The sequence below is a fragment of the Lacerta agilis genome, chromosome 4, assembly GCF_009819535.1.
Source record: "Lacerta agilis isolate rLacAgi1 chromosome 4, rLacAgi1.pri, whole genome shotgun sequence".
Classification (NCBI taxonomy): domain Eukaryota; kingdom Metazoa; phylum Chordata; class Lepidosauria; order Squamata; family Lacertidae; genus Lacerta; species Lacerta agilis.
The window spans coordinates 56,021,178-56,137,369 of NC_046315.1; the positions used below are offsets into that span (position 1 = coordinate 56,021,178).

Sequence of the window (116,192 nt, forward strand, 5' to 3'; positions counted from 1 at the left end):
CAGCAGACACCAGATTAATGTCACATAAGAAGGAAGGCGGGGGGGGGGCGGACATTCCACTGGGAAAACTCACAAGACTCCTGCTTCCAACATACAGGTATTAGTTCTTCTTTTTCATCTCCCAATAAATGTGTTGTTATAGGAAGTAATCTTTATGAAAGGAGAGAAGCCATTCACGTTCCTTGGTCTTTAAACTGCCAGTGCATTGCAGCCCTCCCTCCCTTAAACCTCCAGGGAAGGTGCTATGAAACCAATGCTGTCATTAAAGTGTTTGGGAGGTCCAGAAGGAAATAAAGAAGGGAAAAACAAGGCAACTTACTTAAAAACAAACCCTTAGGATGAATTGGGTAAACGCTATATTTGGAACATTTCCTGAGATTTCCATAAGGTTGCCATGGAATACGCATGCATTAAAAATGCATCTTAAAAGGACAGAACTACAGTCTTTGGCAAATGCATGCACTGCTCTTATAGCTTCTCTTGCAGTTTTAGTTTATAAATTTTAACATACGCCACCCCAATGAGATCATTTTTTTAGCCACTTTGTCTTCTCCAGTACCTACTTCAAAAATGGCTTTTTGGCAACCACCCAATGGTTTCTCTGCTTTCCTTTCACCCAGCTGAATCTTCTTACATTTTTTTAAAAAGGGGAAATGTATACATCTGAATATTTTGCATACTTTCCCATGCATTTAGAAAATGGTGGTATAGCACTATTTTAACCAAAATGAAAAAAAAAAATACTAACACTTCCTTTCCCTCCCACAAATAATTTTAGTTTGCATTTGCTTGATGTAGAATTATGATCCTAAATTAGAATAGTCCATGCAACCATGTAACATTGTAAAAACCGTCAGGGTTGTAGCCAATGCAAGTCCTACTCAGAGTAGACCCATTGAAATTTATAGGCATAAGTTAGTCATGCTCATTGATTTCAATAGGTTTACTCTGAGTACGACCCTGTTGCATTACAGGATTCCTTGTGCAGGCTTCCAGTAGTGGGATCTGTTAATTGAATCTGTCTCATACTTTATGCATTTCGACATTGATTGACATGATAATTGACCTGGTATGCTTCTGTTAGAGAAAAAATAAAACAAACAGAAATTATTGTATAACTTCTGCATACAAAGAACCTGGGTAGCTGCCCTATCCTGAGTCAAAGCATTGATCCACCAAGCTCAGCATAGTTTCAAATTACTTGCAGAAGCTCTTCTGACATCAAGCCCAAATATTCTTACTCTCTCAGGCATTTGGAGAGAACCAGTGGGACCAATTTAAAAAAAGGGTTTTAGACTGTTCTGTGCTTCTTTAAAATATACCGTACTTTTAATTGTTGGTTTAACTGACGTGTCTTTTTGCAACTGCTGTTAACTTTATGATATTCTGGAAACTACCCAGGGAATACTGTGATTATTTATTTAGATATATATACACCACACTTTTATTAAGCCTGCGAACAACATACATTATTGCAGGATCAATGAAACATCAGTAAGAAAATATCAATAAAAAGTGCTGGACGATTTACACATCTAGATAATAGAATGCATGGTACCAAGGATCTTTATGCAAAGACCTCTCTTTTCCCACTGGAAGCTGAAATGGAGGGGTTACTGGGGCCTTTTTTTAAAGTTCCTCCTTGTTCAAGGAAGCCACTGACAGGACAGGCAGAGGGCAAGAAGTGAAATCTGTTGAAATGTTATGTGGTAGAGCTGGCCCAACCTTAGGGCAGGATGAGACCACTGCTCCAGGCAGCAGAAGACCCCGTGGGTGCCCCACCATTGTCACTGATTTTGGTCCAGTAGCAGATGCAGCAGTGACTGGAGTAGGTAGATGGTGGCAGCAGCAGCAGCAGGGCAAAGCAGCCCCTTCCGTTTTGCCAACAAGCTGCTCTGGTATGTGATATTGTTCCTTTCTTGGCAAACCTTCATAAAGGGACTCCTGACAGCCGCTGCCAGGTGGCTCTTATAGATCTGGATACATCATTCCTGAAAGGGACACAAGGCATACAATTGGCCTCTGTATTGTTGCTGGATGTTGTTCTCCTCTGAATTGCCTTCAATCAATTGCAGAGATGTGAAGAACTGCAAGCTCTCAGGAGAGATCAAATGCCCATTTGATAAGTTGCAAGGGATTTGGCGACATCTTGACGCCAGGTGAAAAATTCGTATGTTACGAGAACTGCAAGCTCCTTGGCCCTAGCTTTGCAAGTTCTCCCTTCCTCCTGTTCTCATGATGGCAATTCAGCCATGGCATATGTAATATTAACAGGGCTCCTGCCATGGCAGACCTATCAGAATCACAAATCTGTTCTGAACATGGTCAGAGCCACACCTACACAGCAGCAGACCCAGGCCATCGTGTTTCTTTCCCTGAGCTGCCTTGCTGTTCTCTTATCTCATTTCATTTCACTGGCCTGTGTGTTTGTGTGAGTGAACACCACTGACATACTGTGAGTCTCTTGTTTGTAAAATAAATATATATATATAGATGATGATGTTGTTGCTGTTGTTGTTACTACCATTATACCATTTTTGTTTGATGACTGGGAGATTGAGAATTCAAGTTATTTTTTAAACTGTTAATCTGTCAATTCTACAACAGCTAACCCTCATTAACAGCTGATGTAAGTCACAGGGCAATTATGCTGAGAGGAAAGGAGAGATGTGCCGGGACGTATATTTCTTTTTGACCAGCAATGGATGGTGTGAGCCTGGAAACTTGGTAATACAGGTGCATAGTAGGAAGTTGGTTTAAAGGTTGATGCTGTGAAACAAGAATGTCATATAAAAATACTGTATTGGCCTGAATATAAGCCTCACTTCCCCCCCCCCAAATTCCAACCATAAATAGTTAAAGTGTGGCTTATATTCGCAACCTTACAAAAATTGGCTTGGAAGGAGAAGAAGAAGGAGAGGAAGAGGAGGAGGAGGAGGAGGAGGAGTTTGGATTTGATATCCCGCTTTATCACTACCCAAAGAAGTCTCAAAGCGGCTAACATTCTCCTTTCCCTTCCTCCCCCACAACAAACACTCTGTGAGGTGAGTGGGGCTGAGAGACTTCAGAGAAGTGTGACTAGCCCAAAGTCATCCAGCAGCTGCATGTGGAGGAGTGGGGACGCGAACCCAGTTCCCCAGATTGCGAGTCTACCGCTTTTAACCACTACACCATACTGACCACACCTCCACTCCTGCAAATGGAGGTCTAAGAACAAGGCACCCCCCCACACATGGGTAAGCATGGAAGGGGAGACCATGCCTCAAAGAATGGCACCTGCACTTACTCCAACTCCCCCAAGGAAAGAAAGACATGGAAAGCACTCAAGGCCACAGAGTATCTCCCACCAGAATAGGGACAAAATGTGGATTGGCTTAACATCACTACCTTATCTGCAAGGCCACAGGAATATTCCACGTACAAGGGAATATAGGGTAAATCTGTGCTGTGTAAAAACAGAGGCCCTGGTGGCCACTATAACCCCACTGCAAACAAACTTCCACTACATCCCAGGGGAAGCAACGAGGAGCACAATAGCAGACCCACTGCTGGCCAAACAGTCACGACTCTCATGCGTGCAGGATATGAACCAGGGCATATGGAACAGAACAAACCAAAACTACAGAGCAACTCCCTACTGTAGACAGATGAGTAACGTTGCAAATGGCTACCTTGTGTTCCACAAGTGGTGCAGCTGGAATGGAGACCCTGGGAGCTTTTCATTGGGAGATAAAGGACGAAGATGAGATATGAGGAATGTAAGAATCCCTAGGGGATATGACACTCTTCCCCATATTCACTCACGTAACAGCGCCACCTGCCCGCAATCTAGTCATCTAGTCATAACTGTTCTCTTGTTTCTCTTGTCGTTCCACAAGTATCCAGGCAGCTGTTCTCTACCTTTTTCCCTGCCAAGGGCTCAAGGCAGCTTACAGATACAAATTGTGGCCCTGCAAAAACAAATTAAACATGAGCTTGCAGTATCTCCAAATCTGGGAGAGTTGTGTACATCTATTAGCCAAATGAAAAACAAAAAAGTCAGCGGACCTCATGGGATACCCGCCGAAGTCTTCAAAGTGGGCGGAATTGAACTTAATACACACAAGCTCATCGGAAAAATCTGGGAGAGAGAAGAGATCCCAGCAGACTTTAGGGATGCCAAAATTATCAATCTTTTTTTTTTTAAGGTGATAGAATGTATTGTGGAAATTATTGAGGCATCTCTTTATTAGCTGCGGCCGGCAAAATTCGTGGATCTAAGCAAACCTTCTCCTAACTATATCTGAGGACACCCTTCCTGAATCTCAAAATGGTTTTCGGCCTTCTTGGGGGGACAGTGGGTATGATTTTCACTGCTTGACAGCTTCAAGAAAAATGCAGAGCAAACCCAACCCCTGTATATGGTGTTTATTGACCTGGCAAAGGGCCTTCAACACTGTAAATCATAATGGAATGTCCTCTCCTTGAAAAAAACACACAGAAGACTTCAGAGGGGTGGCGGAACCCACAGGGCCCTCTCTTAACAACCCAAGAGGTTCTGTAGAGCTAGAAGCATCTTTCAGATATTTGGGGCCTATGTTGTTTAGGGTTTATAATAAAATTACATGTTAAAGTTGCATGCCTTGGTAGACTTGCCAAAACAAAAACGTCTGTTGCAGGTGCTGAAAACAATGTGGTGGTGGCACTTGCCTAATATTAATTGGCAGGGCGTTTCAGAGTGTAGGTGCAGAATGGTCATTATGTGGCACTTGTAGAAGTGCCAGCTCCACAGATCGAAGCCGTCAAGTGGGCGTAGATGGGGTAAGGCAATCCTTCAAGCAAACTTGGTCCCAAGCTGTTGAAGGCTTTATATACTAATAACCTTGAATTTGACCTAGGAACAAACCAGCAGCCAGTACAGATCTCAGAGCAGAGGTGTAATATGCTGACAGGGTCTCACTCCTGTTGCCAATCATGCAACATTCTGCACTAACTGCAGTTTCCAGACCAAGCATAAGGGAAGCCTTACATAGAGTTCATTGATTAAATCCAATCTTTACCAGTGCCTGGACTACTACTGCGGTCAAGTCCAGGAATGGCTGTAGCTCTTGTACCAGCCAAACTAATAAAAAACGTTTCTAGTTCTTACATTCAGACATTACTGAAATATTTATTGTCACTGCAGATTTGCTTGAAGTATCTGTCATATCAGGAGAAACCATCAACCTGCCTGTATAAGGCCTACTGTTAGTATCACGTCCATAACTTGAAGTTGCACCACTTTCTCGCTTTTTCCAAAGCCTCTGGTTAATGGATTAGTTACCTTTTTACCCATGCCCTTAGAATAATTGGTTTTCCTGGCGGGTGGTATTTTTATTCTTTTCTCCCTTCAGTCCCACAGCTCCAATGCATACACCAATGTGGCTTAATCTGTAGCCGCAGGGTGATGGACTCTGTGCAAGCTCTCTATGTGATATTATTGTCAGCTGTGCCTCCAGTGACAAAAGCTGGTTCCCAAAGCGTCTCCAGACTGTATGCTTTCTCCTTCAAGGGGAGTGCAACTGTCTCCAGGGCAGGCAACTGGCTAATTTCTCAGACACAGGTGTTACATATGTAAAAGGCAATCAGAAACTGGAGGTGTGCAGTGGCTGGGTACACACTCCCATTTACTCTGCATCCCATGTGCTCCTGTCGCTGGTTTGGGAAGTGGTGTACACACACACCACTTCAATCCAAATAAAGAAACAGAACAACCTAGTGCATTTTAAGCCAATAACGTGCCTTGCATCCAAACAAAGCATTGAATTGGATATTAGTTTAGGTGCTGCTTTTAAAAAGGCAACAATATCTGAAATGGTTCATATACGGTAGTTTCCATTGGATCTAAAGAAGAATTCAGTGCATATCAGAAATCTGTTACCTGCCAATGCAGTTCATCCAATAAAAGGTATTATTAGAATGAAGCACAAAGACTCCTTTGTAAATGAATGGCAGTTTTATTATGCACACAGCTAAAAATGAAAGTAGAGAGGTCCCCTCACACTTTAAAACTTTTTGGTTAACCTAAACTGTTCATCACCATCTGTAGAAAGAGTAGATTGGGATAAGAACTTGTGTTATTGGCTGTTATTATGTATGTATTGCCTAAACACCAGCTTCTGGGCTAGGGTGGGATATTTCATTATTTATCTGCAAACTGTTGTTGTATGCTGAAATAATTTAATAAAAATAAGGAACACTATAAAAAGGTATTATTTGAAGCATTTTGGATATTGCCTGTCCTAGGGATCAACAGAGTTTTTCTCCAAAATTGGGAACTAACAACGGATGTTGTAGACCTTGGGTCTGAGTTGAAAGGTGTCAGCAGAGCAGCTTTTTAGTTTAAAAATGGGGTTCTTTACCTATGTTTCAGGGGATCTGTACCCAAAAAATACTTTCTCCCCCCCAATGCTGCCAATAAAATATGTATGCAAATTTTGTGTTTAGTGTTTATGTATATATGTGTTTGTGTACATTTTTCAGGGGAGGAGGGTCCATAGCTTTCATCAAGTTCTCAGAAGAGCCCATGACCCAAACATGGTAAAGAGCCACTGGTTTAAAAGCACAAGACAGACAGCATTACCTAATCTCAGCAAGCAAGGATATTTTAGTTTGCCTGAATGAAAGCCTCCCAATTCTCTAATGGCCTAACCCCGACTCGTTTTTCAGGATGGCTCCGATGCCTTCCAACAGCCTCCTGCCGAGCAGGAAGTCAGCAAACGTGCAGCTTTTCTCGCCCATTGTATCTGCGCTGACAGCTTCACCTGCCGAATTGCTGCTTGTCGTGACGCAGCTTTTAAATGCCAACACAGCCCCGGCGGGCAGGGAGGGGAGCGAGCGAGAGTGAGAGAGAGAGAGAGACAGAGAAAAGCTCTGACAAGAGCACAAGCTCCATTGCCGCTGAAAGGAAGGCGGCGCGTTACATAACCTGGTGCGGCCGCGCAAAGGGAGCAGCAGTGCAGTTGCAATCAAGCAAGCGCTTTATCCGCCGCAGGGACAGCGCAGATTCTAAAGGGAGGGCGACCGATTTCAGCTGCAATCTTACTAAGCCAACTTGCTAAGGAAGGAGCCCAGTGAATTGTTATTATTTTTTTTAAGACAATTTTCAAGTCAATTACAAATCAGGAAAAAAGAGCAAGAACCGCCTATGAATAATAACATACCAGAAAGTGGGGGTGGGGGCATTAAGTCCAATTTAACTTATTGCGATTTTCTTCTGGGTAAATATACATGGGGGATGTTTCGCCGACAGCCCGCGATTTCCAGGGCATGGGCGGCAGTAGCAGCAGCAGAGGATCTCCAACGCCTTTCCCATGAACTCTCGTCATGGGGGGTGGAAAGGAGAAGCGGGGCGGCGGAAGCGCCGGGCGCTTCGCTGCCATTTTGCGCATCCTTGCGATTTTTTACGGCAGGCGAGACGGAGAAACCGCGTCCTGCATTGAACCGAGCGGGGAGGCTCGGAGCACGTCACGCGTCCCAAAGCCCTTTCCGCGGAGTTCAAGTACCCGGATGCCGGAACTACATTACCCGTCAGGCCACTGACGCCATTACGCCTGCCGCTCGCCGTCCAGGCCGGAAGGACTTGGTGACGCCGTGACCTCCGGAGCTTCCTTCTTTCCGAGCCAAGCCCCGGCTGAGGTAAGACACGAAACAGGCCTCGGGAGTGTATCCGTGTCCATCGGGGCCGCGGCAGCACCCCGCCGGCCATCTATGGCCGGCATCGGCCTCCGCTTCCCCAGGCCGGTTTCGCGGGCGGGGACATTTCGCGTGTCTTTTCGTGCGGCTCCCATGAAAGATTCGCTTCCTGCGGCCGGGCGAGCCAGGATTTTCCTTTGGCTGGCGAGGCCACGAGCAGCGGAGGATGGGCTCCGACAGGAGACCGAGCTCGAGGGGAACAGGCGGAGGGAGATATTTCTGTGCTCGTGATTTTGTGTTTTAGAAAATGTCTCTGACGGCAGCCATTCTCCAGGGCGATCCCTCAGTACAGAATAACACTTGAGAGGATTATTAAGTATATGAAACTCTGTCACAAATATTTTTCTTATACTCCCTTTTAGTCAAAGGCCCTGTTGCATTTTTTAAATAAGCTAACTTTCGGATTGCAAGTCTTTAAGCTTTAGGTCCATAACTTGTTGGTGTAGAAAGCAGTATAAGTTGCAAACATTTTCATTGAAAAACTTTCAAAATAATATAAAAACGTTTGTGTGTGTGTGTGTGTTTAACCTATACTGTGTTGTGTGAGGCCATGACTATAGAGGAGAAAGTAATTTCCCATACAAAAAAGCTGCACTTTCTTAGCTTATGAAAGGGCTTTGAAAAATCATACATAGTGCATCAGATTGACAGAAACACTGTGTGTTATCCAGAAATACAGTTAAAATACATGTGATATAAAAGAAAAGCACACTAGCTACTGGAGTGTTTTAAATGAAAGATGAGTGAGATGGAGACCCATGCTAAAGAATCTTTCTACGCTAGAGACAGCTGCATTTTCTGAATGAGCATGCTAATAACTACTTTTTTCAGGTTCACAATGGGCCGTGTAATCAGAGGTCAAAGAAAAGGTGCAGGGTCAGTGTTCAGAGCCCATGTGAAGCACAGGAAAGGCGCAGCAAAGCTGAGAGCTGTAGACTTTGCTGAAAGGCATGGCTATATCAAAGGCATTGTAAAGGCAAGTACCAAGTTGTGGGGATGTTCTATTTCAGTAAGTTTTGGAATATTGTGACAAGTTTTAAGCAAGCTGAATTGTTTTTTGTCCTAATAAGAGTAGTTGTTAGCAGTTTATAGTCAAGAGAATTAGTACAGGCAGTATTATTTTGTTATGCATACTTTTGTGAAATTCTAAAGTACAAAATTTCTGAAATGATTTGATGTTTTTAAGATTGATACAGTATGCATTAATGGTATTTAATAGGATGCATGTTTATATTTGTATTTTATCATTTTGGTGAATTTGGTAGGATGTTGAATGTGGGTTATGTAAATATTAGCATCTACATGAAACCACTGTCAGCAGTATGCAGATGATACTGTATTGTTTCCATTTAATAATACCATGGAGGCTATTGAAGTCAGTGTCTGGAGGCAGTCTAGGGGGGAGTGAAGGCAAACAAGTTGAGGTTGAGACCCAGACAAGACTTCAGGTACTGACTGTGGGTAAGGAAATAAACTGCATCATAACATGGTTTATAACTTACCTTGGATGGGGAATTCTGCAGTGGCCCCCCATATCTCCAAAACTGAGTCAGTAACCTGTGCTCCGACAGGCTCCAACATTGCAGGTTTTAAGGAAAGTCCTAAAATCACACTTATTTTCAGTTGCTGTTCTCTTAATGGTTTTGTTCTGCTGATGGTTGATAACAATAGAAAAACAAGAGATGGTAGGGAAGAAGGTAAGTGCATACCAATAAGGTAGTTCTGAAAAATATTTAAGCTTGCTTAAGAGCAAGACAACTATAGGCTTCCATTTAAAAGGCAATGGCAGAGTTGAAAAGCACTGAGGCTAAAAGACAAAGCTTTTGATTGATTTAGGGGAGGATTGCCCTTATTTCAACTTTGTTTAACCTCAACCATTCCCAAATGGAAAATATGTGGAAATGAGGCAGCTCATAAGTTATGTAGATATGTAATATTACCTAGTATAGCTAAACAGTTATCTCAAATGCCTGGCCTTTTGATCTGGAAAGTGTGCATGTAAATTCACTGAGTATATTGGCAGTATTGCTAACTATATGAAATAAGATTCTTAAACTGCATTTATATTTCAATAGGATATAATTCACGATCCTGGTCGAGGAGCTCCTCTTGCCAAGGTTGTTTTCCGTGATCCGTACAGGTTTAAGAAACGAACAGAATTGTTCATTGCAGCCGAGGGCATTCATACTGGACAGTTTGTTTACTGTGGCAAGAAAGGTGAGTAAAGACAAACAGTTGTGCATATTTTTGGAAATAGGTAATTTGAAAATGTAGATGACAAGAGAGATTGCACATTAGAGTGATACTGCAACTCTAAAAAATGTTTTTCATGTGTTCAAATCTCTTAGCTCAGCTCAACATTGGCAATGTCCTGCCCGTTGGTACTATGCCAGAAGGCACTATTGTCTGCTGTCTTGAAGAGAAGCCAGGTGATCGTGGTAAACTGGCCCGTGCTTCTGGGAACTATGCCACAGTTATCTCCCACAATCCTGAAACCAAAAAAACCAGAGTGAAGCTGCCTTCTGGGTCCAAGAAGGTGATCTCCTCTGCAAACAGAGCAGTTGTTGGTAAGTGCTGCCTCATATATATGCTAGGTTTTATGCCTCATAAGCTGAAGTGTTTGTAGTTTTAGGACACTGGGGTACTTGCAGAATCTGGATTGTAGAGGTGTTCTGGCGTTTCCAACTAATAACACTTTGAAAAAGGTGAGGTTTTCTGTAAAACTCAACCAAATTGGCTATTCACTACAGCAGCAATCCATTATATCACCATTTTACTAACTTTCTTATACTAATTTAAGGCCTGTAGTGAAAGAGAAGAACATGACCGTGACTGATTGTTTGGTGCTTAAGATTTTCCAACTGTCTAGTCAAGCAAATTCATTTAGGAGTCTTTGATGTTCTTTATTAATACAGTAATTGTGACTTTGAGTTGGCAGCTGGGTGTCTTAAAAGAGAAATTATTTAGCATATATTATTTTGCATTGAATCTGACCTCTTTAGTCTCTGTTGACAGCAGAAGGGCATTGTTGATAGATGTTGGCATATTGCATTGCAAGAATGAGAAGGTGATTAAACCCCTGACATTGTTGCATTCTTTTTGGTGTCTTGGTATTTGTCACTATAGCTGCCTGTAAGCACTTAAGAAATAAGAATCCAGTCTTTAAAAATGACATCGCACAAAATGTGTTCTGTGTCATTATTTAATACTGTGTTGCTACAGCAGTGGTCACCAACCCTTTTTTGCCCTGGGCACATTTGGAATTTAAAAAAAGTTTTACTGCAAATTATCCAAATATACAATAATGAAGAAATATACAGAAAAAGGAAAGTATATAACTAATGACAATCATAGCAGCATAAATATAATACAGCTACAGGTAATCACATAATATTCCACTTTTAGCTTTTGTTTGTTTGTGAATTACACAAATTTGGAATTTTGAGAGTGCCATGGACATTACTCCCCCTGGTTGCTTTTTTCCTGCCCACCCAAAAAGCGAACATAGACACACACTTAACTTTTCTGGGTGGTCTGGATAAAATAATTCAGCAGAATTAAAACAGATCCTCTTGAATCTGCATAATTTTACATGCCCTCCAAAGCATTGTCAAAATTTAGCTTAAATGGGTAGACTTCACAGAACCGTTGCTTGCCATCACCAGGAAATCATTGATCCATGGCATGAATCATGATTTTTACATAGTATGACAACAGAATCACAGAATACATCTGTGATCTGGTTATGTGTGGATAGATAATGGTTTTGATGGAATCCCTATAAAAAATGGGGTTCTGTCTTTTTGATCCATGTTTCTGCACCATGGTGACACTAGAAAGTACCAGATGTGACGTTCATTCAATGGTGTGTGATCGCATGGTGGTAAGAGAACCTGTGGGAAAAACTTTTAATTTCAAGACATTTACATTCACTCAAGTTTCTCAATTCATTGTCTTCTGACTTCACTTGTCAGTCTTATTTTCCTTCCCCTAGGGGTAGATTGCTTCACTTTCCCTACTTACCCTCACAAGTCACTCTGCTTTCTGATCAGGGGCCACCCTGAGCCTTAGAATGCACATAGTGCTGAAAGAGTGAGTGGGAAAGGTCCTCCCACTTCCTCCTTTAGCCTTGATGTGGGAGGTGGTGGCTGTGAACTATTCTGAGATCTATGGGTATAGGACAGTATACAAATAATAATTGCCACCCCTGCCATCTTACGACTGAGTCTAAGAGACTTGTGGGCAGCCTCAAGGGCACACATTAGCATCCTCGGTGCTGCAGTCTCATTTAGAAGTCTGATCACAGTACTGAATATGGAAGGTTCAAATATTTTTACCAAAGTGAACTGTGAGACAATATGAAAGCATTTCCCAGAAGCAAAGCAAATTGAAAGTTTCAAATAAAATAATTTGGTAAACATTTTCTACTGCTACTATTAGTGCTGAGCACTTGGAAGGCCTACAAAGAGCATAACTAACCATGTTTAATGGGAACAGTTAAAGCACTAATACTGTTTTTGGAAAATAACGGGGAAAACCTCTTGCAAAAAATCTTCCAGGTATTGTTGCTGGTGGTGGTCGTATTGACAAACCTATCTTGAAAGCTGGACGGGCTTACCACAAATACAAGGCAAAGAGAAACTGCTGGCCACGTGTCCGTGGTGTAGCTATGAATGTAAGTCTTTCTTGCACCTGCTTCCTCTGGTTACTTAACCTACTACCTTGATACACTGATGGTGGTTTGCAGTTTTAAGATGTAATCTATTTTAGTGACATTAGACAAGAGGAAAATGGAATGGAGGGAGAAGGAATGTAATCAGACCTGGCTAGTGACTCCATAGTATGGAGAATACAGTTCCACAAGGATAGGAACCAACAGGTAGCTGGTTCCAACCAAGAGATGGGATTGGTCTGGTCCCTCCTGCAGATGAAGCCAGATAATGGAGATAGTGCTAATATGACCTAAGTGTCCATCCAAGTTTTCTTTACAACCAATACGTTAATGAAGCAAGCTAAGTTTTAAGGCTTGGAATTCAATATATATCTGCAGTGGCGCTATCCCCATAACCAATGTAAAAAAAAAATCAGCATTCAGTTCAAAGCTAAAACATGCTAAGTTGTTAAATCAGCAGCAGAATGTAACACCTTCACTTTGTAGCATTTCCTGAAGGTTATCAAATCAAGCCTTTGATCTAAGCAAACATAGCAGATGGAGCTTAGTGATAAACTTTGTTGCTGGTTCCCCACCCCACCCCCGCTTTTTGTATTGTAATTTCCTGCCTTATTTTTTACTCTGGTTGCTGCTTTTCTTTCATAGCCTGTTGAACATCCCTTTGGTGGTGGTAACCATCAACACATTGGTAAGCCTTCAACCATCCGGAGAGATGCTCCAGCTGGTCGCAAGGTTGGTCTCATTGCAGCCCGTCGTACTGGCAGACTGCGTGGAACAAAGACCGTGCAGGAGAAGGAGAACTAAATTTTCAGTTCAATATATTCATAAAGAAATAAATGCCACCTTTTGTTCAAAACTGGTACAATGTGTGTGAGGCATTTTCTTTTTAGTTTTAAGTTTGTCTAAACATTTTATACATGTGTAAATGGTCCTGAAATTTTCATCACCTTACAAAGGAACTGTTTTAGATTGTGTATGAAGTTGTCCAGATAGCTCAAGTATCTGGTAGACCACTTTGAGAACAGGAAGCAGGACTTTGGGCCTTTGGTCTGATCCAGCAGGTCTCTTGTGCTCTTTCATCAAGCTTCAGGAAGGCAAGATCTCAAACTTTGTTCTTAGTACACAATGCAACATTCTTACGCTTTGCTATATAGCAAAGACATGTCAAATGGGAGTAGAAAGAGAGAGATAAGCTTAGATTAATGGCAAAATAGAATCCTTTAACAGTTCCATAATGCTGAACAAAATGTTAGGTATGTTTAAGGCACTTATAATTTTCTGCTTGTGTAATAGGACTATCCTCTCCCCCTTTCTCCAGAGAGTTGGGGTACACACGAGTGGAAGAAGCCCTGTTGCACAAGCAGAACAGTTTGGAGCATTGAATACAAAAGCCCAGTTTTGTCTTAAAGAAGCCTGTTTGATAGGGACCAAAACTATGCACCCAAGGGTCCTTTGGCCTTGTTTTTGCTGAGTCTCCATCATTTGGCAAACTTGGGAGGAGGGTGTATTTCCAAAAGCAGTTTGACATGATCAGCTGTTCAAGGAAAAAGGGATAGTCCAAGCAGCCCATATCCTAATAATGGAGTGATGTTTTGATGGTATATCAGTATCCCTAGAATGTCATTATGGGCTGCTTGGAACATGGCTCAAGGGGCTGCATCCAGAGTTAAGGCTACTGCTTACGCAGTATATTTTCCAGCTTCCTCTCCTTTTTTCTTGTGACAGCTCTCACAGGAGCAGCACTACATGAGAAAGATTGCTACAGCAGGTAGAAGTAGAATTTCCTGCTTTCCATTTAATGAAAAGACTGAAGTGAACTCCTGTTCTGTAGTCTGCTTTGCCCCATACCATGTAAATGGCATAAGGATTTATCAGTGCCCTAAGTACATTGTGCCGATATAGAGAAAACAAATTTCAACGTGATACAATATTTTTCAGAGGCCCATTCCAAGACCACAGATAGAAAAAGCAATGCTGTGAGAGCATACATTTTCTAGACACTTAACAGACTTCTTGCTTTGCACGATGTAAGGTTATCACGAGCATGCTGTATTTTGCTGATAAATGAGGTGGAGGGAAGAAGGCTTTCACAAAAGGAAGTTGAAGCATGTAAGAAATATACACAAGTGCTGCTAACTGGAAAACAAATTGGAATATTTTTGAAGCTGGGCTAATGACATATGCTCAATGATGCCACAGGCAGCAGTTTTTTTCTCATTTCAAGAACTATATAGCTTAACAAACCTTTAGAATATACATAGTGTACTCTACCATCTGAAAATAACAGCTGCCTTAAATATGGAGCAAAGCTGCGTGAGCACAAATCTTTAAAGAGCAACCCATTAAGCCTCAGAAGCAGTTGTGCCTTTTCCTAGATGTACAGCAATTGGAAAACTACTTTCATTTGTAAGTGCATGTCTACTCGAGAGCAAGGATGGGGAACCTGTACTCTGCTGGCCTATAAATTGCATATCCTTTACCACTGGATATGTTGGCTGGGGTTCAATAGAGTTGGAAGTCCCAAACAGTTGAAGATCCACAGCAACCCTCTAGAAAACAGTGATGTAATTGTTAGTGAAGAACAATCTCTTGAAAGAAAAGGAGCCAAGAATGAGGATTGCTTAATTAGAAGTAAACTAGCAAAGCAGAAAAAGTCAACATGTTGACTATATAGTTTGAAAACTGCTACTAGGTGCAGCTAGAGACTAATCCTATCAGTTACTTGTGATTTTAGTATTGCCAAATATTTAATATACACATAATACATGCATGTAAATAAAAATGAATTAAAATATTTGGGGGGATGTCCTGCTGACAGCCTGAAAGCTGTAAAGCTCTCAAAAATATTAGTCTTGGCCAGACTTATAACCCATGAAACAAGTATAAACTATTATCTATATGAAAAGGTAGGTAGCATGCAGCAATATATTACAGATTTACAACACCGGTACAACCTGGAAGAATATGATTTTCACCATATGTAGGACACTTGAGACAGCCTACAGGTGTATGCTTGTTTGCTGCAACAAGTAGGCTATAGTCAAACTGTTGTGTTAGAATAGCAGCCCAGAGTGGTATACTGTTCATGCATTTTGCTACAAGGGTCCAGTGACGTGTTGCTCTGTCCAGCATATGAACATTGGAGAGAAAACTAAAATTACAGGGACCAAAATTACTTCACATAATTAACCAACCAGATATCCTGAAACTCCTGAAAAAATATTAACAAAGTAACTTACTCCTAAAACATTGCTTTCCAATAAAAAGGGCTACTTTCAATCATGATGAAGCAAGCACAAAGCATTCTAGAGCAGAAAGTTAAGAAACTGCAAATAGTTTCTACAGCTAGTAGTAGTTTCTACAACTCTCCTTAGTATGATAGTACATGCAATCTTTCATTTACAATGAGGTATACAGTTGAAAGCACACTTGGGAGTAAACCACAATAAACTGAAACCAAATTTCCAGCATTCCTGTAGATTGGTGAAAAGCAGAAAGCTCAACTGCATTAAAGTAGCTAGACTTCAATGTACATAATGAACTTTCCCCTTAAACATAAGACTAATCTTGCAAGTTAGTACTAGTTTCAGAAAGTGCTGAACTAGAAACCATTTACAGTATGTCTTGCAAACCAGTAATTCTGTATAAACATGGCAGTTACTGAGTGTTTCTAAATTTTCATATTCCCTGTAGATCTATGTTGAATTTAAAGTTATGAATTTCTTAAAACTTTAAATTTAGTTCAAATGCAAGATAGTAGTTTGCATTCGAACTAAGATTCAGAAATAGAAAACTCTAGCTCTTTAGGGAAGTGGTGACGTAAAATGTAATTTGAATATAGGGGGCAGGTGATGGCGAGGCAGAGAAATACTAAAACCTAGTAAGTATTTCAGAACAGGTTTACACATTGAAATAGCTGCTCCACCACCACAATCTACAGTTTTTTATAAGTTTGCAACATGCAAGAAAGTCAGTATTAGTCTAGCACAAGGCCTGTCACACTTAACTAAATTTCCCCTCTATTGTCTCCCCCCCCCGGGCTTGCTTGTGGTAATGGTGACTCTCAATTGTAATTAATGCTTAGAAATACTCAAAATGCAATTGAAAGTGGGCCGCAGCGGAATCAAAGTAACATGGCCAAAACAAATGCAATCTTAGAAATGAAAAATGTGTCAGTAGCATTTACAATAATATATTGAAAAATACAATTCTTACAGAGGTGGCTACAGAATTGTGGGTTAAGCTCAGCTCATTTATCTCTAGACAGAGAAGAATACTTCCCATAGCGGGAACAAATTTCTCAGTCCTAATAGGGCTAACAGGAAACTCATGGTGAATTGGCCACTCAGAATAGACTCATGAAAATCAACACACAGATTTCAACAGGTCTACCCCAAGCATGATTTACAGAGAAATCCAAGCCCCTGATCTGATGGTGGGAGTTTGTGTGGTGAAAGGTATCCCTCTGCCCAGCCCCAGAGGCAAGGACTCCCATGCACCACCCAGCAGCTTCTACCCTGTTGGTAGTCAGCAGGAAGCCCTGAAATGGGGTGTTGTGGGGAAAAGCCGGCACTGGATCTACTGGGTGGCATTGGCTCATTTTAGGCCTTAGTTGCACTAGAAGCTAGTGCAGTGAAGGGTCTTTCCCCCTCCACTCTGGCTGGCACAAGTTCTGGGGCTGTGCTGCTCCATCAAGCCCTGCCATTGCTGGCCAGAGCATATGGTTGTGCACTAAGCTGGATATTAGCCTATGAAGGGCCAGTGTGGCAGCAATCTTGACAGATGAAACAAGGATTACCAAAATTGTTAAATATGGGGAAGTATATGCTAACTTTTCCTCCTCCCAACTAGACTCTTTCTGCCTTGATCACTAATGTCAACATAATACAGGAATCAGCATTTGGTTCTGAAAGGCGCTGCCAGCCTAGTTCCCACCCTAGGAGGTAAAGTATCTCTGGAAGAAATGTCATTTGTGGAAAGAGAACTGGCTAGCAGCCACTTAATGGGGTAGGAATTGAACCTACCCTCTTACTCCTGTGTGAAACTGATCTTGCAGGGTAATTAATTGCTGAGCAAAGACCTAAAATGTAAGATAGCAAGAGCCCTGCTGCATGAGACCAAAGGCCTATCTAGTGCAGGTTCCCCTTTTTCTGTGGTCAACAAGATGCCTTTGGGATGCTGACAATTAAGTCATGAGGGCAACAGCACTCTCCTGCTCTTACCAGCATCCAGTATTCAGAGGAATACCAGCTGTGTGCTCACACCACCATTAAAGCACATTCTAAGCACATGGCTTCTCAAACGGTTTGGAGCACCCCACAGTTACAATTTCTAGCAACTCTTAACAAACTACAATGCCCAGAATTCGTTAAGATACTTTTAAAAATATAGTGCTGACAGAACCCCCAGGTCCTTGAAGTAACATATACAGTGGTGCCCCGCTAGACGAATGCCTCGCTAGACAAAAAACTCGCTAGACGAACGGCATTCGTCTAGCGGAAGCTGCCCTGCAAGACGAAAAAGTCTATGGGGCTGCTTTGCAAGACGATTTTTTTTTTAGCGCGAAAACCTCCGCACTCCATTTCCGCTTCGCTAGACGAATAATTCGCTCTACGAAAAAACTCGTAGAACGAATTATTTTCGTCTAGCGGGGCACCACTGTATTAGTCATTAGGAGCTATGGGTGGACACTACCCATCTTGAATCAGCTTCCAAAATTATGAGGGGGGAAAACTTTGCTGTGTACTTCCTTCATACTAAGCATAATTTTATACAACTCTTATCATCCCTGCTTATGTGCCTTTCTTTGAAAATGTTTAGTTTTAAAAATTCTTAGTTTTAGTCACCCAAACAAGCTTCAGTGCTGAAAACTAGAAGCTGATTTGTGAGATTCACACACCGAATAAAGAAAAAAATAATAGATTATGTACCGAGCAAAAAAGCATGTCCAAGAACAAAATAAAACTACACAATGAGGTGGCAAGTATAGGTAGAGGAATCAAATGTGGAGTAACACACACAGAACCTTTAGCACTGAAGGGAACTTGTTTTGAGGAATTGAGGTGCAGCAGAAATTAAGCTGAAAAACTAGGAAGCTTACACCAAGGAACAACCAATTGGGACACTTCAACAGAAAAACAGATTTTTTAAAACAGCTGTTCAAAGTAGTAAGTAGCAAAATGTAGGTATAAATGCCAGCCAATTTGATCCAATAATTTGTACAATACAACTCTGCAAATATATCAATTTCTTAGAGGAGGTTTGAAAATTAGGCAGGTACCAGTTAGGTATGAGAAAGTTTCTAATATGATCATGGTAGATAAGAGGAGATAAACTTTTGGCTGGCCTATCACATATGCTGCTTAATAAACTCCATAATCACCTCCAAAAAATTCTTCATACAACTAACAAACAATAAAAATCCCAGACATTAAAACATTATGCTCTACGTGTGAACTAGTCATTCTTGTGCTTGAGCAAATACTGTATACTTGTTTCAGTCATGGGGATCACTGTTGGCTGTATAGCTGCTTGCCCAATGCACAGTCAGGAGTAATCCCATGCATTTCTGCTGCCTATCTGTAACTGATGGATGTGCCAATAATTTTGCTCACACCAATGTATTGGCAAGGCAGGGAATGTGTGGAGCAAATGTGTGAGGTGATAGAAAAACTGCTAATTGGAAGGTTAAAACTTTGAATTGAGACAGAATAGTGCATTGTTGATGGTCAGTATCATATATTGACAAGACGCATATGAACACCACATTCCCAAAAAGAATTATTTCTCTGAAGGATAATAGCTAACTTTTCAAGCATTCAAAGTGCTTCAAACATAATCTAGCTGTAATCCTTACAACACTGAGCCAAATCAGTTTTATTATCCAACCCATTACAAAATTGGGGGGACCTGAAGTTGAGAATAGTTTGCCTAAGGGAACTTAGGGCAAAGGCAGATTTATGAGAGCACAACTGGTTTGGCTGCACTGGGTGTGGGACACCACAGGGGATGCCACAACTATGATTTAGAATGGAGTGCAAAAGGCAGTTGTGTGCATTGAATTTTGGCATCGCATATGGCACTTCTGAAATCCTGAGACCCTAAAGTCTGCCTAGTGAGTATATAGCAGAGGTGAATTTGCAACCAGGAACGTCCGGATTTGTAGTTAAAATCTCTTAAGCCACTGCACTAGCCTAGCACTATTTAAGCACCATCTTTTTAACTTACCCTGTGATTTACCTGAGTGCTCCTGCTTCTGCACTATTTGCTGTCAAGCATGCAGGAAATCACTATGGTTTAAAGCCACAGCAGTACATATTTTTTGTCACAACTAGATTTTGATAATCTGAGCAAAATCATGCAATTCATTGAGTCAAACCGTCTTCATAGGCCAGCACAGACGATATGCCGCAAAAAGCTTGAGGTAATCTACTACTTCTGCTGTAATTAACACAGATATAGTAAAGCCCAGTTGAAGTTCTACAATATAGCAAGTAAATCATTTGGAATTTAATATTTCATTGGACATCTGATAGCAAGCTATTCACAATGAGAAGATAGGAGAGGGAACCATGTTTGCACAAGCATCTAGTCACAAAGAATTATTTTCCTTCCTGCTCATGCTGCATGCAGTTCTCAAAATTGGAGAGAAAATTCTAGACACTAGTCAAGCTCCTCTTCCATGGTTAGTGTAAAATAAATTGAAGGTGCATATGGGCTTCATCCCATTTTAACTATCAATAGTTTAACACAATAAAATGCTTCTCTGTCCATTTAGGGCTTTCAACGAATGGGGACTCAAGCAACAACAGTCTCCTACTAGCCACATGGAAAATGGTAGAGACAAAAGATGAGTTTACACACGTTTATAGTGTGATTAACACATGGCAGCTTATTTCCACATGTGTGAATGGGCTTCCCTGAAAAGCACTGGGCTGGATCCTAAGAATTGCTCATGGAAGGAAAACAACAAAAGGGGATTTTCCTGCTCCCTCCTCACCCCCTACACTCTCCAACACCCTTTTCTGAGGGTTGGAGGGTCCTCCTTGATTGGGTGGGCTATGGCATAGTGGGATGGGGAGATTGTCCCAGCAGAACCTTGTGCAAGTGTATCTTTGCTGAAGACGCTTCAAAATGTTGGGCAATTCTCCCCTTCCCCCCTAGCTCCCAAGGTCATAACCCACCCAGGTTTTTCAACCCTTAGGAAAGGTGATTTGGAGATGTAGGAGGGAGAGCAGGGAGGTTATTTTCTACCCATTTCCTTTAATGAGTGGTTCCTAAGATCTACTAATCTACTGTAAATGAGGTGATGCATCTACTGTCACGATGAGCCACTACTATGCCATTCACAATATTCTGTTATCTTCCATAATCTCCATTCAAGAATAGTGCTTGTTTTTTTGCACAATTGTTTTTTCCTATAACTTTCTCTAGCATCCTACATTTCCCTTTTTGGAAAGATCTGTCTTAAAAAAAAAATACATACTACCATAGCTTGCTTTAACAGAAAAAGAAAAACAAGTGTAAATGTTACAGGTAGGTAGCCATGTTGGTCTGCCATAGTCAAAACAATTTTTGAAAAAAAAATCCTTCCAGTAGCACCTTAGAGACCAAGTAAGTTTGTTCTTGGTATGAGCTTTCGTGTGCATGTACACTTCTTCAGATACACTTCTTCAGATACACTTCTTCAGATACTGAAGAAGTGTGCATGGACACGAAAGCTCATACCAAGAACTAACTTACTTGGTCTCTAAGGTGCTACTGGAAGGAATTTTTTTTAATGTAAATGTTTAGCTATGTAACATTTTCTAGTGTTACCAGCGTATTTATGAATAATACAGAACTTTTTTGGGGGGGATTCTCTTGGTTCACTTGAACAACTTATGAAAATTGTCCCAGGAAAGCTGCACTGAAATGCATGGGAGGTATGAAGGAAACTCTTAGGAAACGTCCTTCTAGAAAAAATGGAAACCTCAAATAATCAGTATTTTGCATTCACTTCAAAATGGAATTGCACTTTGCGATAATACCACTGTGGTGATGAACATTCGCTTCTATACAAACGTGTAGCTAAAGGGACAACAGCATACTTATTCTACTCCCATCTCTTTTAAAAATACATCTTTACTTTACTTTGTAATTTAGTAATGACAGGAATTAATGACACCCAGAGTTTAATACACTGCCTGGAAATGGTTTGCTAGTTACAACTTACCGGTAATTCCAATTGGGAAGCAAATTTAATCATTACATTTGTGTTTCTAAAGCTAATTCTTTAAAATTCATGGTCCTTTTTAAAAGACATAACATGGCTTAAGAATCATGAGGTTTAAAATTCCATTTTGGATTCTTTTTATTTCTTTTGCTTTTTGAATCTTCAGTGGACACTGCAGACATACTTTTGTTTCCACAACCACTAAAATCTATAAGTTTTTAAATGAAAACTGAGGCTCCCATTACTTTCAGCATTCAAAAGCTCCCCCAAAGTGACAATATGTAATGAAGACCCAGCAAGTTGGTAGCCATGCATACCTCCTTAACTAGTGTGATTTAGCAGCGCTAACACAAAAACAGAAAGTTAAAGTTTACTCACTGAAGACAGTGGCAAAAATTCATTTGCACAAAGAACTGCTCCTGGTAAGGTAAAGGAAGCTACTTACACAAACACATTCTGATACAAACACACTAAAAACTTTTCCTACGGGTGATCAGTTTCTATATATTTAATGTCAAATGATTAGGAAAAATGTAGGATTACTGTTGGATGGATTGCTTTTATGGAAGACAGGGATTTCCCATTAGCTGTTACAAACAAAAATTAGGATTCAATAATTAGCAGAAGAGTAAAATTAAACCTTTAGGCACTTTGAGGACTTGTTTTAATGTGTGCCATTCATATTGAGGTATTACATTACAGCTTTAAAGTGACTGCTGCCAAAACTCTGACAGAAGCATGCATTAATTATTATTCAGAACATTTTCACTTAAAATGAATAAATGAGACGTTTTGCCAAGAAGGAAGAAAATGATTTTTCAGGTTTCTGCTACACATTAATTTTAAAGAGGCAATAGTCTCAGGAGTCTCTCTTCCAGGGGGAAAAGATAACCCACAATACCTCCTAAGGAGTTGTCTGAAAACTATCTCCAGGAGGGTTTTGTCATAGCCTTGTGAAATTAAGTTTAAAAAAGAAAGAAAAAGAAAAAGTATTTTCACAATCACTTGACACTAATCATTTTTCCAAGGCCAAAGTAACAAGTTCCATGTTCCTGTATAGAAAGATAGTCTTTGAAAAAACATTTTAAACAATAATTACTGGTCTAAGGAAATATGAACTGTTGCAGCTCTAATACAAAACAGACTAATATTTTGATTTAAGTCAACACTAAACATACCCACGTACATGGGGAATGTTTCACTCAAACGTTGTCAGCCAATCCAATTAACTGCTGTTAGAAACATAACAATTAACATGAATACTAGAGAAAATCTGGAAGGGTAAAGTGATTGCTGCTACATAGAATATTTAAAAATGGTTTAAGACTATCTCATTATACTAAATGCAAAAGAACGCACTTGTGAGTTTCTCACTTTGTTCAACTATAAATCCTCAGTTTGATAAGCAGCATTTTTGTATTAACTCAATTGTATAAAATACCTTCAAGCTTGTGCTCATTAAATATATATGTATATATAAAACATACAAAAAGTACAAGATAGTCACATTAAGAAACTATTACAGTTTTCCTTTTTTATTCTTGTCAAGGGTCAAATTTCTGTTCACCAATTCTCAATGCGACTTTAGTTCCAGAATTCGGTATAGTGCACAGAATTCAACTACCTGTGCAGTCGGTTTAAAAAAAAAACCACACACACACCACAGGACAAAAATGGTCTTCTTAAATCAAATTCTATTTGTGAATTCAGCAAAATAATTTCTATAAAATAAAACAGCAAATATTTAAATAGTATAGGGTGGGCTGTATCTGTTTTGCAGGGGTATTTGGTTTTTCGACAGATTCCAAAATAATTACACACATTCAAGTTACCAATTTTAATTTAAATACAGTATTTACTGATGTCTTCCTTGAAGTCCTTAAACAAATGTTTACTCTGGAATAGAGATACCTCAGTTTTGTATTTGACTAACCAGTAGTTGTTTTTTTTTTAATAATCAAACTCTGCTTCTAAGGTTTAGATTTCTCTTATCATGGACAAAGAGCTAAGATTCAATTCTTGTTTTCAAGTAGAATTGTGAATGAGCAGAAAACCAGCAAGTTAACTTGGTGCAGTGGCACTCACAAGTATTGTGTAATTTTGTTGACTTCCACTTCACTGCAATGCAGTAGAAAGGAAAGTGTTAGAAGTTTATCAAATAAGCTCTACCAAAGAAACAAAACAAGCACACCAAATACAGTCTATTATGCTCCAGGCATCCTGGCATAGCAAAAATTTGCATATTTGTTTTAAATCTTTTAATTTCCTATTACTGAAAACTAAGTGTTCTTTTATCCCACCCAGAGACAAAACTGTCAAACATCAGATGTGAGGAACATATGTGCAACTGAAAACCACCTGTTTGTCACATTGCCCAACCCTCCCCTCCCTGTTTTATATTCTAGGTGGCAGAAGAATAGGCTCTGAACAACACAGTTGTCACTCTGGGACAACTGTAATTTTTCTTTCCTCACTGGCTACACTAACCTGGTGTGAAGCCATGCTAAATGTTACAGCTTAACTATAGCTTCAAAGTGATTAACCTAATACCAGAATGAAAAAGGCAATGAAAAAAGACCTAGAAACAATGTTACATCACCAATTTTCCACATCAACCAAATAATTAAAAGGTTACCAGTCATTACGTTGCTCATAGTAAAATTGACTCCAGTGGCAAAGAATTAACATGAAACTATTTTTCTGGTTGACATGGAGAGGCTTACTTTTTTGGGGAAAGAAATTGATCCAACTGCCATTAGGCAGGCAACACTGGTTGTAGAGCGCAGCGGATATATCAAGAAATTAATTGTTGTAGATCTGTGAGTCTCATCAAGACAAAAAAAATGTTTCTTGCTTCAGAATTAACAGTCAAACATTAATATACTATATACACCTTTGCCATTTACACATTAGCATCAGGCCATTTATTACAAAACACTATACACTTTCCACTGCAGGCAGGTTATATATTGACAGCAAATTTCTGCAGATAAGACAGTGAATAGACTCTTCACTCCATGTTGATTAGGAATAGTTTTTCTAAATATTAGCCAGACACAGAGAAAAGTTGGACTGTAAGGCCTGGGTGCACAGTCTTGATGGGGCAAGTTAATTATGTGCATTTCCACTATTCTTTCGTCTGAGGCGGTGAAACCTCTTCACTGCCTTCATAATTTTCTTGTGCTCGCTGGCCAGTTCGCTGAGGGTTGTTCATATGATGTGCTGCTGGGCCTGTATATGGTTGTCCATGCACATGGTTATTCTGGAAGAGACAAAACACATGTTAAGAATAACTTGTATATTTCCCCAAGAAAGTAGCTCAGGGAACTGGGTAAGCAATAATTTATATTTTTTAAATTATAACTAGAGAGCTACTCACACTTACCGCCAACTAAAAATAGAACAGAAAAATTTGCACTGAAATTGAAAGGTCAAGGTTACAGTTAATTAATTCCAACTTCATGCAAAAGCTGAAGCTTTATGTGAAGGTCCTCAAAACAAATCTTCAGAAATGGAATGGTGGGGAAGAAAGTTTTAATTAGTACACAGAAGCAGGAAGTGGTAATTGTGAATGGCCTTTCTTCCAAAGGGACAGTATGTTTCTTGTGTCAAACTTAATAAAATGACTTGAGGTGATCATCATCAAATAAGTTTGTTTTAACTGTTAACACACCTAAACTAGCAGATGTAAAACATTCGTATACTTTTGTGTGATGTGAAGTTAGGTCAACTAAGAACCTAAAATTGGACTTAAAATATAGCCATTGTGCATGTTAGGAGGTGAAAAAAGCCAGCTCTTGTGAAAAAGTGAAGACACCACACACTAACAAATAAGGGAGCTGGTGGTTAAATGTGTTTCAACTTTGAGGAGATTGTGTCTATATCACTTACCAACTGCTCTGCTGAGAACATCGGTAAAGAAAGCAAGATGAAGGAAAATGAGCAGGAAAGGAAATTAACAGATTAAGGATATAGAATTAATTATTTAGGAAAGGAAAGGGAACAAATACTGGTTATGTATGACTTACAAAGGTAATGCAAGATAATTACAATTTTAGCTTTCTGGAGTTAGCACTACATTTACAAAGGCACTTAACTTTTAAGAGATGTACATACATGCAACTTAAGGTCACATGGTGTTATACATGGACTATAGCAGGGCAGAATCAGACTTCAATGCTGGTTCAGAAACTTCTATTAGCAGATCACTGTGTGCAAAACTTAAGTGAAATTTTGGGCATTTTACAATGCATAGGTTGTTTTCTAAAGTGGTCTTCAAAGCATCAATGGACATGTCATATCAGGGGAATTTAGTTTTTCTCTGGATGCACCTGTGAGCACATTCAAGTTGGCTTGCTGGCTGTGTCCATGACATAAATCACAGTAAAAAAAGTTTGATAACTTTCCCATATGATGGTTGTGTGTGAGGGCATTCACAAGATACTATTTAAAAAAAAAGCTGTCTGCACATTACACTTTGCTGGACGAGGCCCTCTGCATGAATCACATTCTATGATCTTGTGAAACACTTTTCCTTGTCCTAGAAGTAATAAAACTGGCAATATATTTTTTAAAAGCTGAAGCAAAAAGTTCACAGGATATCAAAATGAATTGACATGTTTTAAAGATAATTCTCTGCTTACCTGTTGATACTGGGAACCAGGTGAATGGGGATACAATGGAGCATCTTCTGGTGGAGAGGACTCATGCTCATCAGGGGCATCTGGGTCATCTGGTTCCTAAAAATGAAAATTGCCCATTGAAACAAAAAATAAAACCACTTTTCAATTTTATATTCCTTGCCCTTATTTTCTTCTGGCAATTGATTGGACCCAGAGAAATTCCTGCAGAATGTGTGGATGGAAGCTGACTATCCTGCCGCTTTCATCACATCACTGCCCACTATCCCAGCCTCTTTTGAGGGTTGGCTATAACATGGAACCTAAGGGAGGAGTTCCAAAATAAAAACCTGGACAGATTCTCACACCCCAAATTAATCAGGATACCCAGACACTTGGAAGAAGCTTTCTTTTTTGAGAAGGAACAAGAAATTCAGCTTCTGCCAACCCCTTCTGCAGGCAACTCTCTAAATCCTATAGTATGTAATAGCTATCAGAAATAGATGTTGCTATATTAAGAATTACAAGTTTGGAGGCTGTGGCCCGAGTGCTCAATCTCCCTTGTCTCTCACAGTGATAACTGGGGGTATTTGGTACAGTGGAGGACTTAACTCCTGCCTACTTATGAGTTCCGAAGTCTCACGGAGCTAGAAACAACTCATAAATCTTATAGTGCCAGCTAGCATTTCAACTACATAACTAACATATATCAGGAATTTTATGAAACAAGTTCTTTGTCTTCCAAAGAATGCCAAAGCAACGTTAGTTGTAAATTCACTCCTTACCTCTTCTGGGCATAGCTCACAAGCTTTTGCAAGGGTCATTCTTGCACTATGTGATCTCTCCAGGAAGTAGCCATTTGATGTTTCATTACTCTGGACCGGAGGAGACCAATTGTTATATGTATACTGTGGATTGCCAGTGTATGGCCTACGTTCAAGCTCATCTCCAAGCCACTCTACTGCCCAGGTCCACTTTCTCTTCAAATCTCCATTACTCTGAAAAGATGGGAAAAAAGCCATTCAATATTTTAAAATTACTTCTAAATACACCTCAGTCCAATGCAGCTTTTTAACGGGCTGTATACTTTCCCATTCATTGCTCTTGGTTTTTGTAAAACAAAAAACCAAACCAAACAAAATACTTCAGTAAGGTCCCTACAGTTCTATTTTGTCATGGATACTTTACCTGAGATTCCTCCATTGCAGGGAGTTCGACTAGATAATCCCTTCCAATTCTACAATTCTATTCTAATTTTATTTCTATGAGGGAATAGACACTTGCTCTTGGTGACTCCCCCCCCCCCATTTATTTGGATAAAATATACAAGACCATGGCTTTATCTTAGTGACTCTGCAGAAAGAGTTTTGTTATAACTAAACTTGGCTCAGTCCTGTCCCTCTCTCTTCATAACATTGGGAAAATAGAGAAAGTATTTTTTTCTTAATTTAATTAAAGTGAAATAAATGGTTTACATTACTTCGGTATTGAGATAAAAGTAATTACCTGTAAAATCTGGTAGGCTACTGGACAGTTGCTGAAAAGAGCTACCATACACTTTATACACTGGTAAGCTCTTTTTTGATAATGGTTCTTAGAGCGTTGAATGGTATCAAATAGCCCATCCCGGTCATCTGGAATTCCTTTAAGTGCATTGTGAATCCTAAGAAAATCCCAAACACACCAAAAAGTCAGAATTTCACACAGACTATAAACATGCATGTAAATGTCAGCATCATAAAGGGCTAGCATTATAATATTGCGCAAGCTTAGACCCAGCAGATCCAGATAATCAGTGTCTGTACTTGCAAAACTGTGGGTGTAAAACACAATCTTAGGGGAGGCATGCCCCCTCTACTCATAACAAGATGGAATGCCTCTCTTTTAGGATCTTGCCGTATCATTACAGACTACCAGTAGTTGTGAAGCACTGTCAGTGATTTTTTTTTATTTCTTCACACCCTCTTCTAAAATGGTGACATCTAAAGATGCAGAATGTGTTCATTTTCTCACTTGATAATCACCATTATGGCCTGTACCAGATTTTTTTTAGGGCTCATGCAAAGGGACCTCAGGTCCCCATTTCTGCCTAAGCTTTCCTGAATCCAGCTGCTGTTTCTCTACCATAAACTTCCTCCACTCCCCTGCAGAAATAGAATTAAAAATCCTGTGAGCTATAGCCTGAATGATTTTTTATAGCAGATTGACTCATGCAAAATAGAACAGTCAACCAATTTAATAAGGCTCAGTGTTTATATAGTAGTTTTCCCAAGTACTCAAAACAGTTCCCCCACATCTCAGTAGTCCTTTTTGTCTTCTCCCTGGTAAAGTATGCCGCCATGATTAACGTCAACCCTGAAACCTATGTCCCCACTGAGGAAGGATGTGTGAATCCAGACTTGGCTCCCACAGTCACTTACAGACTTACTCTTCATGGAAGACCATCTTACTCAGCTATGAGTGATCACCAAAGAAGAAGTAGTAAGTACACCAGTATTATCACCCCCATGTAACAGATGGAAAGCAGAGAAGAAAGTAATGCTTTATCCAGAACCACCTAGTGCATTCTTAGAGAAGATGGCTGAACCAAGGAATTAACAGCTCAACAGTTTTAACAACTAAACTCATCTGTATAATTTAATTTAACTATTGCACAAAAACCTTGCTAGCTAATTTATCCCATATATATATATATACACACACACACACCATTTGGCAGTCCCCATATGCTCTGGTAACAGTCACTTTGGATATGGCTTAAGGTACTTAATTGTTTCCAGCAGGCAACTAAAATCTGCTATGTCTCCATGAAGCAATCACAAAGACTTTCACACAGAAGCACCACATTATTAATGCAAAAAATGCAGAACCCAAGAGCACAAGAAACCCAAGTGCTAACCTGTGAGTCTGCCAAGAGTCTTCAATTAGCAAGATTTGCAGAAGGAGATCCAAGTACGGTCGAAGTTCATATGTGTATGAATATGCAACCTTTAAAAAGTGGAATTTGAGGAAAATATCAACATGCAATTAATGATCATTTAAGTGTATAGTAGTACAGGAGAATTCATGCTATGAATAACTGGATGGGTACAGTATTATATTATTAATGAGCTTTCATTTCAATGCCGCAAGCCAAGGAAATATTTCTGTTAAATTAGGCTTTATCATTGAAAGAGCATTCATTTCCTCTGGTGGTGACTTTTTTTAAAGTAACCACTACTTGCTGCAACTCTAAAGACTAACAGGATAAAAATCAAGGGACAATAATCTCTGCACATCAACCTCTTGAATAAAACACAACTTTCCTGATATTTTAATATTTTTTTTACCTGCCAAAGTAGTTCACTAAGGACTGTAGATGAAAACTGAGGATTCTCCCAACAGCAGAAGCGAAGTAGTTTGATGGTCTCTTCTGAGTTACTGCAGTCTTCAATTATTTTTTTCACATAACTAGTTCGCACAAACAAGATGTCTGCCACATTCTGCTGAAGTGCCATTATAGGCTGTGATAAATTAGTATCACCATAAGGGTTGCTAAGTGGAGGATTACCTAAAAAGAAATGTTGTTATATTATTTTTTATTTAAACTATAGAAACCAACAAGGTACTATTTAATGTTATCTTTTTAATTGCTTCACGTAACATGTCTATGGTACATTAAATACGTATGTGAAATGTTTCTTGTTCGATTATGAAAATCGCTATTCTATAAGTATTCACCTAGGCCAAGTCTGACAGATACAGATTAAACTTCTGATGATCACAGTTACGATCACTGTAAAGCACTGCAGCTGGTTTTGTAAAACATGGGAGCCTGTACAATTAAGCAAGGCTTTTCAAAGACGTCCTTTGGAATACACTTAGCTTGCACTACCAATATATGGAATAGTTGTGTCACATCTAGACACATTTAAGAGAACCAACACATACAGTTCTGGTAATACAGAAAATCCTCAACTTACACGGAAGTTTACATTCCAGGGATCATGCCTAAACTAAAAATCAAGTATAGTAAAAACACATTGGGTACAATGGCAGGTGGGATTGCCAAAGTCTTTTCTCCTGGATGCCCATCTCCTTTCTAATTTCTTTTCTTTAAACAATGCCAAGCGTGGAAAGCTGAATGAGCACAACTTAAACATGTGTACATTGTGGGCTTACGGTATTTTAATGATCTGAAACGTTTCCAAATCTTTAAGTAAACACAGGCAAGCATAACAGAAAAAAGATTAGTGAGATGCTATGATGAATAATAAACTGCCACACACATTAAATCACAAATATATTCTGTTTAAATGCTACAGAGTTAACAGTACCATTGATAGAAGACTGCATACGTGACGACACATTGCAACAGCGGATTAACTGGGACACCACAGTATACAGTTTGCCTAGTTCAGCATACTGGTATTTGATTGGAGGACCTGGGCCTTCATCCAGTGCCACAAGCATAAATGTGGCAGGTACATTTAGTTTTAAAAGCTGTGTTTTTTCTGCTACACCTAAAGGGAAGTTGGAAAAAGAGGAAGAATAATGAAAACATACTTAGCTACATTTAAGCTACTGAACTGAATCATATAAACAAAAAATATTCAGATAACTGTTCACACTGGGAAATCCATAAATGGGCATTTACTGTGAATACAATACTCCATGCCTTCAACAATCCAGCCAGAATCACTCAAAACCTGTCTGATTCAACAAGATTAAGAACGTATCAATTGTCTGCTGAGGAATAGCTCCGGAAAAACCCAACCAACACTCTTTTCCCTTGCAGCTGTGGGATCACAGAAAAATCGGTAGTGGTGGGTAAACTGTCTTCCAGGGAAGACTGTCCTGCATTAAGGGATCCCCAGAGCACAAGCTGAAAACCACTGATTTAAGCTATTAATAACAATTTGTGCCGCATCATTAAACATTCAATGGGCATGAGTCAAGAAACTATTAGGTAAGTGCACTGACAGAACAACATGTACAAAGCCTTTAGGGTGAAGCAAACAGCACATTACCTAAGTTGGCATACATCACAAACAAGTTGAAATATTGCTGCAAATGGCGCCCGTGCTCAGACACTTCCCTTCGAAGAAGATTCAGTACTGCTCTCAGCAAGTGGTCACTCAAACTTAAATTGTCATAGGCCTATAAAACAACACAAAGGTTGATATTATTATTATTACTATTATTATTATTATTATTCAACATGTAAAGCTGCTTCACTGCAGCCTGCTAAAAGACCAGCTGAACGTAAATTCTCGAACCAGAATGAAATGCAACTTTTATTGTTTAATTATCAGAACTAATGATATCAAATTCAATTCCTGAACTATTCACTGTATCAATTTTCTGTGGTTAAAATGTTTTATCCTATACTGAATAAAAGAGGAATTTATCACACATTACTTAGCTGATTAAGCTGGGAGAGGCAGGGGTGCTAAATATGAGACCAATTCAAACAGTAACCTTCAGGAAGGTACTCAAGAACATACTAGAAAGACCGAATAAATAAATAATTCTGAAACCAGGGATAGGAAATTATTTTGAGCCCAAGGGTTGCAACTCTTTCACCACCAAACTTCCAAAGGTCTGGCTTCTCTCACCCTGTACCTTGCTACAGGGTACACCAGGCTTCTCTTACAGTTCCCAATGGAACAGCTGCTTCTTGAGTGCTTGGGTGTCTACAGATAGCTGAGCACTGGTGATTGTGACCGTTTACTTGGGAATTACAATAAAAGCCACATGTAGTGCCACAAAGCAAGGAGCAATTAAATTTTGCAGAAGTGGTGGAGGAAGCCAGGAGGAGAAGCAGTGAGCAATGGTGTTTCCTTGCCCAAACAGCAACACTTCTGTGGCCATAAAATGTGTTGGGGGTTTGCAGGTCACATAAAAAGCCTTTGTGGGCCAACAGTTTCCCACCCTGTGCTAAATGGAGATTATCACCCTTCTATAAAAATTCTATTATATCAATTTATATTTAGACTATATAGAATTTAACAGCTCTCTACTACTGTATTCTGACTGTAGAAAAAAGCATACCTGACTAGAAGGTCCAGGTGAAGCAAAAGGTGAAGGACATGGTCCATCTTGCAATGAAAAATGTGCAATAAATACTATAAGTTTTGCAAATGCTCCCCTCACTTCAGCACTAGGGCATTCCAAAAGGTATTCAGAGAAGCGATTTGAAACATTGAAAAGGACATTGTGCGCAAACCAAAAACGTACATTCTTGCTATGACGAAGGAGAATGCACAAAGCATCATACCTGGGAAAAAATAAATTAATGGCATCACATACCCAGAAAACAGACTTGTGTATAAAGGTGGATATTTCAACTCCAGCACTGCATGTTAGTAGTAGGAACTTGGTTAACCATGATTAATATGAACCAGGATTCCTTATTAACCCAAGTTTTAACCAAATTAAAAACAACTAGAAACAGTGGTTTTGAGGCTCAGTTTCAATGCACTGTTATTTCACATTTTGAATGATTAAATTGTACCATATAATCAGTACAATAAAACTTATGACAGTCAAATTCTTCTTAAAGGCAAATATACCAGTCACTGGCAGGACCACGGACTATTTTCTTTGTGTGAAATCCTGTGGTAAAGAGAAACCTAGCAGCAAGCTGAACACCAATCATGGTTATTTCTTCTGCTTCAGGCAACAGATGATCCTGTCCTAAAGAAAAACAGAACACAAAATGTTAAGACATTTGTTTGAAATTGATACAACAGATTATTCCGAGTTGTTTGTCAACCTGACTCTCAATATAAATTTTAAATTATTAGAAAATTATTATATTTTATGTAAACCTCAGCGATTTCTTTTTATATTAAGATTTCTTTTATATTATATGAAGTACAAGTATATACAGTGGTGCCCCGCTAGACGAAAATAATTCGTTCTGCGAAAATTTTCGTCTAGCGGGTTTTTCGTCTTGCGGAGCGGCAATGACAGCCGCGCTCCGCAAAACGGGGAAAAAAAAAAGACGAAAATTTTTCGTCTTGCGAGGCAGCCCCATAGACTTTTTCGTCTTGCAGGGCAGCCTTCCGCTAGACGAATGCCTTCGTCTAGCGAGTTTTTCGTCTTGCGAGGCATTCGTCTAGTGGGGTACCACTGTAGATTTTATTTTTTTAAAAAACCAGGAAAGATATTTAAGAGAATTCAGTGCTCAAACTTAAGTTGTCAGCCAGCATTGCTAAACATTTTTTCTTGTGATCTATAAAATGGTTGGACTTAGACCACAGCACTTCAGTTAAGACACCAGTATCCTTTTTTGTTGCATTTATCAGCCAAATGCAATTTTTAGCAAATGTAGAAGTAAATAATGCTTAATACCAAGGAAACAACAACCTTTTCTTTTCTATCGCTCTTACATATTAGAAAATGCCTAAGGAAAAATAGTCTCTTACCCAAATTTTCAATGTTTAAAATGATACACAGAAATGTTAAATGCTATGTACTTTCACTACCTCTTGTCAATATTTATTATAAATATCCAACACTAACCTGGAGGAGGATTTAGATAGACACTGTTGCAAGTCAGTAATTTCTTTATGAACTGGAAATATTCTAGGCTGTACTGCATTCGGTTATGCATGAACTGGACATTTTGCTTCCGTACACTTCGCTCAATGGCAGATGGCATTTTAATTTGATGGGGTTTAGTGGTCATTGTAAGTTCTGAAATATATTTTATTAGTTCATTGTCTCTGTCTACTGTGTCCATACGTTCATAAAAGAGAATGTAAGCATTCCACCACCTCTTCTGACGTCTGTAAGACATGCGCTTCATCATATGGTCAAATACTTCTCCCATGTACTCTCCACCAAAACACTGATTTTTCATTTCTTCATCATCATCCATTTTGCATTCTGTTACGTCACCATCATCAAATTTATACCACCTGTTTTTCTCACCATCTCCACCATTTCTCTGAATTATGTATGAGTAGTAATGTCCACCACTGGCTTGACCACTGTGCACCAATACACCAACAAGTCTGTATTTAGTACTTCCAGAATGCTCATTTTCAGACTGTTCATTCTGTATCAGCTGATTTTCAGGATTTACATCATCCCCTTCTAGTTTAGCTACTCCTGCCACCGTATAAGGTTCCATGTCCAATTCGCGCGGAAATTCAAAATAATCATTGAACTTGATTGCACATTCCCTTTCCCAGTCATAGTCAAATCGTTTTAGTTGGATGGCAAGAACTGGGGGCAACTTTTTAATTAGCAAGCGTTTAACTGTATCAACCTAAGGAATAAAAGATTCACATGTTAATGGATTCTATCTGTGTAAATTATCAATGCCAACTACAAATGCAAGTGAAAACTACTGCCACAATTCTTTGTCAAAGTGCTATAATATACCAAGTAACTATTAATACATTATGCACTGCACATCACAGACAAATTTGATATAATACTGAAAAGACTGGTTTGCAGCTTTAACTATCATCCAGAGAAATCCTTCCTGAATTGTGGTTATGAAGTATGTAACTGTAACTCTCAGATCTCCTACACAATGAAGCCATCTAAAACGTTTCAGGTATGGCCAAACTTAGCCCTCCAGCTGTTTTGGGACTACAACTCCCATCATCCCTGATCACTGGTCCTGTTAGCTAGGGATGATGGGAGTTGTAGTCCCAAAACAGCTGGAGGGCTGAATTTGGCCATGCCTGCATTAGGTCTTCCAAAATTAAATAAACAGTTGCCATGTTCATATGAATTTTCAAAGGTTTTTTTTATAAAAAGAGAAAAAGAAAAATGCTGTATTTCAGTTACCTTCTTGTTGCATTTTTCACAATGATATGCATTTGCACCTTCTAGTAAGTCTCCCTTGACGTACTGTTCCAAGGAGTCAAGCAGGTTTTGGTGATTTCTTATATCTACATTCAGCGTTGTAAAAGATTCTTCACATTCGTACCTATAATTGTTGGCAGATTAGGTTAAGTTATGCTGACATAGTAATAGTATGAATTCAAGAAAATATTTTCATCCTGAAGCAATGTTTTGAAAACAGTACCAAAAATGTGTATTTTAATTGTACAAAATGCTCAAGAAATCTGTTCCATAAAGGTTATAAATATGCTTATGATACTTTTTCTCAACTGTCTCAGCACTACTTTATCAGTCCTGAAAAAGAGCAATAGACATGAGTGCATGATGACCAGCACCAAGACCTTCCTATCAGTACCCAAAGCTGTGATGTGTGAACAAGCCAAGCAACAAGTCAGTCCCTGAATCTGGACTTAAACTTTGGTAGGGAGGAAATCTTAATCTGCAAATGTAAAATATCATAAAGTCTAGTATTTTGAATACACTTAAGGAACGTTTACGGTGCTTCACTATTATTTAACATTTACACAGCATCAGCTTTCAAAAAAGCATTTTGAAATTTCACTCTAGATATATTAACGTATTTATTTTGATTATATTACAAATTCATTCTCCAGTTGCCTTTTGCAACCAAAACAACACAATCCATGTACAACAGAGAGATATTACAGACTCTAAAAATGACTTTAGGACAATACTCTTTAAGGGTCGGGGGGGGGAGAACCCCGAATTAATAATAAGGTCTAAGATCACAAACTATGAGCATCTTGGTGGGATGGGGGTGGAATGAAGTATCCTGGAAAAAGGCATGTCTGGCTGGCAGCAGAAGATGGGTGCTCCATACTGCATCATTTTGTTGCAAGTCCATCTTGTCAAACCAAATGACAAATTACAACCGTTACGTGTGGGCTCACAAAAGCATGTTGCCTTGAGTGTCAGCAGCTATAGCCGGAGTTTGCTAGGCTAGTGTCAGGGAACTTCCCTTGGCAGGGCAGGAGGTCTTGTCGATGTACCAAGAGCCCAGATACCTCCTCAGTAGTGAGACCTCCTCAAGCGGGAAAAGCGGCACCTCCTCCAGCGGGGAGGAGCAGGCTGGTAACAACCAGGCGAGACAAGGGCTTGGAGATGCTGCTGAGAGCCCCAGCATGCCTCATGAGTTTCGCTCTGAGGGGAGGACGCCACTACCTTCGCCCCAGTTGGGGTCAAAAGGAGACCAGGGAGGTGTCGCTTTGGGGGTGCCAAAATTCTTATGTTGGGGTCACAGCCGGAAACCGGCACTCCCGGATTCTGCGAGTGGCTAGGACGGTCATGTTTTCACGTTCTCTGCACTGTAAATAGTCTGCACCAATAAAATGTTAAAAGACAGCTGAGACTCATGCCTGATTACTCATGAGCAACCCTAACGCAGACGTGACGGCTAGGCTAGCCATAGAGTTGCCTGGGGATGTCAGCACGAATCAGGCTATACTCAGATATGTAACTGATATAAGGCACATCTGGTGATTGCCGTCTTAATTACATCTTGTGTCTTGCTATCATAGAGCTGACTCTAAAAACATTGGGAAACCTTGGTTGATAACTTTCCTCATCATGGGTACACCAACATGGCTCAGAACATTGCATCAGCTGTATTTAGAATAACTTGCTAATATGAAACACTTCTAAATGGTCTCTGTACTTTTTCATAAATGGGAGACTTGTAACATATTTTTGTGGATGCCCATTATTACTTTGATTTTATGAAAATGAGAAAGAAGAAACACTTACCTATGTGGGCAGCCTTGACAGATCTTCTGATCAGCAAAGGAGCCTCCCAAAACTTTACTTAACATTGCTGGGTGACCCAAGGCTTTTAAAGCTTCATCTAGGCTATCCACCAAGGAGTTAAAAAATTCTAGAGCATCATGCTGTTCACGTAGATTTACAGGCTCACCCCAGAGTCTAGGATGGAAAAGATTCTCTCATAATAAAAGCACACAGATTTTCTAACAGCAAAATCAAGTAGCATGAAAAAATGAAAGTAGTTTACATCACTATTATATAAATTTATCTTCATATAAGCTGAGCTTACAATTAGCTAGCAATCCTCGTAAGTGCTGCACAGCTCGTAAAATAAGTGACTTAGTACTCTGGCTTACTTGGGGTGGCACTCAGCATACAGAGACAGCAGACTGGGGGTGCCCATTTGGGGAGCCACAAATTGAACTCCAATGGACAAATCACTTTGCACTGCCTTCACCTTATTGAGGTGAGGGAGGGACGATGTGAAATGTATTCTCAAAACTGGATGAACTCTGAAACTGGGGGGAAATGATCTGGCTCTAGTTCACATGTAAAAACGCTAAATGTTCAGCATGGGAGAGATATGAGCCTTAAGGCCCTGGAACCATTACTGTTTACCTGGGCCTGAAACTTGGGCTCTTACTCATATGCTCCAAATATATATAAAAAAATTTAAAATTGCTCAGCAGCACCTTAAAGGTAAAGGTAGAGGGACCCCTGACCATTAGCTCCAGTCGCGAACGACTCTGGGGTTGTGGCACTCATCTCGCTTTACTAGCCGAGGGAACCGGCGTACAGTTTCCGGGTCATGTGCCCAGCATGACTAAGCCGCTTCTGGTGAACCAGAGCAGCGCACAGAAACGTTGTTTACCTTCCCACTGGAGCGGTACCTATTTATCTACTTGCACTTACGTGCTTTCAAACTGCTAGGTTGGCAAGAGCTGGGACCGAACAACGGAAGCTCACCCCATCGTGGGGATTCGAACCCTAGGCTCTGTGGTTTAATCCACAGCGCCACCCGCGTCACAATAGTAGCACCTTAGAGACCAACTAAGTTTGTTCTTGGTATAAGCTTTCGTGTGCATGCACACTTCTTCAGATACCGTGTGCTCCAGTTGCCTCCTCCTCCAGTAGACCATTCTCATGAGTGGGGCTTGCACATATAGAAATGTATAAGCCTAAGCTCCATTTTACACTGAAGACTTTCGCCTATTGTAGGGGAGGGTAAATGAGCCCAATGCTTGCTCCTGCCATATTTACACCCTACACATAGGAACACAGGAAGCTGTCTTATACTGAATCAGTCCACTGGTCCATCTAACATACTTGTCTACACTGACTGGCAGCAGCTCTCTAGACTTTCAGGCTAAGGTCTCTCCCAGTCGTACCTGGAGATGCCAGGGATCGAACCTGGGGCCTGCATACAAAGCATATGCTCTTACCCCTCAGCTACGCCCCTTCCACTCAGCCCATGTCTGAACTAGCCCAATATTTTCATCAATACAGTGATTTTGGGGTTTCCTTATCTTGCTTTTTTGCATGATTAAAAAGGTACATATCATACTCTGTCACTTAAGGAGTATATATTAAATTCCACTGCATTTCATTAAACATATACTGTTTCTATCATAAGACTTCACATAAACACTGTGCAACATAAGTTAATTTTCTATTTACCTGAATTGCTTCCAAAACCCTCTGGGTACATAGTACTGTAACCTAGAAGCTGCTAAGTGACCAAAGATGACCTGGAGATGTCTTAATACGCCTATGTTGTATTCTTTTCTGTCTTCTGTTTTGCTTAAGCTTGGTTTATCTTCATACTGATGTGGATAGCCAAATACTTCATCCCGTGGGTCAACATTGCTCTTTTAACATTAAAAAAGTAATGTAATATAAATGGTACGCATGAAAAAATAAATAGAAATTAATATGCCTTATGAACAGAACCTAGTAATGTCTGCTAGAGAAATAATAGTAGTAGCTCAGTTTAAATGCAAGTACATATGAAACCCTATGAAGCTTCGCACGTAAACTAAAGCAGTCACTTTGAATTCCAAAGTCCAGGTGGGAAACCTAAAGATTCCCATATGTAAGCAACAGAATTGTTCAGCTTGCAATTTTTACAGATATGGAAACAGACCTCAGTCTTTTCCAATTAATTTTCACAGTAAGTCTGAGAAACTGTGCCATGCATAGGAAGCTCCTCCTACCCTTGTGAGAGGCTTTTCAAAGGACTAGAAAACCATCTTGCACCCACTTGCTTCCACCTATGTATGTGGACATCTATACTTATGTACAAAAACAAGACTCATGGGAAGCAGCCCTCATGGGTTTTTTTTTTTTACTCTTTTTTAGAGTAAATACAATCAAGATGATTTATTGTCATTATACTTTTATCCCATTACCCATTATAATTGACCCTTATTACTAAATCTCATCTACCAAAAAGGGGAAAATGTTACTTTAATTAATAACAACCACCAAAGAGTTCTTGTTATTACTTACTGAAAACAATAAGTGGCACTTTAAAGACTAACAAAAAGCTTCTGCCATAATCAATATGCTAGTCTTTAAGGTGTTGTAAGACAGTTTTTGCTTAAGAAAACTAGCACATCAATTCTTCAAAAATTGCTACATTTTATCGAATTTACGCTTTCTACAGCTGTTAATGTAAAAGAAAATTGCAGATTAATTAATAAAGCTAAATAAAATGTACCACAAACATTATTAAAGAATAGTTCCAGAAATCAATCGAACTACTTTGAGTATGACCTCATGGGTCCTCAACCCCAATGGGTTGAGATCTTTGTGTTTAATTAAACAATAAAAAGCAGCATGGGATATCAACTTTTGATTGCTTATTTATAGCAGTATCAATTGTTTTGATAGTGGACATTCTATTGTGTTGCACCAGTTTGGAATTGTTTTCCGGTTTTCACAAATAGTATCACTTTATGGTCTTCCCCCACCCCCAGTGGCCATAAATTCCTTTTTATTTCTCTTTAAGTCATCTATCAATTCTGAGTATGTGTAAAGTTGAATATCTCCCATTATAACCAGATATACAGTATAGAGCTACGGGAGGAGGGAAAGTCTTACACTACATTAAAATTTGTCAAGAACAATATAGTGTTACCTCATTATCTTGCTTCTCATCTCCAGACATATCATCATCTACATCACTTCCCGTGCCTTCAATTGCAAGGATTCCATTCCTGATGGCAGGAATCATGTACAGCTGCTGAATGACAGAATTCATGTAGCAAGTGGCACCTGCATTTTTTAGCCCTACAAATCCCTTTGGTGGTCGTGGTCCAACAGGTGGAAGATACTCCCATTCTGTTAGCGCTTCACAAGCTAGGAGAGATCAATTGTATTAGAAAATTAGCTAAGCTTCCAAATAAAACTATACACTTCTGAACAGCCATTAGCTTAATACCCTAGTACTGAACAAGTTCATTTCAAAGCTTGTTCCAGTGATCAAGAGACTTACTAAGTATATATTCTTATTCCAGTTCTTGGCACACAAAATCTCAGATTTGATATTTGCATTTAATCAAAACGAAGCCTACAACAAAAAGCAGCTTAAAATTGAGTACCCCTTAAATCAGGGATAGTCAACATGGTGCCCACCAAGTGTTCTGGACACTATTGCCTACTCCTGTTTTAAATAATTATACTATTTAGAGATCACTAGCATTGTAAATCAATTTATTAGCTTGCTTATACTAGGCCTGTAAAGAAATGGGATTCAAAGATCTATGGTGGGTCTTTGCACCAATGGGAGCACCTCCTTCCATGTATTTTCTCTGTCCCCCCCCCCCCAAAAAAACACAACAACCTTAGACCACTGGGTGCCTATGAAGCAGCCTCAGATGTCAGTAACATCCTTTATTGAAATGGAAAATCCTACTACAAATGCCTATGTCTAAACAGGAACTGCTTCAATATGCAAAGCATGTATCCCAACCATAGATACTATTCTCTATGCATTTCATCTTAGCAATTATAATTAATATATCTGGCAATTACTTCAAGGGAAAGACAAATGATTATATCCAACGTCAATTAGAATACTCAATGACATTAATGTACTTGTTACTCATCACTGATTTCAAATGGGTCTACATCATTGGATATCAAACAAAATACCATTTTGGAAAAGCAAAAAGTATATGCAATTATTTGATTTCCAATAATGTCTAAATCATGACAAATATTTAAATCAATATAAGCTTCATATTAAATAGAGCACAAAATCTATGAAAAGTACTTACTAGTTATTGCGGTGCCTATATAATACATTTCAGTCAAAGTATCTACTATTTGTTTGAGATTTCGGACACAGCCCACTGCAAGTGCTACTAGCAACTCAAATCCAGCATTAATGGTAGCTGGGGAACTACAGACTGGTATGGCCTGCTCAGCGGGCAATTCTCCATTCCTCATGTACTGTAAGTAAACATTTGAGGCTGGAAAGATGAAATCATCTATTAACTCCTGAAAAACAAAAAAGGGAAAGGGGAAAAAATCAAGTTATCTGTAATTTTATTGCCATTTATATACTGCTTTTAATTCAAAACAGCAAACTGATCAACAAATAAAAAATTAAAATACACAATGAGAAATACATTAAAAAATTACAAACACATCTCATAACTTCAAACAACAGCAAGGTAATACAGTCCAGTAGATTATTCCACAACTCAAAGAGATTCAAAATCCAGTGAGAAAGCCTGAGTGAAGAGTTTATCTTCTGTCAAAGTGTTTACTGATGATGCTAGACACACCTCCAGAGGAAGGGAATCCCACAAGAAGTGCATCACAGATGAGAAGGCCCTTGCCTGGGTCTCATTCAGCAGCAGGACTCGGAAAAGGGCCCCCTCCAAAGATCTCAATGGCCCGTCTAACATATACAGAAAAATATGTTCTATCATACAGGCAATACCCGAACCAGAATTACCTACCACCACAAAACGTCTCATGACTTTAAACCTTTGGGGGTTAACTGCTAGAAGGAACAGAAACCTGAACGAGGATTCAAAAGCAAAAAGGAAACTTAGCACCATTTTCCTGAGTCTAAGAAACAGCCCACTTGCCCTCAATAATTTACATACACACAATCCTAGCCCTTCCAATCCTTTAGCCATGCTCCAGCATGATCAAAATTCATAGGAAATGTTTTTTAAAAAACCCACAATGGGTAGCACACTGAATTGAGCTAGTCTATTACTGTAATGCTAAATTATGCAACTCTGCCTGCCCTGGGCGGTACAAAGGGACAAGTCATCAATGAAGTCCTTCCTCACATTAAACTGAGAAGTTCTGAATTCCAGCTTTATCTCACAGTATAATCCATCATTTATTTTTGCCTTTGATTTGTTAAAAAGTGGGTTTCTCACAAGATTATCAGCAGCAATTTTATGATGGACTGAATTTGTACATTTCTATAAAAAAAGTTTCCTGCTCTCCTAAAAATTCAAGTAAAATAAAATTAATTCAAATTTAATTAAATGTATATGTTTGTTTACAAGTTCCTCCTTACCATGCTACTTCATTATGATTTTAGTTTTTTTCATATAGCAATTACTTACTTTAATGAGATTAGCACCACCTTTTTCACATCCAATATGGTACTTTTTTTCAGGAGTTTGAAATGCCAATAATTCCTTTGTTACTCCAAGGTGACCTTCTAAGATAGTCTCTTCTACACCTGTTTCTCCTGTTCTTTTCACTTCATCCTAACGGGGGGGGGGGGGACACACACACAAAAAAACAAAACGCTGTGTCACATGAGTTCTGGGAACTCACTTAAAAATGAATATATATACTGCTACAACTCATTACAAATATGCTCCCACCTTTCTGTCTTATAAACAGGGCAGCTAAAACATAAATGTTAACAGATAAAGCGATCAGTAAAATGAGTAAGACTAACAACAAAACTTACCCTAATCCTTTTAAGCCAGTCTATTTCATTATTAAGCAGAACTTCAGCATTGGGCACATTAATATTACTATTGTATGCATAATTAAGAAGATGTCTTAATAGAGTAAAGTAGTCCCCTGAATGCTTAGCACGTTCTCGTGCAGTACTCTGTAAGAGAAAGAGGTCATGAGTAAATTCGAAAAGGTAATTTACATTAACAGCAACACAGAATGTTTCTTAAAGCAAGAGTGGCGACCTCTTTATCCCTTCTCCATCACTTGACATGTAAGGGAGAGGTGGGTCTTGCAAGCAAAGGCAACATGGAGACTTCTCCAGCACACTGCCTTTACTTGACATTGGGGAGGAGACTTGCAAAAACCTTTGCAGATCCCCCCCACACCTTTCCCTTTTAAATACCTTATATTGCATGGCTCTAGCTCCCATCTCTACTCTTCGCTCATTAGCTGATGTGGAGATTAAATCCTAATGTCTAGGCTGTGTGAGCCTCTTCTCTGCTGGGACCAGGATTGCACAACTAATGCAATATTGAATGCTGCCCTTTCACCCATGTGCTGACATTGCTAGTGATGATGACTGATTTGATGACGGTGGCCATGATTTGTGGGGGGAAACCTGGTGGGCCAAATGGACCCCCTGGAAGACCAAGATTAGCCTGTGGGACCAAGGTTTCCCACCCCCGATGTAGTTCAGAATCCTGTTCTCACAGTTGGCTTATGCAACCAGATGGCATATGCAAAGTCCCCAAGCATGAACCTGAGTGCATACTGCTCTGATAGCATGAATCTGTCAAATCCCCTTTTAAAGCTATCCAAGTTGGTGGCCATTATAGTTTACCTATGCTCTCCCTAACTAATGACCATGTGGGACCTGATGGGAGTTGCAGTCCAACAATACCTGCAGTATCACAGGTTAGCCATCTGTCAAACAGTCCAAAAACGTAGGAGATTATAAATGTAATGGGAGATTTAAAGAAACTAACAAAACCAATGGGTTGCATCCAAAAGCAAGATTAATGTCAGCTGCCTCAACCTAAGTTTCAGCAATTCCGCCTCTCACTGTGCCCCACCAACGCACTCCAGACCTTTCATGAAGGTCCACCAACCCCCAAGAGGGAATTTTGGGGGCACAGAGGGGGGAAATGCCCTACTGCAAAAGCAACCTTCTTTCTACATCAATTGGCTGCAACTCAAAGGGCTCCAATTCAAACCACCTTGGATGTTTTCATGTGTATATCGATTTGTGGACCTGGTTTCAAAGCTAGGAACAGCTCCTGTTGATTGTAGAATTAGTCCTGACACTGGTATCAGTGATAAAATGCTCGAGGCTCATAACACTGAATATGGGGCTCAGAAGGAAAAGAAAATGCGATACATAATACTATCTTAATTTCTGTATTTCAAATATTATCTGTTAACTGCACTGAGCTATTGGAAAGTATCTATAAAAATCTATTGCAGGAAATTCTTACAGACATTAGTCTAAAGTAACAATGGGAAAGTTTTAAATGCCTTACCCCTAAAACAGTGAACAACAGAGTTATAAAGAAAAGAAGCGGTCTCTGTCCCATACAACATCTGGTAGCCATTAGGAAGAACTGTTCCTGTGCCATCTGACGAACAGTTCTGGGGGGGAAATTAACCAGAAAAAAATCAAATTAATACAGATACTTTGTGAACAAGACAAATCTTAATTGAGATTTAGCTGGATAGCTTCCCTGCATATTCATCAGAAGGAGTGTCATTGCCTTCTCAGTTCCCAGGATTCAGGAAAGAGGAATTTAATTTGAAATGTACATTATGAAGGTGCTGTCAGACTCCATTTAAAGAGACCACTAGAGATGCGGGTCTTCCAAGTAGCAGAGGGCATGCACAACTTGCAGGTGTAGATGGGTGACAAGGGAAGCTATGTTTTGTGAAGGCACTTGAACCAAAAAAGGACCAAATGCAATGGCACTTAAAAGTTATTTAGTTGACAGAAAACAAAAACAAGAGCCTGAACACCAGATCCATAAAGGACAGGAGATCACCTGTCCTTTCTGGTGAATATTAAATGTGGAATCTGTGATAGCCCACCAATCGGTTCTGATAGTTTAGAATCAAGGATGTCCATCACATCAGTAACGTTTTGAGGAATGACAAATATAGATACTTGAGAATAATTCTTTAAGAGATAAGACATAGCCAGTTGTGGGCACACTTCATCTGAAATGTTGAGAGTTTATGACATCGTTGATTGTTGCTGCACTCCTCTGGCTTCTAGCTGAAAATCTGGATCCATTAGGTGGGATTGACCTAACCAGTCCTATCAGTGAAAGCTCTGTGCAATCACATTTGCTTGTACAGAAGGGCTTTTGCCTCTTCTGCCCCAACCCCCCTGTGCATCTCCTGAGATTGGCTCAGAAAATGAAAATAAAAAACATCACCATACCACAGTTATAGTGATAGCCATTATAATCTAGAGATATACAAATGAAATCACAGCCCAGCAAGTATACTTTGAACTGGGCATCTACAGTCACCTGCTGGCACCTGGAGTCAGGAACTGTGAGATAAAAAACCCACTTACTTGCTGTGACAGTGCAACAACAAGTCAATGATAAATGTCTGCCAAGCTTTTTCTTTGCTAAGTGCATCCAGCGCTGTTGGAATCAAGGCAAAACAAAGGGTCATCACTTCGAGTGCTTCACAGCAAACTTGTTCATCTTCTGCATCCGGTTCATTGCCTGCATTTGTCTGTAAAATTAATCAGAAATAAGTAGCATAAAACAGGTATGGAAGAGGAACTAATGATTTTCTTAACTATTCCCTTCAGATACAAACCAAAACTGAGAACAAACATGCTACTTACTACAACCTACAGCTTGAGTAAGGCCTACAACTGATACAGGGATTAACAATTATAGTAATGTGGTTTGATATCTTATTTATAGCCATACATACAAACATGAGTTCTGACACAATGCTGAAATTATGTGAAAGGGGAAAGGCATTAGTGAAAAGGCAGGAGGAATATAGTAACAATAAAAAATATTTTTAAATTTATATCTCGCCCATCTGACTGTGTTTCCCCAGCTACTCTGGGCAGCATACAACATATCTAAAAATGTAACAAAACATCAAACATTAAAAAAACAAAATATCCTATAAAAGCAACAAACAAACCAATAAATTAATAGAAAAGAAGAAGAAGATCCAAATTAAAATAACCGCCAACCCCAACTAAACATTTTACCAACACCAATTCGGGGAAAAACAAAACAGAGGAACCAAAATTAAAACTATTTAAATCATTTTAGCCAGTTGCCCCAACCCAAGAATTCTCCTTCCACATGAAACTGTAAAAAGGCACTGAGACTGCTACAAGTTATGCTTCAATGAGGTAACACTGAAGTGCTTTCTTAAAAGCTATAAAGTCATTTTCTCAACAAAAGTGCCAGAAAAGTAACTATCAACAGTTTAACTCGGAAATCTATTAGATGAAAATTATTTAAAATCATATAAAAATGATTCAGGCCACTTGAAGCCTGAATTTCCTGGGATAACCCTTATCAAAGATCAGTTTGAGAGAAAAGGTTGCTTAGGATTTCTTACCTTCTCATAAATTTTACTAATATCTTCATTTGAACTGAATACCAGCTGTACTGATCCACATCCTGAAGCCCAAACTATTTTCTGCACTGCTCTAATAACACAAATATCAGGGATATATTTTGAAGCCTAAAAATAGAAAGACAGCATCAAATATAACTGTTCCAAATGTTTTTACTTCAGGCAGGGAGAAAGAAGCATAGAGAGCAAGAGTAAAAAAAGCAAACAATTAATACATTTCCCACAAATATGAATCCACGACAGTCTGTATTCTTGCACTGGAGGCTGAAGCTCATACCAAGTCCATCTGGCCCTGTACTGTCAACTCTGGAAGTGGTTCTCCAGGGTCTCTGGCCAAAGTCTCTCTCATCACCTACTACCATATATTTTTAAAACGCCAAAAGTCAGGGACTGAGCTGGGAATTTCTGAATGCAAAGTATGTGCTCCTCTCAAAAGAGACAGTATCCTGGCACAGGGATATGTATCAGCAACTACAGAACCAAGAAGCGTTAAGGTGTGACCATATGCCACCTTCTATTTTGTCAGGTTGCACACTAGAAACAGGCTTCCATTAAGGATATACAAGCAACTGCTGAGGAAAGTACAGATTCTCCTCTCCCACTCCCTAAGTCACTGCCTTAAGACTAAATCAGGAACTGAGGGAATAGTGAAAATTATACAAACCTCATCAGATATTTGCTGTGCAAGGCGTATTGCTACATTTCTTAACATGCACTCAGAGGTCGGGTTGGGAATGTTCTGTAGAGCAGTTTGCAACACCACTGCTTGATCATGAGTTGCTTGGTTGATCTGGAACAATTTATTTTCAATATTTTAAAGAAAGAACATACTATCTTCAACTGTAAAAATTTAACATAGTGGAGAAAAAATATATTTCCACAGCCATTTACAGATTAAGCAATACTAGTCATTATCAGACTTTAAATATTTACTGGTTATCAGATCACAATAAAGCATTTACGATTTTGCTTTAAGAACAAAGTTAACATTACCTGTGACATTGGGCTTGTGCCCTCTACAACTGGCTGACAAGCTTCTGCCACAGCTCTCACATGGCCATAGCCAATTGCAGTTAGCAATAGTTTTGCTATTTTTAGAGCATTTAGGTAGGCACCCCTTCTTGTTTCCATATCTGCGTTTGGCAGGAAGTTATTTCTGGTCAGCATACTCAGCACAAGAGGTAAGCCACCACTTTTTAAGAAGTTGTACTGGAAGTCAGTGGCATCTTCTCCCAGAGGTAAATTGGCAGGCATTAACAAGGCATAAACTACCTGCAGGGGGGGAAGAAGTGGGGGGGGGGAAGAAAACAGGAAAAATAATTCAGCAAACTTTTAATGTAGGTATACTGAAATGCAAGCTGAGAGGATGGGTTTTGCATATTTGTTTCCTTTACATTTTGTGGTCAAGCTCTTTTCTCCATGAACAATCCAGTCCTGTGGGAAGTGCTTGCAGTACTCTGTAATTTGGGTGTGATCCCTGAATTCAGTGTAAAAATAATACTAGAAGAAAATTTTCAAATATCAAAATATTAAAAATGAGATATTACAAACCTCTGTAAGATATAGCACTTGTGATGCAGAAGGGCCGAAGAAAAGAGAATCAAGGGATGGACTAAGGCTGCTGTCTCCGAGTTTTGCATGGTCTAAACAAATAGCTCTTAGTTTTTCTACAGTAGTGTTATCTGGAATAAAAGCACAATTTAAAGATGTTTCTTCCCACAGATAATACAATATAGATTTCTGAAGCACTTTTGGAAAATGTAATACATTGAAACTGCAAAGGAATAGATAGCACTGAAGAACGTGGAGAACTTTTGTCTTTTTTTCTTTGAAAATCACATTTTGCTTCAGTCCCAAGACAAATGCTGCAAACTGGAGATGGCATGCACTAGAAATTTTCCATGACCACCTCTTTCAGCATGTGTCTTCAAAGAACCCCAAAAACAGTTTGAGGGAAAAGCAGCTCGATACTCGCTTTTGAACTTTCTGGAGTGGAAATGGCAACAGTGTGTGTGCACTATTGCTCTGACTACTGCTTTTAAACACTCACACAGATTAATCTCCACACTGATTTTTAACTTGGATGATAGTTTAACATGCAGTTTGATTGTTTTGTACAGGTAGTTTCTAAGATGCTCTACATTTCCATTTCTATAAATAGAAAATACACTGAAAATAAATTTTACCTGGTGGCATCAATTTCATAAGGATCCGTGCACCATCTCTAAGAGGTGGCATATTTAGGCTACTGCCTAGGTCTGCAACTTGCCAAAGAAACGAGATATATCTAGGATGCAGTGACATGATCTAAAATAAAAGTAAAAACCTGTCATGAGATACCAGCTCCTAATATCAAATAATAAATTTCAGTCTATAATTTTGAGAGTGTGTGTTTTCTTTACTTACAACTCCAGGCAAGCAACTTTCAACTTCTGGGTTTGGACCATCACTATAGTGATTGCCATGGTTGCCTGGAGAACCAGTTGAGGAATCAGATGAGCTATCAGGGCTTGAAGGCATATTGGAACTTATCTGTGTAAGCTTGGCTGTAATTAGCTGGGGGGTAGGGCATAATAGAAAGTGATAAAATGAAAAGATTGTAAAAAATTGTTAAAACAGTAATCTTTCTAAAAGCAAACTTGACTGAATATATTAAATTGTAAATACTTTAGCTACTCACAAAACATACCATTATTTCAAATTATTTTTATGCATTCATTTACCTTTCAACAGAGAACTTTCAAAAATAAGTAAGCTGATCAATATATGATATTTACAGTACTTACTGTTTTATCTTTGAGATTTAATTGTCCAATTAATTTTCTATCATCTGCCGGATCTACTAGCTCGCCTCCAATAAATAATTCTACTTTTGTATGTGCACTGTTGGCTTTAATACGATTGAGAATGCAACGTCTAACTGAACCAATCGTGTCATTTGTATGGGACCAAACATCCAAGTCTTCCACTTGCCGGCCTTGATTTGGAAAACGAACTACCAGAGAGATGTGTTTACCACGGAAAGCTCTGAGAACAAAGATAAAGATAATACTAATTATAACAATCAAAAATCTTTAAAAGCGTTTACTACTGCCAGGAACTAAATTTATATTGGGGCAATGCCTTTATTAGGCCTGCCAAATGTCACATTAGAATACCTAATAATTGTTCCAAGAGGGATATTTTGCTGACATAGTTCACTTTACTTGTTAAGTTTTATTTTATTTTCAAAGGATTACAACACTCCAATAAAAATGGAAATCAGAAAATTTTGCTTACTTTTTAATAATTCTTCTACTTGTTTGCTAGACTAAAGGGGAATAAATCTGAAAAGGTTATCTACAGCATATAATCTATATAATGGCCTGCATACAAGAAATGAATAGATTATCTTTTGCCTTTATGTATGTGGCAAAGAAATCAGAAATATAAAGTTTATGATTCTACAAATATACTGCACTAATATATTCTACTAATATATTGTACACAGGCTATGTTATTTAAAAGTTTTTACACAATATGAGATGCACAGCAGAATCCTAACCACAATTACTCGGAAAATTACTGAATCTTGCATCCTAATTCACCAAAGTTTTGAAATTTCCACAAACCTTGACATTGGTAGAATTGTTCGCTCTTCGTGGTAATCACTGTCACATTCATTTATATATTCCCTTAAAACAGTCAACACTCGCACCATTCTTATCGCTTCTTGCCTTGCACAATTAATACTGTCTTTATCGCCATCCAAAACACACAAAGTATCATAAGATGCTTTCAAACGATCAAAGCAGGACTGAATGAAGTCTTCGTGGATTACTACCTACAGAAATGCCAAGAGATAGCTGTATCTCAACAAAACAATACAAAAGGTCACAAAAGAGACAAAAGTAATCCTTCATCTGTAATTTGCACGGATGACACTCATGAGCAGAAGATTCCAGCAACACTAATACTTCTAACAGGCTTCAGTTTGGCAACAAAATTTTTGGAATGATGAAAATACATGGCAATTAACAACTTAAAAGCCATTAGTTAGTATTAATTCCTATTTGAATGAAGAGTCAGCTTAAGAAGAAATGAACAACAACAACAACAAATGTTCTCAGAGATTTACTTTTGTAAAATGGTTCTCAAGCAAAGCATACTAAGGAAGGAGACTTTCATCAATGAAAATGGTAAATGCTACCTATTTTTTTTTAATTAAAAAACCCCAGTTCTTTTCATAATTTTACCTGATTTACTTGCAATCTCGGACCAAGATTGGTATAGATTTCCTTTAGTAGATCTATTGCTCGACTAGCAATGTCATCACTTCCTTGAATTACAACCTAAGGCAGAAATATAAAGCATATACCACTTTAACTTAAGCATTATGGCCTATGAGAATAAAATCTCTAAGTGCAATCGTGACAAAAATATGTATATAAAATCTACTGCAAATTGTGTGTGACCCATTCTTGGCTTTGATACAACACACAGTAATATTATTTCATTTATGAACTATTTTCCATAAGGTATCCCAAAGTGATTTACAATTTTTTTAAAAAGTCATTAGATTCATCTATGACAACATCATACGCACATGAAATAAAATTTTCCACCCTAGCCCATGAGTTGAAGTTAAAGCAATACATCAGAAATAACATCCAAAGAACGTAATAAGCCCTATCCCAGACAACCATTTATATAGAAAGCAATATACAGTTTATGCTAATCAAAAAGTTTTATAGTGTGAAGGGAGTCTGATGTTTTCAGTTTTAGCCATATACATAACAAAGCTGAACCTATCAGCTGCAAAATGATTTTATGCTTCAAACCTTGTGCCAATTTTATTTTATTAGTCTATTTCCCCCCAAATGCTATTTCCCACACATTATTGTACCAGTCTGTCAAAGAAATGCCCCCCAGAGTTCTTCCAGTATCTCATTACAAGCCTGGCCAATAGTAAAAAATAACTTATCAGGGGTTTTAACTGTAAATTAGTGTTGCCTCCCATTAAAAGATTAGGCCGTGCCAGCTCTGAACATTTAGTGGCTTACTTGACCAGCAATTGTGATTTACAACAGAACATATATAAAAACAAAACAACTGTATATATACAAACAAATTTAAATGACAACTATAAATAACAAACTTAAAACTGTAGCACCTACATAAAATCAATTCAAATACAAAATAGATACCAACTGGGATAAAGATTTTAGAAGGTTTATAGAAAAAAAGGAATGTATTTGGAAGGTGTTGAAATGATAATAGAAAACGTGCCCGTATGATATGTAATGTGAAGGTTTTCAAAGTGTAGGTGGCCCAATTTTTATATTGTGTGGAACAGACCTCCTGGCAGGATGCTCTCTCCTGCAGAATGGGTATGTAGCAGATGAGGTGATCTTTTAGATACCCTGGTCCATAGTGTATATGGGCTTTGTACACCAATACCAGCACCTGGAACCTAGTCTGGTAGCTTAGTGGCAGCCTGTGCAATTCTTTCAGCAGTGGTGTCATATAATGATATTCCATCACAGTGAGCAGTCCAGCTGCTGCATAGCTGCGGTTACTGGGTCAGTCTCAAGGGCAGCCCCAAACAGAATGCATTGCAGTAATCCAATCTGGAGGTTACCAACACATGGATGACAGTGGTTAAGTTGCAATGATCCAGAAAAAGATGCAGCTATCTTTCCAAATGAAGCTCCTGAGGTCACCTAGGCTTCTAGTGACAGAGAGGGGTCCAGGAGCATCCCCACACTAAGAACCTGCTCCTTCAGGAGGATAAAACCAATCCAAAGCAGGCAATTGACAAATTATCCAGACTAGGAAATTGCTCATTCACAGCACCTCTGTTTCGCCAGGATTCAGAGACATAAGCTCACCACCAAGCGCAGGCACCAGCCCAGGGCTTGTAAGGCTTCTTCCAATTTCAATTTTACAGAGAAATTGAGCTGGATGTTACAGAGAAATTGAGCTGGGTATCATCAATGTTTTCGGGACGCCTCCTCTGGAACTATATTAACAGTGATACCAAGTTCTGCACAAATATGAGCAACCATACCCTGCAAGTGCCTTGCAGAATTGTCAAAGCACATCTCCAAGAACTGTACCTTAGGACTAGATTTCAATAGCCCATTCACCCCTCAGGATGGCTAAGTGAGTATGCAATAGTGGCACAGAAGCAAGCTTTCTTAGCTTCCATCACCAGCATACAGTAGGTACTATTATGTGCTTTCACCTGTGCTCAGTCATCTTTCATTTATAAAACTCGCTATATTCCTTAGAGTTCCCTTGAAAACCAGGGCACCATTGGGATCCATAGCACCAAAGGACACATAGAAGTGTTCGTGTCAATGGCACTTTCCATTGTGAGACCAGAGTCTTGGCAGGAGCACTAGGTAATGCCAAATGGAAAATCCCCCAAGTCCATGTGTTTCCAGGGGCAAACCTGCTGATTAAGTACTCCACTCCTGCAGGCTGAAGTCAAATGGTTGCTCCATAACAGGGTAATGCAAACATACCCCCTGCCCCCCCCTTCCCCAAAACCAATCTATCTACCAGTCATCCTTTTGTAAATAAAAGATCAAGGCTATGTCCTGTTATTTGTCAGGTCAATTATGTACTGAGGCAGCCCCTTGGTTGCCATGGCAGCCATAATGTGCCAAGTCAGCATTGATTTTGAAATCACCAAGTCTGGGAATTTTCCAACCCTACACCCAAGACTACTTCTGCCAGTTTGGGTAGTGAGACAGCTGGACTAATTGAACAGAGGAATAAAATGAGAACAAACTACATAATTGGCAGCTTTCCTGACACTGATTGCCATTCCTACAGAAAGAGCACTCCTTTTACAACGTGACAGCAATGAACTGCCAAAGCCACAGTTGCAACCTGATACTCCACACATATAATGACCACCTCAGGAAGCATTGTGTAGCTGCATGGACACAGCAGACTTCTGCAGCAGCATTAGAAAAATTAAATATCTGTGGGAACCTCATATTCAACATCAAATGAGTTTTTCACCGAGCCATGTGCTGATTTTACACTTTGTATAAATCACAACATATCAAAATAGGCAATGCATAGCTGAAGTATACAGTAGCACTCACATGTAATACCAGTTGCAGAACTTTTATTTTATTGGCCTAACCATTCAAACCAACTTTTTGGTCAAATTACTATAAACTACAACTTGAATGTTAGATGTACTTTTACACTTACCCTCCAAAGGTAATCTAATCCTATTAACTCCAAGTCATCCATCATATAGGCTCGTCTCTTTGCAACTAGCTTCCCTTCTCGACAGTTCACAGCTTTGAAGAAACGTTCAAAACATTTCATTCCATTTTCTGTTAAGAGTGAAGGGTCCAACTGAAGAACATTGTTTTCAAAGAAGTCTTTATTTATGTCAGGGTCTAAATCCGGTTCATCTCCCATAAGTTTAGAATACCATTTAAAACAGGCTTCACGATCACACAGGTAGACTGCATTTTCAGCTAAACACTTCCATATTTGTTTTGCCTGAGGAGCACAGAGCCATAGTTGACCATCCTTCAGTAAAAATCTAGCATGAAACAGAGAGGAAACAAGAAGTCATTAAAATTAGAAATGTCACTCTAATTCTATGAACTAACACTTGAAACTCAGTAGCTGATGCTGTTTTCAACTGTTCTCAAATGTATTCATACATTCTGGAATATTCCTCAATACAATCACAGAAAACAGAACAATCTATCTGGATTAAATAATATGCATATTATAAACTTGACATTTCACACAACTACTCTGTACACAAATGTCAGTCACATACTGACGTGTAAGCCAGTGAAAGATGTTAGAATCCCAGCTATAAAAGAAAATTTAGGCCAACAGATTGTCTTGGTATCACGCCAAGCAGCCTAGATAAATAGGTATTATGTACTTTTTTTGGACTAGTTGGCAGGTTCAATTTTATTGAATATCCTTCAGTCCTACAAAAAAAATCCCAACTATTGATTTCCTGTAGATGCATCTGTCTCAGTACTATATGCAGAAAAACGCTTCAATAACTATCCAAAGCAGAATAGAGCAGTAGAGAAAATTGTGTATAAATTGCATAGAGAAAATTGTGTGAATTTCACACAAAGAGTCTAACTACTGTGTCCAAAGAACACTTCTTCTATCCAGTGGTCACACATGAATAAAGGTATCTTTCCCCCATTAGTCCCAACTGATGCATTTCACAGCTAAAAGGAACATGAGTAGCATCAGCCATAATCAGAACGTTACCATTCCTCTCATGGTGTCATCTACTGCAAATATTTAGGGGGAAATGCTTTGTTATGTTTTTGATTACAACTGTATCTTCTTCAGGAGTGTTAAATAAAACATCCACCATCATAGTTAAGAATACGTGTGCTCTGATCTTGGTAGATTATTCTGGGCTTATCTCACCTAATATTAAAGGCTTTTTTTCTTTTAGCCAAGTGTGGTGTGTGTGTGTGTGTGTGTGTGTGTGTGAGAGAGAGAGAGAGAGAGAGAGAGAGCGCGCGCAATAATTGCAGGGATGTCAGAGTATGGTACATTTAAGTGAGGAACCTTGCCTGTGGAATGGCCACTTGGCTAGGAATATTCATTCTCTGTATTTTCAGACCATAAGAACATTAGGACTTGCACATGAGTAATCTCTTTCCTTGACAGAGGTACTGCATGCCTCTTTCTAATCCCTTGTATATGGAAAGGTTTCTAGTGTTATCACATATCATTGCTGTCCTAACATCAGAAAACCTGCTCCTTCAAACATGTTTTGATGAAACAAGGGATATGTTTGCATCAGCTACACTCAGACTAAAAAGTGTACCAGTACACTCTCTGCCCCTATTCTTTTGGGGGCAGCAGAGCAATTAAGCAGTAACTCAACTAGTCAGAATAAAGATTATGAGCGCTTGCGCTAGGAGCAATAGAGAGCTGGTATGTGAATAAATGAAAGCAGCCAGTGAGTCTTTGTCTGGGACATGGGAATTAGACAAATAAAGGGATTGTGCATTCTAGCTGGTAGATCTGGAACTAAAGAGCATGCAAGAGGGACTTGTTTCTAGCCATGCGCCTTACTGCGACCTTGTCTAGAAATAGATTCAGCCACAAGACAAATATCATTTTGTAGATCAGCTGTCCTCAACAGCAAAAACAGGCATTCATTTTTTGCTTTTTGAACAGCATAGATTGCTACTTTTACACCCAATTTAAAGTATCTGAAGAAGTGTGCATGCACACGAAAGCTCATACCAATAACAAACTTAGTTGGTCTCTAAGGCATGGCTGTCAACTTTTCCCTTTTCTTGCGAGGAATCCTATTCGTAATAAGGGAATATCCCTTTAAAAAAGGAGAAAGTTGACAGCTATGCTCTAAGGTGCTACTGGAAGGAATTTTTTAATTTTTTATTTTGTTACGACCCAATGTAAAGCAAGTATCACTAAAACCAACCGTAGGAAGTTCAGACGTTCTTGGACTTCTTGCACATGACTGTATCTACTCCCTGGTCTTACAGTTTGTGGATCGTATTCTCCATGCTCTGAAAATTTAATACAAGATATTATAATACATTTTAAAAAAAAATCTAACAGCAAAACCTTTTCAGTTTTTCTCTAAAGGACGTTCCATTATGTCCAAGAAAGTGCTTAGGATTACATACATTTTTAAGTTTCTTATCCAGTCTTATCTATTAAAAGGGTATTTAATATTAGTGACGTCTTTTCTATTTGAAAGCTATATGCAAAGTTTACATTCCAATAACAATTTACTTTAACAAAATTACTTTGGAAAATTATCAGAAGCTACCCAATATTAGATACCATATTTGGGAGATATCAATTTTTCAATCACAGCACATTTTAAAGCTATTGTAAAAATACACAAATGTACACAAAATTGGCAGCTTTGCCAATAAATTTATTCTGCCCCTCTCCACCTCCACCATTGAATTATTTGCATAAATATGTACAGTCTGGAAAAATACCTAAAGTAGAATCTAGGCGGAAGGTGACTTTCCCACTTCCTTCAGCATATAAGGAATAAATAAATAAATAGCAATATATCTCATAATGTAGTTCTAGACAAAATTTAATTTAACTCACCTTTAGCATACTGTCTCATGCTTTCCATATACGCTGAAAGATTTTCTGCAACTAAAGTTACTAGAGCATGATTGTGCTGAAGTTGATTGATTAAGTCATGGCGATAAAATACATGGGGGCTTCGCTGAGTTTGACTGCAGTTTAAACACACATCAAAGTGTTACAAGACCTATTACTGAGAGTTTCAAACCATCAATTCCAAATGGCTACCATATTGCAAAACTATGCACACTCCCTCCCAAGGCTCCTAATCCCCTTAGATATGAGAGGAGTTCAGGGACTTGAGCAGACCAATTAGTTCTCCCCAGTTTTCTCTCTCTTATTTTCAATGAATGCATTAAAATTCTGTGTCTCAACTTCTCTCAACCATAGCACTGACATTCTCATGCAGACTGCCAAGCTTCTGATTGCCCTTTAAGTCTTTATTCCCCCTACCCCAAGACAAGAGCTTCCCACAGAAAACACTGAAAAAAATCCAGTGTTTCAGTATAATTGTGATTGGGCAACAGTGCCCTCACCCCAAGGTAACAGTAAAGACATGAGTTCGTGTCTTCAGCATTCAGTGTGAAACAAGTTCCATCTTCAGACAATGGAGTGAGTTACTCCCAATTTTCTGGCTTCTATAGGCTTCAGCTTTACGAAGGCCATAAGCCAATTTAACTGAAAGGAATGACCAGTGAGAACCAGGGGGAAATGATCTGATCGTCAGGCAGGAGAGAAAAAAATGAGGCGACTGAGCTTGCTTCCCAGAGTTCTTTGCTCTCCTGCCTCCATCACGTGATTAGAGAAGTTACCCAACCCATCCATTTGGGTAATCAGCAACCATCTCAAATGGAATTGCATCCATGAAATATATTAATATTTCCCAATATATTTCAGCAACACTAATGGATTATGTGAACTGTGTACCCTTTTCTAGCCCAACACATTAAAGAAATGAAAAGTTTATATTAAAGTCTCACCTCAAGTTTTGTGGTGCTTCACCAAACAAACTACAAATTTCCCTAATTTGTTTCAATGCAGGAATGACCCATTTATCATTTGTGCGAAGCTCTTCTATAAAACGATCTATCCATTGTATTTTTTGTGTATCTCGATCCTTAAAAAAACAAATATTTTTATTTTAGCTTGCAACAATTAAGTAATTTTAAAGTGGTTTGTCCATTTCTGGCTCCTTAGTTTAAATACTTTGGAACTGAATCATTAGGTTAGAAAACACCCTACTAGAGAAGTTAACCAACAAACTCAAAATAGCACAGGTAGAAGCAAAGGAGGGACCTTCAGCCCAATATGGGTCTCCTTCATCACATACACAGCAAAACAGGACAATGACCAACCCTCCCCTGCAACATCTAATATCATTTGTTTTTATCCCTTTGGTGTCTGCTGCCCTGGTATCCTTTTGAAGAGGAGGGCTGGGTACAAATTCAATACATAAATAATATGGACACCATGGCAAGTTCTCGTTTAATCCAAAGGGAGGAAGACAAAGTGAAGCTGAAAGGGAGGGAAGACATATGCCAGCCCATAGCTTGCTCATAAGCCTCTAAACTATGGTTAGGAGTATAATCTGAAACGAGCTTTTTGATATCTACCCTCTTCCTTTATTTTTGTGAAAATAATACAACAGTCTTAAAGCCACTATAGTATCAAATCCCAGTGTTAATACCAATGGGACTATGGATTATTGGACATACATGAATTAACCTTGTGTTCACAAGTTCCCTTCATCACATGCTCTAATTTCAATAAGTTCCATCACCAGAAATAATTTCTTGTTACATCTGAATTGCCAAACTATGATTTTCATAACCCCTCTAAACCAGGGATGCAATCCTAGTCTGAAAGGATTCAACAGCAAGGCCACCATTTCATATTTAACAGCAAACTAGTTGCTGTTAAGGAGAGAGAAAGGTAGGAACACACAAGCATAATGTCAGCCAACCCAAAGTCAATGACTACCAAACAGAATATATTTACCTGAGAACAACTATAATCTAAGATTTTAATGTGGGCACTGAGAGCCTGGTCCATGATATCAACTGGAACATCATCACTATGTGCTAAATTCCATAGAAGGTTCAGTACTTTGTGAGCCATCACACCATCTTTATCATCCTCTGCAAGACGACGAATTAACTCAAGTAGCTTTTCACGCTGCTTTTTGCTTGCATTTGTCCAACTTGCCTAGAAAATAAAGGGACACCACCAGAATATTTTAATGTGGCCCAAAAATCAAAGGTATGTGAATCAAAATACTAAAAGTGTTAGAATTAAGTTATATTGTTAAAATGCAAAATAAGATGTGATAGTAATTCTACTGTTCTTTCCAGTAACACCGATTAGGATGTCAGCGCTGAGTAGCTTACCAAAAACTGGAAGAATTAAGCTATTTTTAGATCATTTTCAAATACTTCACTTGAATGGATTTGTAATCAGTAATAATATTAATTGTTCAGTGGCTGCATTTCACAGTAACAGGAAATAATAGGAATCCAGACAGAAAAGGCCTCTTCTTCTCCCATTCAAAATAAATCCATGAACCTGCTTCAGCAGAATAGCAGAAACCAAGCAAAATTTGCTTTGTTACCCAAGATTGTTAAGAATTGCCCTACTGAATCAGGCCAAAGTCCCACCAACACCAGTATCAACTTCTAAGTGACCAAACAGACTATGGGAAGTTCACACACAGTAGATGAGCACAATCTGCACTTGTGAATACCAGCAACAGGTATTCAAAAGTGTACTGTCTCCAAGAATGGATGCCATACATAGCCTCCATGGCTAGCAGCTACTGATGGCCTCATCCGCCATGAATTTGCCTAATCCTCTTTTAAAATCATCCAAATTGGTGGTCATCTCTACACCTTCTAGGAGTGAATTCTGTTGTTTATGCCTTAAGTGAAATAAGTGCCCATCTAGAATCTTCCAACATTAGCTTCATTGGATGGCCCTGAATTCTACTATAATGAAAGGGTGAAAAAGCAGCATTGATCATGAGTGCGAAGGGGATATCTGTGTGCACATATATCTATCGTTATAGGAATTCAGCGCCATCTGTTGGTTGATGGCGAAACTGCTGCTCAAACAAAGACTTCCTTGTTGCATTCTCCCAGAAGCCCTCAATTTTACTATAAGCCAAAACATCCCAGAGAGGACTGGTCAGTAAATACGGTTTCTTGACCCCCTTCATCCTTTGAAAATTAATCTTCCACCCACTAAAATATGCACACTAAGCACTGAGAGACTGCTTTTCCACATGCCGAAACATAACATTTGCTCCTCCCAATTCAGTAAAGTTGAAGTACAAAAAACTCAGGACTCTGGAGGAGCTTAGCTTATCCCCAAGTCCAGTGATAGTAAAATCCCCTTTAGGGATAGGCTAAAGGGCTCAAGTCCCTTCATTACCAGCAACTCCCACTGTTGACCCTGAGGCTGTCCCTTGCTCCAATTAATAACAGCAGATTAATATGTACGCTTACCTTGAAACAATCAAATAGGTGGTCAAGTTGTTCAGGAGAGAAATCCCAGGCCAGTTTTGCAAGGAGGTCATGTACATTCTTCACAATGGCTTCATGTTTTCCTGCCTTGATAAGAAAGTGTTAACACCATTTACTGCTATCTCTACACAAGACAGGATTGTCTTTATTTTTCTGAGACTTAGAATTTCTATTACAGCCATTTCCCCGCATGTTATCCTACTAAGTGGAATTGACCTGCACTTACAGTGACCTTAGAACAATGCTTGTAAAACCATCACTGTTTTCATCCTGTTCTCATTTTTCTATGGCAGGTTGGAAAAGATAGCTTATATAATACCTCAGACTTTAAACTGCACTTATCTCTTGCTCTCTTGACTTTTTCAATTACTATTCTTTAAAACCCTTTTGGATTTTTATTTACATAATCGATACTCTATATAAAGAGGCTAGATGATCAGTTTACAGATCATTACATTTCCCAAAGAAAGCTACAGCCAATAGTTGATGCTCCTTCATATTTCTAACACACATTTGCTTCTGAACATTTACGGTAAGCTTTTTTTAAAAATTACACTTTAGAATTGCAACTGACTTAGAGCAACAGCAACACTAGGCTTAAATCTTCATGTTCCAAAACATTAATAGAACTTAACTAGCCAAGTTTGAAAAAGCAGGCAATTAGCACTATGATCACATTGTCAGCTCAATCTACTAAACAAATTTAACTTAATAATAATAATAATAATAATAATAATAATAATAATAATATTTATATAGCATTCTCAGTGTGCATGGCACTTCACAGAGCAACAAGGTGATAAATTCCTGCTCCAAGGAGCTTACCATTCACAAAACAGAGAAAGGAAAGGCAGGATAAATCAAAGAATATGCAATTGTTTCAGTTATATGTGTTTATGCCATAGGGAATGGAAACAGGGGTTGATCAAAAGGCAAAACCTACAATGTTTAACTTCCGTATCACAAAATATAAGCAACTCCAACTCATGCATGATAAGTAATTCAAAATAAACTGCTCTCACTCGAGGTGACAGTTGTTTAGTCCCTACCTGTGCAGCCCAAATGTTGTCAAGGTCTTGCAAGGTGAGGGCCTTTTCTTTGATGACAAAACGAAGAATTTTCTCTAATTTTTCTACATACTGAGGTTGATGTAGACTATCCCTTAACACAATCGATAAGATATTATTCTGTTGAATCCACTCCTAAATTTAAGAAGGTAAAGAAAATTTCAGATGACAGCAAGCAGCACATTATAAACATGCCCAAAAGATGAAAGAGTCAAACTTATTTTTGTAACCATATGGAACAGGGGGTCCAACTCTGACCACCAGTTTATCTTATTCATAAGCAATGTTATCTACTGTGAATTCCACATATTACACTATTCAGGCACAATATACTATATAGGCATGTAAGCAGATACTAAAAGTAATGCCAAGAGCCAGCTATTTGGCAGAAGCATCAAAAGCCATTTCACAGAACCGTCAAAAGGGAGATGCTTATGGCCCTGCAAATGTTGGACTACAATTCCCATCAACCCCTGGCCATTGGCTGGCTGCAGTTGATGGGAGTTGGAGTACACCTGGTTATCTATTTGAGTTAAACAAAAGGCAAACAGAGCAACTTCCAGAAGCGCTGATAGTACAACTCACAATATCTGTTATTTTCTCATTTTCCCAGTGCTTCCCTTCCATTTCTGCACCTTGGCCTAACCATTTCCAGCCGCTATAACATGATGTTGTGGGATTACAACTCTCAACCACTGCTGATCATTGGTCATACTAGCTGGGGGCTGATGGGACGTTGGAGTCCAAGAACATCTGGAAGGTCACAAATTCTCTACCCCCAAACTCGTGCCACATTAAAATTAAAGCTTCCACCATCAACCCCACTAAATTTGAGCATAGAGTAGAAAGTACACAGGACATGCTGAGAAAAGTCTTAGCTCCGCTGGGGTATTTATGACATGGCTTTTTCAGTAGTTGCCCTAAGAATGTGGAATCCTTCCCTTTTTCACACTTGTGGTGTTCCTGATGCTGTTGACAGGTCCCATAATCCTTGACCATTTCCCATGCTGGCTGAGGAAAGTTGAAGTCCAACTATATTTGAAGTGCCACAGGTTCCCCACCCTTGGTTTAGATACCTTACTGGAAATGGTTTTGTTACACAAAGTCTTTGGTTCTTGGATTTTTACCATATGCTGAGCTTTTTGGTGGGTAGTTTTGAGTTTGGTTTAATCAAATACTGTATGTTTTCATTCTGATTGTTACTTACATTTTAATGTCTTATTGTTTTAATCTCATAAGCTACTTTGTGTCCATAGACAACAAAACAAGGTAAAATAATAAAATCAAAATCAAAGTTAAGGAAAACATCTCCTGGAAAGAAAGGCAGACAAATGCTTTGAACGGATACAATGATATAATTCAAAGAACTTACTGCCATTCTTTCTGCTGTAAGCCATTCCTCCTCTTCAGGATTGCCATGCCGATGAGTGTAATATGACACACTAGATATCACCTTGTTAACTTCATTTAGTGCATTCATTTTTCCATTAAACGATGAAATTTGCAACAACCTGTGGAAAAATGTGTGTATAAGGGAAGCAGAATCGGATACCAAACATAGAAAACACTGTAGTCATAAAATAAAATAAAGGCCTTACCTAAGTATCATTTTTAGTCTAAATATTTCTAGGTTTTTTACAGTTTCCTCTTGCCCTGGAACTCTTGAGGCTAAGTTCTTTAGAGATTTGATTATCATTGACAAAGCATCATTTTTGGCTTCATTCTTGGCTTCTTTTTTCAGTTCATCATCTGTTAAGTTTTCTAAAAACTGTGGAACCATTTCTATAATTGGAAGGAAGTATTTCTTCACTGTATGCAGTGTTAGAAACTCATAGCACTGTCCAAATGGTCTGGAGAGAGAAAAAAACAGTATAAAAGGCTTAAAGAATTATTAAGGGGAATCAGTATTTACTAAAATTTTGTATAAACCAGCAAGTTCATGATTACCAGCCAAAATATTATCCCTCCCCACATTTTGCAATCCTATTAGCAGATGATGAATGTTGTGGTTTCCGGGTATTTTTGAGGGGCAATATGTGAATTGGATACCCCCAAAACACCACTAAGAGTGGAGCTCCTCCTGGTGGCCACCATGTCCCCTCTACCCACTGAAGCAATGCTTTATGGCAGGCTTCTTCAAACTTGCCCCTCCAGATGTTTTTGGTCTACAACTCCCATGATCCCCAGCTAGCAGGACCAGTGGTCAGGGATGATGGGAACTGTAGTCTCAAAACATCTGGAGGGCCGAAGGTTGGGGATGCCTGGTCTATGGTAACAAAGTGTCAAACTGACAGAGGCTACTGTTGGAAAATTAGTGCCCCTCTCCCCACTTGGACTCCCATTCTGCCCCAGAAGCCCCTGCCAGGATGACATCTCATGACATTGTTCCAAGGGCCTTTGTGAGTGTAAATAGTGGATGTCAATAACTGAAAAAAGATATTGATGTATCTCAACACCAATAATTTCATCCCAGATCTTGACTACTTCCATACTATTCAAGATAAAAGTTCTCTACAAAGAGCTGAACTGCTAGCAAAATGGCTCTGGCTGAGTTTGTATGTATCACTCTTCCAAGAGCACTGGGGGTAAGGTACCTTAGGCCTTATACATACAATACTGCAAAATACCCAGATGCAACTCCCTACTGTATATGTAATATCCTCTTGCCCCCAACTCATTACAATCCAGATGAGCCAAATTTTCCACAAAAGAAACAACACAGGGTGTAGAAAGGTCAAATGAAGTGGTGGTCCTCCACCAGGAACAGACGTAGCTCACCAAAGTTTCAGCATTCAATTCCAACAGCAAACTGCTACTGGGGAAACTCTGAAACCTCACAACAAACCTTGGCTTTCATCAGTCTCATTGCCATAATTTCCCATACATTATAGTTCCTAATTAAGGTCACCTGCCCAAAAACTGAGCTTGCTAGATCAAAGCGAAGAAGAAAAATTAAGGTTTACTGAAAGTGTGTAAGGTTTAAAGCTTATCTGTATGGTAATTAAGGTAGTTTTATAAATCTTTGCTCCTAGACTGCAAACCCTAAATGACGAAGTATCTATTTTTGAACCAATTGGCTCTTTTTGCAATCAAGCTAAACAGAATGTGCCTAGGTTAGAATTTGCAAAGGAAGTAGTATACTGTTTTCATCCTCTTCTTCCCTTTCAAAAAAGCTCTGAACTTCTAACAATAAATCACACTAGAGGGTATATATACTTCGCAAAAATAATAAAAACTGCAGCACATCCATTCTCATGCACTACTGAAGAAACCAGAAGACTTCTGAATCTATTATTCAGACTTAATGCTCGCTTGCACAAGCTGGGGCATCAGATTTTTGTCAATCCTGCCACACACACGCACATATACACAACAGCGCTCTTGTGGTACAGCCAGTGATGAGCGAGAAACTAACTCAAGGGATACTGTTATTCAGTTGATACATAGAAAAAGGACTTACTTGATGAGAGCTGCAATAATCTGAACATTCAATGCTGATCCGCTCATAAAACGATCGTGTAAGATCTGAAACCCATTTAATGTGCCAAACTTGTTGATGAGATCTACTAGCCAACCCTGAAAAACAATTTTTCCTGCTTTACATTTCATTCTACCAACACATATTTACATTACAAAGTCCTACTTTTGGTCACAATTAGAAGTAAATATACTCCTTTAACCATGATTATCCTCTCGTGTACTGTTAATAATTTCAAAATATTTTACAAGTTGTGATAACACCAGCAATTCAGTATTAAACTATTATAAAAGACAGGTATTATGCACAGTAATCTGTTATCTTCTGACATAATTAATACAAGATTTCCTTTTAGGTTAGAAACCAGAAGCGAATACAGATTAATGGGGTGTGGGGGACAGTTTTAGTATACGGAGATCATCATAACAGGCCTCAGCCAAAAGCTATATTGACCTCCTTTTGAAGTTCCAGTCATGTGAACTGAGACTTCCCAACACCTTGAGGCTCCAAGAGAGTTAGCCTTGAAACAAACATACCAATTTATACACTACAATGAAGTTAGCAACTTTCACAAATTTTAACTCCATCTTTTTTGGCTGTGTTTTGATACATTTGCAACTACAGTTGTACCTTGGTTTTCGAACAACTTAGTTGTTGAACATTTTGTTGTTGTTTTTTACAAAGATTTTATTGGTTTTCCACAGTTGTTGAACATTTTGTCTCGTGAACGCCGCAAACCTAAAAGTGACTGTTCTGGTTTGCGAACTATTTTTGGAAGCTGAACGTCCGACAAGGCTTTCACGGCTTCTGATTGGCTGTAGGAGCTTCCTGCAGCCAATCAGAATCCGCGCTTTGGTTTTCGAACATTTTGGAAGTCGAACGGACTTTTGGAACGGATTCCATTCCACTTCCAAGGTACGACTGTACATTAAGGCTAATGATACTAAGTTTACAAATCCTGGTTAAGGCAGAAGCATGTTTAGCATTAGCCAAGGTACATTTCACAGCAGATCTAATAAATAACCATGGTGAAGTCTGAAAGAAAATAGTGAAGAGAATTCATTTTAAGATGAATATTTAAGATGATACCTAGTTCTGATTTGTGCACAATGCAGGCTATAGCATGTGTTTATGTGTCTACTGCTTTTATGACTTGATTAAGAATGCTCTAGGAAGCAGGGAGAGAGTACAGTTTCTGCTTCACCTGGTTCTTACTTTTCCAACTTAGCAAAAACCGAAGAGGCAAACCAGTACCCCAGAAAACAACTGTCCAGAAATGTCTTGTCTTAAGTGAGAATGATCACTGCTGGTTCAAAATTTCAAATCAACATACCTTTGGTGACCGCGGGTCTGGAGGACGAGCATAAAGTTCATCTTCAGCCAGCTGAACTCCAGCAGGAACAGTTTCAGAGGGACGTGTACCATTGTAAAGATGGAATTTGCAATGAGGATTTAAGGCCATTGCAAGAAGTTCAAGAAGAGGAAACCAATCTTGGGCCAGCTTCGCCACACAGAGTTCAACTAGGCGGTGAGTGTTGTTAATGATACATCTCTATTAAGAAAAAAATACTTTATATAAACTTGCTTGATAGTGAAATTCCTTATCGGAGTAAAGAAAATTCTATAAACCTTTGTTGCATGAAATTATTTCAAACCATACAAATTAAAGCTACAGGAATTATATAGTAAAAGTAACACAACAGTTTTCACAAGTGTCACAGGTAATTAACCAGTTTTTACCATACTGAAGCTGTTGACATCATAAGATACATGAATGGCTGACTAAAACAAACTTACATGAATCTCAAATTTCCAGCCACTCACTGCCTCATCTGTAAGGATTTTTGTGAAAGAGATTGTTAACCCATCTCGAAAAAATCGCTGACATGCTTCACTTTTAACATCAAGGCCTGCGTAAAAAGAGATAATCAAAGAATTAAGTTTACTTGGTGTCATACACTAACTACTAAATTACCAACAGTAAAACATTCAGAAAATGCTTCAAAAGAAAGTTGTTTAATACATTTAATACCTATTATACTTTAACTAAACTGCATAAAAGATAAGTTAAATTTTCTTAACAACACTGCAGACTCTATATCCATGCAATAGTTTAACTACTGTTGATTATTTTTCTATGCATGTTCCTAGCCTTCAAGGTTGCAGAAAACACTACACTGCAGACATTAAATGCCCAGAAGCTAGGAAATCCCTATCAAGAAGTTTGCAATAGCGAAAAGAAGTATCATTTTTATGATCCTTATCATTTATTTCCTCTCAACCTTGCAATCTTGCTTTTGCGTAACTCCCTCTACCAGTCAGCCCCCAGTCAACCTGCCCGTCTCCAACTTGCAATGGATCTGAAGGCAAATTAGACCTGAAACTGACTCCTAACATTGATTCTATTAGTTGAGCACTTTCTCCTGTGTTAATTCTTTAGAAATACTTCAAATCTTCCACCTGTAGAAACACAAATGATTTAAACTAAAAACTGTAAAAATCCAATTATCTTTTCATAATCTGTAAAATTCCTACAAGATGGATCACTATCATCATCTTCCCAAATGCAAACAAGAGCAAGCCGCTTGCCCAATACTGCCTACTGAGTTTAAATTGTAACCCATGGACTTCCCAAGTCATAGCTCACTCTCAGCCACTATGTACAAGAATTCTTCAGTTACGGGTGGGTAGCCGTGTTGGTCTGCCATAGTCAAAACAAAATAAAAAATTCTTTCCAGTAGCATCTTAGAGACCAACTAAGTTTGTTCTAGGTATGAGCTTTCGTGTGCATGCACATTTCAGTGTATCTGAAGAAGTGTGCATGCACACGAAAGCTCATACCTAGAACAAACTTAGTTGGTCTCTAAGGTGCTACTGGAAAGAATTTTTTATTTTGTTTTAAGAATTCTTCAACTACTAAAATGCTGTTTAGATATACAAATGAAAGTTCTCCACCAAACCAAAAGAAAACATACTTCTAAACTGACCTATTTATTCATTTCATTGAACACTATGGGCGTTCCCCCAGTTGCACGGGGATTGTGTTCCAGGCCCACGTGCACATAAACAAAAATCCATATGTGTGGAGAATCCTCTAAAAAGCCTCTAAATGCCCGTTTTTTCCTGCTCTCCAGCTCTCTCTTCCCACAACTCTCTCTTCAACTGGAGTTGAAGTTCTGGGGCCAGCTGGAGGATGCACAGAAAAGTGGCAGCAGCTGCACTACAGCACACATCAGTTGCTAAGCCTAGCAGCCTAAACAAAACCCTGCTGCGCCGCCCGTCTCTTTGGGGATTCCTCTGTCCCCAATGAAGTCCTCTTCAGGCACCAGGAAGGGTCCCTTGCAAGCCATGAGGACTCTCCAGCTCTCTCCCATTTCCTGGCTTGAATCTATTTATTTCTTTATCTCCCTGTATACACATTCAAGTAGTTAGTAAAGCTAGCAATTCTAAATAACGGATAACAATGTAGGTCAATGAGGTGCTATATCCATTGTTCTTAAAAGTTTAATTTTTCAACTTACCTTTTTTACTAAGCTCAATAGCAGCTTCTAGAAGAACTTCTAACTCCCCTTTAGGCAATACAGGAACAACCCATCGAGGTCTAAGAAAACATTAGAATATAATATTTCAGATTCAGGTAGGTACCCGTGTTGGTCTGATGTAGTCAAAAAAAATTTTTTTTAATGTCAAGTACCACCTTAGATTGTCAAGCTTTCATGTGCACGCACGATTGTCAAGTTTTCGTGTGTATCTGAAGAAGTGTGCATGCACATGAAAGCTTATACCCAGAACATACTCAGTTGGTGTCAGGGAACTATCCCCGACTCAGCGCAGAGTGGTGCAAGGGCTCTCAGGATGTTACAGAGATCCCCAGTCCCACCTTGCCAGCAGTACCTCCTCTAGCAGCAGGAGGAGTGGTGAGGCATCCAGCAAGGAGGGGCAGGTCTCTCAGGGGGATGCACGAGAGACCCAGCACTCACAGTTCAGTGGGCGATACAGGGGGTGCGCAACTTCCGTCGCCCCAAAGGCGGCGTGGGGTGAAACGAAAAGATGGGAGGCAGGGTTTTCGTATCCCTAAGCTCTTTTGTTGGGGTCAGAACCGGAAGGGACCATTCCCGGATCCTGACACCGCTTGATACAGACATGAACTTTTTAGCTCTGCACTATAGTTTGCACAATAAAAACCTTAAAGGAAACAGCAGAATTCTGGCTGCTTACTCATGAGCAACTAATTGAGAACCTTACAGCTGGTCTCTAAGGTGCTACTTGATAAATTTATTTATAATACTTCAATTTGATATGAAATCTAACTTTCCCCCTTCAATGTATTTCATCTGGAAAAGATGAAATAATTTGAGTGACAAATTAACACGCTTCCTGAAAAATCTGCCACTCTCATTTCCTTGCAGTTCTTTTGTGTATTAAGCATTTTGGGTTTATATTTTTTTAATCCTACAGGAAAAAATCTGCTAATTAAACAACTTATAAGCACATCCTGCTTTAATTATGAAAAACTGTGTAAGGCCTATATATAAAATACCTGTTAATCATGTCATCCAATTTGGCCAGGTCAGTGTGTGGAAATGCAGGCTCCTCATCTTCAAGCTGTGGTGGAGCATCACCTTGACCCTGTTCATCAGGGGGTGTAGCTGGGGAATTCTCATTTGAAGAATCAGGGGAAGAAGTCTGAATTAGAAAATACATAGTTATGTAAACCATATTGCAATATATTTTTAAAAATTATGGAGTCATCATAAAGTTTAATCAAGTTTAAATGTCTCCTTCTAATAACATTCAAAGGGCAGAGCCCCCCCAACCTTTCAAGGGTAAATGTATCTCTTTCTTCATCTTTATGCTGCACAGGACAGTTATTTCACACTTTCATTTTAATCACATTTGTACTACGTTTGTGTTTTTAGTTTTCAACATACAACTGCAAATTTCTTTTTCCCCATGTACTAAATTTAATGGCTTTTCTAAATCACAACCCCCTCCAATAGCAAAACAGAAGATTTGATATGGTCCTCCTTCTTCTAGGTCAGGGGTCAGCAACCTTCGGCTCTCCAGATGTTTCGGACTACAATTCCCATCATCCCTGACCACTGGTCCTGTTAGCTAGGGATCATGGGAGTTGTAGGCCAAAACATCTGGAGAGCCGAAGGTTGCCTATGCCTGTTCTAGGTCATAATTCTGACTCGGTAGCTGCCATGTGTGGTGGGTAGAGCTGCAGACTCAACCTCTTGACACCAGCATCACTGCTACTTCCCTGGATGAGGCTGTGACAAGGCAGGACAGCAGCAAGTTTGGGCCTGTGCAGGGAGCACTGGTGAGTTCACACTGGTCTATCACACACTACTGCAAATGTAATGAGTTCAACGCCTCTGTGCAAAGTAATGCACGAATAACATAAGCAACACCCACAGCCGCCTGAAACCTATAAAGATGTATAATTTATTGCTAGAGTGGCATACGAAAGATGAATTGGTTAAATCGACAATGATAGATTGGGCGAAAGATGTGGGACATAATATTATGATGGATGACTGGGAGAGATTGTGGCAGAAAGGTATCAATTTTACTGCTTGTAACAGTTTAAGAGAAAACATAATGAAAATGATATACAGATGGTATCTGACACCAGTTAAGATAGCTAAGATGAATACTAAAATGTCAGATGTGTGCTGGAAATGTAAACATGCGAAAGGTACCTTTTTTCATATGTGGTGGTCGTGTCCAGGGGTAAATGCTTTCTGGGATAAGATATATAATGAGCTTAAAAAGGTAATGAAAATTACCTTTAGTAAGAAACCAGAGGCATTTCTCTTGAGCATGACCAATGAAGAGATACCCAGTCAGGACAGAGTATTTTTTATGTATGCCACAACAGCGGCTAGAATCTTATTGGCAAGAACCTGGAAAGGTGAAGAGATCCCAACAGTGGAAGAATGGCAGATGAAGCTGATGGACTACATGGAACTCGCAGAACTGACCGCCAGAATCCGAGACCAGAGGGAGGAGAAGGTGTCGCAGGATTGGAAAAAATTTAAAGACTATTTAGTTAAATCTGTAAAATTGAACATTTGAGCAGAATTAAGCAGAAGATTGGCTTTAGCAGGGTTATGTTAGTTAAAACTGTTTAGAAGAAATTTTTTGTATGAATGATTTAATGGTTAAAAAAGTATTTTAAGATTTTTATGTTTAAGTTATGATTTATATTTGATTAAGTAAAGCTAAGTGCATCAAGAAATATGGTAAATGTTAATGGAATAAGATATAAAGCTACCTATAACATATATACGATTTAGAAGACAGTGGAGGGAACAGGGGAAGTCCCCTGAATAGAGAAGAATGCAATAAGTAAATTACAAAGATAAGTGTTGGTTAAGGTTAGTATATGTTTTTCTTTACGTTCGTTTATATTGTTATTGTTTTTATTGTGTTTATGTATTGTGTTTTTATGGTGTTTATGTTTATGTTTATGCTATGTTTTTCTTTGTTTTAATGGAAAATAATAAAATCTTTATAAAAAAAAAAAGAAACCTATAAAACTCAAGTCTCAATCAGGTGCCCTCTGAGTCCTCCTGTAGGGCAAGCACTTTACATTCCAAGCATGATGAAGAAAAAAGCCACTTTCCACCAAGTTCTATTCTCAGGGATAGCAAACACGGTGTCTTCCAGAGGTTTTGGACTACAGCTCCAATCAGCCCAGCTAGCATGGCCAATGGAATCCCAAATATCTGGAGAAAAGAACGCTGACTAGCCCTGCTCTATTTGCTACTGAGAACAGCACCAGTGAAAATCTATTCCAGTTGCCTGCATGTTTCCTTGGCAATATTTACACAATTTTAATCTAAGTCAACTGTTTCTGTATGTTCTATAGTTCTTTACTGAGCTGTAGGCTGCTCTTACAAAAGGAGAAAAAGCACTTCAGCCATTAACACTTCGACAATCTTCTCCTCATTGGAGACAACACATTCACAACATTGTGCAAACACCAACCATGGAATTCAACATTAAGTTTTCCCAATTGTTCCACCTGTGTAAACATTTCAGCTTACTATACAGAATGATACCTCTCCCCCTTACCTGTGCTGCTCTGGCACTTCTCCTGACCCTCCCAGAGTTAATTTCAGGGGTGCATGGAGGCACATGGGTAAGGGGAAGAGGGGAAAGACCTATTGTGCAAACTGAAGTTCTTGTAATGACAGGGCTCATTAGGAGAACTGCACCTCTAGCTTTCAATGCTGCACTATATTTGGTAGCAACATCTCCTTGATAAATAAGTCTATCTTGCTTGGATGAGAAACATCTTACATTTTGTACTGACTGCCAAAATGCTGAGAACAATGAAAGAACAGCAAAAGCAAGTTTGGAGCAGCAATATTGGGATAGAATGATCAACAGAAAGTGTTGGGGGAGATTACTTCCATTGGAGGATGTGAGCTGGCGCAAGATCTCCAAGGCACTGATGTGATTATGTTCATGCAGCAAGAGTGCAAGAGCTCTGAACTCACTCCTGTTCTCACTGTGCATAGAGGAAGCATGTGTGAACATGTAACATTATCATCAGAACAAGCCTCAAATAAAACCAGTTTTGTTCACCATGTGTGCAAAAAATAAAATCTCAAGTGCAGCAAGCAAAACCATTTTTTTGCAGCAGTTTCTGAGAAATCCCAATCTAATTACTTGATCTTCTCAGAATGGTTTTAAACAACTATATTTTCCTGAGCCAGATGAACAGAGTATACACCCAAACAAGAATTTGTTTAATAAAAGCAGCAATTTAAGCAATAGCCTCTAGTATATGCAATTAATACATACAAGCTGTCACTCATCTGCTTGCTTGTAGCAACTTAAGAACACACGTAAACACTTGTGTGCAATCAGGCATGGAAGAGTTTGTGTATTCTCTCTCATTTACTATGCTTATCTGCTACAAATAGTTGTGTATGGGGGCAAGCAGCTTTTGTGAATTTACAAGGCTACTGTAAACCTCAGCAGTTCACCTGCTATAAATGAAGTTAACTGTACAAAACCTAGTGCATCCAGCAGAAGCCATGGAAACCTTGTCTATGTAAATAAAGCTTAATAACTATTACAATTCACTTCAACAATGATTCCTTTATCAATTGCAATTTTATTCTACTATAGAATGTGACATTTCACTCATATGGCAAGAAAAACAGGAGTTTTTTATGCAGTGGAATAGCAGTTCAGAGACCTCAGAAGTCTAGCATTACTGTGAGGATGATCCTTGCCTTCTTCACAGCCCTAAGATTGGAAAGAAAGCTTGGGGGTTGTTTTACACTTCAAAGTGCAGTGGCAAACTGGCACACCCCAGTGCAGCCAGGTGCTGACACTTCTTAGTGCATCTCAGAAGGCAACTGTTAAAATAACCAGTCGCAGCCATTTCCCCTCTAAACTTGATCCAGACCTGGGAACAGTAATCATACCTGAGTTTCTGAGGGACTCAGAAACCTAGCACAAGAGCAGGGAATCCCCCCTCCCCTCTCCAAGCTGAAGAAATGGGCTTGTTTTTGCAGCAAAGATCACATTAACTCCCTATGTACCTCCAAAGCTCAGAGCTATAGGGTGACTGTACCCAACCTCATGCTGTATTACAGAGGGGACTACACAAGATCAGGGCCAAAAGCATACACCTCCTGGGAGAGGGATACAGTTATAGTGTCAAAAAATGTTTAATTAACAAGGCCAGCCAAAATATCTTGATTTAGAGGATCTTAATTTTTAAGACAAATATTCAAAGAGCTCACCATGCACGGGGTTTGTAAACAAGAGATGCCCAGAATAACTTCACTGGAATGTATTTAATGTGGAAAGTAGAACTGAAGTGTATTGTTGCAAAATTAAGGTTAATTAGTGTTATCAATTGCAACATTTGCTCAAAAATATCTAATTTTTGATTACTTATATGAATATCCACCTTACCTGATTCTGCTGGAGAGGAGGCTGGGACTGTCCATCAGGAGCCTGGCCCTGGCTGTCATTCCCTCCTACTGGAGAGCCACGGGTCGTGGCTGTCATACTCGAAACAGGGCAGATTTTTGCAATTTTGTCTGCTTATGTAGTTGTTGAGAGAGAAAAACTTATAGTCCGCTTAATAAAGTTGAAGTACCAGCATATGTCTGTTTTAAAAAGCTCCAACTCAAGAACAAGCCATCTTGCAGAGACCATTGCATAACCTGAAAGAGATACATTCAAACATTTAATTTTGTTTTAAACTTTTTTGAACATGCAAATACGAACAGCCCAATTTAAGGAACTTCCTGCCCCACACATAAATCCAACTCAGAATCACAAATGGCCTAAGCCAGTGGTTCCCAGTTGAGAGTCCGTGGACCGCAGGGAGTCCATGCAACCCACTCAGTGGAGCTATAGCACCATTCACATAACAAAAAATACCAGAGAGATAATTAACATTTTAAAATGTAGGAGGTCCATGGCCTGGCTTTTGAAAAACAGGGGGTCCTCAGTACTTAATAATTAGGAACCACTGGCCTAAGCAATTTAGTAAGCCTTTGGGAGCCAAACTATGAGGGTAATAGAGTTTAAGCAATAAAGTAGTTCCTGTGACCCAGTTGTTTTCTTATACTGCCAGACTTATCTGACCAGTCGCTTATCTCTTCCCTCAGAATAGCAAGTCTTCTTCAGGCATGAAGAAAATACAATTCCAACAACAGCAGTCTATGCAGCAAAAAGGGCATTCTGCTACAAGAGTGCATTTGAAAAAAACTATGCCATGCTCAGTTCTGTACCAGTTGTGGTTATGATTTCATCCTTAATTCACCCTAACCCTTTTTGAAATAAATCTATCTCAAATGATACAGAAAATCACCTACATGAAATCTTATTGCCAGCATTTTGGTAGTAAGGTAATAGTTTACATTCAATCATGCTTAGAAATCCCTTAAATTTACCATAGGTATTCTGACTACAAGTTAAAAGGGTGCAAAGAGTTGATCTCAGTATCTCTTCAGTGACTGCAACTCCTATCTCCCAGAACCTGAGCATTTTCTAGACTAGGAGTGGCTAACCTGTTGCCCTCCAAAGACTGGACAACTCCTAACATTTCTGATTACTGGCCATGCTTGCTGGAGTGGATGAGTTGGGCGTCTACAAGAACATCTGAAGGGCCGCAAGTTCTTCATTTTTGCTACAGATGTGCTTCAAGACCGCCCTGTTCTGGCATTCTCATTTTTAAGGTGGCATATGACAATTAGATATAGTATGTAACACATTGGTGAGTGATGACCATAAAAACCAATCAAATTAGAATACTGAATAAAATATACTGTACACATTTCAGACAAGAAGGAATAGAATTAATGCTGCATCAAGTTGAATTAGGTAAATTAATCTAAAAACTGGCTTTTAACTACAATTTAAATCAAATGAATATTGAATTTTCTTTCTTGAAAAGTATTTATTTATCCACTGGTTGAAGCATCATGTTCACTTGCTTACTGGCAACTCCATTATTACTGGTCGTTTTTTAATGCTTGGAATTGGTCTGCACAATTTGTGAAGCCACATCTAAATAGAAAATAGTTTTATTTAAAGGATGAAAGGAATTACTTTTAAACAGCACAGTCCAGTAGTTTAAGTATGTTATGGGTTACAACTAAACGCAGATCTACTCAACTGGCATAAAATATTAATTCAGCTGTCCATAAGAATGTTCCAGTATAAAAAATAATCATGAATTAAGAATCACCGTTCTAACCACTAAAGCTATACAGTGGACATTCGGGTTGCGAACGTAATCCATGCGGGAGGCACATTCGCAACCCGCAGCGTTCGCAACCTGCAGCGCTGCGTCTGCACACGTGCGGGTCGTGATTCGGTGCTTCTGCGCATGCACAAAGCGCAATTTAGTGCCAAAACCTGGAAGTAACCAGTTTCAGTACTTCCGGGTCCAGTGCGGTGCGCAACCCAAAATCACACAACCTGAAGCGGCCGTAACCCCAAGTATGACTGTATGTAACAAATATTCCAGGCGATCGGGCCCAGCTCAACACCTTGTACCCTTGAGCAGCTGCTAGGCCTCCACTGAGCAGCTACATTTTGCCATTTCCCACAATATTCTGAGATATCATGCACCTCCAGAGCATTTTTGGAAATTTTAAAATGGCAGTGCTAAGCCACCCAGTGCTGCAGTCAGGTACACTCACAGCAGGGAAGACCTAGGAAAAGGCCCACTAAAATTTGGAGTCAGCCAAGCCAACAAACACTTTGTAAATCAGTTAAAGCCACATGCTACATATGAATTAATCCAAGTAGTCTATAGTTCTGAACTCAATCATTCACAATTACTACAGAACGAATTTCAAGAATTTCAAGAACTGGAGAATCTACCACTTCACCTTCTTTCAATCACCATAACTATACAAAAATAGAATGAGTAAAAAGTTTCATGGTGTAACTAATCTGTGTTAAAAGAGTTTGCAGGTTGCCCTCTTGCCTGTTGTGAGTTGCAACTGCTTCCAGGAGAGCAGTGCAGTGATAAGAGTACATCACTGTCTGTTTTTTCCTCCTCCAGTCACTTCCATTTTTTAAAAAAATGCATTCTTACTTTTCAAACACATCCAAAAACAGATCCAAGCCACAGTGACATGAGAACTTTCTTTTTGCTACTTTTCCCAGTAAGATATAATGAACTAAAAGAATAAAACAGATTTCTACCTAACATCATCATCAACAACAACATTATATAACAGCATAAGTCTCCACATGGAGAAACCATCCAATTGGAAAGGATCCTGGTGCCTGCTACAACAAACATACACCAGGTAACACTTAGTACATTGTTAACATTGAAAGGTGAAAACTGGAGGAATGTTTTTCCCTCCACCTCCTGACAGACAATTGATTTAGCATCTGTGCCCCTCACTTGTGAATTCAAAAGGGCGGGAGATCTCTTGGAGAAATAAGGTCTGTCGTCTAAAAGCAATTTTAAGAGACAGCAGGGTCTGTGCAGACCTTTGTGACAGGCCTGTTCAAACTAAAATGGTTTGGGGGACTTCTCAGAAAATCTTATAATCTTGTAAATCTGCTAGTCTGTAAAAAGAGATAATTCCAATGGGTTTCCTCCTTATCACTATGACAACCACTTCCCTTCTTCTATAAAGGAAAGGAAGTGAGCACTGTGGTGGGAAGAACAGGGAACAACAACTTCCCCTACTGCTGCCACTAACGTGCGTTACATGATTTTGAGCACATGCACATTATTACAACTCACTTAAAAACACAGAATATTCATTGTGTTCTGATCTCATAAACAAACTCTGTTTGCAAGTTTCAACTCAATCATCTTGCATTTAGGATTTAAAAATAATACTTTTAGAGCGATTCCTGTGTCAGTCTTGGGAAATGGGTTAATCAAAGAAAAGTGATTTAGTTATGCAATCTCTTTTATTTACACAGGCCCAGTTTCGACTACTGTAATTCATTCCACTAGCAGAACCCAGTGCAAGGACTCTTGCTAAAGCAATGTGGCTTCCCCCTTCTCCTGGCTCCCAAATCTGCTCTAGAAGAATCCTCTTGCAGGAAGGAGGAGGGTAATCATTCTATCAGGCAAGCAGAAATGCTTGCAGTGACCGAATGGATCTCCCTGGCCATTCGCTGAATCTTACCCAGTGAGCTTTCAAGGCAATTACTTAAGACAATATATGGCTAGTAGTAATAGTGTAGAGCAATGGTGGCCAAACTTGGCCGTTCAGTTGTTTTTGGACTACAACTCCCATCATCCCTAGCTAACAGGACCAGTGGTCAGGGATGGTGGGAATTGTAGTCCCAAAACAGCTTGAGGGCCGAGTTTGGCCACCACTGGTGTAGAGCAAGCTAAAGTCAGCCACATAGCAGATTCCAAAACAATATGTTGTGGATAATTATTGTACATTTTAGTTACCAGAACACTCTAAGGCAAATCTACTGCTAACATTTAGTAGATAGCCCACATCTGCTAGCTACTGAAATTATACAACTCTAAACTGTTACACATTCTTTTTATAATTTTTATGTGAAAGATGCCCTCATTTGGACCATGTCTGCATTTGGACATCAGGCTAGACTATAATGTACAACAGGGATGGGAAACTGGGATTGGTGTTGAATGTGGCCAACCAGGAGTCCCTATTTGGTCCACATGCCTCTCCTCAAGACTTACCCCTCACCAGCCCTGCTACACATTATCTTCAAGTGTTTGTGCCTGTCTGGAATCTGCCCTTGAGCTTGGAGGATGCTTCTTGCTTTCCTAGATGGAGGATGGAGACATGTGTCTGTGGAAGCTTATGACTTTTGCATGGCTAGAAAACAGGGTACCATACAAAAATAAACATCACATCCATTGGCCTGCCTAATTTCTTCTCTCTGGCCTGGTCCACTTTTTCCTCTGGTCACAACCACTTTACCCTATAAAGTTATACAAGAGGAAATGTGGCCCTTGGGACTAAAAAGAGACCCTCCCCCCCCCCCGAGTTTAATGATGTGAACCAGCTTAGCCTCCACCTAAGCTCAGGCCCTTCCCTCTGCTCATTCCAGAGTCTGGAATTGGCGTTTGGATCAGTGCTGTCAAGTATCCCGTTTTCCCCGGGATTCTCCCTTATTTCAAGCAGTTTCCCACTGCTCTCCCTTATTTTTTATTTCCCTTAAATTTCCTGTTTTTAATGGAAGCAGCTCCTCCCCTGCTGGGCAGGGACTGGGTGGGAAGACCTCGCCTACTTGGAGAGAAAAGCCTCAGCCCTCAAAGCAAGTGGGAGCTGTTTCCCGTGCTTACAGGGGGGTGTATTCCTCCCCCTGCATCAGCCCCTATCTGTTGCCGCCGAGCCCCTCAGCCGGCCAATAGGGTTAGCTGGCGGGCGGAGCCTGGCTGCCTTTGAGCAGCTGCTGCTTCCTGTCCTGTTTTGATGGGATCAGACAAGAAGACGATGGGGCTCCATCGCACGGAGCACATGGCTGCCCTCCTCTTTGCTGCGCTCCGAGCCCGAGCCCGCTGGAATTTACATTGCTGCTCCGCCCACTTTTGCTTCTGGCTCCGCCCACCACTGACATGTGACTGTCCCCGGGATAGGTGAGACTGCTGATCCCTTATTTTCAAATCCGAAACTTGACAGCTATGGTTTGGATACTTTTGCTTCTGGTTAACGTCTTGCTATGTCATCTGGACCTGGAACTGTTGTTATCGTTAACTATGGTTAGTTTAAACAAGCCAGCTTCAGAAACCATTGAAGTTAGTTGGTTTGAAATTAACTGAAGTTAATGCTAATAATGTTTGACAGGCAAGAACATACAACAAACTGCTGTTAACCAAAAGCAGAAGTTAACAATTCCAAAATATTCTTCCTAGACACACGTGAGGATGGGTGGGGGAGCATAGGAGCCTAAAACAAGACTCATTCACATCTCACTAAAGCACCTGTGTTTTTCTAGGTATTATTCAACTCCAGATCCCATTAGCCCATGCCAGCAGGGTTAATGGCAAGGGATGATGAGAGTTCAAGTCCAGCAGTATCTGCAAAGCTACAGGTTTCTTATCAATTTTTAATTTATATATCTTTTTAATATTTCTCAATGCAATAATAAACCAAAAATATTCCAGGAAAAATACATTTGCAAGGAGGTAAAAATCTGACTTGTGTAATCATTTCACAACAAATGTTAGTAACCAAAATAAACACCAACAAGCAAGATCCTTCATAATTTATGCGCTATTTTGACAGCTCTTTTCTTAGTAGTCAGAGAAGCAAGCTCCTGATGGTTAAGAGAACATCTAGCTAGCTCCCCCCAGTGGTACTTACTGATGAAGTAAAAACAATCCAAAAGCTAAAGTGGACTGAAAAGAAATCCAGCATTACAGTTGTCATTACTATTGATAGCCATGTGCTATAGCCAAATAAATGTTTCATAAATCTTATTCTAGTTATTAGTCAACATAGAAGCCTTAGAGATTACTGTTGCTTATTTGAGCTTCTTTATAATTGTTTGTAGGATTACCAAACTCTGCCGTAATTCCTTTATATAATTATAGATACAATTTTCGCTGTACAATTTTCTTCATCTACTAGAAAAATTCACATCTCAAGCAATTTTAACTTAGCACACATTGTTTAATTTCCTAATTGCTTATTTTTAAAAGTTAGGGGCTTCAATCCAGAGGTGCACAAGCTCTGGATCCAAGCCCACTGCATTTCTCTCATATACAAATTATTGCTACAACCATGGTCTTTGTATACATAGGTATAATTTCCATGTTTAGCTCCAAAATAAATTCTGCATACACAAGCCCAAGACAAGCCAAACAGCTCAAATCCAACCACATACATTTGATTGACTTTTCAGAATTCATAGTCTTCATAAACTTTTCAAGAGGTTTGGTGCATGCAACACCACCTTCCACCCAAACTAATAAAGTATTTTGAATACCTGATTACTGCCTCATCAAGCTCAGATACAATCCACTTTCGATTAAAGTTAATGGCAAAAAAATTCCATTGAGACTGCAACCACTGATATGAAAAACAATCTGACTAAATCTGTTTTAAATAAACATACAATTATATAAATATTTCATTATGTTTGCATAGGGTATTCTGAATATCAGTAGTCAGTAAAAAGAAGAAGAAGAAGAAGAAGAAGAAGAAGCACATACGTATGGAAGATTATTTAGGTGTTTTAGGGGAGACTGTTACGGAAGCATCCTAAGTCCTTACTGGACAAAAAATATACAGTCATACCTTGGGTTGCGAATGTGATCCCGCTGCGCTGAAACCCGGAAGTAACCTGTTCTGGTACTTCCAGGTTCACCCAGTCCGCAACCCGAAAACACACAAACTGCAGCGTTCGCAACCCGAGGTATGACTGTAGTGACATGGTTTAGACACAATGCTACTGATGCTTTATCAATGCCACTTGGTTTTTCTAGGCAAATAAACCAGAATATTCCCCAAGCACTCCTGAAATCCTAAAACATCTCACAAACTTCAAATTAATAGAGTACTGCCAGTTCAATACAGTCATACTTCATGTTATGGCCGCCAGAACGGTTTACTTCTGGATTTCGGCACTCACACATATGCAGAATCACTAAATTGCGCTTTGCGCATGCACCGAAGTGCCAAATTGCGTCACGCACGTGCGCAGACGCAGCAGCGTGGGTTGCAAACATGCCTCCCGCACGGATCGCATTTGCAACCCAAACGTCCACTGTAATTAAATTCTGGGAAGTGACCTTTCATATCAAAAAGGAATTTCAAATAAATCCATGTGGTCTTTATACTACTGCTGTCAGTATCAAAAAGAAAGGTTGTATGTAACATTAAAGTAAGTTGAAGTCTACTTATGTTTCAGGGCTTTTCAACTCCCCACACCCTGCAGAAAGCCTCTCCCAAAGCAAGCTGCTGTTTTCCCCTTTCTTTTGCAATGCCACCATACCCAAGGTCAGAGGTTTCCCCAATACTCTGTAAAGGCTTTTTGAGGCGTGTAGGGGGTTGGGAGTTGAAATGAGGAGTCGAAAAGCCCCATTGTACAATAAGACTTCCATTCCCATAATGTTGGATACAACCCACTGTATTGATTCCTTGACAAATGTAGATCAGCAGGCTTGCAGCACAGTCATTTATAGGTACAAATCACTAACTCTTTGCATAAAGCAGCAAATAGATTTATGTAAAGTTGTCCAAACTTTCTCATGTAGAGACAAGAAACAGATGTTCTTTCAGAACATCAGCTCTCAAAAAATATATGCTCTCAATATGAACATGTGTGGGCTATCCAACAGCATATATTCATTCTCTATCAAAACTTCCTATCAAAACAAAAAATTATGAAAATACAAATTATAGTTTCTGAAAATTCAACTGTTGTCTGTATCGTTAAAGTGGACACAATGCCAATGAATACAGAAGGCATTCACAAGGAAAATCTCCAGATGTGCAATATTAAAACCTAATTTAACTCTTTTAAATATTTAAACTTAATCTAACTCTTTTACACTCTTTACATTAACATTTGGTAATCAAAACAAAATCGAAAATTCTTTCTAGTAGCACCTTAGAGACCAACTGAGTTTGTTCCTGGTATGAGCTTTCGTGTGCATGCACACTTCTTCAGATACAGTATCTGAAGAAGTGTGCATGCACACGAAAGCTCATACCAGGAACAAACTCAGTTGGTCTCTAAGGTGCTACTAGAAAGAATTTTCGATTTTGTTTTGACTATGGCAGACCAACACGGCTACCCACCTGTAACTGAAATTTGGTAATCAACCAAGTGTTTGAGCAAACAATCTTTCAAGGAAAGCGTACTCCCTAAGAGCTACTTTATTGAAAATTTCAATAAAGATAGCAGAATATAATGGAGTATGTGATATTAATTTTCCACAGTTTGAGGCTGAATTTCAGGCATTTCTAATGGTAACATATTGCAGTATTTTAGTGTTTGCACACTAAAAGTAAATACAATTCAATATTAATCTTAAATCCTAAAAACTGGTAACACAGCTACCAAGTTATGGAGATTTCTACAGCAAGAAGACAAATCGGGGTCACTAAGAATAGATCATTCATTGCGTTCTGACATGTTGCATGGTTTTTGCATCACTGTTAGCAAGTTAGTTTTAAACTACTATTTCTACTTACTGTGAGTTAATATTTTACCAAGATGTAGAAAGTTTACTGTGTCACAGAAGAAATGACACATTATATATAATGGAAATAATCCTTCAATTCTTGTCTAGCTACTTACTGAACACTGAGAAGTATCAATTCACCATATCCCTGTGCAGGTCACAAATCAGGGTACTTTGCAATGTGTTTCCTGGACCATTCTGAAGACTTCTGAATATTAGGACACCTGACTCTTGCTGCCCCACAGTAATGCAGACCAGTGTTAGAAACTGAGATATGAAAGCTAAGAGCTAAATAGCACCTTAAACTTAGGTTATGGGCACAACAACGGAATGTTTAGGTGCACTTTTTTATAACAAGAATACAAAGCTGAAATGGAATGAACTGCAGATAAAATCTTATATTCATTTTTCACGTGATTTAGTCCTCATCTGAAGACTGCAAAAACCAAAGCCATGCTTCCCTTGCCCACACCTCTGTAGCTTTAATATGAAATCTTAGACGCAAATGAAATTCCTTGTCGCAAAACGCACCTAGAACAATGGGAGTTTCGAACGCTGCTGCAGGCTTAAACTCCCTCAGCACACTTAGTAGCTTAGTAAAACAAAAGGGTCTAGGTACATTAGCTACCTCTGCCCTACCATAAAGCAGAAAGGATATACAAAAATTTAATATCACAGATTTGTTCATTAATTCATACAAACCTTTAACACTGCAAAAATTACACTATTAGGAAGTACAAGTTACCACATTAACACTACACATTAACAAAAACTGTAGATTATTTGAGGTTTTCCATTGCCTTGCAAACAAAAGATTTTATTTGAATGCAAATATGAATAAAACACATGCTGAATGCAGTGTTCGAAACTCCTATTGTTCTAGGCGCATTTTGAGACAGGGAATTTCATTAGTGAGAGCAGTTTCTGAGCTCTGGGTGCAGTACTGCGCCTAAGATTCCAGATTTAAACTGCAGTGGAAGGAAGAGAGAACCTTTTTCTGCCTCCTCACCTCCAACTACTCTCTGAAGACTGGAGAAGAGACCCGCTTAAGAATATTAGGGTGGGCAGGGGAAGGACTAGACCATGTGAAAAATGAACATATTTTAGCTGCAGTTCATTCATTTTCAGCTTTGTATTCTTGTCATAATGAATCACACCTAGACATTCCATTGTTGCGCCCATAACCTATGTTTAAGGTGCCGTTTAGCCCCTAGCTTTCATATCTGTTTCTAACACTGGCTGAATGTGTGAGTTCTCATAAAGTTATTAATCTGCTCATGTGCAATGTTTATTACTACCATAGATCATTAGCAAGTTAACTCCCTCTCCATCTTACAAGATGTCAGGCAAGCTCCTACTTAACAAGTTCTGCACATTATTCATGGTGACCCAGACACTTTTGGAACTCCCCACCCATCTGTTTTTTTTTTTTTTTTAAAAAGCAAAGGTAATTTATTATATTTAAGATTTTTATTGGCCTAACAAAGACTCTGGGGTTGTGTCACCAGAAATGTTAAGGATGGCTGAAAGTATTGCTTTTATTATATTTGTGACCGTATTAGCAATGGTTCTATTGTAAGCTACCAAAAAATTTACTGAAACTGGACAAAAACGTATTTTCCAAAGTTAGGACCACATGTGACACCCCTCAAACGCATTATTTTCTCTAGTCTCCACCACTCTTCCAGTTAGCAAATGTGAGAAACTTGCCTACTGCCTTGAACCAACAGTACCCATTTCAGCATAGGAGAAGACACTCAGAGTACTCTTCTACAAATACCCAAGCCACCTGGTTCTCTGGCAAAGATGCCTATCAGCACACAAATTACTGCCCCAATTTCTTCCTGAATATTGAGAATAAACATAAGGTCCTCTGAATGTTATCCTGCTGAATTTCATGAAGTATATTCTCCAACACTGTACCACAAACACCATTGTGATGGCAATCTTCAACGCAAATAAGCCTAGATATTATTGTGAACTTTTAGAATCATTTTGGTTGAAAAGTATACAAATATTGTAAAATGAATTTTTAAAATAAAACTTACAACATAAGCCCTCCCTCTCTCAAGGAGAAAAAGAAGCGGATGTTCTTTCTCTAAACTTTGGAGCAGCAGAAGTAGTGTGAATACTCTGCTATCCCCAAACTTGAAATTTGCCTTCCCACAATAAACATTTATGAACATTGTAGTATGGACTTAGGGGCACTGCTGTTGAACTATCATCTAATCTCTCCTAGTACTCAATCTGTATCAACACTCCTGGGATTTATGCCCATTAGTTAAGAGTCCTGCCTTCTGGGGCACCAGAAAACAAGTATTGTATTCACCCTTTTCTATAAGACAGCCTTCAGAAAGTTAAAGCATACTATCATTTCCTCTTCTCAATATTCTCTCCTCCAGGCTGAAAATATCCACTTCCTTAAACCTTTCTTATAAGGACTGTTTTCCATACCACTATCTTTCAATGCTCTCTTTTGAAACCATTTCAATTTGCCTAGATCCTTCTTAAATTAAGGCACCCAGGGTTGGTCACAATGCACTAGGTGAAGGCTGACTAGTGCAGAATAAAATGGAAACTATTATTTCTGTTGACATGGAAATTTTCTGTTGACTATGGTTCTATAAATGCCCCAAACTGCATCAACCTTTCTTGCAGTTGCATCATGTTACTGACTAAATTTCAGTCAGAAACCAACTACATTTTCACATGCCCAATTGCTAACCCATAAAACACTTTATTGCTATACCTGTGCATCGTGGGGGGAGAGAGAGTTGGCCTACATCCATAACTTTGCATTTGTCTCTGTTGAATTTCATTTTTCTTAGGTTTGGCCCAGTTTTTCATGCTATAAAGGTCATTTTGATCCACACCCACACACCAGTCTTCTGGGGTTTTTACTATTGCTCGAGAGCCCTCAAACACCCCACTCAAAACAAGCTGCTCACAGTTCTCCTTTTGGAAGAAGACTGGGGGGGGGGGTTCAGCAGCTTCACATTTTCATTGTCACCCATTCATCATCCTTACTGAGATGTTGATCTATAATTCCTCTCTTCTTCCTTTGAATATACCTTTAAAAGTTGTTTTTGGTTTTTTAGCATTCCCCCAAAGCACCAGCTTATTCCAAGCTTTAGTTTTCTTGACACCACCCCTACTTTGGGCCACTTATTTGTACTCACCCTTGCTTACCCTTCCTTCCACTTCTTTGTATATGTCCCTTTTATCTTCAGCTCCTTCCTAATGGTTTCTTCCAGCTACACTAGTTTTTTAACATCTCTTTCATTTCTCTCTCTCCCCTCCCCCCCAATTGTTTGCAATTGTGCCATTAGTGACTCCATCTTCAGGAATTCTCACCCGCATTAGTCTGCTTTCCACACTGGCATATCCAGCCATGGAATCCTACCCAGTGTTAGAAGCTCAGATATATAAGCTAGGCACCAAATGGCACCTTAAACCTAGGCTATGGTCGCCACAACAGAATGTCTATTTGTCAGGGGTTGGAATAGATGACCCTTGGGGTCCCTTCCAATGCTACCATTCTATGATCTCAACTACACTACTTGACTGTGGCTTGCTCTTACAATTCACTTGTCCCAGTATGCAAGAAGGAGAAACACACCGTGGAAAAAGAATTAACTATAGACTAAGGTAGAGGTTTTTAAACTGTGGTCACCAACCTGGCACCCAGAAATCTCCAGTCGCAACTGGACCCGCACTAGTAGTGAAACGCACCTGGGGAATTTGGAACACTGATCCTACCTAGCATTTTCTTGAACTTATTGAAATTCGTTTTCCTATAATCCAAAGATACCTGAGGATGCTCACTTTTGGCTTTAAACAATTTCATGAAATTCTACATTACAAGGTCACTTTTCATTGATCAACTCTTCCCTATTGGTTAAGATCAAGTAAAGTATAGCTGACTCCCTCATTACTAGACACTGCCTCAGTTTCTTCTGTACAGGCACTGATTGATTAGCGCATGTCCAAAAGATGCATGCCAGCATGCAAACACACAGCACCAAACACGGAAGTGACCAAAAACGTCACAAAACAAGTCACTAAAAGGGTGGGGTAGGACGCGCTTCTACACACTCTGCTGACACACATAGGGGCTGGGAACGGAACCCCCGCGAGAAATGGTTGTTGACTGTACCTTTCATGCTTCACTTCATGCTTACCTTCAGGTTACTGAATTGTGGCACAAGCTCAACTTACAGTACTTACCTCAAATAGGTCAATATTAGGGATAATTAGCCAACATAATAGCAAACTTCCAAAATGAAGAGCCAAATGTCTTTTTCATTGCATGCAACAGCTCTCCTGGCAGAACTTATTCCTCTGTGCCCAACATCTATTAAGCACACTACTGCTGTTTCAGATGACCTGTTGGTCCTTCTCTTTCTAGAATCTGATTAGCCCTCAAGCTAGACAACTGCTACCCTCCTCCCTTCCCCATTCTGGTTTACAACCAATGATTCTTAGCCATTGAAACTAAGCCTGCTTCTTGTAATGTTTCTCGTACACTTTCTTGAACTGCTCTGAACATTTATCTGGCACTTTTCATTTCCATCGTGAGTCATACAAGAAACCATATACTGAATGCCATGTACACTTCTAGTAGGTTCATACCCAGTAGCTAGAAACCATAGGGAACAAGATAACCAACCTAGTCCCTATTATAATGAAGCCAAAGTACACATACAGGAATCACCCCATTTACACGTGATTCAACTCACTACCATGTATACACAAAGCACCAGGAAATAAATAAACCTGGAAATGGCAGGAGAGAGAATATACGGTCCCCAGATCCCAAAGTGGATGTAAAGTGAGGAAGCCCCAAAGAGACTATAGGCGCAGTGGGGCTTTGCATAGGATGCTCTAACAGCTGGTGTGTGCAGTAGCAGCAGCCACTTTTCTGCAAGTCCTCCGGCCTCCAGCCGGCCCCCAAGCTTCAATTCTAGTTGTGGATATTTTTAGATACAGTATTTTTCATATGGATTGAAGAGAGAGCAGCATTTAAAGGGTGTTTAGAGGGTGGTCCCCACTTTTGTGATTTTCTGTTATGAGCATGAGGGCCTCGAACATAACCCCCGTGTAAGTGGGAGTGATACCTGTAACTGAATAATTCACATGGTTTTTACTCTTGCTTATCCATCTCTATTCCTCTTTCCTCCATGTCACTGCAAGCCCCTTGGTAAAAGGATAATTGATTGATTGATTGATTAGAGGGGGCAACAACTTCCATACTGAAAAACAGAAAATGTTAGATTGCAGTTATAAATTCAACCAATAGTTAACTTGTTTCAGAAACAAGACAAGCCAGGCAACAAGTAGTATGTGAGCTACTAGTTCTAAGCCAGCAGTGACTTTCCAAGTACAAAATGGAAAGCTGTGCTTGCCAATCAAAGCAGTCTAAAACTCTTTTATACTTTATTTTTGGCCTCAGCAGCTCTATTTTCCAAGCAAATCATTTGCAGAGCTGCAGCTATTGGCCCAAAAATGTGTTGAATGACTTCTGACCCATCAGATATTCCTTTACAAAAGGAAAAGTAATTCCAGAGGCCTGTATGGTAACAGTTCACAAACTCTGATGTGGATTAGGATCCAGCCATTATTTGCACTAACCACCAAACTTTTCCCTGTCCCAAGTCCTCTACACTTTGGCAGAGCACTAAGGGAAGGGAGAAGAGTCAGAGCAGAATACTGTTTGATCATCCCACAACCAGTCTGACTTTAGATACAGGCAGACTCCCATTTACATGGGAGTTACATTCCGAGGCACCGCGCATATCAGTGAAACTGTGCATAATTGAAGCCTATTTTAAAAGCCTGCAAACACCCATTCGGGCCTTTTAGTGACATCTTTTTGAATTTTCCAGATCACTTCCAGGTTCGGCAGATGAGCCTATAGCCCTATACACTGTCACACACCTATTGAATGGAGGGCTGCCAGTATACCATCTACAGATAAGGACATATTTACAAGGGCTTCTGAGAATCTAACCAGCAAAATATTTAAAGTACTTGTTGCAGCAACCAAGTTAAAACCACAAGTGGATAGGATTAGTTTGTTAATATTTCATGAAGTTTTATCAAATATCTAGAACTCAGGACCAGGCAAGAACTGGAACTACAGAAACATGCATTTGTAGGCTTAGAAAGTACATTTAAGTTATAGTAGCATCATTTTTTATGTTGAGGCAAGAACATCCACACACAAGACATTCTCAATACATTAATTCATCCAAAGAATGGAGCACTTAGTACTTTACTTCATCAATTCACTATCACTCAAGAAGGCAAGCGATGCTAAAAGGAATTGTAAAAAGGCCTGCACTGTTACCCATTCAGCCAGAGCAGCAAATGTAATAAGACCGTTTCATCAAGCCCCCACAAAGGGGAAATAAATCTTAGCATTGTTTGCACCAGGTAACTTGCCTGCTATGTCTGTAGGACACAATAGGCTAAAAATCCAAACAAAAGCATGCAATATTGCAAAAGAAAAAAATTGGGGAGAAATTTCATCAAAACCAAGATTTTAAGGGAAATAGCTGGTATTTAAAATGCACAGTTCTTGCACAAGTTCTTTCCAAGAAATGAATTTATTTTGGATTTTAGATGAACTGCTACAGAATGTATGCACATACGAAAGTGTTTAATTTAAGGAAAATAAATTCATACATATCATTTCTGAATTGGCATAAGTCTTGTTACCAGTGCAGAAAAGTGTCCATTGCACAGGTGCAGTAACTTCTTGTGTAATGATACCACTGTAATTCAGTCATGAAAGGCCCTGCAGAAAGGCTGGCAGAGTGGGGTGATGGCAGAAGATCATGAAAGTAAGGGTAATTAGCACTACCATATGTGCACGAAAACCTTAATTTCCCCATCTTTCACTGGTATAAAGACAAAATCACAACTGTAATTGAAATAAATATTAACACCAACTGCCAAGGCCCATAAATGTAACAGCTCCGAAAAAATAGGCACACAAGATAACAATATGATACCATTTACTGACACTCATAACTACAAATCACAATGTAAAAGTAGATAAAGAACTACAAGCAGACTGCATACTGGACAAAAGACGAATAGAGTAAACATCAGACTGCAGAAGAGCACAGGACAGCAATCAGTTTGCATCAACATAAATACTGTACTTGTGATTCAACAACCCTCTGCAGAAAAGCTATAGAACTGGGTTGTGTAAAAAAAAAAAACACAAAAAGCAGCATAAGCCACAGAACATAAACGACTTGGCGTGGGGACCCAAGTGTTGGACTATGATAGCATTATTATTGTAGTTACCTGTAAATGCTTTAATTTCTACACTTCACAATTTTCAACATTTGTACAAAATTGTAAGTGACCCTATTTCTAAGGAGACACTTTTTTATCCCAATCTCATGACAAAGCAACCCAACCTACATGGCGGGGGAACCATGTTATTTTCTGTTCTCTTGCCCCAAGACCTATCTAATGCACATCCTGACATCCTGCTTAAATTGCAATATTAAATTCATATACTTGAAAGTAAGCTTCATTAAACTTAAGGACTTACTTCCAAGTATATTTTGGATCCACGTGTTAATTAGGCAAGCAGAGTCCCACTGACCTCAACTGGACTTGGAACTGTAAGCATGCAAGCTGAGCATACATTGAAAATAATAATAGACAAAATATTTGAATAGTTAAACTTGTATGCAAGCTGTCACTCAGATATACTTTTCTGAATAAAAAGAAAATTTAAAGATACACTGAAATTTCATAGACACATACTTCGTGCTGACAATTTACCAGCTTGACAAACAAGAGTTCTAAATACATAAAAATACAAATGAGAGCAAAACTGCAAGTATTCCCTGTAAAAGTTGTACCGGTATATACTAGGTTTACAATAAAAATACCAAGGTTTTCAACTATCTTTGAAAGTCAATATAAGAACAAATATTCAAGACATGATACTTGAAACACAGCCATTTCAATAATAGCTTTTAAAATGCCACTTTAGAAAACTTTTTCACTAAAGTGTTACCAGGTGTCTTAAATGACTTTTGTCCTACCTAGTCAATAAACGACCTGTTACTCTTCAGAAACTGTTATGAAACCTGCTACCATCCCACAAAAGAGTGCATATTCTTGACTATTGTCACAGATAGCTATTTCTTACTCCAGATACTAGCATTTATAATATTGATCTTGTAGCAATTCCAGCATTTTGAAACAACTATGAGTCATGATAATATAGGATCCTCTTATTTCCCCAAGGAAATGTATCCCATCTTTCCATTTCACAATGAAGTACTCAAAGCAGATAAAGGTGACATTGTAATGTGAATATATCACAATGTTTATGATTATGTTCTAACAAGCAAAGAATTTAGTTGTTTTCCCATGACTGGTCCTCTAAGATGCTGGCCTTCTGTAAGTGTAATAGGAAAACATTAATAGAAGGGTAAATTCAGAGAGACATTGAACAGGCTGCAAGTGAAGCAAAGACAAAGAGTAACACAGAAGATATCTGTATGTTTCTGCCTTAAAACCTATTTATGAAAAGCATAGGAGGGAGTAACCAAGTAAGTTTAAAAGATGAAGGAACTTATTGCAATTTTTTAAGTATGCTTTTATAGTACAGCCAAAACATTATTTGGAAGAAACATCAATTGATTTTAAATAGATATACATCCAAAGAAGTATGTGTAGCACTTTAAGTTGGAAGAAAGTCTCAATTCAAAATCAATGGCATTTGCTTCCAAGTAAAAATGTTTAGAATAAGTGTGAGTAATTTTCTCAATCAACACATGAAAAAATTATCTTACAACTTATTCCACATTATAGTAATGTAATTTTGTTCAAAACAATTAATAAATTTCAGTTATATGTCACCTTTAGCTCCAGATGCAATGGAAAATATTTTTTTCATATTCTAATACCTAGTTGAACCTAATTTTCAAAATAATGTTCTTAACCACTTTAGAAGAGATTTCAAAGAGCAGAATGAGAAAGCATTTCATAAATGACACCAGAAATTATTAAAGCTGATTGCTGCTATTAGTAATTGATATTCAGTGATTCCTTGTGTTTTTAAAGGATTGTGTAATTTTTATGGATTTTGTGTTTTTTATCTATCTGCTTTCTTGTAAACCACCCTGTGCCTTTTGTGCAAATCATCCAAATAAAATCTGCATTTTCTAAGTTTTATCCACAATTTCCTGAAGTGGTGTACATATTATTAAAACTCTAAGTCCAGAACTCACTTAAAACCCATTCTTCCAAACATTTCTTCTTAGCTATAAATGATAAAAGCTAAATACAACATAATTAGAAGACATTTGGAAGCATAAGTTGCAGCACAACTCATACAAAAACTTGATGAACTATATTGGGGCCAGTAGATAGTGACAACTGTATTGAACCACACCCCCACTTTTAAGTCTGTGTTGAAGTCCATTGAAATAGTATTTGTATAAATATCATATGTTAAATAATGGTGCAAAATTAGGATGCTGAAAGAACAGCACACTATTGCATGTATTTTAAGACTGCAATCCTAAGCAGTTACCTGGGAGTAGGTGCCACTGAACTCAGAAAGGCTTGCTTCTAAGGAAACATGCATAGGACTGTTGTAAGAGTCAAGTTTGAAGTGTCTTGAAAATCCTAACATTTACTAAATTCTTTACTGCATGTGTCACCCAATCCTCTGCATGCTTATCTAGAAGTCCCACTGAATTCAATGGGGCTTAAGTCACAATTGTAAATAGATTTGTAAGTGTCCAGTCCCTTTTCTATGTACATTAGGACACTTTTTGTACATGGTCTGAAGATAACTCTACCCCAATAACATTAAAACTAAATTCATCAAGTAAATTTGCTGTAACTGCACACCTCTCCATTAAAATCAATGGGAGCCCCGTTGCTAATTATATCAAGGTAAAATTGCAGCCTACAAATGCTTAAGCAAGCTGTGTTCAAAAAGGCACTATGTCGATTATTCATACAACGTATCTAGGAGATGTCTTCCCGAGTTTGGAAAAAAAAGGTCTTTGAAAAAAAGACTAACAATATAATGTGAATTATAACGCATATTTTGCACAATAACTGCAGTGTAAGGGGTTATAAACCACCAGGACTACACAAAGAACAAGAATATAATCTTCTGGAACCTAACGGAGAAAGGGTGTTGAATTCTGAGGGCTTATCCGGCAATACGACGGCCTTACTAGAAAACAGGAGTGCAGCCATGACACAGCCCACCTGCGCCCATGACAATAATGTTTACAAGGAATGCGAATGCGCTGGGCCTGGCGGTTTGAGACCGGATTTAGAAAGAAAGAGCTTGAGCAGGGCCTTATTTCCTGGCGTAGCCCAGGCCTACACGATTCCAATCACTCCACCTCAGTAATGGCGTTTGGCGTGAAGTGAAACGAGACTCAAAAGGAACTAAACGCCGGGCGAAGCTGTGCCGGGAGCCCCTTCCCTCCACCGTCCCTCCTTCGCCCCGTTCCCCCGGCTACTTGAGAAAGGGGGTCAGGCGAAAAGCCGGTCAGCTCTGCGGGGCCGTGTTTCCCCCTCCCAGGGACTGCGGATACCGGGCGTGCGCGCCCCATTCTCCCGCAAGGCCCAGGACAGGCCGGGCAGAGAGAATGAGGAGTCGTCAGCCATTTTCCCTTCTCACTCCAAAACACACCGACACACGTACGGGCAGGCATTTCCCAACCCCCCCAAGACACGCTGACACACACGGCGAGGCGCCCCCACCCCGGAGGTTCAGCCCCCTTGTTTTCCCCACAGCGTGGCCCCCCCTTCCTCCTAGCCCCCCACCCTGCCGCCGCCGGCCATGGCAGCCCCAGCGCCTTCCCCAGCTCGCTCACCCCCACACAGCGTCCCCTGTTTCCGCTGCTGCTCCTCGCGCTAGTGCTGAGGCCCGCTCCGCTCCCGGGCGCCGCCGCCGCCGCTGGCTCTGCTGGCGATGAGAGGAGGAGGAGGAGGCTGCGGCGGGTGTGGCCGAAGAGTTTCTCATCCCAGGCGGCTGCAGCCGCAGCAACCAGCGGGGCTGTGTCTCATGCCGGCCAGGCGTCGAGTAGCTGCCGTTACTACTGCTCCCAGGGAGCCGCCCGACACGCCACGAACCGGGCCGAGTCTCCTTTCCCTTCCCTTTTAGTTTTGCGTCACCAGCTGTTCGATGGGGCGCTCAGAGGCAAGGCCCGAGCCCGCTGCGCTCTGCCGTGGCCAGGAATCTCCGGCTGGGCTGGGCCTGCGGGGCTCCGTCGCTCTCAGTCCGGAGGAGCCGATATGCGACCAGTGCCTCGGAGGAAGGCAGGAGGAGCGGGGAGGGGGGGACGAGACGGGGCTCCTCTCTTCGGCGAGGCAACGGAGGAGAGCCCGGCTGCGGAACAGGAGGGAACGCAGAGCAGCGGCGACGCGAGGCACAGGCGCGGCGGAGACGGTGTGTCTGTGTCCCGGGCAATATGGCGGCTCTAGCAGGGTTCGGCCAGCAGCAGCGGCGGCGCAAACTCCGACTCAACGCAGCGGCGCCGGCCCCGCCACCCAAACAGCGTCCGCGGCGGCGAGCGTGACCCCCCTCCCTTTCCTGCGTGTCAGGCAGTCCGTCACTCCCACTTGCCCCCCTTCCGTGTCCCCGAGGCTGAGCAGGCACCAGTTTACGCCTTGCCTTGTATGGGCGGAGAGCAGCGGGGACGGGGGTCACTGCTGCTGAGGGGGTGATGTGTGTTGGGGGGGGGGCTTTCTCCCTGGTGTGTGGGGGGAGGGGCGGATCGGCGCCCGCGTCGGTGAGGGACGGGCGAGGACGGCGGCCGAGCGGGGCCTGACTTAAGTTGGGCCAGACCGCGCTCACTGAGGCGGGGGCAGCTAGCACGGCCGTTTCATTTCGGTTGGGCTCGGTTTTGGCTCCATTGTGACCCGCGGTACGAAGAGCGCCGCCGCGGAGAGCCCGGATAATGACGTCACCTTTTCGTGCTTGGAGGGGGGAAACAGAATTGACCCTCCCCTTCCTCTCCCCTCCCCTTCCCCTCCGTCCCAGGGGCCAGCCAAAGGCTGACGCGTGGGTGGGGCGGCAAGAGAGAGAGAGGCAGAAAGAGAAGAAAAGCTCCGGCCGGCCTGCTGAAGAGAGAGGGAAATGGGATTCAGTTACAGCGCCTGCAAACCTGGGGAAACTGAGCAAGAGCCCTTTAAAGGCCCCGGGGCGTTATCGGCTGGAGCGTCCCCTCACTGCGCGGGCTGGATACACAGGCACTGCGCATCATCATCACCGCCAGAGGAAATTATTCTGCACAACTCACGTCTTTTGTACAAAACCACCGGAAACAGCTCTGAAGAGAGCAGAAGTAATACAGTACTGGGTGTAAAAGAGCCGAGAGGAGTGCTGTTTCTGTGTTCTGCCAGATTGAGAGGACTCGCCCTTCTTTGTTAATAATAATAATAATAATAATAATAATAATAATAATAATAATAATAATTGTTAAATAATAATGAGTGGGACGTCTGCCACATCTTGGCAAGATGCATAAATGTCTCCAGACTACATTTGTATCCAGCACTTCTAAATTTAACAGACTCCTTATGTTCTTAGACCTGGCAAAAATATGTTACATATAGTGGCTCACGTTTCATTGCTAACCTTACTGTTTTGGCTTTACCTCACACCCATTGCTGCCATCTTTATTCTCCAGCTTATGGTGTTATTTTGTTATCTTCCAGGACATGAGTTGGAATTAAAAACATCTTGCTAGTTGGAATGCACATGCAGGGATTCCATTCAGTGATTTTATTTAATATTCAAGTAAACAGAAGCTGGAATAACTTTTTCAAACTAATACCTAAACCATAGTCAGATGTGAATCAATAACTGCAAGCAAGAAGTGTCTGCTAAGAATTGCACTTGGAGTCTATACTCACCTGTGTCTGCTGGAGGGTAGAGTCCCACCAGCAGGAATACCTTATAGCGTTTCCCTATCTGTTCAATATGGTGATCAAGTGTCCTGTGTTTTTCAGCTGCTCACTGAACTGTTCTACACATAAACCCTGAGGGCTACCCTCATTTCTGTCATTAATTTGCATGCTTTCTTCATAGTTTTTGAAACAATTAGGAAGCTGCTCTCTTTTATACCTCTGGCACCTGGTTGCAGAAAAAAAGATAGTTTTTGGCATGAACTGAATAGAAACATAAGATTATGGTGCAATACAACCTAGACACCACTATACCATAAAATCTAAACTACCCACGAATCCTTACAACATTTTCCTAGTTCTAGATACTTAGTTTTCTTCTAGAGAAACTGGATTCTAAATCTAGAGGACACCTGCAAATGGAAACATTTACACCATTTGATTATATATATATATATATATATATATATATATATATATATATATCAAAATCTCATTTAGATGTCTGCCCTCTCCCCCCCCCCACAAGGATTTGTTTTGCAACAAAAGATTGGCAGTAGAAGGTTCATTACTTAGAGCAGGACAGGTGAGGGCAATGAGGACAGACCTGGAAAACCTGTAGCCCTCCAAATGTCTTGACTCCCAATTTGCATCCCTAAGTGTTGGCCGTGATAGCTAGGGCTGATGAGAGTTGCAGTGCAACAACATCTGGAAGGCTACAGGTTCCACACTGGCTCTAATTAAGGATTTTGCTATATATAATCGTTTTTTAATTGGTCACAATACAGCAATAATTCAAGCATATTTAATTTCATTGAAATTAGTGAGCAAAAGCATGAATTGTGTTAGGCCATGGCCTTGTGATTTTTATAGCATCCTATGTGAAACAGCTTTGTTGCTTTATTTTCCCACATTCATGAGTTTTAACACTTGGCGAGGGCTGGACTGTCATAGTGGGTTCTGTTGACCCTGGGCGGCAAAAAAAGAACGCAATGCCACTGCCAGCAGCCACAGCACCACTAGCTAGGCTGGTGTAATTCTGTCATAAAATAGTCATAACCCTACACTCCCAGCAACAAAGCTGAAAGAAAAACAATACCAAAAGAAATGATATAAAGTAGCAACATTAACAGGCATTCCCACAGCCTCCACAAGTCCACAATCAACAACCAATCACTGATGACCAGCAAATAGTATCCATGCACGGAAGACTCCAAACACAGGGATGCCATGATGATGTGTTGTTACAGAATCCATTCCATTCTGCATCTCCTCCAGTGCATGATGAATGAGCACACTGACAAGAAGAACTGCTCATTCAGGAGCCTCCATGGCTCAGTGTTTGGAAGACAGCTGTTAACACAGCCACAAGCTCCAGTTTTTCACTTAGGGGCTCAGATCCCATCAAAAAAGTCAGTAGCAGCCTTCAAGTATCCTATTTGATGGGAAACGTCAGGGCAATGGGTGCCATTCTCGTAGTAGTGGTAGTATTAGTAATTAATTAATTAATTAATTAATTAAAAATAGCAGCAATTATTCCTATAGTCCAGAGGATAGAAGGACCACACATTGAACCTGTAGGCAACAGGCCTTCTCCTAAAGGGCCCAGACCCCACAGCAGTGAAGATGATTCTGCACTCATTGTATTTGTGTTGGTGTCTATAAAGTAGGGTTGCCATATTTCAAAAAGTGAAAATCCGGACACAAAAGTTGGGTTGTCACATGTCTGGATTTTCCCAGACATTTCAGTTGGAACACATAAACAAGGAAGAATGCACTACAGTAGCAAGCTTACAGTAGACAATACTTTCTAGTAGCTCTGTGAGAAGACACAATGCACTCGGAAGCAAGAGGATGATTTGATTCAAACTCATGAAAAATGTAAATGTGATCTCCACAAGGCCAGATGTATCTTTTGAGTGACTTGCTGGCAATCACATGGAAAAAAAGCAGAAGCAATAGGAATAGAACCTGACTTCCTCTTCCAGAAAAAGAGACTCTTAACTACACAGTCACAAACACAGAAGATGTTCCTTGTGGGGTTTCTGTGCATGGTGCTCCTTTCACCAAAGTTCCAACTTGTAGGTTCTTAATTTGATAAATACAGATACAAAATAATGTAGCCTCATGCTATGTAGTCTTGTCCCATGAGCTATGTTCCCTTGCTGGGCCTTATTTACCCTTGATACAGTGTTAGGATTGGCCTAATAATAATAATAATAATAATAATAATAATAATTTAATTATTTGTACCCCGCACATCTGGCCGGGTCCCCCCAGCCAATCTGGGTGGCTTCCAACAAATATTAAAATACATTAAAATATCACAGATTAAAAACTTCCCTAAAGAGGGCTGCCTTCAGGTATTTTCTGAATGTCAAGTAGTTGCTTATCTCTTTGACCTCTGATGGGAGGGCACTCCACAGGGCGGGCGCCACTACCAAGAAAGCCCTCTGCCTGGTTTCCTGTAGTTTTGCTTCTCGCAGTGAGGGGGGAACCGCCAGAAGGCCCTTGGCGCTGGATCTCAGTGTCCGGGCTGAATGATGGGGGTGGAGACGCTTCTTCAGGTATACAGGACCAAGGCCGTTTAGGGCTTTAAAGGTCAGCACCAACACTCTGAATTGTGCTCGGAAATGTACTGGGAGCCAATGTAGATATCTCAGGACCGGTGTTATGTGGTCCCAGCGGCACTCCCAGTTACCAGTCTAGCTGCCGCATTCTGGATTAATTGCAGTTTCCGGGTCACCTTCAACGGTAGCCCCACGTAGAGCGCATTGCAGTAGTCCAAGCGGGAGATAACCAGAGCATGCACCACTCTGGCGAGACAGTCCGCGGGCAGGTAGGGTCTCAGCCTGCATACCAGATGGAGCTGGTAGACAGCCGCCCTGCACACAGAATTAACCTGCGCCTCCATGAACAGCTGTGAGTCCAAAATGACTCCCAGGCTGCGTACCTGGTCCTTCAGGGGCACAGTTACCCCATTCAGGACCAGGGAGTCCTCCACACCTGCCCGCCTCCTGTTCCCCAAAAACAGTACTTCTGTCTTGTCAGGATTCAACCTCAATCTGTTAGCCGCCATCCATCCTCCAACTGCCTCCAGGCACTCACACAGGACCTTCACCGCCTTCACTGGTTCTGATTTGAAAGAGAGGTAGAGCTGGGTATCATCCACATACTGATGAACACCCAGCCCAAACCCCCTGATGATCTCTCCAAGCGGCTTCATATAGATATTAAAAAGCATGGGGGAGAGGACGGAACCCTGAGACACCCCCCAAGTGAGAGCCCAGGGGTCTGAACACTCATCCCCCACCACCACTTTCTGAACATGGCCCAGGAGGAAGGAGCAGAACCACTGTATAACAGTGCCCCCAAGCTCCCAACCCCTCTAGCCGGTCCAGAAGGATGTTATAGTCAATGGTGTCAAAGGCCGCTGAGAGATCCAGCAGAACTAGGAAACAGCTCTCACCTTTGTCCCTAGCCCGCCGGAGATCACCAACCAGCGTGACCAAGGCAGTTTCAGTCCCATGATGAGGCCTGAATTCCGATTGGAAGGGATCCAAATGGTCCGCTTCTTCCAGGCATGCCTGGAGTTGTTCAGCAACCACTCGCTCAATCACCTTGCCCAAGAATGGTAGATTTGAGACTGGGCGATAGTTGGCCATATTGGCCGGGTCTAAAGATGTTTTTTTAAGAAGCGGTTTAATGACCGCCTCTTCCAGCGGGTCTGGGAAGACTCCCTCACAGAGGGAGGTATTCACCAGCCTGTGGAGCCCATCGTCCAGCCCCTCCCGGCTAGCTTTTATAAGCCAGGATGGGCAAGGATCAAGGAGACAGGTGGTTGGTTTCACTCGTCCAAGCAGCCTGTCCACATCCTCGGAGGTAACAGATTGGAATTGATCCCATGCAACTGGACTAGACAGGACTCTAGCACTCTTCCGCCCTCGCCCTGCTACCACGGTGGAGTCCACCTCTTCCTGAATCTGAGAGACTTTATCAGCGAAAAACTTTGCAAAATCATTGCAGGAGATCATGTGGCCCGTACTGGGCCCTGATGGAGCAGGTGGTTCTGCTAAATTGTGAACCACCTGGAAAAGTCTCCTGCTGCTGTTTTCTGCAGATGCAATAGAGGCGGTGAAGAAAGTTTTATTCGCCGTCGCTACCGCCACGTGGTAGGCTCGACATTGAGCTCTAACCCGTGTCCAGTCAGCTTCAGAATAAGTTATCCGCCACCAGCGCTCTAGCCGTCTCAACGATTGTTTCATCGCCCTCAGCTCCAGGGAACACCACGGGGCTGTCCAGGCTCCATGTAACCGGAGAGGGCGCTTCGGAGCCAAACAGTCAATAGCCCTAATTAACTCCACATTCCAGCAGGTCACCAGGGAATCAGCTGAAAGGCCATCAACATGGGATAAAGCATCCCCTACCACTCTCTGGAAACCATTTGGATCCATTAAATGGCAGGGGCGGACCATCCAAATCGGTCCCACCTCCCTGCAGAGGGGAAGGGTCGTGCAGAAGTCCAGTTGCACCAGGAAGTGATTTGACCATGGCACTTATTTAGTTTTGCTTTTTTTAAATGTCAGATCACCAACATCCATAGAGGTGAATACCAGGTCTAAGGCATGTCCTCGGCTATGAGTTGGACCAGACTTATTCAGGGACAGCCCCATGAATGCTATCTTCTTATGTGGCTAGTTAGTCAGAATGCTATCTTCTTATGTGGCTAAGGAGGGAGATCTCCAGCTGTAGCATACTGCTAGTGCAGCAGCATTGCTACACCTTGTGTAAATTGACTATACCAGATTAACACTTTATTTTGCCAGCAAAAGGAGATTTATAAACAACCCTCTCCTTGTCCAGTGAGAGTAATTTGTTATGATCCTGTGGTAATTTACTTGAATGGGTTTAAGAGGTTAAATGCCACATTCCAGGGCAAAACACTTCACTAGACACTTTCATGAGAATACTTAACAGGCCTCAAACCTTCCATCCAGTACACTCAATGAGCATGTTCCAACTATAGTTAAAAACACAAATCCAAGGAATGTGGTGGGGCTCTGTGTTTGCATTGGGTTATTTTTATTGTTTTGAATCATGGGTAGAGCTTAGGAAAAGGCTTTTTTTAACCGCCTGCCTGACACTTCTTACCTGTTTGGTCCAAGCTTCATTTTTTAGTCATACCAACATATTTCTCATTTTGACGTTTTATATTCTTACTTTACATAAAGAGCAAAGCCAAACCAAATGTAAGTTAAAATTGCAGATGCAAGATAATGGTTGAGGCCTCACATTCAGCTAGCAGCAATTTTTTTGTCCCTGAAGAATATGATTTACAATAGGTTCTTTCATGATGATTATACAATGCTGCCTGCTGTCCAGTATGATCCAAAGTAAATACAATGCATCTCATTCTAATCTGAAATGCATTTTTCCCCTGTTACAATAATTGAGCATAGGAGGCACACCATGTGTGCTGGCAGATCCCTAGTACCAAATTGTCATGTAATTTGCAACTCAGTAACTAGTCTAGCTGTGGAATCTAGAGGACCTTGGAACAAATATTTTATATTTGTGTCTGACAAACTCAGAGTCTCCCTAATAATATGACGTGATGTCAGAGGCAAAAAGTACGGAATGCTGACCAGATGTTTGCTGCTTCTGACCCAAATTCAGAAAGAGCAAATACACACGAGTCGACAAAGATCAAGTAAGGAATTCCTGCAGAGGCTGACATTCTGTGCTCATCCACATTGTCGTTTAATGTGGATAATAAGCTTCCTGCACCTCCACTAATTCTCTGTTGTCCATATGATGTTCTCTTCCAAACCACCATCTTCCCACTCCATCCTCTCCCTCCGTCAGGATTTTATCATATGAGGGATACTGCAAAAAGGAGAGGAAATTAGAATATCTGGACTGAGGAGGGGGAAAGTGTGGGAAGGGAGTTTACCGGTATTTAGTGAAGATCATCAGATTGATAATAATGGAGAATTAATGAAGGTACAAGACTGTGCACATTAAATGATAGTATCCATACTGTGGGTAATGCTAAACAAATTTAAAACACAAGGACACTTTGTTTCAGTGATGGGGATGATTAACTGTTAAAACAGACAGTTCAGGAAAGTTTGTGATTTTACCATCACATGGCACCTTCAGCTCAAGACACCTTCTGAATAAATTCGCTTTTGTCAATCATTAAATTTATGTTTCAGGTGCATCAAGCACCTTTTAATCCCTCTTGATCCCTCTTACTGATACTTGGCCTACACTAAATATTGTTGTGGAATTAGCAGTGCCTGCTTGCTTCCTCCTGGTGCATTCTTATAATGTCTTCCTCCGTTTACCGGTATATACTGTAAATAAACAGGTGTCTGCAAAGTCACCCTTTGTCCTCACTCCTCCCAAGGGAAGTGCCAAATCTAAACAAAACTTTCCACTTTTCAATATAAATGAAGTATGAAGAGCTATCAGATGAGCTTGTGTTTTGAACACATTGTTACAAATTTGTGGGCTGGTGCAGACTCCCCATAATCCTAGATGTAGTAAAGAAGTAGAATTTAGCTGACTTTGGGAGTACAGTGGTACCTCGGGTTACATACGCTTCAGGTTACATACTCCACTAACACATAAATAATGCTTCAGGTTAAGAACTTTGCTTCAGGATGAGAACAGAAATCGTGTTCTGGCGGCGCAGCAGCAGCGGGAGGTCCCATTAGCTAAAGTGGTGCTTCAGGTTAAGAACAGTTTCAGGTTAAGAACGGACCTCTGGAATGAATTAAGTACGTAACCAGAGGTACCACGGTATTAAGGGAAGATGTCAGGCCAAGGAAAAATAGAGGCTGAACCTGTTCTCCTGTTCAGGAGATTGCACAAGGAGAACTAAGGAGAACTAAGTACTGGGCTATTAAGAACAATTTGACCATGCAGATACTAATACTGTCCTTTACCTGGCTGATAACTGGACAGAACAGAATAAGTGAAAGGGGGAGGTTTTCAGGGTAATGGAGGCATTATGTCACTGTTGTTGTTGTTGTTGTTCAGTCGTTCAGTCATGTCCAACTCTTCGTGACCCCATGGACCAGAGCACGCCAGGCACGCCTATCCTTCACTGCCTCTCGCAGTTTGGCCAAACTCATGTTAGTAGCTTCGAGAACACTGTCCAACCACCTCATCCTCTGTCGTCCCCTTCTCCTTGTGCCCTCCATCTTTCCCAACATCAGGGTCTTTTCTAGGGAGTCTTCTCTTCTCATGAGGTGGCCAAAGTACTGGAGTATTATGTCACTACAGAGGTTTAAAACAGAGGTTTGGGAGCAGGGGTTTCTGGGAAGAAGGAGCAGGAAGTGGGCAGAACTCCATGCAGGGACTGAAGGGCAGCAGAAATGCTGGCTGGCTGTAGCAGACTACAGTACTACAGAGAGACATGGGGACAGCACTTAGGATGCCTCGGGATGCATTGCTGCACTACTGAGAAGGACAAGCCCTTCTTGGGATGTAAATCCTATGAATTATTTCTCCAACAAAACCTAGGTTATAAATATGTGTAAAATCAACTGTATTTCTCAAATACACTAATCTCTGCTGTACCACATTTCCCCCCAAGGAAACACAAACTCTGATTAAGTGCCACAACCCCTTGAATCTCTGCTACCACTTGGCGGAGATTGGGGTGGCCTGTAACAATATTTAAAATGAAACGGTTGCTAAACGTAAGTAATTCTGTAAAAAAAAAGACACCTACCCTATTGATTAAATTTTAGTAGGGTTGCCACCTTTATCTGTTAGTTTACCATGTACACATTTTGAAATATACAATAGATGCATCAGGGGAAAACAGCAACACAGTGCCAAACCCATAGCAATATGTGTTGCGGTCCAAAACCTAGCAAGATGGTTCAAAAATGATTAAAATATGCTTGACAAAAGAAAAGAAAAGAAAAAAGAAACCACCCAGTTTCTAGAGCAGTGTTTGGGGGCCTGTGCAGTGCTGTCAAGTATCCCGTTTTCCCCGGGATTCTCCATTATTTTAAGCAGTTTCCCACTGCTCTCCCTTATTTTTTTATTTCCCTTAAATTTCCCGTTTTTAATGGAAGCAGCTCCTCCCCTGCTGGCCAGGGACTGGGTGGGAAGACCTCGCCTACTTGGAGAGAAAAGCCTCAGCCCTCAAAGCAAGTGGGAGCCGTTTCCCGTCCTTACAGGGGGGTGTATTCCTCCCCCTGCATCAGCCCCTATCCGTTGCCGCCGAGCCCCTCAACCGGCCAATAGGGTTAGCTGGCGGGCAGAGCCTGGCTGCCTTTGAGCAGCTGCTGCTTCCTGCCCTGTTTTGATGGGATCAGACAAGAAGACGATGGGGCTCCATTGCGCGGAGCACATGGCTGCCCTCCTCTTTGCTGGCTGCCTTCCTCTTTGCTCTGCTCCGAGCCCGAGCCCGCTTGGAGTTTACATTGCTGCTCCGCCCACTTTTGCTTCTGGCTCCGCCCACCACTGACATGTGACTGTCCCCGGGATAGGTGAGACTGCTGATCCCTTATTTTCAAATCCGAAACGTGACAGCTATGGGCCTGTGGTCAGGAGCATCTACATGAATTTTTACAGGGTAGGTAGGCAAACAAACAAAACAAAATGTAGTTAGCTTCAGTGAGTAGATCCATCACAGCTAGTAGAACTGGTAATGGAGCAGTGGTGAGGTTGGGGTAGACCTGGCCTTTGAGAAACTTGTATTCCAGGGCCACCTTTCCATTGCTGTCTATCTATGGCTGGGGTAGGGCCACATTCCCAAATTAAGAGCCTTCTGGGGGCCACATGCCAGTGGTGACTGGGACCAGAGGCACTGGAGATACTTCTTACCTTTATAAGTGGGCTACATTCATAGCACACAAAAGTAAGGTGTTTCTCTTATACAACACAGCTTTCCATCCATCAAACAAGCATAATAAGGCCAGTGTTGAAGATGCTGGGACATTTTGCTTTGTAATCCTAGAGATTTCTTCAAAAACTCACACACACATACCGGAACATTTGAATCTCTATGCAGTCCCACCAGATATGATGGTAGGTGTGTTATATACCAGCCATACAAAAGCTTTAAAGACAGTTCCCTGGTTTGTGTCAATATTGACTTAAAGAGTCCAGAACCCATCAGCTGGTCCTCTGTCTACCTAAATCTACAATGTCATTTCCCATTTCCATTGCTTGAGCTTCAAACCTATCAGTTCCCAATAACATCTTATAAAAAGAGGATACCATGCCTTTACCTGCTCCACCAGAGTTCAAAACCCATTTATCAAAGCTAGTTAGGTTCCTTGTTGCTTATGCACACACATACAAACCCTGCCGAGGAATGAGTAGAGTTGCTGCTTGCTCAAAGAGCCACAACAGTGTACGTACCCCAAACTTCCTTTCGGTTACCTTTATAGAGATGGGAGGATTAGTACCAATAAAAACCAGTTACAAAATATTCAGCTGTTTGTACACTGTATATATTGGCTTATGTTCTGAAACATTGGGGGTTGGCTCTCATTTTTCTCACACAAAGGTATGTACTGTAACTGTAAGCAGAAGAAGAGATGAACATAGCATAACGGAACCTTCCTAGTACAAGAAATAAACTTGGATAGAGAGTGTGATGTGATCCTTTAGGACTTCACTGAAGAGCCTACAGATTGTCTATACAATCTGATAAATAGAGTCGGTGTGAGAATTAAATGCATGAGAGGAAAGAGTTATGGAAGTGCAGTCAATAAATGTCACAAGAAGGGTGTGCTGAAGACTAAATTCCCCTTCCATAGGCAAGCCAAATGCACATTTGTATTTGCTTGATGAGTATCTGACTTGAGGGTGAGCAGAAAATAAACTTAGAAGCTACTTACTTTGATGCACACATCATGAGTATTTCAATTTTAATTGCACATTGCACATATTTTAAAATATTAATCCCACTAATGCTTTAAGATGTACTATTTTGGGATAAATTGTTTCCTACTGCCCAGAGGAACCTCCCCACCCCTTTTTGGGTGGAAATCCAGAAATGCACATAGCAATTTAAATGGTTTTGTGGGTTTTGTTTTTGTTCTAATAGCAACATTTGGAAGGCTCCCTTCCAAAAATCAGGCTGTGCTGCGAACCATCTTTATTGAGAAAATGCCTCGTAATGTTCCCTCCATTCTTGGAAACAAAGCTTCTTTTTAGATTAAGACTGCAAAAACTGGTCACAGTACATTGCCTCAGGAATCTTGCTAGATGTTTCCCTCAATCACAGATGTTAATGAAGGGATTGTGGGAGTCTCAAGCAAAGGATCCATATAATGATCCTGAAGACTGCTCCTATTCAGTAGCTCCCATTTCGTTTCACTGCTCTGGAGTGACTCATGTTTCTGAATGCTTAGCTCACAGGGAAAATACAGCTGGAGCAAGACAGCTCTCCACAGAGTTACATGCTTGCAGCCCTGTGACAGTCCAAAAGATTATTGTACTTGGAACACTGAGAAATACGTAACTTATACAGTGTGGAAAATGATTTTGTTCTGCAGAGCTGGCCACACACTACATACTTGGGAGGCCTTGTCTGCATACTTGGGAGGCCCTGGGCAAGTTATTCACTCTCAGGGTGAAATGAGATTTGATGAAAACCGCTACCACCCTCAGAATGTGAGAAATTGAGCTGGGTCTCTTGAATGGTAAAATGAGCACATACAAAAGGGCTCCCTTTCCAACCCATTTGCTCTAGGGCAGGGGTAGGCAACCTAAGGCCCGTGGGCCAGATATGGCCCAATTGCCTTCTAAATCCGGCCCGTGAACGGTCTGGGAATCAGCATGTTTTTACATTAGTAGAATGTGTGCTTTTATTTAAAATGTATCTCTGGGTTATTTCTGGGGCATAGGAATTCATTCACACACACACACCCCCAAAAAATATAGTCCGGTCCACCGCATGGTCTGAGGGACAGTGGACTGGCCCATGACTGAAAAAGGTTGCTGACCCCTGCTCTAGGGCCAATGTTCTCTCCTTCCAGCTCTAATGGCAGAAGTGAATCAGGCACAAATAAAAGTGGGTGGGGCAAAGGTCTAAAGAGAGGGAAAGCATGGGAGAGCTCTACCTTCAAATCACATGGCTCTCCCCAAACAATCCTAGGAACTGTAGTGTTCACCTCATGGAATTATATTTCCCAGCACCCTTAATAAACTACGGTTCCCAGGATTCTATTAGAGGGGGAGTAATGTGTTCTAATTGTGCTTTAAATGTATAGGGTGGATGTGAAGTGGATGTGGAATGGGAAGCCATGTAAGAGGAAAACACTTGCCTGTCACTGTCACATCTGGTTTGGCCCTCAGATGCGCAAAATTGTTGCGTGGGCAACTGTTCAAAAATCAACTTGCCAGAAATTTCCCATAAATTAAGGGATGGAGGCAATTAAAAAGCACATATATCATCAATACCTTAGGCATTTAGGGCAGTGCTATTTTTCTATAAAAAGAGGTACCGGAACTCATCACGACAGCCTTCCTCATTCTGTTAGAATGGCAACGGTGCCTACCTGAGAGGTGCTGAAACTGAGTTCTGGTGAGTTCCTGCTGGAAAAAAGCACCCTGATTTAGGGTATGTTTCATATACTTTATTTTGAGGGACAGATGTAGGCTACTCACTCATTTGCCACTCACATTATTACCATCATATGATGGGGAAAATAGGATCAACCTGGCTGCCCCCCCATTACACCCCCTACCATCCAATTCCTGTGCCCTCCATGCACTGGGGCTGCTGTCCTGAAGTGAGGAGCCTGCTCTATGCAAGTAGACTTCCCATGCAATTTAGAAACCTGCACAATCACATTTCTCCATCTCACAAAGAACTTACGTGCATAGAGGAGACTTAAAGCTCCAGCAGGTGGAGGGCAGGAGAATGGACTAGTAGAGGATGCAACACCAAGGCCAATGAGTGTGGATCAGAGGTGCCATCTTCTGAAACACATTGGGGGGCCCCAACACAACATCTTGACATCGTTCTGTGCCCAATTATAACAATGCTCTCCTAAAAAAGCATGGGGAGGTCACACAGTGCCTCAGCCCCCTGGAGCCAGCGCCTATGTGGTGTGTGTGTGTGTGTGTGTGTGTGTGTGTGTGAGAGAGAGAGAGAGAGAGAGAGAGAGAGAGAGAGAGAGAGGTTTCTAGGTTATATGCAACTAAAATAATTTGAATAACCCAATGAATGAGTCAATCCATCCCACAACTGTGACATGTTCTCCACTTCCTCAAGGGGTGAACAATTCAAGGGGAGCTTTAGTTTCCTTTGGACGAGAGAACACTCCTATAACAGGCAGCAATTCCACTTATCCTGCATCAGATTTCCAGTGAGAGCTGTTGCACCCAAAGGTACTTTGTCTGCACCAACTCACAATTCCCTCCTCTTTCTCTTTCTCTCTCCCTCTCCACACCACCCCTGTTAATTCAACCTGCAAACTGGATCCAGACTGTTTCTGTTGAAAGAGTGTCGCCTTCCCAAACTTTGATGACTGTTGCATTTCAAGGCTCCACTCTCAAAAAATCTTAATATTCTTTTATTAAATCTTTGGCTCCTATTAAGGAACACTTTATGAAAAACCAAAGTGATAGATGCATTAACAGCAAAAGTCAAATTCCTAACAATATACATAAAATTGCTACCCTCAGGTATGGAAGGAAAAAAGGAGATTAGCAAATCCCTTTGGTATATAATATGTATGCTTTGGAAGGCATTTGGTTACCATAGTAATATGAATTATACAAATATCTCTTAGAGGTAAATTTGCTTTGTGGCAAGATATTATGCACTAGTCATTTAGTGGTGAATGTGATGGGTTCTTCCAACCTCAGTTTTTTCAGTTCTGAAAGAAGCAGTTCATATCTCAGTGCCACCTTCTATCAAATAAATTATATTTTACCTATTTGCTTTAACATAAATTTCCTTTTTAAACAATAAATAAATTACAATATTTTCCCATTGTGGCTGTATAGATGTTTGATGCAAATATAAACAAAAGAAATTGTCTGTATATCTTTTCATGCATTAGCATGTAAAATAACAATTTTTCCATGCTCTCCTAATTTTAATTTTATGTAAAAAAGTATACATAGACGCTTGCAGAAAGAATTGGTCTGTGCTTGAAATGAACACTTTAAACTCAAACATTTATTAATTTTTAAGATCTCTTATTACTTAAAGTGTATGAATTATAATGTTTTTTAAAATAATATGAAACAGTTCTGACAGATCATGTAGGAAAGTAAACATTAGGAGGAAACCTGCAGTATTTTTTTTTAAAAGAACAACTTTTACCAGTGCTTTTTTTCTGGGGGGATGCAGGAATACGCATACCCTTAAACATTTTGTGAATCTAAGTTTGGCCTCATTGAGGGGCAGTATTTCAATATGAGTAGGAAAATGAGAGTACCCCTAAACATTTTTTAATTTTTTGTTAAGGCACTGACTTTTACAAAGATGATTACAAAAGATTTGTAAAAGTGTCCATAGTTGACAAGCTCACTCTGAAGTTCAGAGCAAAAGCAGGACATTTTGCTATTGTGTTGCAGCCATTTCAGTACAGAAGCTGCAATTCTACAGTATTCTATTTTGTTGGGATGAAGGTGTGTAAGTGCTGCAAATGGAGGTGCTTAGAAGTCCACAATAGAATTACTGCAGATATCTTTCAGACACTTGAATTATTTGTGCCCACAGGAAAAGAGCGGAAGAGAGTGTTGAGTGTGTGACATGAATGAGTCACAAGAAAATCACTAGCTCTGTGAAACCTGAGCAACTAAAAATGGTTGATAAAAAACTGATCAGGTGGCAAATCACAGTTTAGATCTCAATTCCTTCATCTGTTGCAGAAAATATATTGCAGCAGAATGTGATTGTTGGCTCCATTTGTTGTCTACCTTCTTCAGAGCCTTGTATGATTTAGCACCCAAAGGTAGCATTTTCAGTCAATTCAATTCAATAACCTTTATTAGGCAGAACAAGACAATTTCAAAGCAGCATTGTATATAAAATATTTAAGCTATAAACTGAACAAAGTAAGGTTTGTATTAATTAAATCTTTAACACTAACAGCATTTTCAGTCACTTCCAGCAATTTCTGCAAAAAATACAGTGCTTTTCCCTCCTTAGGGACGCATAACCCTAAACATTTTGTGAATCTAGGTTTGGCCTCATTGAGGGGCAGTATTTCAATATGAGTAGGAAAATGAGAGTCCCCTAAACATTCTTTTATATAAAAAGCACTGAAAAAATATATGTGATTAAAAGCAGCTCTTGGTGTTGCTAAGTTTTGAACCCGACCACATACATGACTGATTACCAGCCTGTGATCATCCTTATGAAAGGAAGGAGCATCTCTACAGATCTGGGTCTCCAACTGCAACCATGGTATAATATTGTTATCAATACAGGGGACGACCATTTTGCACACGTGATTTGAACTCACAACTGTGCACACTAGCACCATTTTCAGATCCAGGAGAGGTCCGTAATGGGGCGTGGTCTCCTGACTTGTGCTAACTCCACGCAAATCAGGGGTTGCCTGTATTTTATATTACAATGATTTTAGTTTATGCTTCCCTTTCAGCAATTTTGAATTAGATAAATGCTGTAAATAAGTGTATAAACCGGTTGCCTCCCCCCTCCAACTGCAAATTGGAGGGAGGGGAATAAAAACCTGGTGCCTCACAAAATGCTAGGAACAGAAGTGTCAGTAAAATGTGAGTGTGAAGGAACCCGGAGCAGTCTTTAACCTGTAAAGTCAAGGACCTGAATATACTAGGATATTCATGTTAAGAGAAATCTATTGGTTGCAGGGTGGGGAAGCAAAAATTAATTTCAGCATTGCCCTGCAACTTTGCAAGTATATTGCATTTGAAGGTGCTAAAAGCATTACAAGTACTGTATATTAGCTAAGTTATCTTTACATCAACAATGTAAAGTAGCCATTTTTTAAATATAATTGTTGCCTACAACAATCCTGGCATGTAGGCCACTGTTATCACAGACTGCAAACATTGCAGAGATCTCAAAGGCTGCTGAGTAGATAAGAGGAAGTGAACAATGTCTGTGGCTGCAAATCAAGTGTTATGTCAGTTGTATTCTCTCTGTCATACAATCTCATACACACACAGACATGTAGCGGCCAAACATGTGCAAACATGCAGCAATATGCCACAGAAAAACACATGCAATAGCATATCATATACAACAGCATGGCATGTGCAATTCATATGGAGCAGCACATAAAACAAATGGATAGTGTACTTGGCAGTGCATGCACCAGCACTTTCCCTACACAAGAAAGTTGCACATTTTATTTTTTAATAGGCAAAGGCTTCATGGGGAATCTGTGTCTTCTATATTTTGTTAGACTCACCCACCAACCCCAATCAGCATGGGGGTTCTAGTCCAGGGGTTGGCAAGGCTTACTGGGCATGGGCTGGATCACTCCCGCAGAGATCCTCCGTGGGCCGGGCTGGTGCAGCGTGACGCCGGAAATCGTGTCTGCGCATATCCGTGGCGCCAGAAATAGCTTCTGTGCATGCCCAAATGTCAAAAATCGTGCCTGTGCAGAAGCAATTTTCGGTGTCTGGGCATGTGCAGAAGCGATTTCTGGAGCTGCAGAAGAGAGTCCCCACTGCTCCAGTTTAGCACAGTGTGCGGAGACTCACCGAGCTGGTGGCTTGGTTTGCAGGCAGCTCGTGGGCCGTTTAAATGGCTTCTGTGGGCCACTTCCGGCCCATAGGCCGCAGGTTGGGGACCGCTGTTCTAGTCCAACAACATCACTGCTTTAATAGCTGCCTGACTGGCAGGCATCAACAGCTGAAGCTCTTTCTATTACAAGATCTCCATATTCACATTTCCTCTCTATAACCCAGTTAAGCCAATGTGATTCATTTATAAGACTAACACAGCTGAATCTAATAATGCTCAGATAAAGGGCAGTATCGACATCATCGTCGTCATCATCATCTGCCTTCATTATTCACAAATAAGCATGCTTATTTGGCAATATGTTCTACTGAAATCAATGCATCTTAGTACCAAGTAAATGCTATTAGGACTTAGGTGCCAAACAATTTAAATCCAAGTGCATCCGCTTCTCTAGACTGAATTCGGTCAGCAGCAGTTAAATCTTATCAGTTTCTTTCCTAACTTGGCCAAGGTCACAAGACAGAGTACGGTATTTACAGCACAATCTGTCTCCTGCTACTGGTTATATCAGAATTACTCTCCTCTCCCTGGTGTTCCCCCCAATCCATACAGAATGGACTCTGGCATATAGCCTAACCCCCAGACCACCTTTGCAACTCACAACATCATAAATAACATACAATCATTGCACTTACCCAAGATGAACCATTAAATATTTCACGCAAATACAGGCAATCCTCCTAGGACATACTAGTTAATGGGCTGATTTAGGCCAGTATATGTGAAGATGGAGAGAGGCTTACAGTGCAGTAAGATTGTTTCTCCAAGCTGTCTTTCAAGTCTTGTGAACCCCCTGAATCTTTATTCAGGGAATTTGTCATCTGTGCATGAGCAACAGATGTAGGAAATGTACATACTTCAGCTTAAGCATGGCTTACAAATGGCCATAGCTTTTCAAATAAGATAGAAATTGATTTGAGGGAAAGCGCATCCATCAGAAATATTTCTCAAGAAACTGCATTATGTTTATGGATTGTTGCTAATATCATGTGTACTTGGCTTCAAACACCAGTAGTGAAGAGTGCACTGGAGCTGGAATAAATGGTAATGTGTACATAATCAGAGTCAGTTTGTTCTGCTGGAAGTTGAATAATATTTCTGGTCTCTTATCACACTGTATAAGGTCCTTCAAGATTTGGTGTTTTAAACATTGCCATTTTCTATTGTTGTCCTGTCATTTTGGTACAAAAGCTGTATGCATGGAGTAAGTTTCAAAGTGTCCAGCACCTTAGTGAACTAGATTAAATGGTTGGACAGGTTGACTAGAAAGTTTTCCATGCAGTATTTTTTCTCGCTCTGTGGACAGAGGAACTATTTGTTCCATTGTTATTGTATTAGATAGATTACGTATAAATTTAGTTCTATGTGGGCAATTGCTGTAGTGTATTGTTCAGTGTGAATGTGGTTTCAGCTGAAGAAAGGTTGTTTAATTCAGATCTTTGCGAGTTTTATTCCTACTAACCTCTGTAGGACCCAGGCAGGTGGAGGTCATATTAGCACCTGCACCAGATGCTCCTGCAAGCACAAAAACACCCCGCATCCTTAGGAGATTCTACATGAGAATCATTTTTGTTTATTACAGCCATCACCATTTAGAAGTGACCCCAAGTTTGGCAATGTGGCCCCTTCTGGAATGAACTAAGAAAAGCAGGATAGTATTGTCCTTTCTGGTAAGAAGTTTTATTGACTTTCTGTGTAAAAAGGAGATTCTGTTCCGCAGTCTACTCCTCACAAAGCCGAGCTCTTCCTTAATCCAGAAAATGAGGCTTTATAAGTAGTTTCTGATATTAACAATATGTGTCAATATGTGTTAGTCAGAGGCAGGAAGTATACCCCCACCATGTTTATAGCACAATAAGTGTGTAGTTGTTGCTTAGGATCCAGCTCTTTCTCTTTGAATGAAACATTTTTGTTTGGGTGCTATGGCATTATCTCAGTACTCAGACTACAATATTATGCTTTTAACTATTCTGTCCTCCTCTGCAGGTCTTCATAAGCTTGGTAGCAATTGTTGGTTGGGCCATTAAAAAGTAATGCTAGAACATGAGTCACCTCTATCAGTCCAGGCAGGAGCTGAAAACTGTAAAGATGGAGACCTGAAGTTTATGCTAGTTAAAAATGGAAGAAGAAATCTATTATTGCCTGTACTTTACTCCCATATTCTCTGGTGAAAAACCACCTTGCAGCATGGCTAACTGCTCCTGCCACCACTGCCCCCATTCCATTATATGTAGACTGCCTATTGTAATGTTATCCTTGAGTCAGAACGTGCACGACTCTTTCTAGAATCTGGTGGAGGGAGCCTTTTAAATTATTGGATAAGAAGTATTATACTGTTTATATAGCACCAGCAGCTGCCAGCAAATGATAATGTTATTCTGAGAGGGACATTTTCTTTTTCAAACTGCCGTTTCAAATATAATTGCATCTGAATTTCTCAGTATTTTCAACAGGCACCAATAGGTAACTAATTTACTGCTAATGTAAAGAAAGCTCTATTGTACATACAACAATCACATAACAACTGACAAACCAATAGTTTGTGACAGCAACTGAATATACTAGGAATAATACAGTCACCAATGAGAGTTGAGGCCCAAATGTGTGACATGTTATACTACGTTTCTTTGATATTAAAATGTTTATAAATAATTCTAAATTGCATTGCACAAACTATGTAGGGAGACACTTTTAGTAATAAATGATTGTTACAATGAGAAGCATAAGGTTATCTCTCTCTTTCTCTCTATACTGTAGATATAGATAGATATAATGGTATGTTGAACTAACACTTAGAATTGCTTGATTTTTTTCTGACTTCTTGCACCTACAAATTTATATTAAACCTTTAATATAATTTTACAAATGAAGGTGGTATTGAGGTAGAAGTTTCCAAGTAGTAAGTTCCCTTCTTGTCTTAAAACCCTTAGCCAATCTTGTATATTAATGTTGAATATTTTCTGTTTATATTATTTTACTTACTTTTAAAAAGTGACTACAGGAATTAGTACAGGGTTGGGGAACCTGTGGTCCACCAAATATTGTTAGATTCCCTCATCCCTGATCATTGGTCATGTTGGGTAGGTCTGATGGGAGCTGGAGCCAAGAGTCTCATAGAGACAGCATAGAGAGTGGGGTCGATTGATGAGGAAAAGTGGGAGGAGATCAGAGAGCTGGAGGAGGTCAGCCTGTAAGAAGGTTCTAGTGGGCTGGGAATAGGAATCTAGGACCCCAGGAGGAATCTGAACTGGGGAAGGGTCCTAGGGCTTAGGAGATAGAGCTCTGGATCCAAGGGAAAGAACAAGTGGATTATCAGAACAGCCCACCTGTGTCATTGAATACCCCAGATATAGTGTGACCACCTATTGAGGTGTCTCAGGGACCTTTCTGTCAGTGAAGAGTTTGTCTGAAGTAGGGTTGTTTTGTGACCTATCTGAAAACTGTCAATTAATATGATGATGATAAATATTTTACTAGTGGTTGGTTTTGTTTTAAACTGTATTGCTTTTGCCAGTGTAACACATCCTGGGATCCTATAATGAACGGCGGATAAGAAATCTAATACATATAATAATAATGCAGATGAAAAAAGTAAGATTTAAAACATGTACTTGGATCCAGTTTTTGAAGGATTACCAGTTCCCACATGAACCTGCCTGTTACCTTCAGAAGCCCTTTTCTGTGTACCCCCTGCTGCCACCTCAGCCGAGGTGGCAGGAGAAAGCAGCTACTCAGTGGTATTGTCTCAATGTGTAATGCTTTATGCTGGCCCACTGCCCTGGTACCAAGTTTGATGAGGCTGGATAATGAGCTGCCTAAGGCAACTTCCGAACTCCATGGCTGATGAGAGATTTCCAGTTCACGCTTGCTATTATATCACACCAACTCACTACAAGCAATTCTAAATCACATTCCACAATAAAAAATACTATGGAAAGTGTTAATTTTTGAAAATCTTTCTGCTGCCGAATAGGTCTAGTTGTTACTGCAAGATGACATGGCTTGTTTTATGCTGGAACAAGCCCATAGAAATACTCAGAAGTAAAATGGAAGTGATCAGTTGGAGCCTGGCATCCTAAACAGTACCAGTATATATGTTTCTTTTTCCTGACAAAGCGTCTTTAACTGTTGCATGATTTGCAGGAGCAGCTTCTCTTCCTGTCAGCATGAAGAATTTCAGCCTGTTCTGAAAGCTGTTGAAAGTACAAGAACTGTCAGGATAAAAAAGGAGGAGCCGCAACCTCTTCTTGAGCCAGGAATTCGCGCAGCACAGCCCGCCTTAGGCCTCTGTGACTCTGCGGCGCCTCCCTCTCTGGCGATGAAGGCCGGTAACGCCAGGCCGCCCCCATTGCTTTCCACAGAGTCTATACTATCGAGACTGAAGAGTAAAGTCGTGATTCAGATGCCCGAAGAAGGAAATTCCGGTTCCTGTTGGCGCTAACGTTTTCTCCCTGGGGTGGAAATAGGAGTTGCCAAAATTAAATTAGAGTTTCTTCCGTCTCCTAAAATAATAATAATAATAATTGCAAAAACGGGGGCTTATGTTCTTGCTATTCAAGTTTGATTTCGGGTGGGAAATGAAGTCGTAGAAGCCAGTTTTAAGCATCTACCAGTGTCATTATTTTCATTACCAAATAAAATAAAATAATTCCTTCCAGTAGCACCTTAGAGACCAACTAAGTTTGTTCTTGGTATTTTCATTATTACTCAGAAGTAAGCTCCATAGAATTCAATGGGGCTTCATCCCAATTTAGTGGTTACGGAAATGCAGCTAAATGCACAATGCATCTCCGTGCAAGTCAAGGCTTCCTCGTGCAACAGTGCTGGGTATGCGCTGGGTGATAGATAGATAGATAGATCGGTTTAGTTAATATTTAGAACTCACTTTCCTATTAGGATAATAGCGAAAGTCGCCTACATTAAAATAACTCAATATGACGCAACATAAAAATAAAATCGCACTTTTAATTATTTGTTTAAACGGGCGACGATTTAAATTTAATTGAACACTGTAACTCGAGAGTGTTTTGCATGGGATGGATACCATTTCTGAATGGAAAGCGTAAAGCGACCTCAGTCCATCTTCAGCCTGCAATAAAGATCTGCGCTTACAGGGTTATTGCTAAGCAACTTTCGGGCACGGCAGGCACCTCCCACTTGGACTTCGTAGTCCTGCTATGTTAAAAAGATGAAATGTATTCCTACGCCGCTTTTCATTGAAATGAATGCTACTACTGTTTGCTCCTTAATGGACAAACCGCTGCCCAAACGCAGCTACATTAAAACTTGGGCTTCCGCCACCGGTTTCCTGTGAGCGGTTCTTTCTTACTTCCTCCCTGGGAGGAT

At 40.1% G+C, this 116,192-nt stretch overlaps 2 protein-coding genes across 2 annotated transcripts; one reads left to right on the forward strand and one right to left on the reverse strand.

The window, feature by feature from the left end:
* Positions 1-7,547: 7,547 nt before the first annotated feature.
* RPL8 (ribosomal protein L8) lies at positions 7,548-13,247 on the forward strand. The gene is made up of 6 exons (XM_033147156.1): positions 7,548-7,656; positions 8,545-8,689; positions 9,789-9,930; positions 10,062-10,280; positions 12,273-12,388; positions 13,031-13,247. The coding sequence occupies exons 2-6, from the start codon at positions 8,552-8,554 to the stop codon at positions 13,187-13,189; spliced, it is 774 nt and encodes a 257-aa protein (XP_033003047.1). The 5' UTR covers positions 7,548-7,656; positions 8,545-8,551; the 3' UTR covers positions 13,190-13,247.
* Positions 13,248-22,233: 8,986 nt separating this feature from the next.
* On the reverse strand, positions 22,234-93,496 carry USP9X (ubiquitin specific peptidase 9 X-linked). The gene is made up of 45 exons (XM_033147157.1): positions 93,079-93,496; positions 73,504-73,757; positions 69,095-69,240; positions 68,076-68,155; positions 66,352-66,464; positions 65,888-66,106; positions 64,537-64,652; positions 62,675-62,926; positions 62,449-62,587; positions 61,059-61,211; positions 59,992-60,096; positions 58,490-58,696; positions 57,472-57,608; positions 56,510-56,643; positions 55,860-55,947; positions 53,618-53,960; positions 50,641-50,736; positions 50,017-50,228; positions 49,192-49,432; positions 48,812-48,961; positions 48,592-48,712; positions 47,957-48,087; positions 47,399-47,677; positions 47,070-47,195; positions 46,388-46,513; positions 45,363-45,529; positions 44,311-44,419; positions 42,798-42,944; positions 42,442-42,588; positions 41,125-41,347; positions 39,984-40,204; positions 38,522-38,712; positions 36,830-37,003; positions 35,009-35,150; positions 33,728-34,478; positions 32,773-32,896; positions 32,252-32,477; positions 31,228-31,357; positions 30,535-30,720; positions 29,548-29,768; positions 29,118-29,206; positions 27,725-27,881; positions 27,004-27,216; positions 26,243-26,338; positions 22,234-24,861 (listed from the first exon to the last, which is right to left on the reverse strand). The coding sequence occupies exons 2-45, from the start codon at positions 73,597-73,599 to the stop codon at positions 24,727-24,729; spliced, it is 7,659 nt and encodes a 2,552-aa protein (XP_033003048.1). The 5' UTR covers positions 73,600-73,757; positions 93,079-93,496; the 3' UTR covers positions 22,234-24,726.
* Between the last annotated feature and the right edge of the window lie 22,696 nt (positions 93,497-116,192).

Excerpts from the sequence above, each read along its gene's own strand:
- RPL8 (XM_033147156.1), top strand. The coding sequence starts at position 8,552 with ATGGGCCGTGTAATCAGAGGTCAAAGAAAAGGTGCAGGGTCAGTGTTC. Across the intron at positions 9,931-10,061 it reads TGTTTACTGTGGCAAGAAAG|CTCAGCTCAACATTGGCAAT; the intron begins GTGAGTAAAGAC and ends CAAATCTCTTAG. Across the intron at positions 10,281-12,272 it reads TGCAAACAGAGCAGTTGTTG|GTATTGTTGCTGGTGGTGGT; the intron begins GTAAGTGCTGCC and ends AAAATCTTCCAG.
- USP9X (XM_033147157.1), bottom strand. The coding sequence starts at position 73,599 with ATGACAGCCACGACCCGTGGCTCTCCAGTAGGAGGGAATGACAGCCAG. Across the intron at positions 47,196-47,398 it reads GCACAAGCCCAATGTCACAG|ATCAACCAAGCAACTCATGA; the intron begins GTAATGTTAACT and ends AAATTGTTCCAG. Across the intron at positions 29,207-29,547 it reads TTAGTGAACTACTTTGGCAG|GTTGCATATTCATACACATA; the intron begins GTAAAAAAAATA and ends CACTTTTTAAAG.